Source organism: Neolamprologus brichardi, chromosome 7 (genome assembly GCF_056152115.1).
Source record: "Neolamprologus brichardi isolate AB-2024 chromosome 7, ASM5615211v1, whole genome shotgun sequence".
In the NCBI taxonomy this organism is placed as follows: Eukaryota; Metazoa; Chordata; class Actinopteri; order Cichliformes; family Cichlidae; genus Neolamprologus; species Neolamprologus brichardi.
Window position 1 is genome coordinate 29,054,628 of NC_142110.1, and position 134,066 is coordinate 29,188,693.

The 134,066-nt window shown below is 41.5% G+C and overlaps 8 protein-coding genes across 12 annotated transcripts; 4 read left to right on the forward strand and 4 right to left on the reverse strand.

The window, feature by feature from the left end:
- Positions 1-12,162: 12,162 nt before the first annotated feature.
- Positions 12,163-17,534, forward strand: LOC102791272 (molybdopterin synthase catalytic subunit). 4 transcript variants are annotated; one of them, XM_006782155.3, is made up of 5 exons: positions 14,877-15,016; positions 15,199-15,310; positions 16,258-16,414; positions 16,515-16,638; positions 16,726-17,519. In XM_006782155.3, the coding sequence occupies exons 2-5, from the start codon at positions 15,199-15,201 to the stop codon at positions 16,831-16,833; spliced, it is 501 nt and encodes a 166-aa protein (XP_006782218.2). In that variant the 5' UTR covers positions 14,877-15,016; the 3' UTR covers positions 16,834-17,519. The 4 variants fall into 4 exon arrangements, with proteins under 4 accessions (XP_087699574.1, XP_087699575.1, XP_006782218.2 ...); XM_087843448.1 differs by lacking the exons at positions 16,258-16,414; positions 16,515-16,638; positions 16,726-17,519 and adding exons at positions 12,163-12,340; positions 14,654-14,792 and having other exon boundaries at positions 15,199-15,302; XM_087843449.1 differs by lacking the exons at positions 16,258-16,414; positions 16,515-16,638; positions 16,726-17,519 and adding exons at positions 12,224-12,340; positions 14,668-14,792 and having other exon boundaries at positions 15,199-15,302.
- A 2,260-nt stretch (positions 17,535-19,794) lies between these two features.
- Positions 19,795-30,007, forward strand: ugcg (UDP-glucose ceramide glucosyltransferase). The gene is made up of 10 exons (XM_006782153.3): positions 19,795-20,203; positions 25,438-25,582; positions 25,856-25,958; positions 26,062-26,163; positions 26,250-26,362; positions 26,444-26,622; positions 26,699-26,785; positions 27,130-27,237; positions 27,392-27,470; positions 27,917-30,007. Exons 1-10 carry the CDS (start codon positions 20,106-20,108, stop codon positions 28,085-28,087), a joined length of 1,185 nt encoding a protein of 394 aa, XP_006782216.2. The 5' UTR covers positions 19,795-20,105; the 3' UTR covers positions 28,088-30,007.
- A 32-nt stretch (positions 30,008-30,039) lies between these two features.
- On the reverse strand, positions 30,040-44,005 carry LOC102790992 (polypyrimidine tract-binding protein 3-like). The gene is made up of 14 exons (XM_006782154.3): positions 43,824-44,005; positions 42,977-43,040; positions 42,721-42,887; positions 37,563-37,706; positions 37,272-37,433; positions 37,053-37,163; positions 36,744-36,900; positions 36,105-36,164; positions 35,849-35,961; positions 33,442-33,475; positions 33,261-33,353; positions 32,645-32,867; positions 32,472-32,549; positions 30,040-32,076 (listed from the first exon to the last, which is right to left on the reverse strand). The coding sequence occupies exons 2-14, from the start codon at positions 42,999-43,001 to the stop codon at positions 31,944-31,946; spliced, it is 1,500 nt and encodes a 499-aa protein (XP_006782217.1). The 5' UTR covers positions 43,002-43,040; positions 43,824-44,005; the 3' UTR covers positions 30,040-31,943.
- A 4,513-nt stretch (positions 44,006-48,518) lies between these two features.
- On the forward strand, positions 48,519-59,262 carry hsdl2 (hydroxysteroid dehydrogenase like 2). Its single transcript, XM_006782152.3, has 10 exons — positions 48,519-48,649; positions 49,823-49,986; positions 50,073-50,171; positions 50,279-50,393; positions 53,151-53,254; positions 53,335-53,433; positions 53,510-53,776; positions 57,908-58,057; positions 58,166-58,294; positions 58,370-59,262. Exons 1-10 carry the CDS (start codon positions 48,633-48,635, stop codon positions 58,483-58,485), a joined length of 1,260 nt encoding a protein of 419 aa, XP_006782215.1. The 5' UTR covers positions 48,519-48,632; the 3' UTR covers positions 58,486-59,262.
- Positions 59,263-77,755: 18,493 nt separating this feature from the next.
- On the reverse strand, positions 77,756-81,109 carry LOC148102049 (plancitoxin-1-like). The gene is made up of 7 exons (XM_087842675.1): positions 81,002-81,109; positions 80,681-80,858; positions 80,119-80,197; positions 79,752-79,916; positions 79,469-79,654; positions 78,355-78,378; positions 77,756-78,237 (listed from the first exon to the last, which is right to left on the reverse strand). Exons 1-7 carry the CDS (start codon positions 81,103-81,105, stop codon positions 77,756-77,758), a joined length of 1,218 nt encoding a protein of 405 aa, XP_087698801.1. The 5' UTR covers positions 81,106-81,109.
- Positions 81,110-83,259: 2,150 nt separating this feature from the next.
- On the reverse strand, positions 83,260-85,074 carry LOC148102050 (uncharacterized). Its single transcript, XM_087843438.1, has one exon. The coding sequence runs from the start codon at positions 84,777-84,779 to the stop codon at positions 83,265-83,267; it is 1,515 nt and encodes a 504-aa protein (XP_087699564.1). The 5' UTR covers positions 84,780-85,074; the 3' UTR covers positions 83,260-83,264.
- A 17,754-nt stretch (positions 85,075-102,828) lies between these two features.
- On the reverse strand, positions 102,829-108,278 carry LOC148102051 (plancitoxin-1-like). The gene is made up of 7 exons (XM_087843440.1): positions 108,211-108,278; positions 107,168-107,323; positions 106,442-106,652; positions 105,534-105,615; positions 103,884-104,048; positions 103,603-103,788; positions 102,829-103,433 (listed from the first exon to the last, which is right to left on the reverse strand). The coding sequence occupies exons 2-7, from the start codon at positions 107,278-107,280 to the stop codon at positions 103,000-103,002; spliced, it is 1,191 nt and encodes a 396-aa protein (XP_087699566.1). The 5' UTR covers positions 107,281-107,323; positions 108,211-108,278; the 3' UTR covers positions 102,829-102,999.
- Positions 108,279-117,457: 9,179 nt separating this feature from the next.
- LOC148102052 (uncharacterized) lies at positions 117,458-123,288 on the forward strand. Of its 2 annotated transcripts, none has more exons than XM_087843441.1 (10): positions 117,458-117,665; positions 117,850-118,051; positions 118,898-119,066; positions 120,021-120,114; positions 120,206-120,247; positions 120,424-120,492; positions 121,355-121,482; positions 122,354-122,480; positions 122,712-122,782; positions 123,058-123,288. In XM_087843441.1, the coding sequence occupies exons 1-10, from the start codon at positions 117,458-117,460 to the stop codon at positions 123,286-123,288; spliced, it is 1,341 nt and encodes a 446-aa protein (XP_087699567.1). The 2 variants fall into 2 exon arrangements, with proteins under 2 accessions (XP_087699567.1, XP_087699568.1); XM_087843442.1 differs by having other exon boundaries at positions 120,436-120,492; positions 122,345-122,480.
- The last annotated feature ends 10,778 nt before the right edge of the window (positions 123,289-134,066 follow it).

Sequence of the window (134,066 nt, forward strand, 5' to 3'; positions counted from 1 at the left end):
CAGTTTGGGTGTTCGTGTGAAAAAGGGAACATGAGTGGTTATATGAAAAAAAAAGTTTCTAAATAAACTTTAAAAACAGGAAGTAAAAAAAACACCAACATAATAGGAAATGCTTGAACACCATTAAACAGTCACTCAGTAACATCCTCTGACTGCACGCTTAACTGCTTATTTCAGAAATGTGGTTTGGGATGTGGTGTCTGATTTCATCATGGATTCTTTGATTAATGAGCTTCCGACTCTTGTTAATGGAGCCGCTCACTAGTACGATGAAGAAAATAATACATTTCAAAGGCCAATTATTAGTATTGTCACTGAATTATTGCATGGTAAATATTTCTGATGATGGACTCATATTGTTTGTCAGCAAACAAATAAGCAACTTAAAACTTTTCTTTGAGGCAACAAAATAAAGCAAACAAGAAGCTGAGAGCGCAAACCTCCAGCGGGCAGCATTCACCCTTTAGGGAAACAGTATTCATTTGTTCTCTCTTGTCTTTTTAAACAGACTCTATCAGCGCCTGAATGTAACAAACACAGTTACTGTCTGACTGTCGACACCAGGTTACATCAGGATAAACCACATAACATTAACAACATTACACACAAATATTGTGTAGGTGTAGATGATGGATGATAGGTACTGATTAATAAATAACTGTACATAAATAACTGGAGCTTACTACATAATATTACACTACAGTATATTTCTACCTAAGCAGGAAGCTCATACTGTTTCTGCTTTCTTTAAACATATCACATTTAACACATTTTCGAGAAACTTGAAAGAAAGGCGCATGTGCACTGTAAAAGTGAGGTCAGAGGTCAAATGACATGTGACATGATGTTTTAAATGTCTATATAATAACAACACACAGCACACTTGTAAGAATCATAGCCTCTAAGTTCAACAGCTTTTTGTCCACTTTTGTGGGGGAAAAAAGCAGCTTTTAATCAGAATTCATTAAAATCTCGTCGTGTTACAGACAGAATGACGGCACACCCACAAACACTACCAAAAAAAAATAAAAATACTATCAGCTATCAGCAGATTTTCCTTTTTCCTTCCTTCAGACAGGACGTTACAAAGTCCTCCCCTGTAAGCTGCCAGCTCATGGACTGAGCCGTAAACAGGAAAAAGTGACTCTTGTTATTATCAACGTCACATCCGTCCAGCCCTCCGGCTGCTCTGCTTGTTACCAGGGCTGGACTGGGACAAAAAATTGGCCCGGGCATTTTGACCAGAGACCGACCCCCCAGGTATTATAGGAAAAGCCATAAAGCCTTTGAATGAAAGCAGACGCTGTTGTGACAGTGATGTACACTGTCTTGTTGGTTTAAGTATGATTTCTATACATTTTACGTCAGATAAAAACTTTGGTTGTAATCTTCAGATAATTATTTAATAAAAGCGAGACATTTTAAATGAGAATAAGAACGTATTTCTTTGTGCCCCCTTTCCCTGTTAATGCCCTACCTGGCCCCCTGGCAAAACTTTGCTAGACCCGCCCCTGCACAGTTACCAGCTGTCAGCTACTTAGAAAAGGATCCTGGTGTTATTTGTCTCTCAGAAACAGTTCATAACTTCCCTTCAACTCATTCATGTCACCTCAAAGGTAAACCTGTTTCTCCATCACCTGTTCAGCTCTGATGATTCAGTAAGGACGTCTCCTGGTTTCATCTTCATGTTTCCCTCTCACCACATATCCAAACTGATATCATGACCAGCAGCTTTACAGCTGTGGCTCCAGCAAACATCAGCTGATACTTGAAATTAATATTAAATAAATTCTAACAACAGCTGATCAAGCTTACACATGCTGCTGTTGTTTAATGTGACATCCGCTGGTTTCCTCTTTCTGGCGCAAAGTGGGCGATAAACAAACAAGAGAAAAGCTGATCAGCTGATTATTGATCAGTTTCATGATCATGTTCATTGAAGTAGAAACAGGAGAGGGAGGGGAAAGAATGAGCGAAGAAGAGGCAGCTGACAGCGTAAAGACAGAATAACACCAGCTTTGTGTCTTTTTCCATTCTAGCTGAAGTTCGGGACAAACTGTGCTCCTTTTCAGCTCAATGCAAAACGCATAATATTTTCTCTGAATGCGGGATGACCGTCTTTTTACAGGACGGTTGGCAACTCTACTAATCTTATGAATAAAATAAAGTTCACTATCAGTAACATCATAGCACCGACCCAGCTGTAGAAACTCCGTCGTGCTAGCCAGTACGCAGTACGAGTTATTGTAACTGACTGTAAAATGTCAGCACAACAAAAATAAACTACACCTAAACTTGGTTTATATCTGACCCAGATAGACTGCAGGTCATAACTTCTTACCTGAAGTTCAGTTCACCTGACACTCGGACCGGCAGCCGCCTCGGGTCTCTCCTTCTCCTGCCTCCCCTTTCTCTCATCCATAGCTGGACTGGCCATCGGGCATTTGCCCAGTGGGCCGATGGTGATTTTTCGTTTTTATGGGCCGATTTTTTTTTTTTTTTTTTCTGGTAACGGTATAAACAATGAAAGGTGGTGGATTGGTCAGATGCTGGCCGGTGTGTAAAAATAACTCAGTTGTTTGGTGGTGGCAATGGCGGAGCTTCCTCGGATTCAGGACCGAAAATGTTGTTGCACTACTCTTGCGCATATTACGCTATGGGTGAAGCTCGGCTTAGAAACGCAGTCTTTTGTGTCCTGACACTATTTTACTTCACAATCCACTCCCAGTTTTGGTTCATCTCCACTTTTCCCCCTGTGATCCACAGCCAAAATTACTATACGGATTTCCAGAAAATTGTTAGTAAACTTTACACAATTTACTGTACTGTACTCTATATATTCTCATCTTTGAGCTCAGATTACAGGACAACTGTAAGAGGTGACGCAGATATTTCACTGGATTAATGAATTCACATTATTCATTAATTCAGATATATATCTGAATTAACAGATATATATCTGTTTCAGCAAGTTATCAAACCAAAGAAAAAATAATTATATAAAATGTTATTGTGGTTTAAAATATATATTTTTAAAATAATGTGAATTCATTAATTCATTTGGGACAGACACAAGTAAAAAAGTTATTAATATGGTTACTTAAAAAATAAATCTTAGCTAACCTTGTAATCTTCAGCAATCACAGTCTTTTTATCCAAATCCAGGGTCCCCCGTTTTTGCATAAGGATTTTCAAGTTGTTGTAGTGTTTTGTTACGTTCCTTCCACTACAAGGACTGCAAAACACTATTGCTGCACTATGGACAACATCATCCATGTCTTTTAAGTTATCACAGCATGCAAGGAGCCCAAACACATGCATTCCAAGCCTGTAGTTCTCTGGAATGCTGGGAAAATGAATGAATGAAATTACTGTTAGTAGGACCTTTACATTACAAATCTTGTATTCTTTTTTAATTATTGATATAAATGTTTTTTACAAAGGTCCTTGGCATTTTTCATGACATGGCTCAAACATCGATGAAGAATGGGAATGTTGAATTGCTGTGCTGAATGCTGGCCACTCAGTAAAACATAGTACTTCTGCAGCAGATCCTCTAGACTTGTTCTGCAGAATGTCATGGAAATGGATTGGAGGAGTACCAGGGATCCATCACACATGAACATGACAGGCCTGTTGTAGGCCCGATTACCAAATGCTCTTACCAGATCAGTCTGAAAGGCCTGCAAGAAGTATCACAGGGTGCAGAGTGGAGATGGCCTAGATTCAGAATCCAGTGAAAATATCCTCTTACAGTTTTCCTGTAATCTGAGGTCAAAGATGAGAATATATAGAGTACAGTACAGTAAATTGTGTAAAGTTTACTAACAATTTTCTCAAAAACTGTACAGTAATTTTGGCTGTGGATCACTGGGTGCAGAGTGGTAATAGCCTAGATTCAGAATCCAGTGAGATGTCTGTGTCACCTCTTATAGTTTTCCTGTAATCTGAGCTCAAAGATGAGGATATTAAAAGTACAGTAGAGTATATTGGGTAAATTTTATTGTTAATTTTCTCTGAATCATACAGTAATTTGGGCTGTGGATCACAGGGGGAAAAGTGGAGATGAACCAAAACTGGGAGTGGATTGTGAAGTAAAATAGTGTCAGGACACAAAAGACTGCGTTTCTAAGCCGAGCTTCACCCATACCGCAATATGCGCAAGAGTAGTGCAACAACATTTTCGGTGCGGCTAGCTTGACTGTGACTTCGTAAGTGAGGGCTCACTTGACCGCGGTGATTCACGAGTATTAGCAAGTGGTGGAGGCCAGCAGGTGGATGAGAGAAAGGGGAGGCAGGAGAAGGAGAGACCCGAGGCGGCTGCCGGTCCGAGTGTCAGGTGAACTGAACTTCAGGTAAGAAGTTATGACCTGCAGTCTATCTGGGTCAGATATAAACCAAGTTTAGGTGGAGTTTATTTTCGTTGTGCTGACGTTTTACAGTCAGTTACAATAACTCGTACTGCGTACTGGCTAGCACGACGGAGTTTCTACAGCTGGGTCAGTGCTATGATGTTACTGATAGTGAACTTTATTTTATTCATAAGATTAGTAGAGTTGCCAACCGTCCTGTAAAAAGACGGTCATCCCGCATTCAGAGAAAATATTATGCGTTTTGCATTGAGCTGAAAAGGAGCACAGTTTGTCCCGAACTTCAGCTAGAATGGAAAAAGACACAAAGCTGGTGTTATTCTGTCTTTACGCTGTCAGCTGCCTCTTCTTCGCTCATTCTTTCCCCTCCCTCTCCTGTTTCTACTTCAATGAACATGATCATGAAACTGATCAATGATCAGCTGATCAGCTTTTCTCTCGTTTGTTTATCGCCCACTTTGCGCCAGAAAGAGGAAACCAGCGGATGTCACATTAAACAACAGCAGCACGTTTAAGCTTGATCAGCTGTTGTTAGAATTTATTTAATATTAATTTCAAGTATCAGCTGATGTTTGCTGGAGCCACAGCTGTAAAGCTGCTGGTCATGATATCAGTTTGGATATGCAGTGAGAGGAAAACATGCAGATGAAACCAGGAGATGTCCTTACTGAATCATCAGAGCTGAACAGGTGATGGAGAAACAGGTTTACCTTTGAGGTGACATGAATGAGTTGAAGGGAAGTTATGAACTGTTTCTGAGAGACAAATAACACCAGGATCCTTTTCTAAGTAGCTGACAGCTGGTAACTGTGCAGGGGTTTTGCCAGGGGGCCAGGTAGGGCATTAACAGGGAAAGGGGGCACAAAGAAATACTTTTCTTTCTTATTCTCATTTAAAATGTCTCGCTTTTATTAAATAATTATCTGAAGATTACAACCAAAGTTTTTATCTGACGTAAAATGTATAGAAATCATACTTAAACCAACAAGACAGTGTACATCACTGTCACAACAGCGTCTGTTTTCATTCAAAGGCTTTATGGCTTTTCCTATAATACCTGGGGGGCCGGTCTCTAGTCAAAATGCCTGGGCCAATTTTTTGTCCCAGTCCAGCCCTGTTGTAGGTTCTGAAAATTGTTCTTTTATTTGGTTGTCTATGGTATGTAATTTTTTTGTAAGTACAACACCATTAATATGGTACTGTTTAATTCTATTTTGTATTGTACTGAGGTTTAAATAAAGGTTTGAATGAAAAAAAACCCCAAAACAAACAAAAAACAAAAAAAACCAACTTTGAATTGGAACAGTACTTGGTCTCGGACTGATGACGTATCACGAGTACACGAGAACGTAAGTACGCACAAGTACGCATATTGAGACAGGCCCATAATCAATAAGAGTAAATCCCTGAATGTCATGTGACCTGGGAGTACATACGTCACCTAGGGAACCGGACCCTGGAATGATTGGCCGTCAGCTTCAAATCATGATGAGGGCGTTGCTTCCAGGGTGTTCACTGCTTAAATATAAGAATATTTATTTATGACTTCTTTATTCATTTCTGTGGTAGTTGTTAAACCACCACAGACAGACCACAGTTAAACTACCACTAAATTATATTTAGTTTATTTTTTTAGATGCAGAGCGATGTGTTTGTTTTACACTGTGATGTGTTGACTTAAAAATGTAAAAAGAACAAAGTGAAGTAAAAGTAAGGAGTGAGTGTCTGTGACAGACTGGATGAAAATGATTTACAGCCACAGAACCAGAGAGAAAAGCAGCATTGACGCCTGAACAGAAAAACACGAGGTTACCACATAAATACCACCATGAATGAACCATGGATGACTGCATGAAAGATGAACTGATGAATAGTGAGTTGGGGAGATGGTGTCAGTGCTTTATTTAGTGATCTCCTGAAGAAAAGAGGCACAGCTCACCTGTAAGATAAAAATGGTTTTGTGTCACATCTGAAGGATGATGTGAGGCTGCGTGTCAGGTAAAGGACCTGGGAGATGACAATCATTATGTGCAGGATTTGGGGAATGTTTCTTGTTTTGTTTATTTTCTCCATCATGTTTGCCCAGGCTTTAATATCTCCTGTTCCAGTGTTGGGTCATGAGGTCAGTGCATGAACAAGCTCAGGCTGCAGACTGAGGAGATGGAAGCCCCACCCACCTGTTGGTCAAACCTTCTGTTTAGAAAAGACCAGCCAATCAGAAGACAGCTGTCTTGGAATAGGGTGGAATGGAGGCAAATGAGCTGCTGTGGCGATCCCTGAAAGGAGCAGAAAGAAGAAGATTAACTAAATATCAGTGAGCAGTGATTTCTGCTTCTTACTCCCCTTTGTTTCCTCCTCCCTGCCCTGCTGTGCAATTACCTGCTCCACCCTGACACGCTTTACCTGTGTCTGTCTGTCTGTCTGTGCTCCTGTGACCTGACCTTACAGAGATGATGTTCTGCTGTCTGTGAAGGTTAGCAGCATTACCGAGCTTCAACCATGGTGACAGCAAACAAAAAGACACCTGACACAGGGACCCTGCTACAGGGACACTGTCACGGGAACGCCTGCCAGAACAAAGATTTCTGTACCCACCGCAGCAGGAGGTGGACAGTAACTGTTTTATGATGAAGTTTTCCTAAATAAAGGCCTAACGCTGACTTTAATAGAGATGAGTATGTGGTGTGTGGTGTATTTAACCTGTTATTTAGCCAACACATGCACTTTGAGGATCTGACAGCTCTTTGAAGTGCGTTTTTCTGCTTTTTAGAGTTTTGTGTTGGGGTAATAAAAACCAGTAAACTCTTTCATATATGTGGGCATGTAAGATTAACATCGCCCTCCATCTTGGGTTAGGGACACTGTTTGGCTTACACAGAACTGTTGCCTGTTTGTGAAGCCGAAGGGAAAATCTCTGAACAGAAAAACTGTGTTAAAGGCCAAAGTGAGTGAAGGAAGCTTCATCTGAAAAATAACACCTTCTTGTTTCTTAACCACGCGTCAGTTTTCCTTTGACGTGTGGTTAAAATGAAGCAACACTGAAGAAAATGGAGCCTTATAAACGTCGACATAGTTGTTCTTTTTTCACATCTGCAACCTCTTAAAAACCTTTTAGCTCTGTGTTTGTTCTTGACAAGAAAGAAAACTGGACTGTGGTTTATTGTAAAAACGTCTTTCAGGCTGAAGTCAGTTCCTGTAAAGTAAAAGTAAAGTAATAAATAGTAAAGTAAAAGTTTCTTTAAGCTCTGCTCATCTGGCTCAGGTTTTGATTATTGTTTATATGTTTGTGTTTTTGTCTTGCTGTTATTTCCTGTTTTACTTCATGAAGTAATGAAGTAGTTTTATAGTCGTGCTGCTGCCTTGTTAGATCTTTATCATTTGTGGTTTATAGTTTTCTACTCTCTGTCTGTAATGGGTTTTATGATGAAGGGCCAAGCCAAGGGCGTAGATTTGGCATGGACGGAAGGGACATGTCCTCCAGCAATTATTGAATTGTCCCCACCAATAATTTGATCTCTTCGAGTAAAGAAAAACAAACCCGATAGTAAGAAAAAAAAAAAACCGATCTGTCAGCGTCCCATTCAGCGAGCGGAGCAGAAAGAGTTAAATTACGTTCTCTACTGGAGTCCTACGTCATGTGACAAATACGGCCAATGTGATTGGCTGTGCCTTTCAGGGAGCTCTGTTTAGTTTCAGCAGCTGCAAACCTGCGCTGCGAGGAGGAGAGGAGGATGGCAGAAGAACCTGGATATAAGAAAGTATTTTTCAAAGAAACCTGTAAGTCACTTAAAGTCAAGTTCACTCATATGTGTCCGTCATAATAATGTTACAGGCTATGCTAGGCCATACATGCCAACACTCACGATTTTTCCGGGGATTCCCGAATTTCAGTGCCCCTCCCGAAAATCTCCCGGGGCGACCATTCTCCCCCCAATTTCTCCCGATTTTCCACCCGGACAACAAAACTGAAAACCATATCCCAGACTGGCCCAGCCAATTCCAGTTTCCAACAATGGCTACTATTACTGCAGCTACTTAGTTTTAATATTACTCTTATTACTCTTTCTGGGTCGCAAAATAAACTTTTAACACATTTTCAGGCGAGAATGTAGCTGTGTAAACGTCAAATAACTTAAACATGTTATTGTTTGGCCTTTTTCAGTGCTTTAGTTGTGTTTTATTTGTTGGTGAGTAAATCGTTTTGGCTGAGATTAAAGTTATTAGATTAAATTAGATTAAATAAAACTTTATTAATCCCTCGGGAGGATTCCTCCAGGTTCTCACACAGCTGAATAAACTGCTGTGTGAAAACAGCAGTTTATTCGACCATCTACGCCAGCGTCCGGTTATATTTTAGACAGCAAGGAGCAGACGGCAGGTGACGTAATTCTGAAGGCTAGACCGTCCAATTTCACAGTCGCTCATTTCCGGTCTACCCGGCTTTCGGAGGACCCGGCCCACTTAGACCACAAAGGCTGGGTCCTCAAGTGGACGCAGCCTCTGAATTTGGACACCCCCGGCCTGTTTCCGGTCGGACAATAATAACGGTGACATTTAACTTATTTTATCCGATAAACAAACACTGTAAGATTCAAGTTTTTATATTTATATGAATGTCTCCCTAATTCTGAGGTCTCAAGGTTGGCAAGTAGGTGCTAGGCTTGGCCCACATCAGTCTAAAATTGTATGTAACCATGAATAATGTGATGCCATGTCCACCAGGAGAGGCTGGACAGTATAGATGTAAAACAAATATGCCAGCAGTTCATTTCAGCTAACGAGAGGAGCAGGCATGTGTTTGTTGTGTGGGACATGTAGTCCATGTCTGTTGCTGTAACAGTAGTTCATGTTTAGAATAAAACATCCCAGCTCACTGATGTGATAGAGGGCAGTAGTGCCTAAAATGTTGCATAGTGTTGCTGAGAGATCTTTTACTTTGTGGTAGTCTTAGATGAGTAGTTTTATGGACAAAACCCACCAGATCATTCAGTGTTCCCGTAGTGCTAATGTGTCAGAGATGTTGGTGTACTATAACTGAAGTAATGTTGTTAAGTCCTTAAAGTCATATTCTTTTATTGTCATGACTGTATTTGAAGCTATTTTTACTTTTGTATGATACCTGATTTATATGGAATATGGCTGAAGTAAACTAAAGCCTGAAATACTTAGTCAGTCATTTGTTTAATAGTAATTTAACATTATATAATTCACATATAAAACTATGAATTGTAATTTTAAATGGTTTAAAAGCATCTAGAATAGCATATGTGGGCAAGTATATTTCTCCTTTTTTTATCAAGAAGCAAAAACAAAAAGGGAAAAAATAAGAAACTGGGCAGGGGTCGATGGTTGAATCATCTGTCCCCACCAATGCCAAAACCAAATCTACACCCTTGGGCCAAGCTAAATAACAAATATAATGAAACAATAAAATCCTCTTTATACTCTGCGTGTTACTGAGCTTTGACTTCTTCAGACTTTTGTCTTCTTCAGTTCAGGTTCAGTCAGAAACCTCAGCTCTGCTTCTGAAGGTCAAGTCTGAGCGTCTGTGAAGGTTCTCAGTCATCCTGGTCATCGTAGTCAAAGGAGCTTGGAAAGAAAAGCCTCTGGACTTCTTTAAGTTGCTAGAAGACGTTTCACCTCTCATCCGAGAAGCTTCTTCAGTTCTAAGGTCAAATGGTGGAGAGCCCCAGATTTAAACCCAGTGGGAGTTTCTCCCCAAAGAGGGACCTGATGATCCTCTACCTAATCACATGAGCCAAGGTGGGAAACCGGGTGTAGGTCACAACCAGCCAGGGTTTCGGGTGAGCTCATTGTGAAACCTGGCCCCACCCTATCATGTGATTTCCTGAGGTCAGGTGGCCCAGGATGTGAGTGGGCGTTAAGGCGTCTGGGAAGGGATCTCAAAACTGGATTATAGATGGCAGACAGTTGGTGTCGTAAACCACCACCTCTGTCAAGTCTGAGCATATTTAGTCTATAACAACATGCATATCATACATGATTACATATTTACAGCCAGTTAATGGTCCGACAGGCACGTAGAGGTCTGTCAGTGTCCTCATCTATCTGTGCACTTTAAAATTATCCTGTGACCAGGCTGTGATTTTGCTACTTTTCTCCTGGTGTTCATTACCACAGAGTTTAGCTGCTGCATCGACCTGTCAGCGCCCTCTGCTGGACAGATACAAGCATAGAGGATAGATGTACACTTATTAATGCCACACAGGTGAAACTCACTCATGTTACAGAAGCACAGGGGTCAACAAGAAAAGGTGAGTTAGAGTTATGTCACGCAAAAAATTGAAAAAGTGTGTGTGGGAGGAACTATTTACTATATACAAGTGAAATTTCTAATCTATACAAATGGTTATCAATACCTCTGCTTCCTTTTTACTTCAGACAATCTGATTTGACTTTTCAGAGTAGATTCAAATCTGCAGGGAGGCGCTGTGAAGATTAGACACATAAAAATAAATAAATAAATAAATAAAATAAGGCAGTGAGTGTTAATTTCTCCAGTTAGCAGTAGGCAGGGCTTTTCTTGTGAATAGTGGGGGAGAGTAAACATATTTTTGCACATGTGTTTGGGTTATTTACTGGTAAATGGACCTCCACGTCTTAGAAGTTGCCTGAAGTGAGGTAGCTGAAGAGTCTCAGCATCTTCACACTGAAGGTGGATTAATGTGGTGCTCAGGTGAAAGGTGGAGCTTCCTTTGGAGGTTTTTCCAGGCACGCCAAACTGGGATGAGTGCCTGGATGCTTGATCTGGTCCGAGGACTCCTCGGGATCTCAGGAGCTCTAATACAGAGAATCATGATGAGTCTTAGGCTACGTCCACACTGCAGATCTTAATGCTCCGATTTTTTGATCAAATCCAATTTTTTTTGTCTGCTTGTCCACACTACAAATAAAATGTGACAGCAAACCCGCTGTAGTGTGACAGGGCTCTAGAGTGCGACCAATTTGGTCGCAAATGCGACCAAATTTTTCAATGGTGCGACTAAAAAAAAATCTTAGGTCGCACCGGTGCGACCAAATGCTCGAGTAAGAAAAAAAAAAAAGACTACGCAACTCTGAAAGTCTCCGTGTGGTCAACAGCAGACACACATTATGCCCCTATCGTGGTCTAAACCAATCAAAGATAGTCAGGGGCGGGACCTCTCTGATTGGCTGTGGTCCAGTTGAAAGTGCAGGCAGACAGAGAGGTGAGTAACTTGAATAAAGCCATATCGATTCATTAAATCCTGAATTGACTTTTAAATATAAATATATTTGGCCAGAAACACCAGAATCTCAGGTTAAAGCTCACAAAACAATTTCAACAAACAGTAAATGAGAGCAGGTAAATGGATTCTGCACAAAGACGTAAACACAGAGCGCGGATCCAACGCATCAGAATCACCTTTCTCTTTCTCGGCTTTCTCACTCGATGAGCATTAAGACCTGCAGTGTGAACGTTGGGAAGACAACGTTGGAGAAACGTGAACATTTTATTTATACTGTATAATCTGTGGATTCTGACAGAAATCTGCAACTATCATTTGAAGCACCAGCAGGAGAATTATTAGGTTATTTACATTATTATGTAAATAATGTAAATAATTTTTTTATTTACATTATTATGTAAATAACAAAATAACTCAAAGCAAAAATTGTGAACACGCAGACAAAAAAATCGGATTTGTTCAAAAAATCGGAATTGAGCATTAAGACCTGCAGTGTGAACGTAGCCTTAGCCTCAGCGCAGTGACCCTAACCCTAACCCTGCACCTCCATCAGGACAAGCTCCATGTTCCCACCTACACCTGCAGGTGGCAGCATTGCAGCTCTGTGCTGTTTGCAGACCGCTCATGAAGCTGAAGAGGAAGTTGCGGAAAGGAAACGCGTTCCTATCTCCTGCTGCTCACCGAGAGCTGGAAACCTTCCTCACATGCTTGACCTCTGCACGTTTCTTCATGACTGCGCAGGTGAGTCTTTTCTCACCTGTGCGAGTTTTCTGACGTTACACCACGCTGACTGTATCACATTTACCTGTCAGAGAAACAGAAGTTCAGACTAGCTGCAGGAAACAAACATTCAAACAAAACTCAGACATGTGATCGGAAACCGAAGCCGAACTCCGGCTCATGTCACGATGACGTCATCAGCGGTGTTTGGACAGAAATGCGTATGTTTGGGGTGAAAAATGTTCAGATTTGATGTTTTTCAAACGGACTTTTGGAGGCGAACCAAGGGCGCCATGGATGATCAGCAGGAAAAGGTTAATCAAACAGCGAAACGTCAAACTTGATCCTCCAAAAGGCTCCTCCCCCTTTCAGCCAGCACACCTGCGGTGGTGTCTGTCCTCCGTGTGTCTGCAGGTCTGCGCTGATGGTGGTGTTAGAAAAAATATCAGGAGGTGAAATCTGGAGATGAAGGGAGAGGATTAAAAGGATAAAGACACAAAATTAGTTTGAGTATTTTATCAGGTTATGTTGAGGGGAAAAACATATCCGGTAAAAAGTTGTAACATTTGTATTTTTTACGAGTTTTTAGATGGTTTTAAGGAAAACTGTCATTAATATTTAAACCATTTCTAATATTTAAAAACATCTAAAGCATTAAAGTTATTTATTCTCCCATTGTTGGTACAATAAGAACCATAAGTGTTGGGTATCTGCTGAGCTGAATGAAGAATTGACCTAAATACCGGTTTGATAACTTCCAGGAACATGCGTCTCCTGAATACCTCCATGCTCTGTCCTCCCTCCTGCTGCTGAACATACAAGAGTGTAGGAGTGAATACAGTAGAATGAGGCATGCTCAGATGCGAGCCGCACTGAATGAATAAACACGTCTGTAACAGTTTCGGTAAACAACAAAGGCCTAATGTGATTTTTAACTTTAATTTTCAGGTTCATTTGTGGTTAAATGTAATTTTAAAAGACATTCCTGCAGGATCAGCACCAGAGCCCCTTTAAAGGGTGGGTTGGATAAGGGGACTTTACTATTATTATTATTGTATTATTTAAAAAGGGGTCAGCAATCACAGTTTAAAGATTACATGAGAGTCAGTCCTTTATGATTACTAAACCTGAACTCTGGGTCAAATATACAAGCTTATTTAAGGATAAACAAGCTACTTTAAACCAGTATGTAACCAAAGATGTATACACAGTACACCTCAGAGAAATGTAGCCACAGGTGTAAAGCTGACATTTAGGGTAGAAAATTCCCAACACGTGTCCATTTGTTTTGCAGTGTTTGAGTTTGTCATGCTTTAAGATGAGCTGCACAGGCTGGAGAACGACCTCTTCAGTTTCAGAGAGACACGACGGGTATTTCCCAGAGTCTGTGCTGCACAGGCCCAGCTGCTCTGGCCTTCTCACTCATGCTGGTTACTACAAATTCAACTGTGCTTACACTGCATTAACTCTGTGGGCATTTAAGTTTTTTCATGACCAAACTGTATGAATTCATTTGATTTACAGTTGAAGGGTATCATTAGAAATCAGCTGAAGGCCACAGTGACTTTTTTGGATGGGCCTTGACCCCCGTTTATGTTTTTATGATGCTTCTTTAGCGAAAGTCTCAGAATTTGAAATAAATCTGGAGAATTGATGAGTTAAGAGGGTATTTAAGGGAACAAAATCAGAAAAGTCTTAAAAAATATTTGTTTAGTATTTGGGGGATAAAGTATGTAATTAATTCAGAATGACAGTTTTTGGTTAAAAAAAACAAACAAATAAATATTTACTAAAATGTTAAAAAACCACAAAAAAACTGCCAAAAGTCAGAATTGTGTGGCTCAAAGCTGATTTTGATATCAATATCTTCCATCATCATTCATTATCAGCTGTCATGATGATGATGGGGAGGAGGAAGTCTTCATCATGTCTCCAAACACAAACAGGAAGCAGTTTGAGTTTTCCTGTGTTAGCAGAAATGTACACGCTGATGATCGGAAAAATATTAGAAATGCTTTGATCCTGAAGCTTTTTGATGTTTAGTCTCCAATAAATAGATTAATGAACAGATTTCCCAAATGTTTGTTAAGTGTTCCTGTTCATGGTTTCCTGGGACGTGTAGCTTCAGTGTTACACCATTTACAGCTTCATGTGATGGAAAAACATCTTTTAATGAAGCTCCTGTTTTATCTATGAAGCACATTTTTGACACAAACTCTGTGAGCTTCAGATAAATAAATATAACACGAACTCCACACAGGAAACAGGAAGTTTGAAGTCTGAGAATGACTCAGAACTCACTGTTTAACGGTAAATAATCTGATGGATTCATAGTTTTTCTCCTTCAGGTGTGCGTGTTGTACTTCGCGAAAAGCGTTGAGCTGGCAGGTGTGAAGGAAGAGAAGACTGTTGCCGTGCCAACACCAATCAGCAGCCACAACCTTTGGAAGCTGTTGCTACAGCGGCACCCAAGGTAAAAAAAAGAAAAAGAAAAAAAAGCACACATGAACATACGTGTGAAGACGAGTCGGGGTCTAACAAGTGTTTGTGTGTCCAGACTGTGCGAACTGCAGGACGGCGTCGTGTTGGCAGTGCGTCAGGAGTACGTTCCCATCGGCGACCAGGTGCTGACTCTGGGAGACGGAGACGAAGTCGCCGTAGTGCCGCCGCTCAGCGGGGGCTAAGAGACTTGAGACTGTAAGTAATTACTGATCAGAGATCAAGAAAAAGGTCCATGTCAGATATTTTCTCCTGCTTCACTTCCTGTTTCACTGCACAATTTAAAAATAAAAGCATATTTTCCTGTTGTGACTTTAAATCCAATAAATTAATGATAAAGAGTCAACAAGTTTGATCTAAACCACCATTTCTTTTCAAAGATGTCGAAGGGGCTGAGCGATGTCTTCAAGCTGAGCCGTGATTGGCTGTCTGTGCAGGAAGTGGTCGACACTGTCAGCAGCCCTTCGTGTGGAGCCATTTCAGTATTTATAGGTTTGTTCCCATTTACTTTATTTACTTACCTGGGTGACTGAGCATGCATCAAGAAGCAATGTGGCACGTTTCTTTTATTTTTAAATATTTTAGAGGAAAATAAGTCAGAAGCATTTGATAAAGGGGAAAGTGATATATTTAATATAGGATGGTGATGTAAAGTGTCAAATGCTGGAGAGGAAAAGAAAATCTGGCATATTGATAAAATATTTAAAATTTTACTTCTTATAACTACTCAAATTTGTGTAAATTTGTGTAAAGGCATTTTAGAAAAACAAAAGCTGAATTTTTATTTAATGTTCCAATACAGCATTTCAACATTTCATGTAAAATTGTGTGAAATGTCAGTATTTAAGAAAGAAGGTAAAGTAAAAACATTTGAGGACAAAGCTGCAGTTCCATTATTTTAGGAAGCTCTTCTAGTTACTTTGTTTTAAAAACAAAGTATGTTTTCTTTTCTTTTCTTTTAAACTACAACATTTCAGGGTAATGCTTTACAATAATTAGAGTAACTGTTGCAAAAGCCAGATAAAAATACTTTACTTAATAATAACATCTTGTTGCTATGTCATCTTAAATCTGTTGTTTGATTTGGACACGCTGGTGAGTACGTCGACCCCGGAGGGTTAAAATACTCAGCTTTTATTTCTGAAGCACGACAGACAGATTTACTGCTCAGTCTTAATATTTTCTACAAGTATTTCTCAAAGATATTATTAGTGTTTTGTATTTAAAGTTAAAAAAAATAATATAGAGGTTTGTTAAAGCAGATCAATAACCAGTAACAGTAACAGCAATGAGTTGTCCTTTTGAGATCAAGCTCCTCCTCACTGTGTGTCAGACTACAAAGAGCTGTTTAGTGGTTCAGGACCAGGTGTGGATGAGTCCTCACATTGCTGGCTATACAAATTTGTGCATGCGCCTGTGCGTGCTATGTGTGTACACAGGTACCACCCGCGAGGACGAGGCAGACGGCAGGAAGGTGGTTGGACTGGAGTACGAGGCCTATGAGCCCATGGCCCAATCAGAGTTCAACAAGCTGTGTGCTGACATCAGAGCGCGCTGGCAAAGCGTGACACACATCTGCGTCCACCACAGGCTCGGGTGAGGACGCTAAATGTGGCAGGTTGGCGGGGCCACACTGGTGTTACATTTGTAGTTTTTAACTTAAATAAAAAATATGACATATAGCTTCCACCATCAGGTGGGTGAAGGTGGGCGAAACCAGTGTTGTCATAGCGATCTCATCTCCTCACCGCCATGACGGCCAACAGGCGATTCAGCACTGCATCAGCCAGCTGAAGGCTAATGTCCCCATTTGGAAGAAGGTGATACCTCGGAGCCAGTCTGATCAGCGCGATCGACACATCATGTCAATGATTATTGATTATTGATTGTGTGCTTGTGATCAACAGGAAGTTTATGACACGCAGGAGGTGAACTGGAAGGAGAACGCTGAGTGTTCGTGGTCCACTCAGAAGAAACCGCCAGAAAACACATTGTCTGAGGGAAAACCTAAATAAAAAAATGTGATAAAACACAGCTACTTGTGGTGGGCGGAGCCATAATTATATGTTTAGATAATTTGAGTTTAACTCTAATTCTCTTCATTTGAAACACAGTATTTCAAAAAACTAATGATCATGTAAAGCTTTAAAAATGTTTTAAATTTTGTATTGACTGAGTCTGACAGTCACATAGATTTTTTTTCCCCCTAAGATACTAAATGTACGAATGCTGTAAAATCTTCCAAAATGAACTAAAACCATCATCAGAACATGAAGAAAAAACTGCTGTAAAACTTAGTGTCCAAAATATCTGTGTGTTATCTTGAAGGTAAAGCATGCCTGTGCTGTCATTTGGTGTGATACCAATTTATACCACAAGGTGGAGCAGCGATTAAGGTTAAATTTGTGTAAACTTGATTGAACCAGGTGAGTTATTAGATTATATTCGTATCTACAGTAGAAGGCTGGGAAAAGTAAATCTTGGGGAGATGGAGGATCTGAAAATGTAATAAAGGTTAAAAAAAAAAAAAAAGCAGTACACACACCTGCTGATAAAATGCTGCCCTCTGGTGGTACAAGTTCAATCTGAACTTTGCAGTTAAGATTAAACTGAAAAGCATCATCATCCTCTGGATGAAGGCAAGCACCCAGGTTGAAAGATTTCTCTGTAGTCCACAGGAGGAGGGTCAGTCTGGTGTATTGGTGTTCCAGCAGGAAGCAGGGCGTCTGGTTCACGCACAAAATATGAACAATTCCTGCGAGTGCTGAACGTGAACTCGAGAGAGGACAAAGGGCTGAAAATCTGATAAGATGTGAACTGCTGTGCTTTGAGGTGAAGATTTGTTCCTGTCAGTCTGCTGATTAATCTGAAGATGTTTCCTGTCCTCGTTATCGGGCGTCAAACAGACGCGACGCAGGCTTCGTAAAAACATTTTACAAATACTCAAGTGTGACGTGAATGATTGAATTTATCATAGATTAATTGGTTTCTCAAACAAACGGCGTAAAAATGACCTGATATCAGCCGTCACCTCTGAAACCAAGAGACCATAAAGACAGTAGAAGGTCTGAATGGGGCGATCGTGGCTCAAGAGTTGGGTGTTCGTCTTGTAATCGGAAGGTTGGCGGTTCGAGCCCCGGCTCGGACAGTCTCAGTCGCTGTGTCCTTGGGCACTTCACCTACTGGTGTTGGCCAGAGGGGCCGATGGCAGCCTCGCCTCTGTCAGTCTGCCCCAGGGCAGCTGTTTCTACAACTGTAGCTGCCTTCACCAGTGTATGAATGTGAGAGTGAATGAATAGTGGAATTGTAAAGCGCTTTGAGGGGTCCCGAAAAGCGCTATATAAATGCAATCCATTATTATTATTGAATGTTTGACTCAGCAAGGGAAATATTAATTGTGGCAAGTTTAAAAGAACCATTCTTGTGCCTGCAGGCACTCCTGCAGTGAGATAAGATCATGATGGCTAAGAGGCGGAGTGTATCTGCATGTGAATCATGTTTGCGATTGTGTCAAACAATAAAATCTCCTGTAAAACCAACGACGTCATCCAAGAAGCTTAAGAAATCTAGAGCACGTGGTCACCAGAGATAAAAACAAAAGGACATGAAGTAAAGCGTGTAACAGTGAAGCAGATAATAAATCTGCACAACAGCTGTAGCTCACACTCTGGCATACAGCACACCAGCTGTGCATTTTACCACAGTGGAGCAATTTTTATGATATTTATAAATACAGGTTATGTATTTATAAATACAGGAAAAACAAATTGAAACCTCTGTGAGAATCATGGTAAGAGGTCGAGTTCCAGGGAAGAAAAAAGCTCTTAAGATGTTATTTTTGGACAGAATATTACATTTGTGTATTCAGTTATGTCTAATTCAGTTTATTTTAATACTGCCATGATAAGTGCCCAGAGGTGTTTCAAGAGGGTTAATCTGTCTTTTACTGGGGTAACTATGTCACTGTGTTACGTTCCAGATCATGTTAAACTGATGCTTGTGTTTCCTTTACGTGAGTAGAGACGTTTGCTCCACAACAAAATTCAGGAAATATAAATTAGGGATTAAAATTTCAGCAGAAAGCAGGAGATAACATTTCTGTGTCTTTAAATGTTTATGTTTCCTCAAACGAAACCTGATCGCTACCCTTCAGTGATTCACTCTTTCCTTCACTGACTGTGTGTGAAAACTAGTAGACATTCGAGTTACCTGCTCAGGTGATCAAACAGGCTCTGAACCTGTTGAGTCACCTGATGAAGGTGAAACTAGACTTCTCTCCTTTTTTTCTTTTTTTTAAAGAAAAGGTTTCCATAGGTTATCGCCTCTCATTTCACGCATTGCTAAATGGGTGAGGAAAATGAAGCAAGCATTGGGTTGCTGTGACTAACCTGATCGAGTAATACATGCCTGCTTATCACAAGAGCCCGAGGAGCCTTTACGTTGACCGTTAAATGATCGTGCACCTTTTATCTAACCTCTTTTTTCTTAACATGTTCAGAGGATCACATGTCCCATATGAATGATGTATAAAACAATTCAGCAATAAATGAGATGTTTCTGAAGCAAACAGTGGACAATGTTTGGATTTAGTTATTTCTGTTAAGTTATAGAGATAGAAATTAAACAGAACAACAATATGAAACCATTATAACAAATAATTATGATTGCTAAAACACCATAAACAAATAAACTTTAGTTACCCCTAAAATGGGAAATTCCCGAATTCCGCAACTCAAAACAGGAAACACAACCAGGAACAAAAAAAATAAACTAGATTAATTTTTCAGTAGATGTTACTACAAATGAAAGCGCTCAAGGAAGTAGAAAAGCTAGGTTAAATGTAACAGCTCAGCAACTACAAGTCTAAATAAAAAAACCAACAACAACGAGTAAAACTAATGCGTTTGATGTTTTTAAATAACAGCTTTAATTTGAAATTGTCCCGGAAGTCTGGTAACAGTTTTTATCCCCCAACCCTCCGCTATTCCGGTCAGCTGACCAAGAGTCGGTCTGCTGACTGTCAAACGCTCCAAGTCTGTACTGATACTGGGAGACTACCGTCACCGGGCCGAACCCTGCTCTGGCCATGTTATCGGAGCTCCTTTCTCGGGCAGCCACCTGACACCCTCCGCTGTGATCCGGAAGTGCAACGGTTAGCCTAAACACGCCAAAGTCGCGGAAACAGCCGGATTCTCCCTGTCATCCGTGACCGCTCATCTGGTCGTCTCCATCCCGAGCCCGTGTGACTCCAGCCGGCCCACCTCTCAGGCAGCTTCCGCTGACAGCCATGGCCCTGCTGGACCTCGCCACGCAGGGCCTCGCCGTGTTCGGCTTCATCCTGTTCTTCGTGCTGTGGCTCATGCACTTCATGTCCATCATCTATGTGTGAGTGCATCGCGGAGCGAGGCTAAACATTGCTAACGGCTAGCCTCGGCACAGCTCCTTCCTTTATTTCTGTCTGTCCCCGTGTGATTATGTGTGAACGGGGTTAAACACAGAAATAAGCCGACCCCCTGCTCCTGGGGACGGGTTTGTGGATGTATGACAGGAGGTGAACCTGCAGCCTGGACGGTTAGCTCTTGGGCGTTTTCCTGGTTACCGCTAGCCGGGTAATGTTAGCTCGGACGGGATATTCCGGTTACTGCGGTCCTTTCCGGTGGTAGTAAACTAAATCGCGTCATTAATTATAGTTTTATAAACCGTGAATCGATAGCAAGGAACCTGAAGTAACCGTATTTTATCGTACAGAACATTTTAAATGGCGGTAGATGTTTAGGTGACGTTTCTGTAGCTTATTACGCACCTAATTTCCTGCTTCCTCTTAATGCAGAATCTCACTTAATTAAAATAGGATTTTAGAATTTTCATTCAGCAGCCGCTGTTCTTATATTATGGAGTGTATGTTTAGTGTTGTATTTAAGTGTTGTGAGCCGTTGTTTAATTCGGCTGTAACCCGGTTTATCTTTTACTTTTTAATTCCATGAATTTCTATGTGTTTGGTCATGTTTATACTTCTGTACACGGAGCATGACTAAATCAGTTAACTTTTAGTAGGACAGAAGATAAGCATGGCACATAGAAGCCATACATTTGTGCAGCACCATAAGGGAAGCTGAAAATGAGCATGGGCTTTGGTGCTGTGGAATTTGTGGAACTTATCTTTGCAGCTTAAATTTTTTTTAATGATTTGGACTCAACAGAGTGAATTAATGCTGCAGGTCTTATAGCAGCACCTGACCTGGCAAAAAAAAAAAACCCAACATATCCTCTAAATGGACTTTAAAGTTTAGGCTCCTATTCATTGGTCTGAACATGGTTCGTTCATCTCCACCGCTATAGTAAAAGTTCCAGGCAGTCAACTTAAAGAAGTTTCTTTTAAACCCCCTCCAGATCTTTGAAAGAGCAAAAAGCAGCTGACTTACTGAAGGTTTTGTGAGGTTTGCTTCCCCTGAAATTCTTAAGAAGTCATGTGACAGCTTCCTTTTTTTTCAGTAGGGAAAGAAAATTGGAGCATACTTCAAACAAACTTGGGAAATGTGTTTTAGTTGGCTATTAAAGGTGAAAGATAACACGAGTTGATCTGCACAAGGATGTGAAACTGTACTTTGTTGTCTACACAGTGTGGTGGAGGTAAACATGCTTCCAAAGTTTCTTGGAAATCCGGGAATCTGTCACAGTGTGTTCATACATACACAGTGTGTTCAACACGTTCATGCATGTTCACACTTCCCTGGAAGATGTAGGGAGGATGGCAGCATTCATGCCTGCTTTCAATGGGATTAATATTTGGAATGAAAATGACACATCACACATGCGCTCTTCTAAAAATGTGTATTGCCAGAAAATAAAATTATATGTTCACTTTGACAACATGTGAATCTATACAGATAACATGAGGATGAAATAATTGGGAAGGTTAATTAAAAGCTGAGCTAGTTTGTTTATTATTTTAACATAAAATTATCTGTAAGGATGGCAAAGCCATGTGCTTTTACCTTTATCGCCTTTCCCTCACTCTTATCCTTGGATCAAACAGACAGTCACTGCCTTTGCCCATATGGAAAAGAAATAGTAAAAACTTATATGATTTACTCATGAAAGTGGCCACTTTCTCATTACTTTCATATATTGTTTTAGTAAGTATTCAAAACATACAAGTTTCATTTATATAATTTTTCAAGGGATCTTATATGTGTTTTCACTCTTGTATGCTTTTCATACAAGTTTCACTCAAGACAGATACAAACTTTATAAGATTTATATATATCTTTTCCATATGGGTGGTCTTATTCATGACCATTAACAGGACATATGCTCAATGTCAGCATGACGAGTGAGGCAGCCTATGTAAAACGGACTCTCATGAAGAGCCTTTTGTCTCACAGGCAGTGTTTTCACAGGAAAACACCAGCTAAACTCCTTCATCACATATTTTAAACCTAAAGTGATGCCTTGAGCTGACAGAAAGCATCACTGACGGAAGCTGAGAGAAAATGAATCATATTTTAATCTAAATGAACTGTATCACTTAGGAGTAAAAAGGAGCTTTTAAGCATGACAGAAAGAGTGGTTCGATAAAATGTTGATATTGACTGTCAGATAAACATATCAACAGCAAGAAAGTGCTTCTATGCACAGCTATGTGCGAGTGACACCTGTACCACAGACCTCCGGGTGTGAAGCGTTTGTAAGGGTGGTGCCCTGTAACGCCGTCCTGATGGTAGAGGATATATTCACCATGAGGAGGGTGTGAGACATTGTTGAGGATGTCACACCTTTTTCCAGCACTTGGAACTCCCAGAGTTGCATCATACCATGTTATTTCTAACCTGCAGTATTTACAGACCTATTAAGGTCTCCACAAAACACACTCTGTACTTCTGTCCACCTCCAACCATCTCCACATCAAGTACAAACCTTGTAATCCTTCTCTAAATGACTCAAAGCCATCCTGCTCGCTCTAAAAGCAAAAATCATCTCTTCTGTTTTCAAATGGAGAAAACACAGAGTAACAAAGTCTGTTTCATCTTCTCTCATCAAAGCACCAATTGTTGCACCTTCAGTAAATTAAAGACTTCAGATGAGTTAATGTACTGCATTCACAGAGTAATGAATGAAGATGTACTGCAGTACACCCTGGAGGGCCGTCGTGGTAACAGATGTTACTGCAGCTTTCACTCTAACATGCAGTGATCAGTCAGCTCAAAAGGATTGAGCACATCTGATGATTGTGCTGTGCAGCCTTTGATATGTGCTCTTACTAAATGCAGATGAAACATGGCACACACAGGTCCAGATGACTGTATTTTCTGCGGTACACGTAAAAGAGCATTTCCTGTATGGCCTGTGCTTTTGATATTTTTGGTACAGGAACTGTTAATGAGGACTTTCAGGCTCTGGGAACTCGATGGGTATGGAATCAGATTTGGAACAGGCGACTGAAGAAGACTCTCTTTCACTCCTACTGCTGCTTTTCAAATATTAATAGTTTTAAAAGTCTGAGAAACTTCCTCTGCTTTTACATTTACTTTCTGGCCAGGATTGTTCCACAATATCAACTATGGTCTGTGTTGAAATCTGTTTGTTTATTGTCTAATTTCCTCTTTCTGAGGAGAAAGAAGCGAGTCTCCTTTGTTCCCCTGCAGACAGCTTGTTTGTGCTTCCTCGTTGCTGCTTTTACTTCTTCAGCTACCCATAGTTTATCTTTTAAAAATCTCTATGTTGTGTCAAAGCTTTCCCTTATCAAAAGAGAACTGTAGAGCCTATGAAGATGACGTAGCTTTTCTGTGAGACAGTGCACTGTCATTATTCTTATCTCACTGATTGAAGCTCAGGTTTGCTGGTTTTAAGCGGCTGTGTGTAGAGAAGTGTTCTGAACCCTGTAGTGCCTTGTTTATATTTGCTAAAATATAAATCCAGGTCCCTCTCCTCTCTGGTAGGATGCTCTGAAGTTCCTCAGGAGAGATTACAGGGTATTAGAAACAACATTTGGTATCCTACTTACCTTACCGTATCTTATCTCTGCTGCAGCCCAAGTATTTGCTCTCTGATTAATATAAATAAGCTATAAAAAACTTTACAATCTCCATAGATGGGTCTAAAGGACAAGGACAGAACATCACTATGATAGTGTGTAGCTGTTGCACCGTCTGTCATTAATATAAATACAGACACCTCTACCTGCTTTTTTTCACCACTCCATTCTTACAGGATCGCTGAACGCTGTGATGTGAAGGGAGGAACTCTTTGTGTCCTTTACAAAGTGCATTTCAATTTGTTTTTCTAATTTTGTAAATGTGTTTTTGGTTCAGTTAGTTCCCAGTTTTTGTTTCTTTGGAAGTCTGGTTCTTGTTTTTATTTTCGTAACTAAAATCTCTTAACAGGCTTAGTTTGAGCTCACTAGGAAAACCTCAGTCTGGATATCGTGTTTGTGCTTCCAGTTAAAAGGCCATCATTGTCCTCCCTGGATCAGAACACTTTGCATTAATTTCAATAGTTAAAGTAAGCTGCTGGAGCAGGTCTGACACAGGAAAATATACTAGCTCCCTTCCAGTTAGGGCTGTTGGATATAACGATATATATTGGCTGACGATATAAAAACGTCTATCGTTGCATTTTACGCTATTGTTTGTTTCGTGGTGTCGCAAAATAAACCGTTTAGGGCAATATTTTTTCATTATTTTCATGGTCACTGTGGTGGCTATATAAATTTTTTCTTTCTCTCTTTCTCTTATATTTAATATAACCACACTACGGACAGACAAGCGCCTGTTTTTATGCGTTGTGGTTAGCAACAACGACGGTAAAACCACCGCGTGTCCGCTTGTTTATGTTCCACATAAACCTTTCACAATAAAGCTCAAGATCCTGTTGAGACTTTTCAAAATAAACTGAATCACGTGAAAGAGCAGATTATTTACGGGTGAGAATTAAAAAAGAGCCGCCAGGTGCTAAAAAATAAACCTTAGACTCAAACGTTAGAACAGGCTTTTCCCCGCAGCACACCGTGTAATAAATACAAAGAAAACTGCGGCCTTTACAACTTATGTCTAAAAATGTATAGTTTCATGCATCGGTTAAAACACTCGACTCCAGCTACATGATGCACAGCTGGAAACACTTCCCGCAAGTCGAGCTGCCCGAGATTCACAGAATTTACAGAAAATGTTACATTTTTGTGATTTATATCGTTATCGGGACGATAGAATTATTATATCAGGATATGAGATTTTGGTCATATTGCACAGCCCTACTTCCAGTACAGCTATAAAGTTAAATAGAACCTGGAGCTATAAATCTTTACCTTGCCTTTGGCCAAACTGATTTCCTAATAATAAAATAAAACTGAAATAAATCAAAGGTCACCCGTTAGATAAAACGCAATCTGTATGAATGAATGATTTTATTTTTTAACCCAGTGAGACACCAGTCAGATTATGCTAACAGGAACTTTTTCACCCAGGCGCTGCAGATTTTCCATTCCTGATAAACCCAGAGACTCAAAATAGATTTTAAAATATGTTGGTAATGATGTTCTCTCTAAATAATGTTTTTATTTGTTTGTTTTTTCAAATGTTTCTTTGATTTTTACCTGCTGACCTTTGACCTCTTTCTTTCAGACGTCTTCACCTCCACAAAAAAAGACCAGAGGTCAAACAGCCGTTCATGCAGCTAGCTGGAGTTTCTCTGCTGAAGCCACTAAAAGGAGTTGACCCGAACCTGATCTCCAACCTGGAGACATTCTTTACACTGGATTACCCAAAGGTGAAGCCAAATACTCCCAACCCAGATAATTACCCTTAGTACTCCCCCCAGCTAACCTATAATGACTGCCTGACTACCAAGACTCCTACTGTCCCACCCTACAGTCCCAGTTACCATCCCACTTTCCTGGGCTACCATCCCTGTCCTTCCACAGACTGACCTTCCATTGCCTCAGTCTACCCTGTAACATTTACTAACCTTTGAGCTCCAATAATAAACATCTGTCTGCTGTTGTACCGCTTCTCAGACTAATTGAAACATCTGGTTTTACAGTTTGAAATCCTGCTGTGCATTCAGGATCAAGACGATCCAGCTGTTGACGTCTGCAAAAAGTTGTTGGGAAAATACCCGAATGTAGACGCTCGATTATTCATTGGTGAGAAAAAATTACTTTAAATTAAGCTTCTTTTTTTTTTTTTTCTTACACGTTTTTCATCTGTTAGCAGCTAACATTAGCATGTGATGTCTCTGGTTCTCAGGGGGGAAGAAAGTTGGAATTAACCCCAAGATCAATAACTTGATGCCGGGCTACGAAGGAGCCAAATATGGCCTGGTGTGGATCTGCGACAGTGGCATCAGAGGTCAGTTCTTCACCACTGATGTGATGGCTATCATTGTTTTCATTGATGATTCTAAAGCTAACTCCCTTTGTGTTTGTGTGTTGCAGTGAAACCGGACACCCTGACAGATATGACTAATCAGATGACAGAGAAGGTGGGACTGGTACATGGGTTGCCGTACGTTGCCGACCGCCAAGGTTTCGCTGCCACACTGGAACAGGTAAAGTCACACTAATGTAATGGGAATTCTTTTCTTTAGTTGTCTTGATGCTAACAAATGCTAACATTAACCTGTTTCCAGGTGTACTTTGGGACATCCCACCCCCGCTCATACATCTCGGCTAATGTGACTGGGATAAAGTGTGTGACGGGTATGTCATGTCTGATGAGGAAGGATGTTCTGGATCAGGCCGGCGGATTGGTCGCCTTCGCCCAGTACATTGCTGAGGATTACTTCATGGCTAAAGCTATTGCTGACAGGTTGGCACGTTAACATTAGCACCCTGTTGATGTTGCTGTCAGAGCTTCACTTCACACTTATCCTATCTCTCTGCAGAGGCTGGAAATTCTTCATGGCGACACAGGTGGCGCTGCAGAATTCTGGATCTTACTCCATTGGCCAGTTCCAGTCCCGCATGATCAGGTGACCTCAGTACTCATTACTGAATGATTAGTGATGGTTTTTAAATGTTTTTCCCTCCATTTTGCCTGGGTTTTTTTTGTGTGTTTCTTTTTTTTGTCCATGACCTGCAGCAAGACATAATTTTATTTACATTTATTGTGTTCTTTATTTTCTTACCTGTTTTGTTTTTCACAATAATCCATTAGTATTTAGTTTTTATTATTAGTTATAAGCAGCATTATTAGGGGTGTGGGCTTTTGACTAAAGGGTGGTTGTAGCTGTTGGACCATAGCTCATAATTCTGAATCCCCTCTTTGACCTGAATCCTCAAAGCAGCTGATATTAATCAAGTTTTATGTCTGCAGGTGGACGAAGCTGAGGATCAACATGCTTCCCGGCACCGTGCTTGAGCCTGTTTCCGAATGCTTCCTCGCCAGTCTCATCATCGGCTGGGCCGCTCATTACGTGTTCAGGTACACCGTTGACCACACAGGGATGAGGTCATTAGTTGACTGGGCGTTTGTAATTCTTTGGCCTCAATCACCAAAAAATAGATTAAACATTTATCACCTGGACATCATCCAGAGAAACTATATTGATCTCTGTGTGCGTGTGTGTGTGCTTTAGATGGGACATGATGGTGTTCTTCATGTGTCACTGTCTCGCCTGGTTTATATCTGACTACATTCAGCTGACCGGGGTCCAGGTAATATCACATACTTCTAATTTACAAGGAATATTTTTTTTCAACAATAATTACTTTTTCATTTTTAAGAATTCAGAAACACAAATATGAAGCTGCCAATTACTGATGTTTTCCGATTGATTTAATAATAATATGAAAAATATGAATGTTGTATTAATTTTCTGCCTTTAAATAGAAAAGATGACAGTTTATTAAGTAAGGTTAATTAAATTTAAAAAAAACTTAAGCCAATTAAAAAATAAAAACATTAAAAACTGGAACAAAAAGATTAAAATATTTGAAGGTTCAGTTCAATAAATAATCGTAAAAATGTTTAGATTTAAAAGTTTTTTCTAATGAAAAACAATGCAAACAAATGTAAGAAAGTTAATAAATTTAAATGAAATTGAAAAATAAGGAGATTTTTTAAAAGTGTGACTGATTATTGGTTGATGACATCACCACAGGGCGGCCCTCTGTGCTTCTCGAAGCTCGACTTTGCAGTCGCCTGGTTCATCAGGGAGTCGATGGCGGTGCAGATCTTCCTGTCGGCTCTGTGGGACCCAACCATCAGCTGGAGGACTGGACGCTACCGGCTACGTTGCGGAGGCACCGCTGAGGAGATCCTCGATGTCTAGTTACCTCGGTGACGGGCCTCATCTGCCCCCCACCTCCACCCTCACCTCCTCATTACAGCGAGGAGAGGAAGAGACTGATGTTTGTTTTTGTTTTTCTCTTTTTTTATGAGGAAAAACTGAAGAGTGTGCGTGTGCACATGAGCGTGCGTGTGTGTGTCTGTGTGTGTGCGTGTTTTAACTATTTATCTTTCTTTTGGTGCTAAAAGCTGAAAGACGCCAGAACAAGCCAATGAGAGAGCAGGAAGCAAGGAAATATGTGAGCAACACATGCACTGAATCATCTGGTCTTTGATCAGAGCAAGAAAACAGGAAGACCGTGAGCCAATCAGGACAGAGGACTACACAATACTCCCACCTGATTGGCTGATATTATTTTGCATGGAAGGTATTGACGGGCATAAAATAGGCATGAACGAGAACAGACGTTTTACTCTGAAAGTCCTCTGTGCTGTCAGATATTTAAAAAACTACTTAATTTGAGACTGCAGCACAAACTTGAATGTGACATTTGTCACATTCACATATCAGAAGAACAAAAGTCAGCTTTCACTGTTTTTCTATTGCAAAGCCTTCTCTTCTTCGGTGGTTTTTGGAAAGCTGGAGCTGGAGGACTGTGCTGTTTTCAGAGTAAAATATCTGAAACCTTCTGATTATCACGACTTTTATCCGTTTCCATTGTTTTACAAAAGTAAACAAAAAAAAAAACCTTTTGGATAAAAGAGGAAAATCTGTCCTGGGTGGTTCTGACTGGACGAGCTGAAGTCGTCCAGTTCTGGTTCTGGAGTCATAAAGAGACTTCAGCTGAAACTAATCTTCAGCTCCGGAATCATCTTTATGTGAAAGGTGAATTATATTCAGCTTCTGAGCCTTGTGAGTCACTACAGGAAAGCAGCTGCTTGGTTTTTGCTTCTGTCCATAAAATCTGTGCAGCTTTAGGATAAACATAAAAAAAAATGCAAACATGAGCAGCTGAAGGACTTGAGGCCCCTGACTGTCGTTTAGAAAAAAAAATGAAGTAAACAATGAACAAGTGAAGTTTTCTCTTAATTCATCATTAAGTTATTTGAAAAAAAATCCTTGTAATTAAATGAAATCGTCAGAATGTCATTATTTTGTCATTGTGAAGGTGCAAAGGTACGGAAACGTGACAAATTATTGTCACAAAATCAACAAGTTCCATCATCAGTTCAGCTGCAAAACCCATAAACGGTAAAATACTCTTTATTCCGATGTGAGATGCACATCATTATTAAAAATAAATTAAATATTTCTTTGCCATTTCATTTTAAATTGTTAAAACAACACGAGTATAAAATTGATCTAAATTTTAAACTGAAAAGATTAGAAAACTTCTAAAGGGATTGTTGTCTTCTTGAGTAAAAACCAGAAACAAAAAAATTACAGCGGGAAAAGACTTGTCTTAATTAAAAAACTAAATTACCTAATGAGACAATAACTTTTCTGGGAGTTCAAATGTCTTTTTCTCCCCTGATTTAATCTCTGACCCTGGAAAACACTTGGGAATCTAGCACTGAATGAATTCCAGTATTTTTTGTAAGGAACAGTCGTAGCATTTCAAGAATTTCTCTAAATGTAAAAAATAAAAAATAAAAATAAAAAAATAAGGACCAAAAATCCACATTTCTGAAGTTTTCAGTCTGAACACTGTATGTGTGTGAGGATGTGAGAGGAAGTGTTTCTTTAAGCTGTTAGCGTTTAGCTGTTACCGTAGCCACTTGCGGTTTGGTTGATGACATCACTCTGTCGGATGAACCCTCGTGGCCAGTCAGATGAATCATGTTTGTTTATTGTTGTTGTTGTTGTTTATTTTTTCTAAAGACTTATCTAATGTGGAACCGACCAATCACAGTTCACAACTGTGTCACGATAGGAACAATAAAGTTTTATCTCAACCTAAAATCTGTAAGTGTTTTGCGACTGGCTCAGTTGATTGAGTGGGCGGAGTCTTTGGCAGTCAGATGATTTTATTTAATTATTCAGTGATTCATGCTACAACTTCCTGTCAAAGTTTCAGAATAAATAAAAATTAACAAACTTTGTTTTGGAGCAGAGTGCGGCTTAGTTTAGCACTGCCCCCTCCCATCATGCACTGGTCCATGTTAAAAATATTTCATATAATAACAATAAAGTCCCACCAGCTCCCACAATGCACCACAACTACTTTACATCAGCTGATACATTCAGGTATAAAAACAGTTTGTTTTAACAAAAAGTTTAAATAAAAATCAAAATAAAATCCCAACATTTTAAACAACCATTTCTAACCTTATTCTGAAAGGGCAAATATATTTTGAAGATTTCATGTTTTCACATACGCGCTTTTTAATCCCAACTGTTTATTAATTAATTAACCAAGGCTAGAATAAATATGTAGACAACTGTAAACAAAAATGCTTTCAAAACATTAGCAGGGAATGTTATTTTGAAAGGCAATAGTAGGTGGGTTTATCGCAAAATTCTTTTTTTAAAAAACGGTGTGGTTTACATTTAAATTTAAAAGAAGGAAAACAGTTTTCTAGGCCATTCAAACAGGAAGTGATTTCATAATGGGGGCAAATGGATTTGTCCAATTAAAAGGCACAGGAACTTTGGCTTGTTTTGGCCCCACCCACCCACAACGCTTGTAACAATTTCACATAAAGTGCTTAAAATCTTTAAATAAGTGGAAAAAAACTCCAATATTAAAAGAAGTAAATTAAAAATGTAAAATGGGGAAAGTTGAACAGAAAATGAACTAAATGGCAGCGGTAGGCAGGTCTGAGGTCAGAAGGCAAACTGGGAATCGGCAGCTTCCTGTATTTTGTGGCTTTTTTCCCATTTAAAAAAAAAAATCGAATCCAAACAGAAAATGAAAAAAAATATTAAAATAAGGGAGTGAAATTAATAAAATTAATTCAGTAAAAGATGGGACATTTGAAGCTCAACCACTCACAACTCAGCTTAATACACACACACACACACACACACACACACATAAATACCCACGCACAAACACACAGAAAGCCTTACATGTTGTACAGTATAAATACATTCATGATTAAAAAACCCACCCAAAATGTTGACCACCAACAAAAAATATTTTAAATGATGTAGAAAAATTCTACTTAAAAAAAAAAAAATTAGAAAAAAATCTAAAGACACACAAACACAATCCGTCACCAAAACCTCCAAACACCACGTAAAAAACCAGAACCCAGCAGAATAATTCAGAAAATAAGGCACAGAAGAAGATTTGAGATCGCAGCTTAACCCTAAAATAATAATTAAAAATAATAATCATTAACATAATTCCAGCCAATCAGACGGCAGTGTGCAGAGAGGCTGAAAATTCAAAAATAACAAGGCGGAAGTTTGTGAAGAACGAGAAAAATAAAAACCTGAAGTAAAAAGAAAAACGTTGGAATCTGAATTTTAAACACAAAAAAGGGTCAAATCATTTCATTTCATTTAAAAATAATATCTATAATAATTTACTTAATGCTCATTGGTAATTTTAAATAAAGATAAATTCAAAGTAAACCTTTGATAAAAGGCAGGTTTTTTCCTTCTTTTTTTTTTTACTTCCTGATTTCTTTTCCTGCATCACATTAACAAACACAAACTGACGTCACCTCCATGATGGACTTCATTACCCACAATGCACTGCTACTCAGTCTGCTCCGGAATGTGCTCTGTAACCTCTGTAGCCATGGCCATGACCCTCGGTTGTGACATCATTTGCCACCATGATACGAGGCTGGCTGTAGGCACAGAAAGATATTCCCATGGTCTGTCTGTCTGCGCCGCGGGCCAATCAGAAGCCCTGCGCTCTGAGCGGCCGCTCAGAGGTCAAAGGTCAGATGGTGGACTTGGAAAAGGACACACGGAGGTGCTGGTTGTGGTCCAACTGGTGGTCGTGAAGGGCGATCAGAGCCTCAATGGCTTCCTCCACCGAAGCCAGCTGCATCAGCGCCATCTTCCTGTCCTTCCTGTGACATCAGAGGAAGTGACATCATCAAGCACAACCCATCAGAAAGGAGGGAGAGGAAAGGAGTACATAAACACTTACAAAAAAAAAGTTTAAAGAATTTTTAATATTTTTTTTTTAACATTAGAAACTGAACAGAAAACTGAACTTTTTAAACAGTTTATTTCTTTTTTCTTTTTTCATTATTTCGTAAAGTAAACATTTCATACAGTAAAAAATTATAGATTTAAATAATATTTTCTAAAAATTAAAATTTAAAATTATTCAGTAACATTTGTATTTAAAAAATATGTTTTTTTGTTTTAGTATTTTTCTTTTTAAATAAATCAGATAATCTGCTTTTTTCTGATTGGTTAACAAGCACAAATCAGTGAATGGAGTTGCTTTGTTACTTACTGGAAAAACTTGAAAGCTTTTACTGCAAATCCATTCAAAGAAAATAAATCCTTCAACGCCTCCTCGCTCACTGAAGAGCTAGGAAACAAGGAAACAATGAAGGACAAAGATATTTAAATGCATATCAGTCTCCAAGAGTCAAAAACATCAAACAGGAAGCGAGGCGGTCTTACGGGATGTTGGAGAGGTGCAACGTGGCTGACGGAGGGAAGATGTTGTTGAAGTTTTTGGAGCCCGGCTTTTTGAAGCGGTGGAGGGCAGAGCCTGAGAAGTCCCGAGTCAGTGCTTGTTCTTCTTGCCCAGCCCCTCCGCGAGGCAGCTGCACCACCGGGTGTTTGGACAACGTCACCCGGATCACGTTACCATGGAGACGCTGCCCGTTCAGGTGACTCATCGCTGTCATTGAGGAACAAATAGAGATTATTCAATAAATAATAATGAAAAACTAAGACAACGATTGAATTTATCAACAGATATTTTTGAGATAAACAAAGTTTTTTCTTCTGCTCATCCATTACAGTATTAAAATCATTAAAAATACAATTCCGAACTTTTCATTCATTATAATTCAATTGACCACTGTACTCCCGTGCATTTAGTCATTATTCATGACAATATTTATTATTATGCTGAATTAATCATCATCACAGATTAATTCACTGAACTGGAATTAAAAACTAAAGCAGCTCTGACCTTCTGTATCATCGCTCACAGCTTCATTAAAAATGCAGAAAAAATGTTAAAATTAATTAATTTTGTTTTTTTTTAATGAACTGAATTGTTTCAGACCGAGTTGAGCCTGCGTGGCGTCGCTCATCTGAACAAGAGCGTTTTCCTTCTTGTTGAAGAGGATTTTCACTCTCTGAACGTCTCCGTAAACACCTGAAAAAACATGAAACAAAACTGTCAATGAATCAGCACAGAAACACGTTTCAAACACGTTAAAGAAATAAAATCGGAGTTTTCTTACCGAACAGGATGAAGAGGCAGTGAGGCGTGACGTTCTGCAGAAGGTGAATAAAATTAGTTCAGTGGAAAATATATGTTTAAGGTTTTTGACTAAGTATCTTTCCTTTCCAATTCCACCGAAAGCAAAAGAAAATCAATTTAAAAATTTAAATGCCATATATCTGTCCAATGACTAGCTTCACAAGAAATTCAGTCTACAGGGTGGGCCATTTATATGGATACACCGTAATAACATGGGAATGGTTGGTGATATTAAAGTCCTGTTTGTGGCACATTAGTATATGTGAGGGGGCAAACTCCTCAAGATGGGTGGTGACCATGGTGGCCATTTAGAAGTCGGCCATCTTGGATACAACTTTTGTTTTTTCAATAGGAAGAGGGCCATGTGACACATCAAACTTATTGGTAATGTCACAAGAAAAACAATGGTGTGCTTGGTTTCAACGTAACTTTATTCTTTCATGAGTTATTTACAAGTTTCTCTTTGTTCACAGCCATTGACATGTCGAAGAGGTTAACATGTGAGGAGCGGATCGAAATTGTGTTGATATCTGGTGAACGCAGTAACCGGGTCATTGCAGCAGATTTCAATGCAAGACACCCTACGAGACCACCCCTCTCCCATGCTACAGTCGGCAAACTGCTTGCTAAGTTTCGTGAAACTGGTTCAGTGTTGGATTTGCCAAAATGTGGACGCAAGAAAACTGTCACTAATAAAGAAACATCAGTGGCTGTCCTAGCTTCATTCAGCAAGAGCCCACAGTGTAGCGCTCGCCGCATGTCACTGGAGAGTGGCATTAGTCGAACATCCCTTTGGCGGATATTAGCTACTCACAAATGGCACCCTTACAAACTCCAGCTACTGCAGCATCTCAACGAGGATGACCCAGATCGGTGCACAGAATTTGCAGAATGGGCAAAAAAAAAAAAAATTGGAACAGGACCCTCAGTTCACGCAGAAGATTTTGTTCAGTGATGAGGCAAACTTTTATGTGAATGGTGAAGTTAACAAACAAAACCACCGCTATTGGTCTGACACTAACCCACATTGGATGGATCCCTCCAAGACTGTTGGAACAACAAAAGTGATGGTTTGGTGTGGTATATGGGGTACAACGATAGTGGGTCCATTCTTCATCAATGGAAACCTCAAGGCCACTGGATATTTGAAATTGCTACATGATGATGTGTTTCCCTCTTTATGCACTGAAGCTGGCACGTTCCTTGAGTTTTTCCAGCAAGATGGTGCACCACCACATTATGGGTGCCAGGTCCGAGCATTCCTAGATGAACAGTTTCCTGGAAAGTGGATTGGTCGTCGTGGGCCAGTTGAATGGCCCCCAAGGTCTCCCAATCTGACCCCCTTAGACTTTCATCTGAAGGCAATTGTCTATGGTGTGAAGATACGAGATGTGCAGCACCTGAAACTACGGATACTGGATGCCTGTGCTGGCATTTCTCCTGCGGTGTTGCTATCAGTGTGTGAAGAGTGGGAGGGGGGTTGCATTGACAATACAACACAATGGGCAGCACATTGAACACATTTTATAAGTGGTCAGAAACTTGTAAATAACTCATGAAAGAATAAAGTTACGTTGAAACCAAGCACACCATTGTTTTTCTTGTGACATTACCAATAAGTGTGATGTGTCACATGGCCCTCTTCCTATTGAAAAAACAAAAGTTGTATCCAAGATGGCCGACTTCTAAATGGCCACCATGGTCACCGCCCATCTTGAGGAGTTTGCCCCCTCACATATACTAATGTGCCACGAACAGGACTTTAATATCACCAACCATGTTATTACGGTGTATCCATATAAATGGTCCACCCTGTAGATACGAATGCATGCACTTTCTGCAATACTGATATTAAGACTACAGAGCATCTTTTTTATTCACGTGAAAGTTCCAGATCTTTTGGGGATGATTTTCAGTACTGGCTAACCTTCATAAATATTGACTGCCCTTCTCTAACCTTTCAAGTATTAGATTATAGTTGCAAAATTTTTCATTCACAAACGTCGCTTATTGAAAATTACTCCAATTTTTGCTGGATTTAAAAATGAAGTGTTGCTGTGGAAGGCTTCATTAGACAAGTGTAACTTAAATAAAGCTCACACCTTACTTGATTGTATGTGCGTACTTTTGTTTTTTACTTTTATATGATAGATCACCTTACTGTACTTGTATGCTGCTTTATGGTATTTCTGACCTATACTGTTCTTTTGTTCTTTATTCGATGGCTGCTTTGTTCTTAACCACTCGTACCTGTATGTAGCTTTTTGTTGTCATGTAAAATGAGTGCTGTAATTGTTATTTTGGTCAAAAACAAAAAACAAGTTAGCTCAGTGAGCTGTGCTCTGATTGGATAGTGACTGTGTGAGCGAGCATGTGTGACCTCTGACCTCTGGGTTCAGGTTCGACACCAGCAGCACCGAATGGACAGCAGGAGGCGCCATCTGCAGCGAGACGCGAGGATGAGACACTAGCGAGCCGGGGACGGCCGCCATGGACAGACCTGAGGACGGAAAACACCAAAACTTTATTTCAGTGGTTTCCATATTCACACTCAGCGCATCCAGCAGCCGGATTATTAAACATGGACTCGTCTTAAAACATGTAAATGTCAATGGTCAAAGGTGATGTTCATGTGCAACTCACCTGTGTGTTGGTGGAAAGTGGGTGGGAATGCCGCTGCTCCATACGGAGGCAAAGCTACACCTGAAACACACATACAGGTTAGCTCACAAGCCCCGCCCCCATACAATGACTCTGAGGTCTGCATAGAGTTATAGAAATGACAGCTGCTGGTCAGTCGAGGTGTGTGCGCTTAATGAGTACGGACTTGCAATTTGTACAACTGAAACACCAGCGTACTTTTTCTGCCGTCCCCTCTTAATTTAACTGTGACTAATATGTTATGAAGCTTAACTTTAATCTCAGCCAACTCGATTTACTCAGGAACAAATAAAACACTGAAAAAAGCCAAACATTAACATTTCAAAGTTATCTAAGAGACCTATATATCATGTTTAACCTGAGTAGCAAAAGACTGCGGGGGGGTTGAAAATGATGTGCTGGGAATCCGCTGTTCTCGCCGGCTCTAGTGATCCTCGACCTCCCAGTCTGCTATGGAGCTGGTGGGTAACAGACGTCTCCGAAGACGTCGGAGGGAATTTTTCGGCTTGATGCGTACTTTGAACTGGAACAGTACTTGGTCTCTGACTGATGACTTATCACGAGTACACGAGAACACAAGTACGCAAAAGTATGCATATTGAGACAGGCCCTTACTCTTACCGAAGGTGGCGGCGGGCTCTAGCTCTCCGCTTGGCAGGTCGGCTCTGGTGAAGTCCCGACTCTTGTCGTTGTTGTACTTCACGTTGAGCACGCTCAGTTTGGAGAAGTCAATCCTCAGCGTGCAGCAGCCGTTATAGATGTTCTGACCGTCTAGAGTCTGACAGACAGAAGGACACATACTGTGATCTGACTGGACCCGCACCAGTTCAGACCTAGAACTGGAGCTGGATTTCTAAATATGTGTGTGTGTGTGTGTGTGTGTGTGTGTGTGTGTGTGTGTGTGTGTGTGTGTGTAGGTGTATGACTCACAGCCTTGGCGTGCTGAGCATGCACGGTGTCGCTGAACTGCAGGAGAGCCTGAAACTGGTTGTTTCTGGTGAACGTGATGATCTTCAGCACGGAGCCAAACTTACTAAAGATCTGTGGAAAAATTTTATTAATACCACCAAGAACTGTTAGACAGGACATGATAATAAAAACTTCAATAATAATAACAATAGTAACACTGATGATATCTGCAGTCCTGACCTGCTGGAGAACCTCCAGAGTCACAGGGTAAAATAAATTCTCCACAATGATTCTCAGGACGGGACTCTGACCTGGAGCTATGCCCCGGCCCTCCCCACCTGAAGCCATGTTCCCAGAGTGCACTGCTCCTGCATTCATGGCCTGCAGCGTTGCCTGAGCCCTCTGTCAGCAAACAAACATCTTATTGATTGTTTAAAGGACCATCTCGCTGCTTTTTGTAAACAGATGACAGATCAAACTTCAAACAAATAAACAGACACCATGGGTGGGGCCTGAGCTGCTGCTCCTCACCTGATTGGTCATATTGTCAGTCTTGAGCTCGCGATGGGTGGAGTACTGAATGTAGACTGGCTGGCTCCTGATGGAGGGAGTGGCTGAGGTGTAGTAGTTCACCATGGTAACAGCGGCTTCTTCTGACGCCATTTCTAAAAACGCCTGAAAAGAAAAAAACGATTACTTAAAAATTTCACGTGTTCCTCTCTGTGTGAGTCTGTCACGGTGGGACGTCTTTTCTAAGCTAACATTAGCTAGAGCTGCTCTCTGTAGAAAATCTGTCCATTCACACAGAAGGGAAAAAAAAAGATTTGCTTGGATCATGTGACAACAGTCAGGTGTAAACAAAATAAAGCAGTGAGGGAGCAGTACAAAAGCCTTTCATTATTTTAATCCACGCTGAGATGAGACCACAAAGGATACTGAAGAGAACACAAAGCCTCAGCCATCATGTGTTTGACTTTCACTACCTCACAAATTGCACAACACAGTGAACCACAGTGCTGTGCAGAAGTCTTGAACCGCCCCTTATTTCTGACCATTTTCAGGAAAGACAGTTTTTTGTTTGTAAACCCGCTCTCTGTGAGCCATTCAAGAATGAAAATGCTCCAAACACAAAGAATAACAAGTGACTATGCACAACAGAAAGCTTAGTGAGGAACCAGCTTTAAATAATTTTAGACTCTTTGTTACTCGCCTGTTACAGCCTGTCATAAAAACACCACTCAGTGGAAGAGTGGCTTAGACTAAGGGCTGGACGATTTTGCATAAAATGAGAATCACGATTTTTTTGCTTAGAATTGAGATCACGATTCTCTCACAATTTTCTTTTCCAATATAAATATTTATTGCACTTATTAACTGCACATCAACTTCGTAACAGTTGAGACTGAACATAAAAACAATAAATAAACATAAAAACAACAAATGTCTCACATTTTGTCGTTGCCGGAAAATGTTGTACTGCTTGAAATTCCGTCTCCACCGTTGCTTGACACTGCGTGTATAGAGCAGGTAGTGCAACAATAGAAAAATAGTTGCGGGACGGCACTGTGTAGCGTCTAGGGTGTTGATCATTTTCCTAAATCCCTCGTTTTGCACAGTGTTGATGGGGGCCATATCTTTGGTCAGGCGATAAGTAATAGCCTCCGTAATTTCTTTGTGCCTGTAGGAGTTCGACGGGTATAGGGAAGCGCTGTATAAGGTTCCCGTTATTGATGTTTGGGTGGTTGACCGGGACGAGCTCTCCATTGTTTTTTCCCTGCCAATTTTAGCAGCCAGCTTCTGTATCACGTGGTATAAGGCTCCGCCCTTGTCATTTGTTGAGCAGGAAGAGTGAGCGCTTGTTTTCATGCAGATTACGTCCCGGATCAATATGCGGTACAATCATCGTCGTCTTTTTTTTTTTTTTTTTAATCGTTGTCATTTGGAAATGAGATCGCACATAAGTATGAATTGAGATCGCGATTTTCTAACGATTAATCGTGCAGCCCTAGCTTAGACCCTGCCTAACATTCACATACACTTGTTGCGCTCTGATGGATGTATCGTGGGTAATTTAGGGTTCAGTATCTGTCCCCCGATACTTCCACATACCTCAGAGCAGCTGCGGGTGGAACCATTTATCTCTGCACAGGTTTCACTGAACCGATTTCCCATCGTTCCATCAAAATACAAAGAAATGAGGGCTGACTTGAAACTTTTGCACAACACCATATTACAACAGAAGCTGAAATAAGAGTTCAGCTCTGGTGCCATGACTCACACCTGAAACATGTCATTACTTGTTTCCATGAACATGTCACTGTTAGTGTCGGAGCCATGAGACTATTATTAAAATAACTTGTAGTGTCCAATGCATCAATGAAGGATTATTTATCTCTGGATGAGAGGTCATCTGTAAGAACCTGAGAGGGCACTAAAGCAATGAGAAGCCATTAAAAATAGACAATCTGAGTCACATGCGGCGTGATGACATAGACAAGATAAAATACAAATAAACAGTGTGCTGGTTGGCTCAGCTGGAGCTCTGCATATACAGGGTACAATCATATTAACTGTTTTTACTAAGAAACAAAACTGACATGCCCATTTTCCCACTAAATTTGAATTCAACGAAGAGGTGTTGTGGGTAGGGCTGCCACAAACGATTATTTTGATAGTCGACTAGTCAGCAATTATTTTTGCGATTAGTAGACTAATCAGATCATGCATCCATTGGATGTAAAACGTACAGCTTATTGCACCAGCAGCATCTGCTCTTATATAACTATCATTAGCTTACAGCTTTAAGTGTTTAAGGTATGTGCTAACTAAAAATAAAGACAAGATGATAGTTTATTAAATTTTAATGAAATCTGCAGGTTGTTTCAGTGAAGTTTAATAAACTCAGCCGTCTGTTCCTTGCTATCTAAAATATAACAGGACACCGGAGTAAATTCTCGAGCATCTCACACTTCTGATAATCAGTTGTCTGCGTGTAAAAACTATAACTTTAATCTCAGCCAAACCAATTTACTCAGGAACAAATAAAATACTAAAAAAAGCAAAACAATAACATTTTTAAGTTATCTAAGTGACTTATATATATTTAACCTGAGGAGCGAAAGATGGCGGTGGGTTTAAAAACGATTTGCCGGGAGTCCGGTGTTTTCACGGGCCCTAGTGAGGCTTGCCCCCGGCTAGCTATCGAGCTAGTGGGTAACAGACGTCTCCGAAAACGTCGGAGCACTTTTGCAAATATGTGGTGTCTTGATAAACTGAGCAGATATTTGAGGTTTATACAGTTACATTCTCGCCTGAAAATATGCTAAACGTTTATTTTGTGACCCAGAAACAGTAATAAGAGTAATATTAAAACTAACTAGCTGCCGCCATTGTTGGAAACTGAGCTGGGCTGCGCTATGAATTCTGGGACACAGCTATTTCTTCTTCGGGGTTTAACGGCAGCTGGCATCCTTGTACATGCATTGCTGCCATCTTCTGTTTCAGTCCGTTATTACACTCTTAAATCCTACTACTTATTCCTGCGTCTTTTGGGCTCTTACAAAGCTTCAAACGACATGTCGACTATTAAATCAGTCGTCGACGATTTTGATAGTCGACGTAATCGTGACTAGTCGACTAATCGTGGCAGCCCTAGTTGTGGGCGGGAATTCATTTTGCTTCATCTCTCCGCTCCTTCACTCTGATGTCCAGAGGCCTGCGCTATGAAGCAGGATTTGGTCTTATCCATGTGACTTCAGGTTTAACTCTTTTTTTCTGTGTTACAAAGGTGGTTCACTTTTTACTGGGATATATCGCTATGGTTACTTATGCTGCAACAGACTATGTTCCAGATTACACATCAACAGGTGTGAAACTCCCACCTACTGACTAATCAATTCTCTTGAAAACAGCATCGCCACTCCTGGCAGAGCCATCAGACTGCTGCGCAGAGTCTCTCTCGCGGAGAGGGTTGGACCAAGTGACCCTGAATCCTCCCGTAGTTATGATGCAATAGGTGTAGGCTGCTGGGGGATTCCCATTATGCACTGAGTGTTTCTTCTTCACTCACTATGTGTTAATAAACCTGAAATTAATCATTAGTTATTATTAATCTCTGGCTCTCTTCCACAGCATGTCTTTGTCCTGTCAAACCGGTCGCTGCACATGGCCACCCCTGCCTGAACCTGTTTCTACTGGAGGTTTCTACCTGTTAAAAGGGAGCTTTTCCTTCCCACAGTCGCTGAGGTGCTTGTTCATAGGGGTTGCTTAATTGTTGGGGTTTTCTCCGCAGTATTGTAGAGTTTTTATTTTACAATATGTGAGGTGTGAGGTGACTGTTTGGTGCTGTACAAATAAAACTGAACTAAACTGAATGTCTCTGTGCTTCCCCAATGAGCATCAGTATAAACATAGATTGTTAGATGCAGCTTTACTTCTTTTCTTTTTTTTTACCCGTTTAATGCAAACAAGTTACAACAATGTTATTATAGTATTAAATGGACTAAATCTGAAGTTGATTCAGTTGAATGAAATAGTCTAAAATCTGTGATGATTTTATCAGTGAGAGCTGATCTACAGTTTGCAAAGCGTCTTATTTTCCTAGACATCAAAAGTGCCTGGCACGTGTTCATCTGTCTGCTCTTCTATTCCTCCTAAGAAGTTACATTTTGTCGAATTTATGAGAAACAGTGCCATTTCCAAAAGCCTTCCATATTCTAAACAGATACCTTCCAAACTCGTCCCGCCTTTGTACACAACTTATTTCTTCTGATTGGATGTCATCTTGTTTTTATTATTTGACAAAAGTCTCGATACATTTTATCATCATTTTCATGTTTCTGCACAAGCTTTTATTTAGATATTGCCTTGTTTTTGTCAGAAAAAAACATTGCAGTCGCACATTCACACAGTCACATTTTAACTGGCGTTCTTTCCAGGCTTTAAATAGGCTAAGCTGTTGTCCAGTCTAACTGACCGAAGCATTTAAAGCACTCACGCCTTCATAAAGCGCTGGTCCTCCACCACTACTTTCGTTAAGCAGGCATCTGTATACTGTGTTCAATCTTGTTAGATTTTTTCTCATATTACAGCTTTATCTCCCTTTGCAGCTTGGTGTGACTGCTTATCCTGATTGCAGATGTTAGGGTAAGTGAATCCAGACGATGGAAAGATAGGTGGGTACAACTCACGTTGGGCGTTGGGGGTGAGGGAGGGGAGACAGGATAGTGAGGGTCTATTGTAGGGTCTTTACCTTACGACATGTTGTGATTTGGTGCTGTATAAATAAAACTGAACTGAAGTGAATAACAAAGGGCCTTCTTGTGGCTAACTAAAGAGCTATATAATGACACACGGTGATTACTCACTCAGTACAACCTCACAAACCCCCACACAGCTACCAAATGTGTTAGTAATAAATTTGGATGCAAGATGGCGTCGCAAGCAGTCGCAGCGGAACGCCGCTCTGGACAATTTAGTGGCTTTCTTTTTATTTTGTGTATTTTTATTTCACTTTTCCTCCAATTAGCAAGAGCACATGTGCTGTACAGTAAAACTGAATTGCTCAGGGTTCTAAACCACATAAACCTGCACACTTTCACCAGCAATGACTTAATAATAATAAAGAACAGGTTAGGAGGAATTCAGACAGTTGTGTACTGCACACCTTGCTGGCATCGTTAGCGCTCACCTGATTCTTTGTCTTCAGCGTGATCAGCTGACTAACTCGACCAAAGGGAAGCGCCAGAGAAAGCACTTCCTGTTCAGAGACGTCAGGGGGAAGCTGACGCAGGTGAAGGACCCGAGATGGGACGCACTGAGCACGCTCTGAAACACACAGTCTATCAGTGCCATCCACTGCAGATAGACAGAAACAGACAGGTAAATTATGATGGGAAGGGTTCAGGTGGGAGGAGCTTCACTTTCATAGACTTTCATAGACTCACCTGTGGACAGGTGAGAGGAGCTCATGTTCTCAGAGCTGCTGACAGACGAGCTGAACTCTGACTCCTGGAAACAAACACAATAATCAGTTATTGAAATATCAAAGTTATATCACATTTCATCAATTTACTGAATTTCCCGGAGGAACCCACGCGAGGGATTAATAAAGTTTCATCTAATCTAATCAAATTTATTAATGAATTTATCAAATCAGCAGCACATGAACCTCCATATTTGAAATCCTGTGTCTTCTCTTGCAATTTTTTTTTGAGACGTGATTGATCTTTAAAGCCTGTTTCCTGAGAAAGACTGCAGGAATGATTGATGACTTCTTCATTTTCAGCTCTGAGCTTCTTTTTAACTTTACCGCTAACATTTTAACCATTAACCTCTTCCCGGGATCAGTTAAAGAAGCTTCGGGCTCTGCTGGCGACATTTTAGAACCCCAAAGTCGAACTAATCAACAGAAAATGAAAGTAATTCCTCTCTGTTTGTACACAGTCTGCTCTTTGCGTGAACACGCACATATCGCGAGATTTCAGGTAATAAAACACCGCGGCTGTCGCTACTGTTGCCCCGTGACACTTTCACGCCGAGCCGAACAGAACAGAACAGAGTTGCACAGCACAGCACAGCGCAGCGCACGAGCAACTAAACAGCGCGCAAGGAGCAGGAAAACGGAGCTCTGGGAGAGCGTTTCAGTAAACACCAACAACAAACAGGCAGGGAGGGGCGCGCCTGAGGCTCGCGCAGGTGCGGTTCAGTCACCAAGGAAACGAAGGGAGGAAGGAAGGTAAAAGTGCGGTGGGAACGGTTCCGAGAAGGTTCGGGACGGTTTCCCGTTCTCACCCGTCCATGGTCCGTGCTGAGGAAGAGGAGGAAGCGCAGCAGAGAAGGAGTTGTTTTGGTCCGCGAGCCTTCGCAGCCAGGCAGCCACCAAGGAGAACAACGAGCTCACTTCCCGTTTGGTGACGTCACGACAGAACATGGCGTCTGGAGGACACACCTCAGATAAAAAGATATACAATAATTATAGTAACAATTAAAAGACTTAAGAATAAGTCACATATATTCATTGTATTTAAAACAATATCAAATACATGTACACTTAAAAATACTATTACAAACAGATAAATGTAAAAAGATTTTACAAAACGACATTTAAAAGAAAATGCATGTTTTGTATGTAAAATTAACATAAATTAAAATGAGAAATAATTCCTGAAATATGGAATAAAATAAAAAGTACTTAGTTTATTATATTCTTTTTCAAAGCAACATAAATAAAATAAATTTAAAATTGCTTATCAATTACAACTCCATTAAACACATTAAATAAATGTAATTTCTGCCTTAAATTCAAAATATGGTATAAATCTAAATAAATACTAATAAAAATTGCTTCAAGTAAAATAAAAATGTAATTTATAATAAAATACATGTTGAAATGTATTAGGCCTTCATTCATGTAAAATAATATGTGTTTGAAAAAATCTGAAATTCTACATTTGAAAACAATCGCAAAAATTATTGCAATGCAGTTCTACCAGTTTTGGCAGCTTTTATGAAAATAGAACAAAAAAAGCTCTACTCCTTTTATTTAAAAAAGAAAAAGGAAGCACTTTTTTCACACTTTTTGTTGAACTCCTGAGTGTTCTTGTTTGGGTGCGTAATATTTAAAGGGGAGAGCAGTGTTGTACTATTTTAGACTGTCATATTTGGTTTCCCTGCCATGGCTGTTCCACATTGGACTACCACCTCTAGTATTAGTATATTTTGGAGAAACTAATCGGACTGTTGTCTGAAGTGTAATCCTTTTTCTTTTTTCTTAACTTTATCTGACTGAAGACAGACCAGCTGTAGCCACTATGACATCACCCATCTACTGTACAGACACAGATACCTGCTAAATGCTGAATTGTAGAATTTCACTCATCAGAACTCCACCTCAGACTCTTTTAATGTCTGTTAGTACATTTGACTCCACAGCAGATTTTATAACACTATTTTTTTTTTAAAAAAGCTCCAACAGCTCAAACACGGTCCACAGGTCCAGTTCAGGGACTCAAATTAGCTGAGGTGAAGTCTAGCAGGTAGCTAGAAACTACAGCACCTGTCTGAGGACCACCCCTAATAATGCAAACTCTAAGCCTCAATACAGTTTAATCAGGTGAGTTATAAAGGTGAAGATGTAAGGAGCAGAATCTGATGGTGAAGGTAGTGTTTAATTACCCAGAGTCAGCCATCCAAAGCAACACAAGGAAGGTGGAGTGGACAGAGATGAGTGGGTGATGTATGAAAGGGAGAGTTGATAAGCTCGTAGTGAAACCTGCTGTGATGGATGGTTCAGGGACGGTGGCACTGATTAAAAAGGCAGGAGGGTGAGCTGAAGATGTTAAAATCTCTTCTTTTGGTGTTGAGCAGGATGGGCAGGGTTAGAAAAGGGCACATGAGCTCAGGCTCAGCGGTTTGGAGACAAAGTCTGAGGTGAGGCTGAGGTGTTTTCGACATTAGACCTCAGACATTTGATGGATGTACTGAAGGAAAACATGCAGAGAATTGGTGTTTGAGGCCCCTAAAGGAGCAACTAAAGAGGAAACAGGTGAGTTATACATGTAGTTCTGAAGAGGACCCTGGACAGACACCAAACCTCCTTGTATCAGTTTGTAAACATCAGTGACAACAGTGAAAACTGTTCCCTGTGTCCTTTTTGGTCTAATTGTTTTTGTTTTGTGTGCCCAGCCTTGTCAGTCTGTTGGAAGCACATATCTGGGAGGGGATGAACAAACTTCCTTTATTTGTCTCTTGATAAAAAAAAAAAAAATTAGCTCACGGTGCCACAGGTGGACAGTTTGTTCCTGATTTTCATTACATTTCCTGCTCAGACTAGAATTTTTTTTGTTATCAAATATCATAACCCAAGATGCTTAACTCTGTCCAAGCATGATTACAAAAGTATCCTCACTGTCCAATATGTTTCTCCTGCAACATCTTAGCTTCATGGTCACAGTCTGCTCAGCACTGCCACCTTCACCTCCACTGCAACCTTCAAAATATAAGACCTTATATAAGGTCTTATATTTTATATAAGGTCTTATATTCTGAAACACAGGAACTCTGCCAGTTTTTAGCACAATTCTGTTTTTGATTTCTTGTTTGTTGATTCAACATCTGCTAACTCTTCAGTTATTGGTGCAAACCAAGATTTCAACTCACTTTTACACACACACACACAAAATATAAATGTATGTACATGTATAATTTGTGTGTGTGTGTGTGTGTATATATATATATTAATAAATGACAAATTAAAAAGGCATGAAATTTTTTTGGATTGAAAAAATAAATTTTTATTAATAGAGATTTCACTACTGAGGTTAAACATGATATATAAGTCACTTAGATCACTTCTAAATGTTAATGTTTGGTTTATTTCAGTGTTTTATTTGTTCCTGAGTAAACCGGTTTGGCTGTGATTAAAGTTAAGCTTCATAACATATTACTCACAGTTAAATTAAGAGGGGACGGCAGTAAAAACTCCGGACCTGTGACATCATCAAGTACGCTGGTGTTCTAATTGTACAAATCGCGAGGATGTACTCACATACTTGAGAATTGAGAAAGGGCCTCTGTCTTGCTAGCTTGCACTGCGCTCAGTGGATCTGCACTCGACAGTGCAGCCTAGGCGGAGTAGTCGAACGCAGATCCACTGAGCGCTCAACACAGACAGCATCGTCAGAAGAAAAGTTGATAAAATAAATACAAAATGTTGTATTGTTCATACATATGTGTACCGAACCGAAAGCACTGTATCGAACGGTTCAATATCGATACCAGTATTGTTGCACCCCTAATATATATGTATAATAAATTGGTTACAAGATAGCTTTTAACTTCTTACACAGTGTGTCTTTGTCCTGTCTTCCTCCCCTAACGGCTACCCCTCCCTGTTGTAGGTTTCTTCCTGTTGAAGGGAAGTTTTTCCTTCCCTTTGTTGCTAAAGTGCTTACTCACAGGGAGCCATGTGATTGTTGGGGTTTTCGGTTTTCTTTGCATTACACAGGTCTGAAAAAAATAAAATAAAAATTCAGCTGCAGTGGCGGTCCTGGCCTGTTTGGCACCCCAGGCGAACACTCCCTCGGGTTGTGTGAGACTTTAAATCATCAAACTGTAAATTATAAATTTTAAATTGTTATTGATCCCTTTACCCCTGGTCCTAAAGTGTACATTTATTTTCTCACTCTTCTTATATTTATTGTTTGTTTACTTGCACTGCTGTAACTGGAGCCTCGTCGTCTCGTCTCTCTATATACTGGACTGTAGCGGAGATGACAATAAAGTTTACTTTGACTTCAGCAGCAAGCAGGCGCACCGAGGGCTCTCTTATAGAATTTGGAAAATACATCGGTGCAAATTATAAGTCTGTATCATGATGTCTGGTGTTTTCGTGTATGTTGGTTTGTTTTTTATTTTTGTTTTATTTTCCGAGTTGGTTATTAGATGCTGCTCCAGCCAGCCAGAGAATCCCCCGCAGCCCCGCCCTCTCCTCCCTGTGCCGCAAGCAGCAGGCGCACCTCGCAAACGGAGGGCGCCCTTACTCCCAGCAAATGGGCGATAGAAAACCGATCGGTGCCTTACCATTACCACTATGCGCTGGCTGATGTCGGGGCAGCATGAGTAGCCTACGAGCAATTTTTTTTTTTTTTTTTTTGCCGATACCCGTGATGCTGCCCCCACCACGATGCCGCCCCGGGCAACCGCCCGTGTCGCCCGTATCAAAGACCGCTACTGTTCAGCTGCATGGAATACTTTTGGTAAATTTCATGTTTTTTAGGGTGTTGACTCAAAAAATGATCTTCAGTTGCCTCCATGACTTACAGTTTTCTTTTGTTTTCTTTTTGTTTTTTTGCAAAACATGAGGAGTTGACATTATAAAAAGCACAACAGCAATGACAAAAATCAATATTTGATTTTCAATACTATGCACAATTTTTCTGAGATTCTTTACCTTTCCCTATGAACAAAACAAACCTGTTGGGGATCATCTGAGCTCCTCATATCGCCAAACCTACGGTACCCTCCCACTCCTACTGACCCCCTCAATTTATTTCATTTTCTAGAAATATTACATTAATGTAAGAAATAATTATTGGTTATGGTTTTTTGACTCAAGTATAGGATACCAAATTTCAGTTTAAAAAGAGACATTGCACGCTTAATTAAACTAAAAACGTGAGTTCTGCTAGCAAACCTGACAAGATGGAATTAAAAATATATATATATTTTTGACTGTTTCAGTGACAGGGAAATCTATAAGAAACAGTCAAAAAAATGGTTTTTGGTTGCATACATGTGTTAGTGTCGGGTTTACCTTAGACTGCCACCGTTGGGATTTTGTACTATATATGAAAACAATTGAACTGAACAAAATGCAGTATTTTACACAAGTGAATGAATTTTGAGCAAACTCTAAGCAATAAAAAAAAATTATAGTAATATTGATGCATCTCGTCGGTATGCGGACCGGAAGTTATGTATGACTTCCGGCTGTGGCGTGGGGCGCTTGAATTGGGTGAAAGGTGAAGAAGACGACCCGCAGCCAATTTGTGCACAAACTGTGATCGCTTCCTCTACATTTCAACTCACCTGAGCCCCACCATGCTCCAGAACACAGGGTGAGTGCCTTCTCCTGCACGCAGAAGTCCATTCGAAAAGTTTGCTGTGAAAGTCCGCGGTTCGCCCGAAGTGTCGTCACGGAATGCTACGCAGCCCTGGAACAAGCGGAGGTTTTAAATGAATAAAATGTTTCGATTTGAGGGTTTTAACGCAGCCGAATTAATGATGAAGAGTTCCTTTGTGTAAATCTGCGGTACTTTGTTCTTCTTCTCTTGTCGTCTGTCTTTTTGAGCAAGGCATTATGAAGTCCAAGATTATTGTATTGAATCTGGTGGCAACTGCTTATTCACGATGAGATTCTGCCCTTGCATGCAAACAGGCTGTTTCTGTTCAGAAACGTGTATGGTCTGCATTTATTAACCACCTGATTTAGAGTTCAGAGCAGAGAAAAGCTGTAGAACTGTAGTGTATGTAAACAGTTTTAAACTGGTACCTCACGGGAGAGGAACTGAGCTGGTGGCATTGCTTTAAATTACAGGATCTTATCTGCAGCGTCTGGTCACAGGTGATCAGTCTGAATTCAGCTTAAACATTTAATTAGCTGCATCGGCATCCACTCGACACTCCAAAGGAATCAACCCACTAACAAGTGGCCATTTTAATATAAATAAACGTATTCGACCATAGTGGAGCCGAACTAACTGTTATAACTGTGTCTGTGTCTTTCATAAATAATTCGCAATTTGGCTGTACTCTGTCTGCCCTTTGACCTTTGAGTTGTAGCGTTCAAAGCGTCAGATGTAGGAGTTTGTAGCAGCAGCAGCAGCTACCATGTAACTACCTCTGTCTGTTAGCTCCCGGGCTAATTAAACACTCCCTCCTTGTTGCTGTGTAGGTTTTGTTACTATTAAAAACAAACAAAAACTTGCATATTTGGAATTTACAAACAATTCAGAGTCCTGTGTGTGTCAAATATATACATTTCATTAATTTAATTTCGAATATGGCCCCTACAAACCACCACCTGTCAACTCAATGAAATTTCTTTTGATTTTTTTAAAGAAATGAACACATTCCTTTGTTTCCTATTTTAACAATATTAAACATTTAATTAACTTAAAATAAAAAATGTAGGGTGGATTAATTAGGTTCTTTTAATTTTCTTCTGTCTTATTTTTACTGAGTGGAAAAGGGAGGTGTTGGCATGTAGGTTAACTTTCTTCATGCTGCAGGAAGCTAGCTGGCTGCACGCTCTTCATCACCGGAGCGAGTCGAGGAATCGGGAAGGCCATAGCTCTGAAAGCTGCCAGAGATGGTGCCAACATCGTGATTGCTGCCAAAACTGCTGAGCCCCACCCCAAACTGCCCGGGACCATCTACACCGCAGCACAGGAGGGTGAGGCGCTGACGGGTCAATAAGGTAACAAGCAACCTTTGTCCCTGAACTTACGTTTTGTGTGTGTGTGTGCGTGCATGTTGCAGTGGAGGCAGCGGGCGGAAAGGCATTGCCATGCGTGGTGGACATTCGTGATGAGCAGCAGATCGGAGATGCTGTTCAGAAAGCTGTTGACGCATTTGGAGGTAAAGACACTTTTTCAAAATCACCTTTAATCAGAACAGGAAGTAAATTCTATCCTGGCAACACACCACCTTATCAGTGACATCATCAGTTCTTGTCTGATTGGCAGGTATCGACATCTTGGTGAACAATGCAAGTGCCATCAGTCTGACGGGAACTCTGGAGACGCAGATGAAAAAGGTCGACCTGATGCTGGGAATCAACCTGAGAGGAACTTACCTGACGTATGAGCACATACCTGCGTTTGTTTTTTAAACAGGAAGTGAGCTAAGACGCTTAAAGCTACAGCAACTCATCCATCACACGCAGACACGATTGGTAGTTCCAGGTCTGTGACAGGTGAGAACAGGTAGAGCAGGTAACCAGCTTGTCTCCTGTAAACTGTGAGTTCACATACAGGAAGTATGTTTACAGTGAGGAGTTACAGGTGACTGTTTGAGTGCCAGAAAGGCTGATCAGGGTTAATCACTCAGCTCTGAGTTGATAAAAGAAAGCTGTCATCACTGATTCACCATGACAACGGGCAAATAAAGAGTAGAGTCTGCATTTTTAATCCAGTGGATCAAAAAAAGATGTTTCCATGTGACCTGATGATGATGTGAGCACAACAGCATAGTTACATTTCTTGTAGCTTTAAACCAAAACGGTGTGACTCCCAAACACACACACTACACCTCATGAGAACGCGTACCACCAAAGTAAACATAAAGGTCATCAAACGGTTTCACCAACAAAGTTTTGAAACTGACGGAGTGACACAACCCTCCAGGTGGTGTTTTTGTCCTGCAACCTTTTGTTTGCCAAGTATATTTGTAAACCCCTGCACCGTGAGCTGAGCTGAAGTGCACTAAATATCAAAGAAACAAGTTTCAGTGCTTTTAGCGGGAATAAAGGAGCCACATGTTTTATCAGCTCATAGCAGAGGAGGAAGACCACACTTTAGGAGACGAGCTGACACCATCTCATCAGGCTGTTCAGAAACCTGAGTGAGTGGAGCGCATCGTGGAAATGCTGCTGGTGTCCTTTAATTTTCCACCAGCAGGTTGTTAAACGTTGCACTGCTGTAATAACCAATTTGCATGATTTATAGAAATTGTTCAGATCATGAAAAATGAACTTATCAAAGTGAGTTCAGTGTTCACTTGACTTCAGTTTACATTAGTAATGTGTGTTTCACCCTTTAGGATAACTGACGGATGGAAGGACTTTTTCGTCACTTATAGAAATCGTAGACATGGAGCAGGGAAAGGTTTCACTGGATCACTGAAATAAGACATCTGTTGCTGTTTCTTTAAATTTCCATATAGTGTGGTTAAAAGTCAAATTCTCTGAGCACCAAAACGTCTCCTTATAGTTTCTGCTTTCAAACACTGCCTTCACATCATGTTTCCCTCCAAGTTGAAGGTAGAGAAGTCACAAGTAAGAGGTGCATGTCTGTTTAAGCTTCTTTAACCCTCTGTCCTAGGATGGTCCTGCAGTAAAGTTGAAATGACACTAGGTGGCACTCAATGAGCATGAATGGGTGCTACAGCAGTCTTTCTATAACATCATAATCTAGCTCTCCATAAACACTCCTGCTTGATAACTTCACGAGCCGCTGGTATGAGCGGAGCATGATGGAAGCACTCATTAAACAGGTTTGGTCTAAACACCAGTCGCGCTTGCAATCTACCACACTATCAGTACACTGCTCTCTGTGTGCGTCAAAACACGATGTGCTGTGATTTGGGTGTCATTACTTAGTATTGGAGTTGAGGAGATGGACGGTTTGCATTTTGTGAGTCAAGTTAAGGAGGAGTTAAGGAGCCACGTGTCCTCAGTTTCATGAGACTGGAAAAACCAGAACACGATACGTGCTGAAAACCTTCCAGTGCTGCCAGTACTCCTCAGCAGGCTGAGAAGGTTACACCTTTGCCCTGAGACTAATTCAGAGGCCTTGGTTGGAGTTGGGCTCAAGCTATTTGCTGTGTTTGTGTGTTTACTCCTGCGTGCTCTCTCGTCTAGCCTGTCAAAATACAGGCTGAAGAGCCCAAATAAAAAAAGAGTGACTGCGTATAGGACTCAGATAAAAACGGATACTTTGGTGACTTCTAGAGTCAAACTTAATATTTTTAGACTCTGTTGAACATTTAAAATTTTGCCCTGCAGCATTTAATGACTGCATCATATTTGAACTTGGAACAGTGTCTAAACAGCTCATAGTGCAAAAACTATTTAAACTGCATTTAGTCCAGTTTTAGATTATTAAGTCATTTCAGATCAGGGTGAGCTGATGGATGATGGTCAGAGTGATCGGTGACAACTCGATTTTTAGCCATTTATTCTGTACACATCATTATTTCAGGCGAAACTTTCTCATATCTATCAGTGAAAAGCTGGCTGTGAGGCCGCGATGGACAGTTGGTATGAGTACAGCTGTAAAAGGAAACTCAGGGCAGATGTTATGAGTTAATCTTACTGCTCAGCTGATATTCGCCCACATCTGTTCACAGTAAAGAGAACTCATGCATCGCTGTGAACATGTAAACGTGCCTTCATCCTGGGAGTTGGGAATAAACTGGTCATGTGGGCTGATGAGCGCTTTGTGTGTTTTGGGTTTCAGAGGGTGAACGTGTCGCCCTGTCAGCTGCGTGTCACTTCCTCCTGCCTCCCCTCAGCATCAGCATCACTCATGAAAGTGACTTTAACATTTAAACTTAAAGTAATTTGTGTAAGGTTGACAGTCCTGTGAGGGGAAAAAAAGATGCTCCTCCTTTTAAACTGATACTGTGTGAGATCTGTGTTGTGGGACAAAGCATGACAACACCAGCAAAGGGCAGTATGAACTGGAGCAGAGTGTAGTGTATTCATGTAATCAGATACAGCTTTGTCTTTCAATGATTAGAAAACAAGACACTTAGGAAAACACTTGTGTTACTGGAATACATGTGGACAGTAACATGTATGTGGTCACACGTGTTTGATGGGCGTCTGTGTTTCAGGTCTAAGCTGGTCATCCCTCACCTGCTGAAGAGTCGGAATCCTCACATCCTGAACCTGTCGCCGCCTCTCAACCTGAACCCCGTCTGGTTCAAGAACCACACTGGTAACTATAGCAATTATCTGGCCCTGTGTCCCATCATGCATCTGTACAACCTTCACATGTCTGATTTGTTTTTTTTTAAGCCTACACAATGGCGAAGTATGGCATGTCCATGTGCGTACTGGGAATGGCTGAAGAGTTCAGAGGTCAAATTGCCGTCAACGCCCTCTGGCCGAGGACGGGTGAGCAGCTGTTAGCATGCTAACAATGCTAAAACTTATTCTGTAATATTAACCCTGCTCTGTGTTGTTCCCATAGCGATTCAGACAGCAGCTATGGACATGCTGGGGGGAGAGGGTGTCAGTAAACAGTGTCGGAAAGCCGACATCATAGCGGACGCTGCCTACGCCATCCTGTCCCGTCCAAAAGATTACACGGGTCACTTCCTGGTGGATGAGGAGTTCCTCAGAGAGCAGGGCGTCAAAGACTTCGACCAGTACGCTGTCCAGCCGGGTCACCCTCTGCTGCCAGACTTCTTCCTGGATGAGACTCCAGAGTCACTGGTGGAGAAGATGGAGCAGCACGGTACAAACAAACACACTGCTGCCTGCCAGGCACTGCCTGTGTCCCAATTAAGAGACCGCACGCTTGAAGTACGCACACTACACGTACTACGTACGGTGCATACTATAAGTATGAGAAGTGCGGAGGCTTGTGAAATGGGATGGTCTAGCCTTCGTCGCGCTGTTCAGGTTGCCTAGCAACCATGATACTAACCGCGAGAAACGTTTCATACAGCTTTGTGTGACAGAAATGAAGGAGAAAAATGTTTTGTTGGTCATTCATTTTTGTCATGACATCACTTTGATTAGTTGAGTATCTGAGGCTGAGACCACGGGACTGTAAAACATGATTGTTGGGCTTCATTTCTGTACTGAAGTAATTTAAAGAGTAGTTAGTAAATAACAATTAGCTGATGTTGTTCATGAGACTAAAGTCATCTCACTTTGGTAATGTAAATATTAGAGATGTACCGATCCGATATTAAGTATCGGTATCGGCCCGATACTGACCTAAATTACTGGATCGGATGTAAATGTAATGTGTAAATGTAATCCGATTCATTAAATATCAAAAAAGCACCTCACAAAACTTGCGACACGGCGTAACTTGGCTCATAACCGTAGAGCGTTGGAGCAGTATGCGTCACGTGATAGAGCGGCTGTGGCGTGCGAGATCTGTTGTCTGGTTCAGCATTTGTAGTCTTGCTACCAAACCGGTATTTCATCTCCAAGAAAGTGATCCCAGAGAGAAGTAAAGCAAGTGTGTAAGTTCATCTCTGAATGTTTGTAAAGCATTCCCACGCTAAGCTTAACAACGATATATGGAGCGACTGCCTCTTCTCTCTCGCTCTCTCTCCTGCTGCTACTTCAATCGTGAAACTGATCAATGATCAGCTGATCGGCTTTTCTGTCGCGACTCTCTCTCTTCTTTGTTTTTGGCCCACTTTGCACCAGAAAGAGAAAACCAGCAGCTGAACAACAGCAGCACGTTTAAGCTTGATAATCTGTTGTTAGAATTTATTTAATATTACTTTCTACACCAGGATCGTTTTCTACGCAGCTGACGGCTGGTAACTGTGCAGGGGCGGATCTAGCAAAGTTTAGCCAGGGGGGCCGATGGGGCATGAACAGGGAAAAGGGGGCACAAAGACATACTTTTCTTTCTTATTCTCATTTAAAATGTCGAGCTTTTAATAAATAATTATCTGAATCTTACACCCAAAGTTTTAATCTGATGTAAAATGTATAGAAGTCCATTACTGTATATAGTAACTATTAAGTCTAATATATCCTAGTAAGCTGTAGTACTTTTTCCTTTGGGAAGATACCATCTGTGCAGTCTGCAAATCTGTTGAAGAAAGATGTTGAATCTATTTAATTATTCTCAAAAAATAATTTATTTCCGTGCATTTTTTTTCTCCACACTGCATCAAATTAAAGTTGATTACGTCGATTAAGCATCATGGGGTGGAGGTTGGGGGGTGGTTCCCTATTTTTTATTTTTTTTATTTTTTGCTGGGAGTTTGCAACCCTATTAGTTAGGTTGCTTAATATTTCTGCTAAGTACTCTTTAAAATACCAGAAAAGGGAGGATGGAGTAGGTTTAAGTTTATTAGATTGATCAGTGTTGCTGAACTATGAAATATTTTGGGTGCAGTATATTTTTTGCATACAGGTATAACAGAATAGCTTTAGTGTTGTTGTTTATTTAAACTTGAGTATGAACTTATACAAAATGCAGCAAGATATTAAAAAACACACTATATCGGATTCATATCAGTATCGGCAGATATTCAAATGTATGATATCGGTATCGGACATAAAAAAGTGGTATCGTGCCATATCTAGCTAGTAAATATAATATGGCCAATATTATATGTATTGTCAGATTATTATTATTATGATAGATAGATAACTATTTTACAGGATATATTACAGCAGTGAGCTTGAACTCTGTGTCAAAGATTCAAGTTGCAGTTATTTATATTTCCTATCACCTTAAATCTTCACTCAAAGACAAGTATCTTTGACAGTGTATATATAGATGTATTATATATAAGAGACAAATATTGTTCTTATTATAGTTGTTGGCATTACTAAATTTGGCTCAATGCTTACATATATGTGTAAAAATCAAAATGTACGAGTTGTGATAACTGTTTCTGATAGAATGAAGAGTAGACTGATATATTAAATATTCATTTATTGGGGGAGAAAATCAGACCATGTCATAACTGCTTTAAGTCATACAGAATAGATATCAGAGCCTTAAACAGGCTGACTTCTGCTAAATGGGTCAAACTGGGCAGAAAGTATACAAACACATAACATCCTTATAGAATATGATGTAACACTATAGATCAACTTACCTCAGAATATATAAAGCATATAAACAATTACAGCGATATGATGCAACAAACACAGCAGTGCTACTAATCCAAAATACTCAAAGCTTCATAGAACTGAAACAAACATTTATTTTTAGCTCCATTCTGCTGCTGATACATACTTTAGGTTTCTGAACATTAAACTTGTTTCTGCCTTTCATAGTGTGTAACTTGAAGGCCCTGAGTACTTTCTCCCACACTGAAAACACTGGGATGATAAAATTATTTGAACATTACCTAATAAGACTGATTCAGGACAGACAATTAGTTATGTTAAACTTTCCTAGCAGTCCTTCACAAACAGGGAACAGCCTGTCTATTCTCTCCATCTGTCAGCCGCTGCTGGCTCTTCCTCCTCCTCTTCCTCACACACTGCTGAGTTTGTCCTGGTGGATCATCAGGGGTGCAAAGCCTCACAGGTGATGTGCAGCAGTGGGTCCCTCAGTCTGTCCTCACTCTGGACACTTGCAGTCGTCACACATGGAAATCAAATGTGTGATAAGCTGCAGGATTCAAACACAAGTGTAACTTATAAATACATGTTCATACTTTTATTACACAATCAGAGAGAAAGAAACAGAGAGAGAGTGCAGGACAGACAGACAGGTGACAGTCTCAGGTGTATACACTGCTACAAAACAACACAAGAGGAGGAGGATTTAGTGTTTGTGTTATTACGAGTGCTAAACGAGAAGAGTTCCCAGATGGTACAGTGGACACATGTGTGACTCCTGTGATTAAAGCATCTTTCTTTCAGCTTAACGAGTGAACCGTCAGCTCGTTCAAACACACGTTAAAGTCCGTTTGGCTCAACATCACCGAACAGAGGCGGCAATATAACATAGCTAACATTAACAGTGCAGTGAATCCTGCTTGTGCCGTGATATTCAGGACTGCAAACCGAGCAGCATCACTGACTTTCAGCCTGTTGTGTTTGTGGATATATGACTGACTTTAATTATCTATGAAATCATCACATTCTCTGTAAGATCAAGGCCAACTATATATATATATATTTTGAAGTAGAGGCTTTAAAACCAAGTTAACGCTGAAAGTACAAACATCACTAAAGTCACATAACTTTGCAGACATGTGGTCAACAGCAATGTTTTAATGTTCTTCATTATTAAACATTCGCACATAATTAAGTGACATCATGTTCAGTACTTACTTTTGACAGTTCACTCTTCGGCAGCTCCCTTCTGCCGTATCTTGCGGCAAAATTATCCACACCCACCGCCGCGCTATGAATTGTGGGATATATGGGACCACGAAGCGTCTACCAGACCACACTTGATATTTGGGGAAATCGACGGCGCATTTGAAGTACACTTCGAATTGGGACAGCCGTCGTCGTGTGGCGGTGACGTAATCGCACTTAAAATGCGTACTTCAAGCGTACGGTCTCTTAATTGGGACACAGCCACTGTAACGAATAGAACAACTGTCCTGTCTAAGAAATAGATCAATAAAGTAAAAAAGCGAATTATGAAGGGACTCCGTTAAATAGGAAAAACAAAGGAATTCAACAAATTCAAATCTAAATAAAATGCAGTGCAATAATTTGTGTTAGGAGAAATACTTTCAGTCACTGTGAAATTATCAAGAATAAATGGGAACATTAAGTTTATTACCATGGAGCTCTTTTAGCCAGTCACCTGGTGAAAAGACTAAAACTAAAAAAAATAAAGACGTTGGCTTTGACTTTGACATCCCAGCAGCCCCGGGGTCTTTACCATTTTTAACACCTTCTTATTTTTTCCTAGGGGCAACGCCAGCCTTTAAACCACCATCCTCATCATCAGCCACGCCCACCTCTGGAGGCCCAGTGGAAACCACGTTTGATGTCATCAAAGGAGTCATTAATGAAGACGTTGTCAAGTCTATTCAGGGCATCTATCAGTTTGACCTGTCAGGTAACAAGGAATTAAAGGGGCAAGTCCAGTGGGTGTGTCTTTAACATTTATGTCCATATAAGGAGATTCAATGGGCGTGTCTTCAACACTTGTTTATGTCCATATAAGGAGAGCACACTGGCGTTTGGTTTCTGGACTTGAAGACTGGCTCGGGCAGTGTGGGGCAGGGCGAGCCCCCCGCCAAAGCTGACGTTGTCATGAAAATGGACTCCAGTGACTTCAGCAAGATGTTTTCAGGTAACCTGTCACCATGGCAATAAAAAAAATATGACTATAGGAAACATTAGTGAAGCTGCTGTTTTGTTATTTCAGGGAAACTGAAGCCCACGATGGCATTTATGTCAGGGAAGCTGAAGATCAAAGGAGACATGACGCTGGCGATCAAGTTGGAGAAACTCATGAATCGCATGAACAAGGCCAAACTGTGAAACTGAAGCCCCACCCACATGTATACAGGCCCCACCCTCTTGCTCTTTGTTCCTGTACATGTTGCCTTAATAATAAAAACACATTAACACCTCAATAAAGCAACCTTAATAACATCCAGGGTGTGTACAATACCTTCCTTCAGCTGAGTTCAGACAGCCAATCAGAAACCAATGTCCACTATAGTCTCTAGCAGTGACTCAGCCCCACGTTAAAATGCCCAGCTTTACAGCAGAAATAAACGTGTTTACAGCCTGATACAGAGACTGATTTGATCTATTCCCCTCGATAACAGCTGTTATGACAGCAGCAGGAAAGTACAGCCAGATATCAGACACCAGTACTGCTGCAGTATTACTGTTGCTGGAGTGCATGCAGGGGATTAACGCAGTACTGACTATTTTTAATAGTTCTGTGTCTTTCACGTTTTGAAGTGAAATGTGTTTTCTGTTTTCATATCAGTAGTTATAAACACTAACAGATGATCAGATTTTAATTGCAAAAAATGAAATAAATACAGATGGGTGTAAGTTGCTGATTATTAATGGGCCAACTAAAAGTTTCCTTCAGCATTAATTGATGGATGTGTGTCTTTGGTTTGACCTTGTTTAATCCTGAATAAGGTCTTATGTGAATCTGTAAAAGCATGAGTAGCTTTGATACTATTTACTATTTTATTTAGATTCATTTCCAGTTTTGATTTACTGCTAATAAATCAGTTTGGGATCTGCTTACCTGGTTGAGCAGATGGCCCATGTTGGGTTTAAGTACAACCCTAATCCTGCATGTCTGTTCTCTAATTTGTTCCCACTTTCCTTTCTACCTTATTCTGTCTTGTCTGAAATTAAATCAGGTTAATTTCTTCATGGTGCTAAAAACAGAAACTAATTTTAATTACACACTAACAAAAAACTCAAAGATCCCTGAGTACATCAGCTTTAAAATGCAAAACCGAAGTTAAAATGCACACATTTTTATTCATACAAATCGGGAACACCAGGGGGCGCTGCTGCTCTGAAGGCGCCCTGATTGTCTCTGACTTTAAACTGAGACGCTGCCAGTGTGCATGCAGGAAGGCTTCAGTGAAACTTTAATGATTTAAATTTCCTGTGAGCTCTGTACGGTGGCCCCGTAGTGTAAAACCCAAAAACTAAAATCTTGACTTTACAGAACATCTGTAAACAAATGTTTGATAGGTAAGACTGATGCAATAGCCTGTCCACAAATGTTTGATAGGTAAGACTGATGCAATAGCCTGTCCACAAATGTTTGATAGGTCATCTTAATTTTAGAGGCTTTTTTTCTGCTTCAATTATTAGTGTTTTACAGATGGCTGCTGGACCTCTCTTCTGATCTCCTCCTTACATACTGACAACAATTTAATCCACAATTTTCAAATTTGCAGTCATAAATCCATCAGACAGCTGCAGGTTCTTGTCTGACTACCTCAGCCTTTTTGCCCTTTTTCCAGCCCTTAATGTCTTCTTGACAGCCACCATTCTGACACCATTTCTGATGAGATTTTAGTGAACAGCAAACAATCAGCAGAACGTCCAGATGCAGTGTCAGGTTTTTGTTTTTCCAATTCCATAACTTTCACATACTGTTTGTCCACTGCAGTTTTTTTAGGCCTCATACTTTTTCTGTCCTCCACTTGTCCAGGCTCCTTAACATTTTTAAGGACAGCACGGCATGCAAAGATAGGCTTAGGCTGAAGGCATTTTGGGAATCACCTTGTTGATGCAAATATATGTTGTTATGGCTATCTAACTGTGTTGTCTTTAGCACTTTTATTCAAGTAAGGACAAGAAAAACATGTTGCTACAGAGTGATAGCAACATCAGGAACAAGGAGCAAGAGAAGCAAACCCAGAAATACCAAGGGCTGAGAGGAGGGTGAGGGCATCAGTGGTCCCTGTCGGAGCACTCAGCGCAGTGGCCCCCAGGCTGGACAACTGGCTCCTGCAGATCCCAGGAACAACATCAGAGATCTCTGTCCAGAAGAGCGCAGTCCTAGGAACAGCAGGACCCTCAAGCTCCCAGGCCTCTGGTGGAGGACCTGAGAGTGAAGGATAAAGACTGCCCGCAGTGGGGAATTTATTTATTTTTGTAAATATAAACGCACACACACGGTGTAAGCAGGTTTTTCCACTTCTGTTGCCGTGCCTGAGGAGTTTCTGTTTGTTTAGCACAAACACAAATGTTTATTTTGAAAGCCACAACCCTGCTGGTGTCCATAAAAATACTCAACTGGCTAACAGTCAGTTTTGTGTGGTGTGAGACGGAGTGACCAGTGCACCCTGGGCAGCCTCTGAGCTTCTGCAGCAGCAGGTGAGAACTAGCTCATTATTACTGTCTGCCTTTTTTTTTTTTTTACTTGCCAGGAAACCAAAAACTACTTCTATTTAGAAAAGGGTGCATTAAATTGTATCACTTAACAAATGTCAGTTATCAATACTGTAGTTCTTGATATCATGAATACTCTTAATATTTATGTTGGTAAGGCCTTCCTGTTATTTAATTTACATTTGTATTCTCTGCCTTCTGGTGGAAATATAACTGCGTATCATCTGCATATGTGGCACTGACCTGGGACTGTTTTATTGTGACAGGTCAGCCCTTTTGTATCTGCTTGTCACTCAGTGTTTCTCATATAAGGAAGACACCAGCTATTGCTGGAATGTCTGGTTCAGCATAGATAATGGCACACATACATTGTACAATCAGCTGTTACCCTATTATACTTTCAGATGTGGGATAGATGGCCTGTTAAAACAAGTCAGAACATAGACCTCGGTGGTGGAGGAGTGGAGCGGCTTTTTCAGGGGACAGTGCCCAGTAAGGTTGGCTGACACAGCTGACATCCATGATGCTAACCACACCTTCCTGATTTCAGTAGCTGCTCGAAGGGAAAGAGTTGGTGAACAGAGCTGTGTGTGGAGCTGAACTGGAGTACAGCTGGAAAGCTGCTAAAGCAAACTGGTTGAAACACATTATAAATAAACAAGCACTCATCTGGAAACACTGCTTGCGTGGTCCTTCCCATCACAATCTCCTGTTTACTTACATTTTGATGCAGCTCACCTTCTAGCCCCGATTCCCTCTAAATAAGTAAATATTTTGAATACAAAATGTTAAGTTTGAGATTCTGTTAACTCAAGGAATTAAAACAAGTTTACCCAGAATGCACTTGTTAAAGTTTTCTCCACTGACTTGTCAGAAAACAGATCAAACATCGAGGGTACCAATGTTCGCTTCTGTTCCTCTGTGTTATAGAAATCATATTGGTGCAGTTCTCAAAAAAAAAAAAAAAATAGACTGTGACACCTGGAGTGGGTTGCAGATTTTAACGGAGCCTAAATGTGTTTTTAGCCCTGAAACTGTCACGAGGATCTCTCCTGCATGTACAAATAAATAACAGCTTAAAAATAGGCTAAAAATGTTCTCTTTGAGCCCTTACTAAATGAATGTTACTCGACACTGTCAGGAGCTCAAGGCCTTGCATTCCTGTTAAGGTTAAGCCTCAGATCTGGGGGACAATTCAGTAAACAGTCCACAAGGTTTATTGGCCCAGAGGTCCAAAAGGGTCGGAGCTGAAGGATTTGAAGGTGAATTTGCAGGCTGGTTCTGAAGCAAAACAGAAAGCCTTAGTGAAAGGACGCAAGCACTAGTGAGCCTGAACAATACTATGATGGCACTGCCAAAGAAATCTAGCAAAGAGCAGGTGGAAGAGCTGAAAGCTCCCTGCTGCCTCCATGTCCTGGGGTGGCAATGACTGGATGGATGGGGTTTCATCAGCACCTTTTGCTATTGTCTTTACATTAAGAAGACTGTGCTATATAAGACTCCATGATTTCTGTTCATGTTTACAAAGAGCCCACAGAGTTTCAATCTGCTCACCTACCGAGGATTCAGCCCCACCACTCTATGCACTTTTTTTAAAAGTACCATTACTAATCATTTTTAAAAAATCATTTCAACAGTATATAATAAGATGATTCAAGATGCTTTTTTACGTATCTAAGCTGTTTTGTTTGTACCTTGCTTACAGACAAATGAGAGAGATCAAGTTTATGTGGTAGCGGTCTATGAATCAATCTGACTTCTGCACACATCTGTCTAATTACCTGATAACCCCATGGTAACCCTAACCATAGTTTACAATGTTTACTGTCATAAGCCAGTGATTCCTCATTCTGACCTTTCAACATTGCGTTTGAGTGCAGATCTATTCATAAAAATTATTAAGTATTGTGATATGACTTTACTTGTCCATGTGTAAACCATGGGTGTGTTATGTTTAGTTACCATCATCAACTGTGTGATGAAGCTGTGCTCATTTAGAGTTTAAGCATTAAAAAGAGATCAGGGTATGTTTGTGTGAACACTCACGGTGTTTCCACCTGCACCTGTTTGTTATCAGCTGACAGGAATCCAACACCTGGTCTATTACGAACACTTAACAACTCCTCAGGTATTTGTTTTTGCTGTGTTTCCTCGATGCTTTCAGTGAAGAGCGGAATTAGTTTCAGTCCAGACAGACCTGTTTTCAGTTCAGGCAAAATGGTTTAAAACCTCCGAGCTACTATTTTTACAGGGTGGTTTAGGATTTTCTTCCTGAAATCAGCATTCACAGTGGAGCATTAAAGATGTCCAGCACTAATGCTGCCCTGCCTTACTTACAGGAAATACTTGTTTTGAACTGTGTGCTTACAGCAAGCTGGGTGGTCTCCTCTTGCTTGAAGGACACACCATCCATGATTTCCAAACACAGAGTGTGATTCTGATTGGTCAGACCAGAGGACAGTTTTCCGCTTGGCCTCAGTCCATTTTAATTGAGCCTTGGTCCCTGCTCATTGTTGCACTGTGGTTTTATTTATAAGAGTCTGAACTTCATGATCCAGTGATGAGCCGTGTCCATGTTGATGGTGTTCATAGGTGTTCCTGAACACCACCAACATAAAAGCACTGCAGCCTGACCCCCGTGTGCAAGGATCCTCTGAAGCTTTTCATGCCATTATGAGCCACAGATGGTGGAATCCACTAATTCTTAATGTTCTCACGGTCTTTTAACTAAACTTGGATTCCCTCGCATTGCCATTTACAAAGACAGCAGAAAACGAAATTTAAAAATAAAATGAAAAAACTTTTGAAAAACACTTTAAAATACAAGCTGCAGACTTTTCACAAAGTAAAGACTTTATGGTCTTAGTTCAAAGTGGGAGTTAGTGGCAGTCTTCCACCCTGCAACAGATGGCTGGCTGGAAAGACAAGTTTTCCCCAAAAAATCTACTTTATCTTCAGGTGTTTTTTGATCTGATGCCATCACATGGTCTGGGTGCTGGATATTAAAGGCTGGAGAGAAAGAGGAAAAGGCGACTTGACCAGAACACACGGCGACCATATACAGGGCTTTAACTGGAGTTTTATGACTGAGCAAAGTAAGAACAACCTTTAACCGGAGTGTTGATTTTAAAGATTCACTGACTTTAATATGATATTGACCTGATTTTTAATGCACAAGTAGGGCTGGGTAATGAAGTTCATGATAAAAATGTTTGTATGAGGGTCCTCATTCCTTAATAACACTTGTTTGTGACCATAATTTCTGAATTTTTGACTGTTTGCAATAATGAAACAGCACAAAACAGTCCAGCTTAGCCTTCCAGCCTCATTGCTGCCATCCTGTGTATCAGAACTATCACTACCAGACCAGATGGAAATAACACTACCAGGCCCGACAGAGGTCACAATGCCAGGCCCAACGGATATAACGTTGCCAGGCCCGACAGAGATCACATTGAAAAACTCACTGGACATTACACTGCAAGGCCCTGCACTCCCTACACCCAGGACAGTTAACATCAGTCCCCACCCTGTTGCTCTCCTTGGAATGGTTGATGCCAGGCCCTCTCCTGAGACTGGTCTGCCCAGGGCCTCCCCAGAGTCCTCTCAGCCAGTGGACGCTTCTGTGCCTGCTCAGCTTGGTGCCTTCCTTACACCTGTCCTGCATGGTGACAGTCCCCTGACCTGGCTTCCCATGAGACTGTTTTGCCTGTGCCCAAGCTGGCCTCACTTGAGACTATGTACCTCGTACCAGAACTGACTAACTCTGAGCCAATGTATCCTGTGCAGTCTGAACTGGCTGACCTTGTTAATCCTGTACCCGAGTCAGGTGCCCCTGGGCCTGAATGTCCTGGGTTGTTCGAACCCGACCATACTGTGCTGTCGGACACAGATGCACCTGAGGCTGAGCATCTTGTGCTGCTGCCAGATCCTGAGCCAGAGTCTGCTGAGCTGTCTGAGTTGGTTGTTGTTGTTTTACAAACCTGGCCTCAAGACAGGGTCCTTCTCCACTACTGGGCATCTGCAAGGCTGCTAGAAAGCGTCCGTGTCTGCTGCCGACTTCCACCCTGGCTTCCTGCCCACCCTCCCAAGGAGCTCTGTGTCTGCTCCCGGCTTCCGGCATCTGAGTGGCTCCGTCTCCGTTGCTGGTTATCTGCACTGCTTCGTTGTCGCTCGGGTCCTGGTATGGTCCCCTGTGCATCTTATGTGCTTCATGGTTTTTTGTTACTAAATTTTTTTAGACTTTGTAACTCTGGAGTTTTGAACCCACCATATTAAAGCACCCCATTAAACTAACAGCTGTTCTGGAACTGAAAACCTGCCCTGGGATAAAGATAAAGATAGGATAAAGAAAGTGTAAATGAAATAAAATGGTGGGAGGAATACAATAAAGTGTTTCTCATCTTATTCAGCACTTGTTCTACAGTTTGTGAAACACTCACAAAATGTGATTAAAAAGTGTTGATTAATGATCCTGAAAATGGATCTGCTCATTTTTTTATTTCTTTGTTTTTTAATCATCCATCAGCTCTCTGTTCATTTGCACAAAGTAAAGTTTTCCTGGTTTAAAGGACTAAAAAAGGTGAGTATGCCACAAAGTACCAGTCCCGTTTCCTTTCTTATCTTTTGTTTGACACATTTTGTTTCTACTTTTGATTTGATATCACACCATTTAAAAAAGATCAGACCAATGTTATTACTTCTAATTCATGTTCTTCTACAAATCAACAGATGTATTGCTTAGTTTAAGTGAAGTGAAGATTTTCCATATGCAAAAACAGAAAAACTCCACATTTGGCATGATTACTAAAAACTAGGTTTTGAAAACGATCAGATTTGGGTTCAAATGCCGTGGCTGATACTTTTTCAAAGCTAAAACCTTTCTCTGAAGAGTCTCCAAACACACATGCTGCAGACAGGAAATCTATTATTCCAGTAGAAATACATGAGGTTCAAATCTGTGCTGACTGTAACAAAAACCGGACAGTTAATTTGATTTGATATACCTTTATTAGTCCCACAAGGGGAAATTTCATAAGGCTGCCGACCTATTGCACGCAATGGCGGCGCCATCTTACCCGTCATGTAATTTACATGACACACAGAAAGATTGCATATTTCTGTGAGGATTTCACTTTTTGCTCAGGCTGTGCATCAAAGAATCACTTTTTATAACAGAATCATTTCAACATGTCATTAGCTTCTCTTTAAATATGATTAAATATGAAGTTTATTTGCAAGGCAAACACACATAACCTGTTTTTACACGACAACAATAATCCTGCAGTTTGCTGTTACAAAGCAGACGTGACTTCAGATATGGATTAGACTGTAATTTTGAAGATTCAGGACATCCAGAATGTCCAGGAGGCTCCTGTTTTGACAGTCCTCAATTTGTTTTGCAAAATCTTTTAAAATATCTTTTATTCTTTTATCATTAATACACAGTGCACCTCCACGCCTAGCGTACTGGCTTGGGGCTCTGTTTACATCAACAACACACACCCAGTTATTCTTTGGATCTTTAGCCTCACACCACTTGGAATGGTCCTGTGTATCCTTCCATTGACCGAGGCTAGTTTCTATAATTTTGATATTTTCCACTTTGAATCTATTCTTTCTGCAGAAGGATGTATCCCGCCCCTTCTGACAGCTCCACATCTGGACGAGCAGATTGCTGCTGACTCTCTGTGAAATAGTGACATAAAGATCTCCACCTGTAATAACAACAGCAACAGCACTGCCTCAATGTCCGTATATTAGCATTCACTCTTTAGTCCACTTATATCAGACTGTGGTTCTGATTTAACCGGATTATTATTTGAACATATGTACACATGGTAATCAAAGTCAAACCCACTAAGCAGTTTATATTGATCTGCAGTCTAAATGGCACACAGACATCTACACAAAAGTCTACATGTAGGTTAATGTGCTTCAGAAATAAACTTTAGCAGACCTTACCTCAGAATTAACTGAGGTTTCATCATTCACACTTGAATATGCTGCAAAGATCATTTTGACCCGCTGGCATTTTCAACTATACATATTATTATTAATATTTCACAACTTTAAAAAAAAAAGGTTTATTTATTATACAACAAATTCTGGGATCTGTGCCATAAAAAGGAAAAGAAAATTGATATTTATACCCTAAAACCACTGAGGGGTCATTTTAATGGACCAGCTCTTAAATTCTTATGTTGTACCTCTTCACTTTTGAACTAAGTCAAGCAAAAGATGAACTCTGGGTCACGAACATGTTCACTTTGATTGGAGGATTGTCCAATCAGAGAACCACTCAGAGTAGAGTGCACTTTGCATTTTATTGTGTGCAGCATGACCCACCTCTGCTCTACCAAACATGCCTCATGCCATTTCATAGTGTAGACATCAGTCAAGACACCCCTCAATAAATGCCCACTCCACAGCAGAAAAGTACACAGTTAGAAAATAAGTGTTTCTCTACAGCCAGCTCATATGAAGCAGACACAGAAGACCCACCAGATGACAGGACTTCATCCCCATGTCACCACATTCACACATTGGCTTAAGATCGTATGGTTGGGTATATGAGGTATATGCAACAGAACTGTCACATAAGAATTCAAATCCGTTCTACTGCTCAGTGGTTTGTCCATCCAAAGTCCTTTCTTTTTCTGACATTTTTTGCCATGACTTGAACTCAGTGTTGGGCAAGTTACTTAATTATAAAAAGTAATTAATTATAGTTACTAGTTACTTCTTCAAAAAAGTAACTGAGTTAGTAACTGAGTTACAAGATTCTAAAAGTAATTAATTACTTGAAAAGTAACTATTGCGTTACTTTAAAAAAATGTTTAACCCTCTGGGGTCCACGGTATAATTGGCCATTTTTAACTAATTTTGATTTTCCCTCCACATTTTACCTTTAAAACTATTTACTTTGCCTTGTTTGGTATCATTCTTTTCAGCACAACCTTACGTGTCTGAATTTACAGTCATGTTTTCATTTTGACATACTGTATTAACACAATTGATCTAAAATCAGATAATCAGCCTCATTGTTCTGACACACAACACAAAACTATCCACAACACTACACACTAACTGCACAAGACAACACAATAACTACACACTCCAAACACGCAAAACATCACAAATCTCTCACATTTCAAATTTGATTTCGCTCTCTCTTTTTCTGCTCTCTCTCTCTCTCACCGTCACTCCTAAATCTTCCCCCTCTTCCTAAATAACCAAATGTCATGTTGCCATATCATTTTGATTGGTCGACATGGTGCATTTTTCCACCAACATGAAAGGGCTGTTTTTTGTTTTGTCTTTTTATTTTTTGCTCATAAGCAGAGAGTGCTTGTTAGTGTGGGATTAATGTAATGGGTGGACACAGATGGAAGTATTGGAATAGATACTGCCCCCCCTCCCCCCCACTGGCAATCCAGCTAGGATAAAAGGGTCCTGTGTGTTCTACTGCACAGATAGCCTGCAGAGGGCAGCTACGCTGAACTGAAGTGCTTGTGTTTTGTATTTGCAGTTGCAAATGAGCAAGTAAAGAGAACGATTCTGAACTCATGCACGCCTGGAAGTGTCATTTGTCCAAGTGTGCAACACTAGCACTGTCCTTAGACAGTAAACGTGATGAAACTTCATGACTCTGGTTTTACGTGGCCTATCAACACAATTTAAAAACTGGTATATATCAACTTGTTGCTTTGTCATCTTGAAGTGGTCATGTGATTGGCTTACCACAACTACTTTATTCTTAAGATAAACAATTAAGATATGGTAAACAGACCTTCAGTTTTAATTCGAAGGGTTTGATGAGCAATGGTAGTAATTTTCATATATAGTTCCCCATTTTCAGTTTAAAAGTAACTGGACAATTAATTAACAAGCTAATTTGTCATTTAATGACAAATTGAGCAGGTAAAACATCAAACACAAGTGTAGAATCTGTATTTCGAAGCTGCCGACTGGAATGAGGTCCAAGGAATGTCAATAAAAGCAAATGAGACTTTAAAGTGGGCAAAACTCATTCTTAAAAGAATGAATAAAAAGGCTAGTTTAGCAGCACCAAAAGATTTGAAACACCACACAGGACGAATAAAGTGCATGATCACAGAATTATTTCTGTGGTTAAGAAACCTTTTTTAATATCATCTAACTGAGTCAAGAACACTCTGAACGAGTTACAACTACACCATAGAGATTGAAAATGTGACGTCATTTCTGGGGTAAAACCGCAAAGGATTGTAGGTACGAGTAGCAAGCAGTATTAGCACACACTGAAAAAAATGCAATAGGGTTGTTGTTGAATTTGCATAGAATTACTTCATATATCCAGCATGACTAATTTAAATTTCACATCTAAACATATTTTTGTCTTTTAATTTCCACATATTCTTTAAGGATATTCATTCTTTTAGAATAAATCATGTTGAAAAGAAACAAATTAGTCGTGTTTTATCCTCAAGCTCTGCCCCCTGGAAAGGTTATGGAGGAAAAATCGGCTGCACTGTCCGCCATTTTTGTCTCTCGCTTTGGAAAATCTACTACCATCTGGAGTTTTACACTTGAAGGTAAATAAGATTTTAAAGCTAAAACACCAGTGAGAAAGAGTGTAGACCCTTTATATATGTGGACTTTTACTGGGGTGTGTTTTATTTTACAGGTATGTGGGCTATTTATCGAAAAACATGAAAGGCCAATGTTAGGCTCCAGTTAGCAAATGGTAACCGAAATTATACGATAAGCAAATTAGTAATTAACATATATAATGTGAGTTAATATTGTTTGTATATTCTTTCTAAATTAACAGACTATCACAAACTTGCATCGGTGTCTGTAGTAAGTGGTGGTACCTGCAGTGTCTTAACCATTAAACAAGCTAATGTAGGGCCGGGATATGACTAGTTTGTTGAAACATGTCTCACTTAAACAAGCAGCTGTTTTTTGCATTAAAGTTGTATAAAAACGTAACAGTGAAAATGCAAATTCCTTGCTGACAGTTTAACCAAAAGGCATTTCCAGTGGAAATTGGCCGACATATCCTCAGCATAACCATGTATAATATCCACAAAACTTAAAAAGAGGTTATACACACACAATACGGTAATATTATGTTGAAGCACAGTACGTATCACTCCGCGAGGCTCCTGCCTACGATAGCCGTAATACTCCGACATCCATCAAGCGGTGTGGGTTTGTAGCTTCGCAAAGTTGTACTAGAACATTTGACAGATTTTCGAGCGCCGTGTACGACATAAAATTGTTTCGAGGTCAGTAAACACAACCAGAATCCAAACATAAGGCACACGGGATTATAAGGGGCACTGTCGATTTTCAGAAAAATCAAAGGATTGATTTTAAGTGTGCCGTATTTTCCAGACAACACGGTAATAACGACGGTCCGCTGGCATGCGCTACCAAAAATAGTGCTTTGTTGTGTATCTGACGGACGAAAGCCAAACTAGTACCACACCACTGAAGTTGCAGCATTTTTACAAACCAATTCTGGTTCATCCGTTTCATTCAACAATCCACTTTCGCCCTTGTCATTCTCTGTCACCGCCGTGCGTATGAAAACAAAGGCACTGCGCATGCGCGTTTTACCCATATTCTATTCAGTGTTCACAATGATGTTTTGCAATCACGTAGATACTTTTTACCTTTCCCACATGGACTCATGCTGCCATCATGAACAAAATAGAAATACTCACCGTTAACTTTACTGTTGAGTCATCTCCATAAATAAGTATTGTAAAAGTATAAGTAAAACTGGGGATTATACTGTTATACTGACCTGTGTATGTATACACACACACACACACACACATATATATATTAGGGGTGCAACAATATATGTATCGGTATTGAACCGTTCGATACAGTGCTTTCGGTTTGGTACGCATATGTATTGAACTTCATATTTTTTTATTTATTTTATTATTTTATCAACTTTTCTTCTGAAGATGCTGTCTGTGTTGAGAGCTCAGTGGATCTGCGCTCGACAATGCAGCATAGGCGGAGTAGTCGAACACGAGCTAGCGTGACAAGTTAAGCTCACAGGGCAATTGCCTCATCCCTACCCGATATTGAACCTCCTCCTCCGTCATTCAGATCTGCCGTTTGGAACTATTTTGGTTTTCATGTGAAGTATGACCCTGATGGTAAGCCCGTCACGGAAAAAAGTACAACGGTATGTGGAATGCGCCAAGCAGTGCTCAATTACATTGGTGGGAACTAGTACGTTAGCGCGGGTAGCTGCTTAACGCGTTGACACCGTCCAGCCCCACATACGGGCCAATCCGTGGTAACTCGTTGACGGAGATTTGCCGTGTTATGGCGTCAACGTCATTTTAACAAGATTAATGCTGACAGCACTAGTGGGAACACAACGAATATGACTGCACATTTACGCCGATATCACGCTAGTGCAAAGACAAGTGGAAGCAGACAAAAACAACAACAAGCACACATGCTACAGATAGAGCAGGGCGATATGACCCAAAGTATTTATCATGATATACATTTGAAAATTTGCGATAATGATATAACTGACGATATAATTGACGATATAATTGACGATATAATTGACACTAGACAAAATACTTGTACAACTCCACAACTTTATTAGTGCAAAAAACCACCATCATTGTATTTTCACTTAAACAAGCAGCTGTTTTTTATGTGCATTGAAGTTTTATAAAAATTTAACTGTGCAAATGCAAATTCCTTGCTGACAGTTTAACCAAAAGGCATTTCCAGTGGAAACTGGCCGACATTTGACAGATTTTCGAGTGCTGTGTACGACATAAAATTGTTTCGAGGTCAGTAAACACAACCAGAATTCATACATATGGCACACGGGATTATAAGGGGCACTGTCAATTTTCAGAAAAATCAAAGGATTGATTTTAAGTGTGCTGTATTTAAAAAAAAACCCCGGTAAAAACAACGGCCCGCTAGCATGCTCTACCAATAATTGTGCTTTGTTGAGTATCTGACGGACGAAAGCTAAACCAGTTCCACACCACTGAGGTTGCAACATTTTTACAAACCAATTCTGGTTCATCCGTTTCATTCAACAATCCGCTTTCGCCCTTCTCATTCAGCATGCTTTTTCCGCCATGTGCGTATGAAAACAAAGGCACTGCGCATGCACATTTTACCATATTCTATCGCGATATTTCATTTTCTTATCATTGCCCAACATTATACCGGTATTACCGTGAATGGTATGATATGGCCCAGCCCTAGCTACAAACTTTACCCGAGTCATTTAGACAGCCGTTAGCACATGATTCTAAGAGGGCAAAAGAAATAGGGCAATTGCTACTTTTATTGCTGTCGACACGCAACCCATTTCTGTTGTAGAAAACCTCCCCCTTATGGGGACCCAATATGTTTAATATGCTGCTGAGAATATACTGAGAAGGGTATAGTATAACTTTTATTTTGGAAAAGAGCTATTTCTGTGTAATAAACTCTCTTTTCCAAAGATGAGTGATTTCTCGATCAGATAGATTTATTTTTTTTTAAACTATTTTGTTGTTTCAGCAACATTAAATTTAAAAACCTTACTTTTGAGATAAAAGAAATATTTATATTTTTAATAAATTACAAATTAAAAAAGGCATGAACATTTTTTGTATCGAAAAAATATCGAACCGTGACACCAAAGTATTGAACCGAACTGTGAATTTTGTGTATCATTGCACCCCTAATATATATATATATATAACTGTTTTGCCTTTCCTGGACTGCGCTGTGCACATTGAAGAGAATGGCAACCTCAACATCCAGGTTTACCGGAAGCCCACACACACGGACCAGTACCTCCTGTTTGACTCCCATCACCCTCTGGAACATAAACTTGGAGTAATTAGGACCCTACACCACCGGGCAGAACATGTTCCCTCTAAGCCTGAAGGAAAAAAGAAGGAACACACACATGTAAAGGAAGCACTCAAAACGTGCGGCTATCCTAAATGGGCGTTCTTAAAGTCAGCAAAGAGGCACAGAAAAGAAGATCAGACACCAGCGAGGGAGGATAAGAAGGACAGACGCATTGTCATCCCCTATGTAGCCGGTGTATCAGAGAAACTCAGGAGGGTTTTCTCCAAGCATGACATCCCGGTGCATTTCAGACCCAGCAACACGCTCAGACAAAAACTGGTTCACCCGAAAGACAAAACGCCAAAACACAGACTTAACAACGTGGTGTATGCTGTACAGTGCAGCGAGGAATGCCCAGATCTCTACATTGGAGAGACCAAACAGCCACTTCACAAGCGCATGGCACAACACAGAAGAGCGACCTCCACAGGACAAGACTCAGCTGTCCATCTGCATCTTAAGGATAAAGGACACTCTTTCAAGGATGCCAATGTTCACATTTTGGACAGAGAGGACAGATGGTTTGAAAGAGGAGTGAAAGAAGCCATCTATGTCCACTGTGAGCGACCATCTTTGAACAGAGGCGGTGGTTTACGACACCAACTCTCTGCCATCTATGATCCAGTTTTGAGATCCCTTCCCAGACGCCTTAACGCCCACTCACATCCTGGGCCATCTGACCTCAGGAATTCGCATGATAAGGTGGGGCCAGGTTTCACAATGAGCTCACCCGAAACTCTGGCTGATTGGGACCCACACCCAGTTTCACACCTTGGATCAGGCGATTAGAGGATCATCAGGGGGTCCTTTTGTCCCTCTGTGGGGGGAAACTCCCACTAGGTTTAAATCTGGGACTCCCCACCATTTGACCTTAGAACTGAAGAAGCCTCTCGGATGAGAGGTAAAACGTCTTCAAGCAACTTAAAGAAGTCCAGACGCTTTTCTTTGCAAGCTCCTTTGACTACGATGACCTGGATGACTGAGAACCTTCACAGACATTCTACCAGTTAAATGTGAAATTATGACTGAACTTCGACTATTAACAGTAACTGAAAAAAAACCCATCTCTGCTGTAGCTGTAAGATAGTCATCATCTTTCAGTGAAGGGTCTGATTAGAAGTTATTAGACAACATTAACAAGGTTAGATCAGAACTTTTCTTCCATCCATTCAGGACATCAAACACAAATGCTGTCTCAGCAGAGCCCATAACAACATCGAAGAATCCACCCACCCCACCCATCTCATTGCTGCCCTCTTGGAAGAGGTTTTGCAGCATCAGGACCAGGAGAGCCAGAATCTGCATTACTTTAATTCACCAAGCTATCAGGCTCTTGAACTCTTAATAACACACAGCAAGCCCACCGCAACCACTCCCCCTTCCCCTCTCTCAAAAGAGAAACTGCTCCTGCACTGTTTTAAATGTGCTATGTATCTGAAATGGTAATGAATACTAACTATACAATATATTTATTTCTAATTTTCTACAGTTTTAAAAAAATCGATCTATCTATACTGGTGCATGTTCTGAATGACAGTAAAGTAGCTGTGCTATTCTACTCTGTTGAAGCAGAGTAATTCTGATAGCAGAAATATGAAATTTTCAATTAACATTTGAAACTTCTTCCAGCAGATAACACTGCAGCTTTCAGACTCAATAATATCAGACCGTAGAAATTCAAAAGGAGATTTTAGGGTCTTATTTTGACTTTGGGGCTCTGTTGTCCATTTGTAACAATCCTGTCAACATTTTCTGTATGCTTCTACATAACCCGAATGCTACTTTAATAACATTCAGTTCTTATATTTTGTACCACTACAGTGTGTGCGCAATATGAGCTGCACATGTACCTCCCCTTGGCTAATATATCAGGAGTCATACATGTAATACTAAATAAGCTTATATTTGTGTATCATATCAAAGGAAATCAGTCAAAACTGTGAGAGTCGACGATGAGTGAAGCTGCTCTTTGTTGAGGATGTTAAAGCTTTAGCTCGAGTGCAGAAAGCAGCTCTTCTCTTCTGTCCTGCTCACAGTTTCCTGCACAGCACTGTAGGACTGAATCTAACACAGCATTGATTTTGATCAACTCTTAAACAATGAGGGTCAAAATAAATTGAATCTTCATCTTTCTTTTTAACTGTAGTACATATGACGAGCAGCTTACATTATCATCACTTTCCTACTAGATGTGATCACAGAGCCTGCTGAGCTGGAACTGCTGAGTCTGCTTGAGCTTGATGGACCCTGCACCTTTCCACCTACCCTGTTTCCTGTTTAATGTGTGATGTCACAAAGCATTAGCATCATATGACTGGAATTCACCAACGGTTTACATCCTCCCACTCTCATCTCCCACGGACATTGTTATTACAAAAATCTGTGAAATAAAATGTTTCATTGATTTTTGCTTCTTTCTTTATTTGTTATCAGCAAGCAGTGAGAATTTAATAGTCCAATGCTGGTGTGTTTGCCAGTATCAATCAAACAATTGAAACTCCCAAAATCAAGACCTCAAATAGCTTTTCACCAAGATTTGTGCTTTGTGATTTATGGGAATGTGGCTGAAACAGAATCTAGGCCATCAATGATGACACAGCGACTTCATGGACTTAATGGAGAGGCTGAAACTTGAAGCTTGTGATATGTAATGAGGAATAATGATTCACCAAGATTGAAAAATAATTTGAAATCTTCATTAATTAAAGAAAAAAATCATGAAAGCAACTTAATACAAACTCAAAAAGGCAATTTAAAGCTCCCCAAATCAGATGACACTTTGCAGTGACCCATATTCACCCGCTCCCTCCCTGCTGGTTCCAGGTGAACAGGCGGATCATAACCACAGTCAATACTGCCCCAATCATATAACCAGTCACAATAATATCACAAAATCCCTTTAAACATCACCTTTAAAAATTACAGTTGACAGCATAATAATGTAATTTCATACATTTACAGCATGGAAACACTCTTTTTAAATAGATAATTATAGATAAAAATGCTTCTTCAGCAAGTTTTGAGTAAAGAGATCTGAAGTCTTCTACTTTTCAAAGGTTGCAGGGATGCTTAGAGAGGATCACTGATGCAGAAAAATATTCAAATATGACAATGAGACCAATGTTTGACTGATCCCTGTTCTGTTGCGTATAAAAGTTCTATTTTTAAGAGCATTAAATTACATTAAACTAAACTCTGAGATTAACAGGCAATTTATTGCAAAGATCCTGACATGACGTGGACTTCCTGTAAGTCCTCCAGTAAAATATGGTGGTGGTAGTGTGATGGTCTAGGGACTTGCTGTGATAAATGAAACCATAAATTCTGCGTTACAGAGAAAACACTGAAATAATACACAACAATGGGGAAAGTACAAGAGGAAAAAAAGAGACCTCTACTCATGCTGGGCACCTATGGGAGGACAGCATGAGAACAGGAAACAAAGAGAGCACATAAATGTCCACATTACAACATTGGAGCACGTGACAAGCCACAGGGTTGGGTAGGGGGTGAGGAGTAATCTGAAGGAAACACAGCAGTCATCCTGCACAGCGCTACCATTCCAGCGCGGCACACAGACCCGCCGTCTTCCCCCACAGGAAACAAGCATCGAAGGCGTTTGGAAAGGGAGGGGGATGAGTGCGTGCTTATCAGTGTAAGTGTATGTGTGTGCGTGTCCAGAGTTCAGCTGAGACAGTGTCCTTCACCCTATCAGGCTAAGTAAACAGTCTGCTAGCCAACCCAGGTGGCCTTGCATGGGATGGGAAGAATAGTCATCACACAGTCGTTATCAGGGAGTTGTTTTGTTCGGCTTCAGCCTTGGACCCGCAGCTGGCGCCGAGGTGTCCGCATGTTAATGTTGATGATTTTTCTTTTATGCGAGCAGCTCAGGAGAATTTTCAAAGCTGTTCTTTAACACTCTGACACTGGTCTCTCAATCTCCCGTTGGAGAGCCGCGAGCCTCCCCAAGATGGTATCAAACTTCCGTTCCGTGGTGTTGTCCTCCTTTTGATTCTGAGACCCCACAACTGCAGTGAGCCGTTCTGCGATGTGATCCAACTTTCGCTCACGGATCTCATTTTGAGCAGGCCTCTCTTTGAAACATACGCTCAATGGTGTTATTTTGAGTCTTCACGGCAGCTGTAAGCGTTTCCAAGGTGTTAACCAAGCTGCGTTCGTTGTGAGAGGTCGCGCCTCGTCCCATCGCTTCAATTCCAGCGGGCAGCCTTGGGGGGGTTTGAACAGCCCTCTCTCAATTCTCCGATAAGCCAGGGCCAAGCCAGCTCCGATCAGCAAGAACCCTGTTATCATGGTTCCAAATAGGTAGATATCTTCAGCGTCCTCGATAGACAGTCCCGCCAGGCACATGACCCTCCAGTTCTGCCACCCGTCCATCGTGTATCCAGCAGGGAAAGTCCCTCCAGGGCGCTCGGGCTCTCCCGAGCCCAGACTTCTCGTTGAGAAAAGGGTGTCAATAGCATTCATTGCAGTTATTGCTGCTAAGGGTGAAGCAGCCAGTTATTAGGTTTAAGGGCCAATTACTTTTTCACAAAGGGCTATGTAGGTTTGGATTTTTTCCCCTTAATCATGAACACCTTCATTAGATGCCAAAAAAAGAGAGAAACGAAATCAGGAATGAGGGCAAACACTTTCTCGCCATTGTAGATACAGACATTCACACACCAGGGGGCGCTGCGGAAACAGTTAATAACTGCAAAATAAATTACTACAAACAAGACCATAATAAACATAACACGAAACCATGGTGACAGAGTTAATTTACTTTAGCTCCCTAAAACAGTCTGTTCTCATAACTAATCTGAGTACAGTTATTGTGGGCAGTAGCTAATGCCTTTTTGTTTCTCACTGATCTTTTCAAACAAACTCAAATCCTGTCCAGATTTTACAGTCTGTGTCATAATTTATGAAATTATGAAAATGTTTTTCCTTCACTTTTAAAAGTATTTATCTTTAATTAAAAAGCAAGACTGGGAAATTTAACAGGGAAACATGTTGTTGAACCAACTGTATTCTACTTTTGAGGGCGCATGCAGGTGCCCATATCCATGTCACCGTCAGAGCCATAGTCAGTTTCACAGTCACAGTCAGTGTCGCAGTCAGTTTCACATTCATAGTGAGTGTCCATGATGCTTGGGGTCCTAATACTTGTACAGTCTTCAAAGTCTTCAGCAAACTCCAGGAACTTTTTTCTCACTGCTTCATTCACAATGCACAGCGCCCCGCCTCGTCTTTCGTATTGGGTTTCAACCCTGTTGACATCAGCTATACAGGTCCAGGGTCTGTTTGGACTTTTGGTCACACACCACTTTGAATGGTCCCTTGTAGGGCCCCATGTACTCCCATCACCCAAAACCCTTTTTATAGTGTTAATATTGTACACTTTGTGAAGTGGGTCTGAACAGTAGGAAGGTTCTCGACCCCTGTTGTCAACCCATGTCTGCACATGCACATCATATTTGACTAACTGGGCAATGGTGTAGTACAGGTCTCCATCTGCAAGAAAATTAAGGAGCAATTACATTTTATCTTTTTAAAATCTTTAAAGCTGTAAAACCTGTTCACTCTCACTCATCTCTTCTCAAACACTGTAATCCGATCAAGAAAATGTACCTTCTGTTCTTTGTCTTTTGTGTCCTTTGTTTTACATACATGGAAAGCCGGAGAACAGCGACAGGACCCCCGCACACAGGATAGAAGGCATCGATGTAAACAAATCAGACATTAAGTCAGAAGCAGAATCAAATGCAGAAAGTAGATTTTAGATATGCAGCAACTGTCAGCAGCATAAAATATCATGGCCTAAATTTCTATTTGGATGTGAAAAAGAAGAAAGCGTGAAGTGGCACTGAGCTCAGCTGTTCCTAAAACCTGCCCTGTCTTTGCAGGATAACCTTCCTCTGCCATTCCAAGACGTTCGTTCCCATCACCATTTAACTATGCTGGTGCTGGTCAGTGAAGCTTTCCTGGTTTCAAACCAGACAAACATCATTGTAACACATTAAAAGCTTAAACATAGCTACTACTTTAACATTCACCAAATCAGTAGTGATGAAAGTTAAGAAGTTTAAACTTTGGTCCAGCTGAAGTCCAGCCATTTTATAGATATTTCCCTCTTTGGAAAACATAAACCACTTCACCACAAAAACTGACAAAAGGTAAAAGAGACTGTTGTGGAAGTTTTCCATTTAAATAAAGCCTGCAGACGAGCGGTAGCTAACATTCTTTAATCCAAAGAACAGAACACCAAACTTGTGGAGAGCCTACATGACCGCGGGGCAGGGTCAGCAGAGTCTCACTGAGCCTAGCATGGCTCTCAGTTAAATACCTTCTCCAGGAACAAAAGGCAGTACACAGCTGTTTCACACCTTCAGGTTCACACTCCCTTGCTACCTCCCAGAGTCCTCGAAGAGACAAAAGACTCTTCCTGTGGAGTGGTCTGCTCCCCCAACTTCCTTACTACACCCCCACCATTTGTCTTACAGTATGGGTGTCAGACATGTTAAAATCCAGTGGCACCAAGGCATTATACAATAAAATAATGTGATTAATACATAAGTAAAAGAAATTCCTATACAAGACCTAATTTGAAATCTGAATCTGCTAGCTTCTGAGCATTTTCACCATGTAGCATGTGCTAAAACAAACCAAGAAATAAAAAAAAATTAAAAAAAAACAAACAAAAAATAAACAACAACAAAAGAACAACAACAAGGAGAAAGCTCACCTTTTTGGTTTTCCAGCTGTTGTTTAGCAATGCTAAGAAAGAGCTGACCTTCTCTTGATGTCAGCATTTGGTAGTTACTCGGTGGGGGAGCTTGAACCCATTTTGTTGCATCTATGAGCTCTTGATGGAAATCATCTGGAATATCATGTTCAAATGGAAAAGCTGCGATGTACTGCAGATGTTTACCTGGAAACAGTTTAATTTGATATCTTTACTGTGAGATTTAGATCAAGCTCTGGGCTTCAAATTGTAAAATGTCCAGAATTTGAACTGAGCTTATTACCGATGTTTCTGAACTGGGTGTAGGGAAAAGTTACACAGATGAACGTCTGAGCATTTTTAAATCCGCTGTCCGGCCAGAACTTGTTTTGGTCTCTTCTGAAGGGGAATTGAGGTGTACTGTGTAAGAGCCAGACCCCATTATTGTTTTTTTCCACCATGATCACCCCTGTGGACAGTGAACATTTACACAGCTGGTCATAAAATGAGGAATATGATGCATATTATTCAAGCTCTTTAATCCATGCACTGCTTGCACTTGAATGATTCAGTTTAATAGTATAAGATCAATAATCTAACAAACTTTCTTTCCAATATTTATTTGATATAATGGAAGTTTGACAGTGTCTGTAAAAAGAAGCTTTCTTCACCTTTACTGTGGCCAAACGTTTTATTTGAACAACATCCTGGAGGTTGATCGCTGTAGCTGATGAATCCAAAGTTTGGTGACTATAAATGATGCAAAAAAGCTGTATTAACACTTTAAAGGCACACACTGGGCAGGCCTACATGACAACACAGTCTCACAGAAGTTTGTGAAATAGTCATGGCACTGAATCTATTAATTCCTGCTTCTGGAATCAAACTACCATCAAACTGCTTGGTTAGGTTGAGAAAGATGATAGTTTTAATAAACATACTAAATAATTTATATAAACTAAAGTGAAAAATTACAAACGCAAAAAATTATCCTTGGAGGAGATATTTTCACAGCTGACTGCAAACCTGAACTTGACCATTATATTAGATATTAACTGAAGATTAAATGAATATAATGATAAATGAGTTAAACGTTTTCATGATAATGTTGTCTGACTTGACCCCCCTGTTTTAATTAAATCTGCACATGTACATGTATTGAGAGGGTTAGGTTTCCATTTTATACACTTGTCATGTGTTTTAGTTGAAAAAAACTGGACCAAAGATTCTCACCATGCCTCTAACTGGCTCAAAGATTGGCCTCAGCGTGTTGGCCAGGATGCCTTCTGAATGGTTCAGGTTTTTATAGCCAGGTGTGTCTGGGACCATGTGTGACACTGTGGATTTTGAGTCAGTGTAAAAGTACTTGATCTTCTGGTTCTTCCCTCCAGGTGCCTTGTATAAGATGAACCTGGGTTAAATGTTAACCTGTCAGATATGCCTGCTCATACAACATCATCATCATCATACACTGAAAGGGAACCTGTGGTGAGTTGGGAATGAGACCAAATTATTTCACTGGAGACTTATGAAAGGTTTAAACAGTTTTCTCACCAGTCCACTGGACCATTGTTGTTATCTCTGCAGGTCACCGCTCCTTGTTCCTTGCCTTCAGACCCCCAACAGAACAGAGTGAGAGTCAGCACGAGCCTCAACATCCTGAAACACACCTGGAACACCCACAGCATGTTAACCTGATTTATGTTGACACCTTTCATAGACAGGTGTTAAATTCCATCTGCATTCCTTTTTGTTTACTAAAGATGCCATAAAGTGTCAGTGAAAGATGCAAAACAACTGATTAAGAACAAAAGAAGGGCCAACACAGTTTCACAGCAGTTTGTGAAATAGTCACAACTTCCTATCTATGGATTTGCATCCCTGAACATGATTTATCATAAGTGCTAACTCAAAGCCTATATAAATGTTTCAAAGCTCATGGTGGAGCCACATCATTTTGCCAAATCAAGATTTACTTTGAATCATACATGCAACAGATTTTTATACTTAATTTGTTTTGATTAACAACATGAATTTATTGCCCTTCAAAAATGAGCAGAGCTTCCTTCTTGTGTCAAATCTTAGCAAGTTCAGCTGCCCACACTGCATTACATGTACAAAGCTCCCTGTTGCTTGCAGGCTGTCTTGTATTAGTGGATTGCAAAACTGTCAGTGAATCAGTTCCAGTGCAGGATGTTTCCATCATTTCCATACCTGTCAGCAAATCAGAAACAATGAACTTACTTTAAAGAAGGAATAAAATGTTGAACTCTTCAGTTTCACTCTTGAAACAGACTTGAGTCTCCTTCAGTTGTCTCAGTCTTTCTAACACAGCATGATCTTCAACTTGGATCTATAAATCTTTGTGGGTACTTCTGTTTTGAGTCAAGTGTTTAAATGCTCAGGAACTGGACAGACAACATATTATGTAGAACATTTCATGCATTTCTACGTCAGCTTCACCTCCACTGCTTCTGTTTCCTTGTTGGTTATTGACAGATGTGGAGACAAAAGGTGTGGAGTTAAATATTTGTTTGCTTGCTGTGTGTCTGTGAATAAATCTGAGATGAATATGTGTGTGTCTGTTTGCCTGGTAACATATTTCATTTTTATTTCATTTAACTAGCAAGTATTTAGTCTCTTCAGCAGGTAAGTCCTTATTTTCCTCAATTTCCATATTGCTCTTGATCTTTTAAAATATGTTCAAAAGTTATTGTGAAGTCTTATTAGGTGACCTAAGTTGCTATTTGCCCACCAAGACAGTTTCATATGCATTACTATTAAACAAACTGTGATGTCAGGGGTTTCTTTGTGCCAGCACTCAGTGTCTCCACTGCCTGCACCTGTCTGATGATCAGCTGGCAGAAGTCCAAGAACTCAGTGCTTAAATCAAACCTGTCTGCTCCTCAGGTATTTTTTCTGTGCTTCCGTAACGCCTCCAGGAAGTTTATTTAAGAGTTGAACTGGGTTCACTCCAGATAGACCTTTTTGCCTTCCAAATTAAAATGATTTAAAAATCTCTGAGCTTTACTACTCTTACAAATATCACACAAAATACAGATTGCTGGACTATTTTAATAAACTAACATGAGTTGGAAAACTTATTTTATGTATATCTACACTGAGCTCATAAAATGGGTTTAATATTGATTTCTAGCAGTTGCTGATTATATAGGATAAAGTTTGTCAGGCTTCAGCTGCTCTTTGGGTCCTGCAGCTTCCCATTAACAAGCTGCTGGTTTTACTGAATTATTAGAACAAAAAACTGCTGAATCCAGGATTTTACCCAGACCTGCACTGATAAGAGACAATATTTATCAAGTAATCAGGTATAATGAAATAACACTCAGACACTTGTAACAGTTCAACGTGCACGGGTGAGAGCTCAAGGGAGACTCACACACCTACAGCAGTTCTCTGCCTTTATTTATACACAGCATGAAACATACAAGAAAGGAAGTAACATTCTCTAGTCAAACAGACAGGTGTGAGATCTCGGAACTTATGTGCAAAAAAGGTTATGTTCTTCTTACTCTTGGGTGGCGGTTTCCTGTGAGATAATGTGAGAGCAAAACAAGTCTTTTTAAGGCAAGGTGCAGACAGTTAGTTGTGCAGCTGGTTGAGTGCAAACAGAAATATGAACACTTTTAGCTTTAGTATATCAGCAATAATAATAAAATGTCTTAATAATAAAAATCTCCTAACATCCCCTCCTGTTGTTCAAATTTCTGTAATAACAGCATTGCTATTGGTTCAATTCATAACCTCTTGTCTAAACATTTTCGGTCAGAACGTCATTGAGCAATCCTGGGTTCAATTAGACTTCAACATTATCACATGAATCCTTTTCCAAAACATCTTCCATTTGAGGCAGTGTTACATAAGCGTTGATAGAGGTCATCACCATGTTTGATACCATTTTCTTCAGACAGGGTATTACACATGTTGTGAAAACACATAAAAGTAAAAGTAAAATTCCAACAAAAACAAGTCCTTTAATCAGTAGGGACTTCCAAGAACCACTTAGCAACCATGTGAGCCAATCTTCAGTGCTTGTGACATAGTCTTGTTGCTGAGCGTCCTTAATCTTTCTCAAAGCGTTCAGAGCGTCAGTCATGTTTTGTGAATGCACATTGTCTGGGATGTATGTACAGCATGTGGTGTTAAACAATACACATAAACCTCCTTTTTCAGCTAAAATCATGTCCAGTGCGACTCTGTGTTGCATCACTACAATGCGTATTGCGTCGATTTCTTCATTTTGTGCCTTGTTGATCTTTACTGAGGCATTTAGGAACAATCCAAATCGGTAGTCAAGTGTCTCAATCCTGAGCATGTTTTTTCCAGTTCCCACCCAAGGGAACAGGGAGTGGAGAACTTTTTGACCGGTGGTCCATATCTTGAAGTTCTTAGGCACGTCTGATCCGTAGACTGAGTCATGTGGCAACACTTCAGCGACTTCACGCTTTGCTCTTGATGTGCGTGCGTGTGTTTCTGCTGTGATCTTGAAGGTGTGGTCTGAAATTAGCACTGGTGCACACAGACCGGTGGAGTTTGGTGGGAGCATGAAGTAGGTTTTAGGCCCGCAGGCCCAAGCGGCTCCCTGGACCCAGAAAGTTCCATTTTTGAAGGTGAGTGTTCCTGTGGATTGGGTCATGTCAAAGGTTTGTGTGCAGTTAAGGTTCCGTCCGACCTTTCTGCTTCCGTCCGAGAAGGCAAAACATATTGGGTGCTGTATGTCAGGTGGCAGAACTATGGCGAATGATCTGCTTTTGGTGTTGTTGGCGTTGACATTTACCCAATGTTCTTCGTTACAGGCGTAGTTCCAGTTTGTCAGATTGTAGGCACAAGGGGTTGTCTGTTTGAATACGACCCTTTGCTGTGAGATTGGTTTCATGACACGTTTAACGTCTGTGTCATTACACCATGGAATTTGGTCTTTCTTCTTTGTGCTTTGACCTTTTAGAGCCAGTCCTGTTGCCATCAAATCTCTGCGTGAGCAGTTGCCAGTTATCGCTTTGTTGAATATGCACATCGCTTCGTCGAGTTCAGGTGCCATTCCATATATTGTTAGGTGTATGGCCGTTGTTGGCATGTGTGAACACACATAGCACTCCGTGCTGTTGTCGGTGCGTGTTCTGTCGTACACATACTTATACCACGCGTTGTTCATCCATGGGTGGTTGTGGTCTTGGTTCAGGTCGCGCAGGTGCGAGTTGTCGTGTGTCCATCTTTTTTCCAGATTTCTTTTGTAGCTGCCTTGCAGTGTGAATATTGCAAAGAGAGCCACCAGTGATAGGAGGATCGCTGATAGCAGGAACAGTGTCTTCATGGTGACCAAGCACACTAAAACCTCTGGTGCGTAGACTAGGGCGAGAAGAACAAGGGCGGGCTTTTTGCCCAATCGGCCCTCTCTCCACCACTAGAGCACCGGTGAGATTCTAGGGAGCTGGCGTCTTAGCCTGATGCGTCCTGTACCTTTTTACAGTGGCTTTGGTGGATCCACGAGGGTCTCTCTGCTATTTTGCAGGCGGTAGGTGTGGTAAGAAGGACTTGGTACGGGCCTTCCCACCTGGGAGAGCTCCAATTTTTCCTTTGGAGCACCTTGATCAGGATCCAATCACCTGATTTTAACCTGGCAGTTGGTTGTTTAGCACAATCTCTTTGTTTTCAAGCAGTTTAGTCATCCATTCAGCTAAGGTGGTTTCCCTTACTGATTTGTCTATTGGCTCGCTTGTGATTGGCAGTGGGAACGGTCTGCCATGAATGATTTCAAAAGGTGTGAGCTTCTGAGAGCCTTGCGTCAGTCTCATCCACATTTTTACTAGGCCTACACACTCGGGCCATGGCCTTCCTGTTTCTTCCATGCATTTTCTTAATCTTTGTTTTATTGTACCGTTAGTTCTTTCCACTAGTCCGGCACTTTGTGGATGGTATGCACAGTGATGTTTGATGCTAAATCCTAAGGCTTCAGAGACCTTGCTAATTATGTCATTTACAAAATGTGTTCCATTGTCAGACCTTATTAGGCTAGGAATGCCATATGTGGGGATGAAATGATTGCATAAGCATTTTGCTACTGAAATTGCATCTGCTCTTTTTACTGGATAGATTTCTGGCCATTTTGAAAATACATCTATAATTACTAGAGCGTATCTGGAATTTTGGCATTGATCCAGTTCGATAAAATCCATGTGGATTGTATGGAATGGGTGAGGTGGTGTGGGAAAATGACCTCTTTTTGGTCTGAGATTTCCCTGTGCATTGTGTTTTTGGCAAATCATGCATGTTCTGATAAATGCTTTTGCTGAATTTTCGAAATTTTGAGTGTAGAGGTGTTTAGAGAGAATATCTATCATCCCTGCTGTTGACACATGCGTCAAGCCATGTGTCACTAATGCTGCTGTCTTGTGTAGAGATTTTGGCAATATTGGTTTGCCATTACAGGTCATTAAGTCATTTTTCAGTTGTGCGCCACATTTTAACCACTTCTTTTGTTCTGCAGTGGGTGCGGCTTTCTGTTCATCTTTCAGTACATCAAGTGGTATTAACTCTGTGGTTTCAGACATTAAGATTTCTATTGGCTGATGTGCTGCCTTTTTTGCAGCTATGTCTGCAAAGTTGTTGCCTTTAGTAATTTCAGAGTCATCTTTTTGGTGTGCAGCACATTTGCATAATGCCAGCTTCTTTGGCAGAGTTATAACTTCTAGTAGTTGTTTTAAAAGATTTCCGTGTTGCACAGGGTTACCGGTAGAAGTAACCATACCTCTGTTTTGCCAGATTTTTGCAAAATGATGTACTGCTGCAAAAACATACTGACTATCGGTGTGTATGTTGATGCTTTGTCCCTCATGCAGTTGACAAGCTCTGATGACAGCGATCAGTTCGGCACTTTGAGCAGAGTGTGAGGAAGTTAGTGGTTTAGCTTCTAAAACCTTGTCAGCTGTGGTTACTGCATAGCCCACACAGTTTCTCCCCAGACTATTTTTGGATGCTGAGCCATCTACAAAAATGTTAGTGAAGGTTAGTTGCGGTGTGCTATGAATGTCAGCTCGTGGTTTCGTTTCCTCATCTAATTTTTGCATGCAACAGTGTTTTTCTCCGTCTGCTGAAGTGGGGAGAAGTGTGCTTGGGTTTAGTTGTCCACACTTCTCAATTGTAATGTGTGACTGTGATAGCAGAATGCCTACATATGAGAGCTGTCTTGCATGTGTGAGATAAGACAAGTTTGCTTGCAGTAAGATGGAGGTTACAGCATGGGGAACTTTGATAATTAATTTATGACCGAGAACAATGTCAGCGGACTTTTTTACTGCCTCTGCTGCAGCTGCACAAGCCTGTATGCACGTAGGCAAGCCTGAAGCAACTGAGTCTAATTTACACGAGTAAAAGGCGAGTGGCCGTTGTTTTTCCCCAAATGCTTGTGTTAGAACGGCCTTCATATAGCCTGCACCTCCGTCTACATGCAAATAAAATAATTTGTCATAGTCTGGCAAGGCTAAGACTGTGCGTGTTTGTAGGGCAAGTTTCAAATCATTAAATGCTTTTTCTGCTTCTGATGTCCATTCTATTTTATCTTTCAGTGCTAGATTTTATACATAAATTAAGTTTTGCAAAGGTTGAGCTAACAGAGCATATTCAGGTATCCAGCATCTGCAAAAGTTGCAGAGACCTAAATAACTCATCATCTGTTGTTTTGTGAGTGGTTTTGGAGCATTCTGTACTGCTAGTTTCCTGCTGTCTAACAGTGTTCTCCCTTCCCCTGTGAGCTTGTGGCCAAGGTATGTGACCTCTGAGCTCCACAGTTGTAATTTGTGCTGTGAGACTTTGTGGCCCTGTTCAGCTAAATGTTGTAACACTGTCATTGTGTTCGCTTTGCAGTCTGCCTGTGTGTTTCCCGTGATCAGTATGTCATCTACATACAGGAGAAACTGTCCTGGGGCAGGGAGAGTGCAAAGCGACATAGATTTCCTTAAAGCTTCTGCATACAGGGTGGGGCTGTTCTGGAAACCCTGAGGTAACCTTGTATATGTGTACTTCTGATTATCAAAGGTGAAACCGAACAGAGTCTGTGAGTCAGAATGTAGCGGTACAGAGAAGAATGCATTTGATAGGTCTATAACCGAAAACCATTGCTCTTTTGGTGTTACTTGATTTAGGATTGTGTGTGGATTTGCTACCACAGGTGGGATTTGTTCTGTTACGTCATTTATTGCTCTGAGGTCATGTACTAGGCGATACTTTCCTGTGTTTGCTTTTTTCACTGGAAAGATTGGAGTGTTACAGGTCACTTCGGTTGTTTTTACTAAAATGCCTGCTTTCTCCATATCTGCAATTACTGGCCTGATGCCTGCCTTTGCTTCTGCTGTTAAGGGATATTGTGGTTTGACTGGCCTGTAGGTTGTGGTGGTTTTTACTACAACGGGATCTGCTCCTTTAATTAATCCTACATCTGTAGGTCCTGCGGACCACAGTGTTATGGGCAGTTGTTGTAGTTCTGGGTGTAACTCTAATGAGAATGCATGTCAGTTCTCACTATCTTCCTGCACGTGTACATCAGTGCTGTCAATCATGTGGGTGGCTGGGTGGGTAGTGAGTACCCACCCTAATGTGTATCTCATGCATCCTGTTCTGCGACCTTGAAGCCATCCCTCATGTGTTTCTTCAGTTTTTTCATATCTGTCCCTTTCAACTTGAGCGAGAACGCGGCCTAAATCTTTCCACTCAGTGCTGTCATTGTGTGCTACTGATACATGTGGTTTTGGCATCCTGTTCACTCGTTGCACTATTTCTGGCTGAAGTACAGAGCAGACTGCATTACCACTTTGAGTGACATATAGGTGCTGCAATGTGAGCATTTGTGGGCCTAGTTTATGCACCTGTAAGTCATACATGGGGTCATGACCTGGGCTTTGTTTGAACCTCAGTGTGTTGTGATACTCTGTGTAGCCCTGCCGTGTTGAGTGGGTTGGCAGATATCGATTTGCTATGTGTTGCAAAGGTTCTAGTGAGGGCAGGTCTAATGTCCAGTAGTAGTGGGGCTCTCCCTGTCCTTCACACACATTAATCTGACAGTCAGTGAGATTTTGCTCTTCATTCAACATTAGCTTAGCATACATGCCTTCTGGCCCTGGCAATACACCTATTTGCAGTTTTTCTAAGGAGTCTCTCCCTAGAAGGTTAACTGGGCAGGATGGGTCATATATACATTGATTTTTGCAGCTGCGTCCACTGTCTGTATGTACTAACAGTAGGCTCTCTGTTAAAGACTTGATGCTGGTGTGCCCTGATGCTGATTTCACTATCATGGTGTTACTGGAGTATTTCAGATTCGGTGGTTTTTGATTTAACACCGTTTTACATGCTCCAGTATCACATAGCATAGTCATAGGTTTGTTGTTTACATGAATAATTACTGTGGGTTTATGTTCAGAGCCTAAAAGTAATTGTTGTATGTTATAGATTTCAGTTTCATCCTCAATGTTTTGTTCAGCTTCAGTATTTTGCTCTAGTCACATACTTTCTCTGTCACTATGATTCTCTTTTTTGTTTCTGCAGTCTCGTGCAAAATGTCCTTCTTTTCCACAATTATAACAACGGTTGTCTCTTTCATTTCTGTGCTTCCTGTTACCTTTGTAACCTCTGCTTTTCTGTCCCTTTCCTCTGTGTTGTCCTTGTCCCTGTCCTCTGTATTTACCAGAAAATGCTATGACACCTGTGTCGGGATCTACAGTGAAAACACCTCCTTTTTCCTTCTTTTTCAGCACTCTAGTTGCATGCTCTGCATATTGTAGGGCGTCTGCTAGATTTCCTGTGTTTATTGTCACCCAGTGCTTTTCGACATGGGCTCTGACTGCGGGACGGAGACCATTTAGAAATGCATTTTTTAACTGCTGTTGGTAAGGTCTTTCAGGGCGGTCTTCATAATCTAGGCCTGAATGTTGTCGGAAAACCGGGCGTAGCCGATCGAGGAAGTCTGATGGTGTTTCGGCTTCCTTTTGTTTTACTTCTCCTATTTTGGAATAATCTGCTCTGGGGGCTAAACGAACCCTAATTCGGTCATATAAGTCTGTCAAAGTGTTCATTAAATCTAGGGAATCTGGGCCAAGAGGTCTTCCTTGGTCATCTGCACCTGTAAAACCGTCTTTCACTGTCCCCATTCTCAATCCTAGCAGGTCTTGTACTACTTGAAGCATTTCATGACCATTTAGGCCCCATTGAGTTCTAATTAGTTCCACTGCGTCTCTCCACTGTTGAAAGCCTTCATTTAACGATGGAACATCTTTTTCGACATTTTGTCTGTCAGTTTGGGTCCATGGTCTAAAAGCATACACAAATGGGTTTATATCTCTTTCTGCGTTCTCACCACCTATCAACTGTCCATATCTGGGATTAGGCGCAGCTATCATTGGAAAAATTCCAGAGGGTCCTGGAGGATCTACAATACCTCCCATGTCCCTGCCTGACGGGTCTTTCCCTATGTCTTCCTGTGGGTTTGTTGTCATACAGTTTAATGCACTTCGGGCTTGGGCATAAGGATTAGGATTAGGTTGACTAATGAAGGGATTTTTTGATTGTGGCTCTGGTGCTGACGGTGCTGGTACATAAAGTGGCGGCTGTAGGCTTTGTAATGTTGTTTCCTTTTTCTTTTTTCTTTTTTGTCGATTATCACTACGTCTGTCTTCCTCCTCTTTCCATGCTTTGAAATATTTTAACTCTTGAGTACGTTTTATTTTCTTTTTAGGACTTTTTGCATTGTTTAATTCTGCTTGGAGGGTCTCTTTTAAAGTTGTCACTGCAGAGGGATTACATTTTCCCTCCCACGCAGGGCATTTAAACTTTTTTGGATTCCTCCATCTGTTTGCACTAATTTGTCCGGCGCCTGGACATTTTTTCTCTAACCACTGCTCGTCAGCAGTGAGTTTTGTTGATTTATTACCCATTTTCACTAATTTGTTTTAAATGTTTTATGTTTAGGTACCTTGAAAACTACAGCTTTTTAACTTTTACACACACAAACAGCCGTGGTGCTTTCTCTGGCACGAGGGATGAGAGAGGTTATTAACACAGCCTTCTACTTTCAAGCTACCCTTGAAAGCGGTGTTAATTTTATGTGATGAAGCACAACCTTTTTCTCGTCCCACCAGTACGTGAGCACCAGTCGGCAAACAATACGGTGGAATAGTTCAGCCTCCCTATTGTGCTGTAAAATGTAACTTATTCCACCAACAAAACAATAAAACAGAAATATTTCGCGCGTTTAAAGGTTTTTATTATGACGCTTTTCCCTCTAAAATAGCTACCAACCCTCTTTCAGGCGAGCATTTACATTTAGAGTTTCCTATAATAGCTACCAGTCCTCTCTTAGGACGAGCATTTACTTTTAGGAGTTTCCTATAATAGCTACCAGTCCTCTCTTAGAACGAGCGTTTACTTGTAGGAGCAGCGTCAACTCTTATTCGAATTTTTCGCAAGATGTGGGTGAGTGTTAAATATTCACCTGATTTATTTCGTGGTAGTTTAGGTCTGCTCCATCAACCCCCAACGTCGTGGACCACTTTATAAGAACGCTGGCCAGAAGCCGAATTATAGCGTCTCTGGGCTTTATCCTCTGCCTGGAGAGGAGCTGTCGACAGACTTCAGCGCGGGCTTCTCACGACGTCAGGACTTGATGAAGGTTTCCTATTGGAGCATGAAAAAAAAATTATCAATGTCCAATCCGGCTCGAAGGACCATTAAAAATGATAAGAGACAATATTTATCAAGTAATCAGGTATAATGAAATAACACTCAGACACTTGTAACAGTTCAACGTGCACGGGTGAGAGCTCAAGGGAGACTCACACACCTACAGCAGTTCTCTGCCTTTATTTATACACAGCATGAAACATACAAGAAAGGAAGTAACATTCTCTAGTCAAACAGACAGGTGTGAGATCTCAGAACTTATGTGCAAAAAAGGTTATGTTCTTCTTACTCTTGGGTGGCGGTTTCCTGTGAGATAATGTGAGAGCAAAACAAGTCTTTTTAAGGCAAGGTGCAGACAGTTAGTTGTGCAGCTGGTTGAGTGCAAACAGAAATATGAACACTTTTAGCTTTAGTATATCAGCAATAATAATAAAATGTCTTAATAATAAAAATCTCCTAACATGCACCATGTTTCCTTCTGAGCTGCATCAGTTCTGTTAACACTGTGTCTGAATGGAAGAGATCAGTTGCTGGAGTTTTAAACCCATTGATTCATAGTTTATCTTTCTTTTAACTTAATTTTTATTAACATCATTCATATCTACACTGCTGTTGTGACATTTACTCTCAGTCAGTGATGTACTGAGAGTACTGGCTGGGATGTCTACTAAAAACTGAAATTCAAACGCTTTTCTTCTTCTTAATGTTCTCAAATGGAAATGAATACACACCGAAGCACAAAGCTAGGAGACAGCTTTATCTACTGACACTACTACTAAGCTCCCCTCAGCTGGTGAAAGGGCTCTTCTTAATGTCTCAAATGTCTCCACATGAGTGAAGGATGTTGTTGATCAGCATCTTGGACAGTAAGTCAGCTGACCCGTCTAAGCGAAGACATTTATCACCTCAGTTAATGTACAAAACAGACATTTAGTGCGTAAGAGTTTACCTCAGAGTTTTACTGACACAGCCAAAGCATTTCAGCTCATCACATCTTCAAGGTTTTTCTTTCTTCTTCATGTTTTTTTGCTTCAGGCTCCTTGTTCAGGTGAAGGCTGTGAGAGGGCTTTCCCACCTTTATTACCTCTCTGTTATACTGTTGTATTTCTTTACACGTCAAACAGTTTTTACTTTACCAAAGTTTAACAGGCCCTGGTGATTGATTAGGGAGGAGAGTTGGCTGCACACTCAGGGTACAGTTAGACAATATACAGTATACGATATAAGATGTCAACATATAAGATACTGAAGATTTAGTGGAACAGAGCTCTGTTATTTTATGTTGCTTACAGTTTTATTGTTCTTAGCACTGCAGGAATGAACCTGTACCTCCCACTTCCCCCAAAATCGACCAATCAGCATTCACTTTGCTTGGTGTTGTATATAAACACAAACCTTCAGCTCAGCCAACACTAGCGTGGACCTTGTCCTGCACAAATAAATTATGTAAACAGAGCTGAATATGTGCTTTCTGTCCAGCAGAGTTATAGTCACTCTGGTATTACCTCACAGGCTGATCAGGGTTATTCACACAGGTTCTCTTACAGGTAGAGTAAGGTAAAATGTCAATCATATATATTTAATCTCTGTACAATTCTGGATATTTATAATTGAGCTATTTTTATATTATAGAGCTATTTCTTATATTTTGCAAACTTTGTAATTTGCTGTATTTTTTAATTTAGTTCTGTCAGGGTTCCTGGGTCGGTGACCCAGTGCTTTCCGTTTTGTTCACGTTCAGTTTATTTCGTCACTTCCTGTTTGTTCCTGTCACCTCGTCTCGTGCCATTAGCCAGATTATGTTCAGCTGTGTACTCACCGGTCTCTCATTATCATCCTCATCAGTCTGTGTATTTAGGTCTTCTGTTTCCATTCGTTCTTTGTCGTGTCATTGATGATGTTCGTGTGATGTTGTCCTCCCCGTGTTCTCTCAGTCAGTCAGCCATTCAGTGTTCCAGCCAGTCAGTGTCCGTTCACCCTCTGTTCCTCCACTCCTTATAATAAACATCCACCAGTCTTCACCTACCTGTGAGTCCTGCGTTTGGGTTCCTTCTTCCTCGCCTCCACACAACGACTGACAGAATGACACGACCCGTGCCACGAAGACACGATTGGGACCCAGCGGACTCGGACCTCAACGAGCGGCAGGTGGCAGCGCTTTACCGTTGGGCAGAGGTGGTCAGGGGAAAACAGCGGCTCTTCGCGGAGCAAGAGCACGTCTTCGAGGGGACTCGCCTGGCTCTGGGCGGGCCTCGGAGACGCCGCGTTCCCCCACCTGCTGCCACACCTGCCTCGGAGCATTTGCCGCGGAGAGCGGACGTTTCGTGCCGCGTTTCGGCCGCTCCCTCTCTCGCCGCTCCGCTCCTCGTTCGCACACCCGCCGCCTCATTCGCCGGACCTCCACCTTCGCCACGGCACCGCGGCTACGCCTCCCACCTCGACTCAATGGAGGCTACCGCGCCAGAGGCTCAGCTGTTCACCCCGGCCGCTTCCTCTTCCCGAAGAAAGCGGCGCACACGCCGCCATAATATGGACTATTTTCAACAACTCCCGGTGGTGAGTTCCACTAACTGTTTTCCACATCCATCATCTGATTATCCCCATAAAACACATAACAGATCCACCACCGATCCATGGGGAGTTTCCCTCCTGGAGGATGTCGACTGGGAAGATTTTTTCTGCGCTGCTCCCACAAAGACTGTAAATCGTGGTGGCAGAAAAAACAGACCGAACTCTGATAAACCTGCCAGTAGCACACACCCAGTCACCATTTCCACACCCGTCACTCAGCCATTCCCCACCAGCACGGCAGCCCAGATTTGGCCTTCTTCTTCAGCCATTTCACCTCCTCAGATGTCTAGGGCCCGGCCTACACCCACACCGGTGCCAGCTCCCAGGAGGAAGGCAGCTGCGACGCAGTCTACCTCCACATCCACTCTTGTTTCCCGGGTGGGGGTGACTGGTGTCCAGCCACCTCCCGTGCCTGTCCCAGCGCCCAGGCTGAGGGCAGCCTCAACCCAGCCTGACCTCCCTGGAGGCTTGGAAGAGCTCACCGGCCCACCTACTACTTCACCTCTTCATCCACCTCCTGATCCAACCTTTCACGCCCTCGCACTGTCCCTGGTTAGGCTAGCTGAGGTGTCCCCTGCTCAGGCACCAGCCTTATTAGCCCAGGCCGCAATCTTATCCCCCTCGGTAACTCTGTCATTAGCTCAGCCATTAGCATCGCCAACCTCTGTTCATCCCTTAGCTTCCCCACTCCAGTCAGTTCCCTCACCTGCTGTTCAGCTTCCACTCCAGTCAGTTCCCTCACCTGCTGTTCAGCTTCCACTCCAGTCAGTTCCCTCACCTGCTGTTCAGCCTTCACTCCAGTCAGTTCACTCACCTGCTCTTCAGCCTTCACTCCAGTCAGTTCACTCACCTGCTCTTCAGCCTTCAGTCCAGTCTCCTCCCGTCCTCCAGTCCCCTGTAGTCCAGTCTCCTCCCGTCCTCCAGTCCCCTGTAGTCCAGTCTCCTCCCGTCCTCCAGTCCCCTGTAGTCCAGTCTCCTCCCGTCCTCCAGTCCCCTGTAGTCCAGTCTCCTCCCGTCCTCCAGTCCCCTGTAGTCCAGTCTCCTCCCGTCCTCCAGTCCCCTGTAGTCCAGTCTGTAGTCCAGTCTCCTCCCGTCCTCCAGTCCCCTGTAGTCCAGTCTGTAGTCCAGTCAGTCCCGTCGCCTCCCGTCCAGTCAGTCCCGTCGCCTCCCGTCCAGTCAGTCCCGTCGCCTCCCGTCCAGTCAGTCCAGTCGCCTCCCGTCCAGTCAGTTCAGTTCCTGGACCTGCAGCCACAGCACCCAGAGCCAGCTGTGAGCCCTCCTGCTTGTCAGCCAGGGGCCTCCGCGCCCGCTGGCCCGGCCGCTCTCCCGCCAGGGGCCTCCGCGCCCGCTGGCCCGGCCGCTCTCCCGCCAGGGGCCTCCGCGCCCGCTGGCCCGGCCGCTCTCCCGCCAGGGGCCTCCGCGCCCGCTGGCCCGGCCGCTCTCCAGCCAGGGGCTCCCGCGCCCGCTGGCCCTGCCTGTCTCCAGCCAGGGGCTTCCGCGCCCGCTGGCCCTGCCTGTCTCCAGCCAGGGGCTTCCGCGCCCGCTGGCCCTGCCTGTCTCCAGCCAGGGGCTTCCGCGCCCGCTGGCCCTGCCTGTCTCCAGCCAGGGGCTTCCGCGCCCGCTGGCCCTAAAGCTGTGGCTCCGTCACCCCCGGCTCCCGTGCCGTCACCTGGTCCAGCCTCAGCGTCAGCGTCTGCGTCGCCTGGGCCGGACTCAGCTTCAGCGTCTGCTTCGCCTGGGCCAGCCTCAGACTCAGCTTCAGCGTCTGCTTCGCCTGGGCCAGCCTCAGACTCAGCTTCAGCGTCTGCTTCGCCTGGGCCAGCCTCAGACTCAGCGTCAGCGTCTGCTTCGCCTGGGCCAGCCTCAGACTCAGCTTCAGCGTCAGCGTCTGCTTCGCCTGGGCCAGCCTCAGACTCAGCTTCAGCGTCAGCGTCTGCTTCGCCTGGGCCAGCCTCAGACTCAGCTTCAGCGTCTGCTTCGCCTGGGCCAGCCTCAGACTCAGCTTCAGCGTCAGCGTCTGCTTCGCCTGGGCCAGCCTCAGACTCAGCTTCAGCGTCAGCGTCTGCTTCGCCTGGGCCAGCCTCAGACTCAGCTTCAGCGTCAGCGTCTGCTTCGCCTGGTCAGGACTCAGCCTCTGCTTCAGCGTCAGCGTCTGCTTCGCCTGGTCAGGACTCAGCCTCTGCTTCAGCTTCTGCTTCGCCTGGTCCGGACTCAGCCTCTGCTTTAGCGTCTGCTTCGCCTGGTCCGGACTCAGCCTCTGCTTCAGCGTCTGCTTCGCCTGGTCCGGACTCAGCCTCTGCTTCAGCTTCTGCTTCGCCTGGTCCGGACTCAGCCTCTGCTTCAGCTTCAGCTTCGCCTGGTCCGGACTCAGCCTCTGCTTCTGCTTCGCCTGGTCCGGACTCAGCCTCTGCTTCAGCTTCGGCTTCGCCTGGTCCGGCGGCTGCCGTGTCGCCAGCCTCCGCTTCGCCTGGTCCTGCGGCTGCCGCACCGTCGCCCCAGCCACGTTCTGGACGTCATCGCCTTCCTCGCGGCCGCCCGCCGGACCAGCTCAGCGGCCGCCGCCGCCTTCCTCGCGGCCGCCCGCCGGACCAGCTCAGCGGCCGCCGCCGCCGGCCACGCGGCCGCCCGCCTGAACTGTCTCGTCTCGGCCGCCGGCCACGCGGCCGCCCGCCTGAACTGTCTCGTCTCGGCCGCCGGCCACGCGGCCGCCCGCCTGAACTGTCTCGTCTCGGCCGCCGGCCACGCGGCCGCCCGCCTGACCTGTCTCGTCTCGGCCGCCGGCCACGCGGCCGCCCGCCTGACCTGTCTCGTCTCGGCCGCCGGCCACGCGGCCGCCCGCCTGACCTGTCTCGTCTCGGCCGCCGGCCACGCGGCCGCCCGCCTGACCTGTCTCGTCTCGGCCGCCGGCCACGCGGCCGCCCGCCTGACCTGTCTCGTCTCGGCCGCCGGCCACGCGGCCGCCCGCCTGACCTGTCTCGTCTCGGCCGCCGGCCACGCGGCCGCCCGCCTGACCTGTCTCGTCTCGGCCGCCGGCCACGCGGCCGCCCGCCTGACCTGTCTCGTCTCGGCCGCCGGCCACGCGGCCGCCCGCCTGACCTGTCTCGTCTCGGCCGCCGGCCACGCGGCCGCCCGCCTGACCTGTCTCGTCTCGGCCGCCGGCCACGCGGCCGCCCGCCTGACCTGTCTCGTCTCGGCCGCCGGCCACGCGGCCGCCCGCCTGACCTGTCTCGTCTCGGCCGCCGGCCACGCGGCCGCCCGCCTGACCTGTCTCGTCTCGGCCGCCGGCCACGCGGCCGCCCGCCTGACCTGTCTCGTCTCGGCCGCCGGCCACGCGGCCGCCCGCCTGACCTGTTTGTCTCTCTGTGGACTCCGTCCCTCCGTCCTGGGCCCCCTCCGCCCTCCCTGTTCTGGTTTTTCTTTCTTTTGGCCGTCGGGTGCCGGCCTTTGGAGGGGGGGGTACTGTCAGGGTTCCTGGGTCGGTGACCCAGTGCTTTCCGTTTTGTTCACGTTCAGTTTATTTCGTCACTTCCTGTTTGTTCCTGTCACCTCGTCTCGTGCCATTAGCCAGATTATGTTCAGCTGTGTACTCACCGGTCTCTCATTATCATCCTCATCAGTCTGTGTATTTAGGTCTTCTGTTTCCATTCGTTCTTTGTCGTGTCATTGATGATGTTCGTGTGATGTTGTCCTCCCCGTGTTCTCTCAGTCAGTCAGCCATTCAGTGTTCCAGCCAGTCAGTGTCCGTTCACCCTCTGTTCCTCCACTCCTTATAATAAACATCCACCAGTCTTCACCTACCTGTGAGTCCTGCGTTTGGGTTCCTTCTTCCTCGCCTCCACACAACGACTGACAAGTTCAGTCTGTTGCTGTTCTTATTGTCTTGCAGCAACTTTAGCCCACATAATGGGATTAATGAAGTATTCTAATCCTGCACTCTGCAATTAATTATTTATTTTCATGTTATGAGTTTATTGCAATCAGTTGAAAAGTCCATTTACTTATAATTAACAAATTGCAATTAATTACAAGTACAGTATTAAATAAAAGTACAGAATTACACACATGCTGGATTCACAGATTTTTCATTCTGTCCTAAAAGCAGAATTACACTTTATTATAGGGATGCACCGATACCACTTTTTTGGAAACGAGTACGAGTACTTGCATTTCAGTACTCGCCGATACCGATACCGAGTACTTAATAAAAACATGATTTAAATTTACAGGTAACAGCTTTAGTCCTATAATTTAACACACACAAAAAAACAAGGGAGTGGTTTGGAATTAAGAACATTTATTTAAAATGAAAAGCATGTTGTATGCAACATATTACAGAATAAATAATTATGAAAAAAAATGTAAACAGTGACAGTGCAACTCAAGTATTTTTTTCAGTTTATTGTAAACTCTGCCGCTTTGGACAACACAAGGGGCATTAATAAACATCTTTGCTATTTAGTGCACAATATTTGAATAAACTAACAACATCCACCAACATAGAACTGTGGCAGTCAGTGCAACTGAGGTAGGTATTAACATAAAGTCTAAGATGACTCACTTAATGGAGAGAAAAAGTGAGTGGCAGGTTTTTTTTAAAGAAAAGTAGCTTTTCTGCATTATCAGCAGTCAGACTGTTTCTGTTTTCATCTACAATGTGTGACACTGAGCTAAAAAGACTTTCACTTTCCACACTGCTACATGGGGCTGAGAGGTATTTACGGGCTATTTTAGCTAAAGTGGGGAACCTGATTTTGTTGGCACCCCAGTACTTCAGAGGACTGTCTTCACGAGGGCTTGGGGCCTCTCCGAGGTATATGTCGAGCTCAATGGCAGCACCTGCTGCCAGCGGCTGTGCTGCCTGGGGCTGCTCCTTAGCGATTTCGTCAAATACAGTGTTCAGACTGCTGCTAGTGCTGGCCTGGGCCTTGAGGAACAGTTTAGCAGGAGGTTCTGCAGCTTCTACCCGACTCCTCTCTGCCTCAGCTCTGGATATCATCTGCAGCTCCTGCTTCAGGTGCAGCTTGGCCTCTGGAGCAGTGTTGTTGGAGAAGAAGCGATCTTTATACCTGCACAAAATTCATAAATGTATTAATATGTGGAAAAATAGGACTGATTTTAGTTTCCCCTAAACCACTGTGACAAATGCCAGCCATTTGACTTTCTAGTAATAATAAGGGAAATGTATTTCATATTATATATATTGCATACATTTGTATTTGTGTATTTTAGTTACAAATATATAATATTTCAGATGTAAAATAATCTTACATTTAGTACTGTAGCTATACTCATTGAATACCTATAGCACACAGACTTTACCTTGGGTCAAGTATGGTGGAGATGAAGTACAGCTGCCAGTAAGGTTGCTTTCATTGTCTTGACGCCCTGGTCCTCGTCTGTTTCTTTGTTTAGACGTCTCACTAGCACAGTCACAGCTGGGATGACATCAGAGGCTAGTGCGTCGTAGCTGCTATTATTACCATTAGTTTATTGTAGATGAATGATATACCAAAAAGCTAACATTTCTATACAGCTAGGCTATGTGAGAACTGATGATATTCTGAGTTGAAAATAAATAAAAAGCTAATATAAAAAGAATATTAACAGTTTCCTCTTTTGAAATTATTATCTTCCTGTTAGTTCTCTTGACCAAGGTAGTTATGTTTTCGGTAGCGTTCACATGTGTGTGTGTGTCATTTTGTCTGACAGCTTGATAGCATGATAGCTAGAAAAGTTCTTAATTAATTCACATCAAACTCTGGTGTAGAGTGGAGTCTCTTTTCTTTGATATTTGTTTATTATTTGCTATCTTTCTGGCACTACGCCCCCCAGATGATTATGCATTAATCACCTATGACCAGGATACTCTGTTAAACCTTCATTTTTTCCCGTATGCTGGGTTGGATCAAGGGCGTAGATTTCGTTTTGGCATTGGTGGGGACGAATGATTCAGTTTTTTTTCCTTTTTGTCTTTGCTTCTTGATAACAAAAGGAGAAATGTACTTGCCCACATATGGGTCAAAGGAGCTTGCAAAGAAAAGCGTCTGGACTTCTTTAAGTTGCTTGAAGACGTTTCACCTCTCATCTGAGAAGCTGATTCAAATTCAGCAGGGCTGGACTGGGAAAAAATATTGGCATTTTGACTAGTGACCGGCCCACCATGGTATTATAGGAAAAGTCATAAATCCTTTAAAGCCTTTATAATAAGCTTAAACCTACACCACCTTCCCTATTCTGGTATTCTAAACAGTAACACCTAATTTATAATTACATATACCTATAACTAAAAGGGTTGCCAACTCCCAGCAAAAAAAGAAAAGGAAAAAAATAGGGAACCACTCCCCCACCCTCTGCCTCAAGATGCTTAACTAACAAAACCGATTTAAATTTAATGCACGTATAAAACAAATGCACAGAAATCTATTATTTTTCTCCAGTAATTAAATAGATTCAACATCTTTCTTCAACAGAATTGCAGGCTGCACAGATGGTACCTTAACAAAGTAAAGAATACTATAACTTACTAGGGTATATACTAGACTTAATATTTACTGAATACAATAATGGATTTCTATACATTTTACATCAGATGAAAACATTGGTTGAAAGATTCAGATAATTATTTGTTAAAAGCCAGACATTTTAAATGAGAATAAGAACGTATTTCTTTGTGCCCCCCTCTCCCTGTTAATGCCCCACCTGCCAAATCATCAGTCACCCATGACCTTCACCTCTGTCCGAGCTACAACATGGCAGAGCTGCCTCTGTCACCTGATGAATAACAATGAGACATTCCAAATACATGCAGTCACACATGTGCTTCAAATACAGTCATGAACCATCAAGTCATCATCAAATTTCACCTGTGATCTTGTGTCACCATTACTCTCTGAGCTTTGTGTTGGTTCTTCTGTCACCTGACAAATAGGACATACATGACAATAAGAATAAAATGTGTTGCTGCTTCAGTGTTTCTGTCAATTTGTGCAGCTCTTGACTCATCAGTAATGTTTGTAGGGTGAGTGCATTTTTAAAACAATTTGTGCAACCTGCACTACAAGGAGGAATATTTGCAAAATCATGACTACCTCGTGATATTTTGTCTCAAAAATTAACCCTATGAATATGTCAGTACCATTAGGATGAAATTATTGTGTCACCAACATTTTGACGTTAGACATAAAACTTTAACAGCCTCTGTAAACTAATATCCTGGCTTACTTGAAACTGCCGTTTTCTCTGACAGTTTCAATCAAAATTAGAAATGCTACTCTGGGAGACTGAGAGAACTAATAGTGCTGCCTGTTGTGCAGTTAGTTTCCAAAACACATTATTCATGGTTACATACAGTTTTAGACTGATGTGGCCCAAAGCCTAGCATAGCTTGTAACGCTTTTATGACGGACACATTTTATGAGTGAACTTGAGTTTAAGTGACTTAAAGGTTTCTTTGAAAAATACTTTCTTATATCCAGGTTCTTCCTTTTTGCTGCCATCCCCCTCTCCTCTTCGCAGCGCAGGTTTGCCGCTGTTAAAACTAAACAGAACTCCCTGAAAGGCACAGCCAATCACATTGGCCATATTTGTCACATGACGTAGGACTCCAGTAGAGAACGTAATTTAACTCTTTCTGCACCGCTGGGTGAATGAGACGTCGACAGATTGTTTTTTTTTTCTTTCTATCAGGTTAGTTTTTCTTTACTCGAAGAGATCAAATTATTGGTGGGGACAATTCAATAATCGCTGGATATTGGTGGGGACACGTCCCTTCCGTCCATGCCAAATCTACGCCCTTGGTGTGTACAGTGTCTATTTATGTCTGTCTCCATGTCGGGTGAGTGCTGAGTAATTGCATATGAGAGCATGAGGGTGGGAATGGATGTTTGTATCTGTGTGTGCCTGTTTGTCTATGTCTATATGTCAGGTCGAGTATCAGATGCCACCTCTCTAAAGACATTCCAGGCCCTCCAAGGTATGGAGGCCTATCTCCCCCCACCACTCCCCCTGTCAGTGGCAGACGCCCTCAGACATCGGTGCATTGGTGGTTCTTGGTGTCCGGGGATGGGCATTCAGGTACGCTCTGGCTCAGTCCCAGTGGCTGCTTGACGGGGTCTGGAGCCTTGGGCTCGCTCAGGCCCCTTCGGGGGATCGGGTGCCCTCAGCCTCTCGGCCTGGAGCTCGGTCACTCTGGCACAGCTGGCTGCCGGCGGAGCTCACGTGCACGTCACTTTGTTGGTTTTTGTTTTTTGCCCTTTATCACCATTCCTCTTCCCCGCTGTTTTTCTTTCCCTACCTCTATTTCTTTCTCTCTCTCTCTCTCTCTCTCTCTCTCTCCCCCCCCCCCCCCCCCCCCCCCAGTCATGTCTGTCCCGTATTTAGCGAGTGAAAATGAAATAAAATAAACAATAAAAAAATGTGAATCAAATTGACCATTACGGCAAGACTGGGATGGTCCATTTGGTAAAGTAAATCCGTTGGCCATCTTTCTTCAAAATTTTATTTATTTATTTTTTTTGAAAAACACATTCCTCATATCTGGGCTGGAGCCTATCCATGCTGTCATAGGGGAAGAGGGGCGGTACACCACACTCGACAGTTGTAGGGCTAACACACAGACAATCAATCACACTGAGACCATATTTGCTTCCTCATGTATGTGTAAAAAATGATAGATGCAGCTAATTGTACACCAGGGGGTGCTGGAGAATAGGGTGATAAATACAGATTAATAACAGAGATAAAGACAAACCAAATCATGGTGTCAGATTAATTTATTTTTGGGGTGGCTGTAGCTCAGTTGGCAGAGCAGGTCAGCCACTAATCAGAAGATCGGTGGTTCGGTCCCACGCTGCCGCCTGGCTGCATGCCAAATATCCTTGGGCAAGATACTAACCCCATGTTTGCCTACTGGTGGTGGTCAGAGGGCCCGGTGGCGCCTGTGTCCGGCAGCCTCACCTCTGTCAGTGCGCCCCAGGGCAGCTGTGGCTACGATGTAGCTTGCCATCGCCAGTGTGTGAATGTGTGTGTGAATGGGTGAATGTAGTGTGAAGCGCTTTGGGGTCCTTAAGGACTAGAAAAGCGCTATACAAATGCAGGCCATTTACCATTTATTTTATCCAACACAAAAAAATCTTGTTCTCACAATCAAACAGAATAAAATGGGTGAATCATGCTGTAATACTTATCTTTTCAGAAACAGGCAAACTGTGACAACTAAACCAATGCGTCTCTAACTTTCTTTCTTTAGCATTTTATTAAAAAATAGGAAACTCTACAGTGATGTTAAGCTGTATTCAGCCCATGCGAGTATCAGTGCTGAAATCAGGGCTTGGCCCACAGTCAGGGTCGATGTCCATGATGTGGAATCCATGACGTATAGTAGGTGGACAATCCTCAGTGAGCCCAGCAAAATTCAGGAACATGTCTCTTATTCGTTGATTGTTAATGCACAGTGCCCCACCTCGCCTCTCATACTGGGTTTTAGCCCTGTTTACATCAGCAATACAGGTCCAGTGTTTGTTTTGGTTTTTGGTCACACACCACTTTGAATGGTCATTTGAAGGAGTCCAACTACCCACACCTGTATTTGTATTGATATTTTGAATATTGTACACTCTGTGGTTGGGGTCTGAACAATAGGACAGGGCCCGTCCAGGCTGGCAGCCCCAGGTCTGCACAGCAACATCACTGTCAATTACTTGGGCAATGGTGAAGTAGAGGTCTCCAACTGCAAGAAACAAAAAGAATCCTTTAATCCTGTCCAGTTCTTACAAACTGATTCTGATTAGTACTATTGAACAAATAAATAAATAAAACCAAATTGAAAAAACCCCACACTGGTTTAATTTAAAAGGTTAGCCTTTAAGTTGGCACTCATATACATACAAACATCTCACCTGTTAAGTGTTCTGATTGTTGTTTAGCAATGCTGTAAAAGTTCTGATGTTCTTTTGACGTCAGCATTTGTAAGGTTCTGGGTGGGTTGACTTGAACCCATTTTGTTGCTTTAATGAGCTCTTGATGGAAATCATTTGGAATATCATAGTCAAAAGGAAAAGCTCCGATGTACTGCAGGTGATTACCTGGAAATAGATCAAGGAGATCTTTACTGTGAGCTTTAGATCAACCTCTGGAGGTTAAATTGTGAAATGTATAGAATTTAAATTGTGCTTATTACCGATGTTTTTGAACTGGTCGTAGGGAAAAGTTACACAGATGAACGTCTGAGCATTTTTAAATCCGCTTTCAGGCCAGAACTTGTTTTGGTCTCTTCTGAAGGGGAATTGAGGCGTACTGTGTAAGAGCCAGACCCCATAATTGTTTTTTTCAACCATCAGAACCCCTGTGAACCGGAACAGTTACACAGCTGGTCATTAAACAGTAGAATGTATACCCATTCATCAAATACTTTACTCCTTGCTAGCCCACTCATGGATGACTCAACCAGTCAACAGACTTTGTTTCTAGTATTGTCCCTAAATGCATGCGCAGATGGCATGGAGCGGAGTGTGATAAGGACCCAAATACAAGGCCCAAAATGTAGTCTTAACAAAAGGCAAGCTGTTTATTGGCGGAGCACAAACAAGGAAAGTGAAAATGAAGATAACGATAAACAAACAAAAAACCAAACAATGGGGAAAATAAAACCCCAAAAAACATGGAACATGGATGTCACGGCCAGGTGGCCAGTGTGTTGTAGTGTGAACCCAAAAGCAAGTGAATAAGAGGCAGGATCGAAATGAACAGAAAGCGAGCCTTTATTGTGTCTGATAACACATAAATCAAACAATAACAAAAACTGGACAAGAACTAGCCTGAACTGGGAAAAACTACAGGAGGAGAAATCTGGGACATGAAGACGCAGGGGAGGTTAACAGACAACCCGACAACAAACACAGGGAAGCTCACACAATACATACACATGAGGGTGATGAGGGAAGTTTAAACACATGGGAATGCAATTGGGATGAATAGACATAATGACACAGGGGAAGCAATACGAAACACAAAATGAGAGACTGTCAAAATAAAACAGGAAACACTAAGACGCAAACTATAACACACAACAAGACACATAGCCAGGAGGAAGGAGTGCACATGAGAACAGGATTGACTTGAACCATAGTAACACAAAAATATATAAACTCAAAAGTTGAGTTCAACACCCAGAACCCTGACAACAGAGAAAACTAACAGGAGTAGCGAGATGAACACACAAACTGATAAAGGGCTGAGGAATACGGGGACAATATAAACACTGAGGGGTGACAAGGGAAGTGGAAGCACATGAGAACACAGCAGGAATAAATTAGACATAAAGAGACAGGGGAAGCAAAACTAAACACACTGAATATAGGATGCAAAACTGTCAAAATAAAACATGAAACACACTGAGGCATAGACTAAGAAACATGAGCTTGACACAGAAACGTGTGGAAACCAACAAATACAAAAGATGAAACACAAAGAGAGGAACAGGTAAGGGTAAGAAACACAGAGACACGACCTAAGACAGGGAGAGTGAGAGAGTGAGAAATACACACAGAGAGGGTGAAGGAGCTAAACACAGAAAAACATGACACAAGAGGAACCTCACAGACAAGCAACCAGTAACCTGAAATATAAATAAACTCAGAAACAGAAGGAACTGAACTCAAGACTAAACTGTAAAACTTCAATATCTTCACAATATCACCAAAAGAATGACAATAACATGATAAACTAAAAATGCTCAACAGACCCAGAACCATGGCAAGTATTTCCCTTATATGATGGACTCTCGACAGTGTGTTCTTAGTGAAAAGATACAATCTCTAGCTTTAATTACCTTTACTGTGGCCAAAAATGTCAGTGTTGGCACTACATCCTGGAGGCTGATCGCTGTAACTGAGGAATCCAAAGTTTCGTGGCTGCAAATGATGCAAAAAAAAAAGCTACATTAACACTTTGTAAGTAAACATACAGAGCAGGCCTACATGACAACACAGTCTCACAGCAGAAACACTCATGACATTCAACCTATTAATTCCAGCTTCTAGACAGAGATTTTGTCTGTTTTTCAGGTAATCTGCCTGGTTAGGTTTAAGCAACAAGGCTGTTTGGTAGTTTTAGATTTGGGTTAAAATGCAACAGTTGCCACTTTTTAAAGCTCCATTTTCTTGGTTGCCATTGTGACACATCCTCTCTGAAAAGTCTTAGCAACACATGTTGCAGAGACAAAATTATACTTATTTTTGAAACAGATTAGTATTCAATTTGTGGTAACTGGTAACTTGGTTTTTGTCTTTTATGTTGTAAGGAGAAAAACCTCAGGAAAGCAAAGAATCACGGGCCCAGAGTTAATTCATGTACATGGACGATTCCTGTGCAGGAATGCGCGCCAGGCATCTGCTCAAACTTTATTATATACTGTCCTACTCACGTAACACTCATGGGTGGAGTACAAGTTAGGAAAAAACAACTTCTTATCTGGTGATTGCATACGAGGCTGCACAGGATGCAGCCTTGCAAGACAAAGATGGACAAGTTGATTAACGATCTTGTAGTGGGTTAAAACAATACATGTGGGTGTTGTCTAAACTTGAGCAACTTCCTCATGTGATCACTTTGTTCCAGCTAAAGAATTTGCTGACACGCTATGTACAGGCATTACTACAAAATTCAAATAAGGCTAAACATGAAGGTAATAAGGTAAAATTTTTTGACATATGTGTTTAACCAACCAAAGACTCTCACCATGTCTTTAACTGACTTCAAGATTGGCCTCAGCGTGTTGCCCAAGGCAGCAGAAGAATCGATGAGGTTCTTATAGTTAGTTGTACCGGGTACCATATCCACTCTTTGTGTTGAATCGATGTAAATGTATTTTATCTCCCTTTTATATATTTTTTTTTGAGGATTTTGAGGATCTGGGATCTTCTCTCCTGGTGCCTTATATAAGATGTACCTGATCACAAAGAGAAATAAAATGTAAAAAGAGACAAAAGGATAAATGTTAGCCTGACTGACTCCCACTAAAAACATTTGGTTAAAACCCTTTCTTTGATGCCCAGGGGACACCCTTAGCATAATTTTCCAACAGAGTTGTCACTGAGAGGCAGGTAAAGTGACAGACAGCACAGTCATATAACCTTTAACCAGAGTAAAAGAGTTGGTTCTTTGTTTTTTTTTGCACTTGTTTGCATTTTGATTTTAAATTTTCATCTCTACCTCTGCTGTTAGTGTTTAGTTTTAAAATGTTAAAAAACCCACTCACATTAAGCACTCATGTCTGTTTCACTCCTCCTATTGCTCTCTAGTGTACTGTTCTACACATTAAAAATGAGGATGAAAGAATGCCTGCTGTTGTACAGTGTTAATAAAAACAGGTTTTACTGAGACTCAGTATGTGACAAGTTAAGAGTGAGACAAGATTAGTTAATTGCTGTCTTAGAAAGGATTTTAATAAAAGTGTTTCCTCACCAGTCTACCTCACGATCATTATTATCCCTGCAGGTCACTATGGCCTCAGATCCCAAAAAGAACAGAGTGAGAGTCAGCACGAGCCTCCACATCGTAAAACAGCCACAGCACATTGACCTGCTTTATGTTGGCACCTTCCAGGAACAGTTTATTTGCCTAAATTATAAAATTTCAGGAGGTTAAAAAAGATATTTTATAGTATTGCTGACATCCTTTTTATGAATGACTCAATCAATCAATCAATCAATATATCACGTATATATATATATATATATATACACACACACACACATATATACACACAAAAAAAAAGTGGGTTTGTGAGGGAATCATGTCCTCTAATCTAAATGTCCAACAAGTACAAAGAAGCCAAAAGGTTAAAAATTCAGCTAATCTGGCACTGAATGATTCAGTATTTCAGATTTAAAGGTGTGGATTTAATTTCAATTAGCAGCACTTTGATTCTGAATGAAAAATGGGCACTGGTATACTGGTATATCCTGCAAACCTTGTTGGCCTATTCTCACACACACACACATACTCTGGATGTATCAAGGGTTCAATGGTGGTGTTTTGTATCTTGCATGAGGATATTTAAGCATGCAGACCAGAGCCCACTCCTCCTAAGCCCTGTGTCATATTTGGTAAATGGACTGATTCTTATATAGTGCAATTCTACTCTCCCTGAGTACTCAAAGCACTGTATACAACATGCCTCATTCACCCATTCACACCCACTCATACAAGCACTTCTAAACTCAAGTGCAACTAATAAACATAAACATTAACGTTGGATTTAATATTTTGACCAAGGATATTTGGCATGCAGACTGGGGGAGCCAGGAATCAAACCATCAACCTTCCAGCAGTAGCTGATCTGCTCTACCACCTGAGACACAGCCACCCCATATTTTTAATAAGCTTTGGTGTGCAGACTGCACATACTGGGATACATGCACAGTGTTTCTTTTGGGCTAAAGCCCTTTTAATTACTCAGCCTTTTCCCTCCCTGTCAGCACATCAGGAGCAGTGAAGCTTCTTGCCTTCCACCGCTTCAGTCGTCTCAGTATTTCTGACAGAGCGTGGTCTTCACCTCAGATCTATCCACCTCTTTGTGTATTTGTCTCTTCCCCCTCACTTAAATCCTCTCCAGCAGGCTGCTGATCAGAGGTTTGACGGAGTTTCCATTTATGGTCATTTAACCTTGTGAAGAAACTAAATGCTGTTTGATTTTCAGCAGTCAGCATGAATCTGTACTTTGTGCCTCACAAACAGAATAAACTGAACTAAAGTGCAGTATTTATTTGCTTTGGAGCTTGTTTTTATCTCTATACATGTACGGCATAGAGACTGTTTGAGAATTAAAGCTCGGACCAAAGGAGGTCCCAATTTAAACTCACACTCCCACCACCTCTAGCTGCACTTTTAATGCATTCATGCAGTTTATGTGCTGACTTCCATCACGGTCTGTGTCGCCTGCAGCCACTGTCTTTACATTAGCTGATCAAATTATTTGAACTATTGTATTCAGCCCAAAGGACGTACAAGGCTCGTGTGAACTAACTACCCTTTTATAACAGGATTGGTGATCTATATTTAATTACATGGTTTTCTTTTTATAATCCAGCTACCCATCAGGTTCAATTCAATTCAATTCAATTTTATTTATATAGCGCCAAATCACAACAAAAGTCGCCTCAAGGCGCTTCATAGATACAGAGAAAAACCCAACAATCATATGACCCCCTATGAGCAAGCACTTTGGCGACAGTGGGAAGGAAAAACTCCCTTTTAACAGGAAGAAACCTCCGGCAGAACCAGGCTCAGGGAGGGGCGGCCATCTGCTGCGACCGGTTGGGGTGAGAGAAGGAAGACAGGATAAAGACATGCTGTGGAAGAGAGACAGAGGTTAATAACAGATATGATTCAACACAGAGAGGTCTGTTAATACATAGAGAGCGAGAAAGGTGACTGGAAAAGAAAAACTCAATGCATCATGGGAATCCCCCGGCAGCCTACATCTATTGCAGCATAACTAAGGGAGGATTCAGGGTCACCTGGTCCAGCCCTAACTATATGCTTTAGCAAAAAGGAAAGTTTTAAGCCTAATCTTAAAAGTAGAGATAGTGTCTGTCTCCCGAATCCAAACTGGAAGCTGGTTCCACAGAAGAGGGGCCTGAAAACTGAAGGCTCTCCCTCCCATTCTACTTTTAAATACTTTAGGAACAACAAGTAGGCCTGCAGAGCGGGAGCGAAGTGCTCTAATAGGGTGATATGGTACTACAAGGTCATTAAGATAAGATGGGGCCTGATTATTTAAGACCTTGTATGTGAGGAGCAGGATTTTGAATTCAATTCTGGATTTAACAGGAAGCCAATGAAGGGAAGCCAAAACAGGAGAAATATGCTCTCTCTTTCTAGTCCCTGTCAGGACTCTTGCTGCAGCATTTTGGATTAGCTGAAGGCTTTTCAGTGAGTTTTTTGGACACCCTGATAATAATGAATTGCAGTAGTCCAGCCTGGAAGTAATAAATGCATGAACTAGTTTTTCAGCGTCACTCTGAGACAGGATATTTCTAATTTTAGAGATGTTGCACAAATGGAAGAACGCAGTCTTACATATTTGTTTAATATGTGCGTTGAAGGACATATCCTGGTCAAAAATGACTCCAAGGTTCCTCACAGTGTTACTGGAGGCCAAGGTAATGCCATCCAGAGTAAGAATCTGGTTAGATACCATATTTCTAAGATTTTCAGCACCGAGTACAATGACCTCAGTTTTATCTGAATTAAGAAGCAGAAAGTTAGTGGCCATCCAAGTCTTTATGTCTTTAAGACATTCCTGCAGTTTAACTAATTGGTGTGTGTTATCTGGCTTCATGGACAGATAGAGCTGGGTGTCATCTGCATAGCAGTGAAAATGTATGCTATGTCTTCTAATGATGCTGCCTAGGGGAAGCATGTATAATGTAAACAGAATTGGTCCTAGCACTGAACCCTGTGGAACTCCATAATTAACCTCAGTGTGTGAAGAGGACTCTCCATTTACATGCACAAATTGGAGTCTATTAGATAGATATGATACAAACCACTGCAGTGCAATACCTGTAATACCTACAGCATGTTCTAATCGCTCTAATAGGATATTATGGTCAACAGTATCTAATGCTGCACTAAGGTCAAGAAGGACAAGCACAGAGATGAGTCCACTGTCAGAGGCCATAAGAAGATCATTTGTAACCTTCACTAAAGCTGTTTCTGTGCTGTGATGAACTCTGAAACCTGACTGAAACTGAAACAGGTGAACCCTTGTTTAATGAGAGAGGGTTTATTGTTTTTAAATCAGGTTTCTGGAGTTTTCGGGAACTACATGGGTGCCTGAAAAATGTAAAACATTTTGTAAAACAAGTATTCCTTGGCATTACACACAGTGTTTCCTCCACCCACATCTGTTTGATGATCACCCGACACAAATCCAACAGTGTGCCTACCGCAGTCAGTCAGCCAATCACATGAGGAATGTTGTCTGTTAAAGACACGTAAAACCTGCCCAGCAACTCCTCAGTTTTGTTTCATCGTGCTGCCGTGATGCTTCCATGGAAGTTTCAATGAAGAGGCGAACTGGCTTCAGTCCAGACAGACTCAGTTCGCATGCTGGGAAAAATATTGTTCATATGCATTTAGACTAAGTGAGCAAAACAGACTCAGATATTGATTTAGAGAACTCACTGATTGTGTCAAGGTAATGATGTCATTGCTTGGCCTGCTAATAAACTTCTTACAGATTTTATTTTTAAAGTACTGAAATGGAAAATAACCACTGAGCTTTACCAGCTCAGATTTTAACTCCCTGTAAATATGTGTGAGGACCCTAGCTGCTAGCCACACATTTTCAGTGTGTGATGGTCTGAACCAATGTTCCCTCTAATTTTTCATGTGACTGAGCAAACACACAAACTCCCTGAGCGATCCCTTGGACCACTGTGAGATACAGCAGACGTGTGCACTGTGGTCACACCAGCATCAAATCCATGTTACATGGTTTATTAAAATAATCAAATTACAGCATTTACAGTTATGTTAGACTACTTTTAATTAAGTGCTTTAGCCCACTTACAATGAAAATTTTAAAAAGTCATGTTCATGGTCTGTGTAGTATGTTAACACTGTTGGAAGTAAAAATATTTTCAAAAACACAGCTTTCGCTTTTTTTAAATAAAGCTCTGACTTGTATTATGAGTCTGTGGTCTGGGAGAGAGTCCTGTAACTCTCTGTTTGCAAAATACAGTATATAATGACCAATGTTGGGCAATTAATTATATAGTTACTTCTTCAAAAAAGTTACTGAGTTTTGCAAACAACGAAGTTTTTGCAGCTGTTTACCTAAAAATGCAAGCCAAGGCGGTTTTTTAAATAAACATTTCAAATTATTTACAGAACAATCAGGTGTTCTGCATCAAATTTGATGCCACCGAAATTATTTGTGCCACTCCAAAAAATAATTTTTGTCCACTATTAGATAAAGGAGAACAACAAAAGCCTGACAACAGGAGATGTATCACTCCTGTAACACCTGTAACATTCAGTAGTTGCCTTATTGTTCTGACACACACAACAAAACTATTGACTACACTACACACTGTGTCTGTGAAGGTTGTCAGTCATCCAGGTCATCGTAGTCAAAGGAGCTTGCAAAGAAAAGCGTCTGGACTTCTTTAAGTTGCTTGAAGACGTTTCACCTCTCATCCGAGAAGCTTCTTCAGTTCTAAGGTCAAATGGTGAAGAGTCCCAGATTTAAACCTAGTGGGAGTTTCCCCCCCACAGAGGGACAAAAGGACCCCCTGATGATCCTCTAATCGCCTGAGCCAAGGTGTGAAACTGGGTGTGGGTCCCAATCAGCCAGGGTTTCGGGTGAGCTCATTATGAAACCTGGCCCCACCTTATCATGCGAATTCCTGAGGTCAGATGGCCCAGGATGTGAGTGGGCGTTAAGGCGTCTGGGGAGGGAACTCAAAACTGGATTATAGATGGCAGAGAGTTGGTGTCGTAAACCACCGCCTCTGTTCAAAGATGGTTGCTCACAGTGGACATAGATGGCTTCTTTCACTCCTCTTTCAAACCATCTGTCCAACTGACAGATGGTCAGATGGACAGATGGTTGACTACACTACACACTAACTACACAAGACAACACGCTAACTTTAGACTCCAAACACGCTAAACGTCGCGAATCTCTCACATCTCAAAACACCACCTTCACTCCTAAAACTTCCCCCCTTTCCTAAACAACTAAATGCCATGTTGCCATATCATTTTTTAATTGGTCGACATGGTACATTTTTCGACCAATGGGAAAGGGTGGGGGTGTTTTGGTTTTGTTTTTGCTCACAGGCGTTGAGTGCTTTCGAGCGTTTTCCTTATAAAATGCAGTTTTTACCGTTTCCTCCCGCAGTAAATATAAACAACGATAGTATTCAGGAAGAAAACCAAACATTGCATATATTTTTATCATAACTCTGGTTTTACGTAGCCTATCAACACAATTTAAAAACTGGTATAGAGATCGACAGACCACGTGACTTTCGCGCATTGCTTTGTGGGTACCCGTGGTAACAAAATCAAAACACTGCATCAAACACTAGCATTTCCAGCACCGGTAATCATTAATTCTGCTGTTTTAATCCCTACTTGCATTTTATTTGCCCCAAAAACAGTTATGTACAAAATGACGGAGAACACGGCAGGTCCGTACAAAGACAGACTTAACGAAAAGGCAAAAAAGTAGGAGGAAAAAATCAAAGGAGTGAAAGGGTCAGACCCATACGAGCATACAGAGTGGAGTAAGGACGTTAGCGTGCTGCCCAACTTTCATCACGGACATATTTATTATTATATGGTCCTAAGTGTGAGTGCATACACTCACAAATGTATCTCCTGTACAGGCCAACGCAATCTATTTGTCGTTTCAGGTTGTAGTATTACACAACATTTTCAGGTCTAATAGAAATAAAATAAGTGTTTCGTAATTCATTCCATTTATTGTCTTTATTTATAACTGGCATTATTGTTTCATTCTATTATAGAATCTTACAAGAAAAAGGCAAAATTGTATTCCATTGTGCTTTATTAGCTGCTTTGGTGAAAAACAAATCAACAATGCAAAAAAAACTCCATTGCAAAACAACATACTGGAAAACAGTTATTCATCGCTTTATTGCTTTAATACAACACTTGGGCACATATATGCGGGACGTTTCGTGGCTGTTTTGATATCGCTCTCTCTCTTAACTGATCAAATCTTGATGTGGTAGCAGCTTTAAACTCGGTATGACCCAGGTTGATAGAGGCTTCCCAATCTGGATCGCATTCCAGCCTTTTGTAGGCTGGTTTTCCTACAAAACACAACAAACATTAGCCCGCAAAGCCACAGTGAACAAAGCAGCATAGCGCAACGAATTCAATTCCAATCAATATAAGACTTATTTGTAACCTACATCAACAATTATGTTATGATAAATTACGTAATAACTACAACAAAAGACTGACCTTTGTGGAAATGCTTGGAGCAGACTAACATGTGAGCTGGAGTGTTCTGGGACGTTATATTTGGTCTTTGAATTGCTGCAATCCAGGCCATCCGTTGGCTCTTTGTTACTTCGGAAACATGGCTTGAACAATTTCTCTTCCACGACATAATCCGATAAAAAACAATCTCTTTACCCGTCGGCTTCCCATGGCTGTCTTGCGACCGGCTATTGCAGTTAATAATACAACAGTTTCTTGCCATTTTTTGTGTTTCTTTTTATCGCTGTGTAACTGATTTCATGTGAAAGCTATTAAAACCCGATTCTTTGATCCCCATGATAGAACAGAGAAAACCCGACTCAGAGTGGTCAAAACATTTATATTTCTTTATTCAATCATCTTCCGGAAGAGAGAGCCCTGCACAGCCCAACGCCAGTTGCAGGATCTCTAACATTAGAAGCTAAGAATGTCTCACATATAGGTGTTATTTTGGTACTTTACACGTCACACAATTTCGATACAAACAACTCCTTATATGGTACAAGTTCCTCTTTTCTGTCTGGCTTCCAGTATTTATTAATATGCTTGTATAGCTCTACACTAACTTCCTGTTTTTCAGTCTGGCTGAGCACTTAGTTTATGAGCCAAAAGTGGCCTTGCTTTACAAATCTTCATTATTAAAGTACATAAAACAATATAATCAGAAAATAAGCACTAAGAATATATTGCATGACAAAGCCTGCGTGCGCTAGTACCGCTTGCCACTCGTTCCCAGTATCCTTTGCGGTTTTACCCCTGAATGACGTCACATTTTCAATCTCTATAAAGTCCACACTTTTTCTGTCAATTGTTCCCTCTGTCCTGCTCACATCTCCAATGGTTGTACACGTTGTCATTAACGTGGCTTCACTCCACATCAGCCGCTTTGCTAGCTAAAACACCGGTGTCGGCACATAAGGACGCTGTCATAGCCTGTCGATGATGTTGATTAGCTGCGTATATACGAATGTGAATCGTATCATTGGCTGGAGCAGCCACTTACTGACTCACACTGCAAATAAGAATGAATTGTTAACGTATTTATTTTAATTTCAATTCAGGTTAGGTTTTTTGTGTGTGTGTGCAACGCAGATTTTCTGTGCGCACAGACCGTGCCAACAGTGCGCGATTGTGCATGCACGCAGCTTAGAGGGAACATTGGTCTGAACTGCTTGTGGAATATAGGAACATCATCTCGCTGAAACCAAGACCGTCCCTGAAAACGACACCTGAGGGTCAGTACATGTCGTTCCTAAATCTGTATTATTGTGGCATTTGCACATGTTCAGGTTACCCTGCCATGTGCACTAATGCCCCCCAAATACCTTTAGGGATGCTGACTTTGCACTGATTGGATGGTCTTGCTCCTCTTCAGCCTGTAGGATCCGGCATCCATGATTTCCAGCAGAGTCTGAGACTCTAATTGGTCAGAGGAGAGGAGAGGTTACCCCTAAGCCTACATCCATCATAGATGAGCTCAGGCTCAGAGAAGACAGACGTGTTTGCTCTATTTGTTCTTTATGTTCTTTATGTGGTGGAGTTTGAACCTCACGTGTGGATGCACGGATGAGCTGTAGTCCCTGCTGATGGTATTCAGAGTTTTATGATCTCACGCAGAGATTTCACCACAGAATCATCTCTGAGGACCTGAACATCACCAACATCCAAGCTGTGCAGCCCGGTCCCTGTGTGCAGACATTTCTCTCGATCCTTTGAACCTTTTCAAGAGATTTTGACCCATAAACAAACAAATCCAAATAATTCAAATTCTTCTCAAATTGTTGAATTATTTGTCCACGTATTTTGTAACAGAACCATAAACATGTTCTCATCTTTACTTCTGAAACAACTTTTTGTATCTTGAGTCTCTAATTAACCTCACTAGTTGGCAGATGTCCCAAACAGCTGCCCCTCCAAGTATTACACGACTTTCACAGTCTTGTTGTAACATGTTGCTAATTGAAAATGAAAACTGAGTTTCTGTATGTCATATCTTTTCTTTTAAATGCATTTTTAAAGTGATCATTCATTTGTGTAACTTACATTTTGTACATCATCCAGAGTATTTTAGAAATAAATGTTTGCAACATGCAGATGCAGAAAACAAAATCTCAAAAATGAGATGAACAGAATAACTTGCTCACATTTTGGAAATGTTTTAAAGACCTTACTGCATTACTCAAAGTGTGACTTAGTGCCAGTCAAGCAGGAACGAGGATTTTCCAGTGAAGTCTATTTTGGCGTTGGGTGTTCTTTGATCTGATACCATCAGTTGTGGTTTGGCTGCTGCATATTACGGATTGCAGAGCAAAAGGAAAACATTTCAACTCAACAAACCACTGCGACTAGTTAAAGCACTTTAACTACAGTTTTTCGAGTGACTAAGGTAAGACCCAACGGTTTAACCTTAACATTTCAGATTAATTCATTCATTCATAATTAACCCATAAAAGCAAAGATTGAACAGAGCTCAAATTTAAATAGTTACAAAAGTTTTTAAAGATTTTAATTTAATGTTGTTTGCTCAATGATATGACTTCAAATGCATATGCAGGGCTGGGTAATAAATGGGATCATAATAAAAATGTTTATATAAACTGACAATCAAACTGAAATGTGCTTAAAATACTGATGAAGCTTGTCACAAAGGCTTGTTTGTGGTTGTTACCTGATTTAACATCTGATATTTTTAAAACTAATGAAACAGCATTTCGTGTATATTTGATGCTTCTTGGTTACAGTTTATGGTTCATGTGGCTGCTTTTTTTCCCTCTTAGACTTTAAATGATCTCTAAGTGATCTTTCTCATCAGCATGTTGTCATCCTTTAAACATGCGAACAGCATTTTCTGTGCATGATTTGGAAATATTAAAGATAATATTGACCTGATTTATTGCAGAAAGGATTAAATAAATCATTTTATTTTTTTTGTTGCCCAGCCCTACAACTATGTACTTACTATATGCTAAATCAGTATAGATGCATGCATCTATAACACATAATATCTTGTTTGTTGGTAGTAACCTGCATTACTGATGCAGTGAACAGAAACAAAGGTTATGCAACTTTTGGAAAAACTGGTGAATCCATTCCTGTTCCAAAATATTTTTGGTTAAAAATGTAAATTTTAGATTAATTATAAAAAGTTATTGATATAAAAATCAAGAACAGACAGGTTACAGTTGGTATGACCAGTCTGCAGTTAATCACCTACAGAGAGTTTCTCCGCCAATGATGGAGGATCACTTAAAGTGAGCTTTTACACATCGCCGAGCAGTCAGGATGTTTGTAGAGGCAAAACATAAAAGCTAGAAGACGACGAAGTCTTCTTCAAAAAGCTCAAACATGCGATTCATGCCCTGCCGCCACAGTGAAAAGTCAACAAATAGAGGGATCAACTCCAAAATCCATCAAAGAACTCATAAAGAGGGGTAAACTCATTCCCAGAGTGTTTTTAAATGTGCACTAACTGATGCAATAATAATAATTAATATTCATTAATATTTTAATATATTAGGGGCTTGTATCAAAGTGCAGGTGAGGAGGCATGATGGGAAGACATCATGGTTTTAGTAAAAAACAAAACAAAATCCCAACATCAGCTCTACACACTGAAAAATGAAGTGGTCCAGTACAGGAGTGAGACCAGCTGGAAGTAAAGTGACACGAAAGTAGTAGAAATACTGCCAGTTGTTTTTAGCTGCTCTGTGACTTCTGTGTCCACAGATGTATCAAACTGAAACCAGCGCGGTTCTTAAGAATGTGGGAGCTGATGCAGAACTCATCTCTAATAACAACTTAAATAACAAGATGGATCTGCTGACTCTGGTCAAAGTCAGTGAGGGAAGATTCTGGCCCATACCAAAGTACAAGCCCATGGAGTTCAGCCTGTCTGAGCTGGCCGAGCTTGAGGAGGAAGAAGACCTGTGTAAAGGTGTGTAACCACACACACACACACACACACACACACACACACACACACACACACACACACACACACACACACTTGGGCATTTGGTCCCCACAAGTATAATAGCATTTCAATTTTCTGTCACCACAAAGACATCTAAACATGTCCACTCAGAACACCCAACATACTCATGTGATGCTCCTTCCAGATTATAAGGAGGAGGTCTTGGTGAAGGATTTCACGACTACTATGGAGACAAAGGGGAGTGGAGAAATTGGTGGGGGAGATGATATTGTGGGTAAAGCCAAAATTGAGGCAACTGGTGATACCGTGGATGGACTGGAACAACCTGTGAGCATTATAAAAAAGAAAGCCGACGTTAAAAAACTGAGGACCAAGTTCAGTGGCAGGTAAGTGTCCGTCTCTCTGCTCGAGTTCAGCAGCAGACTTTCTGTAAACATGGAAATAACTTCCAGGCCTGCATTCTTTCTTTTGTCCAGCAGGGGGCAACTTCAAAAGGCTGATCAGATAAGATTAGAATAAATTAGATTAGATTAGCCTTTATTGTCTTGGGTGACATTTATCTTGGACAAACACGAGATATAATAGGCAAAATGTAATATCAGGTAACACACATACAATTTCACCATCACCTAAAGAAAATTTGTACCCAAATAACTCAGGGTTTTGGGGTTTTTTTTCCTGTGGGCATTGACTCATACTCTTCATAAAGGATATGATTGATATCCTCAGAGATTTTCAGACCCTTCTTTATCACTGGCTCTTGAAATACTGGAGGGCAGGCTCGGGGAGCATGCTAATTATCTTCTCACCCCTTTTAGTCAAATTTTGAAATTGGGAACTGAACTTAGCAGAAATGTTACCAAACCGTGTAGTTACACCATAACAGATAATGGACTCTTAAGCTTTCTTAGAAAGTAATTTGTGAACACACAATCCACATATGATGAACCTGCTGTATCTGACAGTCCAGGTAAACACCTAAATGCTTAAACGTGTCACTAGTTCAACCTTCTCTCCAATAATTCATCATGGTTATCATCACGTAGTTATTTGTATGTTGCTCCCACAGCCCTCTGTGACTCCTGTACGTATAACCTCAGCGTGTATAATATTAGGATTAACTTTCACTTACGTTTATCTTGTAATTAAAAACACCACATACCATCTGTGCATCCTGTACTTTGCCAACAGTTCCTAACCTGTTTCCCTCTCTTGGTGCTTTCTGTTTCCAGGAAAATAAAGAAGGAAAACATGGAGTTACTGGGACTGAAGGTCAATGACAAACTGACTTTTGTTTACCAGAAAGTTTACAACAGCGGGCCTGTCAAGATGATTCGAAAGTCTAACAAGAGTGGGTCCATCTCAGCCTCCTGTCAAAAGATGCTGCATGTTCTTATAAAGGTGAGTGAATCTGACGTTTATCTGTGAAAGCTGAACTTTGATGGTATGAGGTGATTAAATATGTACTGTATTGGAATAGAGCCAAACTAATTTAACCTGAAACCACAACAAGCCATCAGAGAAAGTGAAAAGTTCTGTATGGGCTCTACAGAGAATCAGCTCATCTATGAACACCTCAAAGTGTATATTTACTCCCCTTTTCTTAGTCTTAAAGTGTATATTTATTTCTTACTCTTCCTGTATTTATTGTTGTTCTTTTGCACTAAATGGAACTGAAGCCTTGTTGTCTCATCTCTGCTATATACTGTACTATATGTAGCAGAGATGACAATAAAGTTTACAGCTGACACCAGAGGGCCAAAGCCCCAGCACCTGGTTGAAGTGCACCAGGACCCAGGCAGACCAGCCAGAGCGCTGCCTGGACTGACTACAGTGCCCCACATGGGACTGCAGGAGTGCATGGCACCGTAAAAGGCTAATAATGCACTGATAATATAATTATGAGCTCAATGGGACTGTCAGTGGATGCTGGTGGCAAACTCCAAGGCAAGTGCACAAGTCATCCTCAAATGTGGAATATACCAGGGCGATGCAACTCCCTGAGACCATCAGCCATCCCCAGAACATTGAACTGTAAGCTAGGAGTGAGCAATATATTGACTCACTGATTCTATGAGCTTTAATGATAGTCCCAAGGCTCTGCTAATGGCAGCGCAATAACAGCAGCAGATCGAGAGAGACTAGAGTCTATTGTTCTTGTTTTTTGTTTCTGAATGCTGTATAAAGCAACGAGTATTCACCACAGAAACAAACAGTTTCTGCACAATCCTGATTTTAATGTATTTAATGTTGTATGATTAAGACGTTGTTCTAGCACTCTTCTGATCTGTCTGAGGAACAAACCCACATTTCTGTATGACACAGTAGATCCAACATCGTGTTATTTGTATTCAGGGCAACAAGAAGGAGGTGACGAGCTTCACTGTGCCGGAAAACTCCACCTTTGGTTTTGGCCTCATGGAGCTAAAGATGGATGATGAGAAGCTGAGTAAGAGTACATGACTGTGTTTAATATTTCCGAGTAGATTTAGTGTGTTTTCCTGTTACTGAATGTAACGATGTCTCTTGTCTCATCTTAGAAATCACATGTGAACCCTTTACTCATAAAACAGGTTTATTCGGTAGGTTGATTCTGTTGTTGAAGGTTTTGCTTCTTCATTTGTAAATGTTAGATTTAGTTTTGATTCCATGTTTGTCTGGATCTTTACTTTTGGGAGGCGTGAATGATTAAATCAAGTTTGACAGAGTTTATCAGACCCTGTGCTGTTTTTCCTTTTGTGGCTTGAATCATTCTGAGGTTTGTTTCCAGGTCTGTTTGCCAACGATGCCATCAACTCCAAAGAGATGCTGCATAAAGTGAAAGAAGGTGTGTGTGTGTGTGGGGGGGGGGGGGGGGGGGGGGAGGTTTAGGTTGAGGTTGTGCAGACATATTGATGTGTCTTTAACTTTTCCGCCATTGGATGTAGGAGGATTATGGAGAAAAGTGAAAAAGAACCCAAACACACAGGCCAAGAGACCAGCTGGATACCGCTGGTCGCAAGGGAAAAATAAGTATTGGTTGTACTGGTTGCAAGTGGTTAATGGAGGTTATTGACAGGTGCTGGGAAAATGACTGCAGCCACACAGCCATATAGTCTGTGACCCCATGGCAACAGTTACTAAGGCTAAATGTGTATTCTTCAAATGGTTGGCAAAAACCGCGTGATTGCTTTGGTCCTAGCATACTGCTGTGGTCATGTGTAGTTTGTGTGGCTCTGACCTGTGTACTAACACTGACTGCAATGAAACTGAAAATCACAAACTGGAAACAGACAGTATATTCCAACTATTCCAATACTATAGTATTCCAACTATAGTATGGAAAACCACCATCTGCAACATAAACAGAGGCAGTAACAGGGACTCCCAAAGTCCCTGCCCCTCCTACTGCAGGAGGGAAAATATAAATATTTATTTTGATCGAAGGTCATTCAGGTTTGTCTGGTGAGATACACATGCATGAAATGTTTGAGTGACGAGTCGTGTTTTACTCAGAGAAGTGTTAAATAAAACTGAAATCATGAGACATAAAGCCTGGTTATGTTTTACTTGTTTTAATAAATAATTTGATGTGTGCTGGGATTTGACATTGAGACCTGATGCTTAATAAACTGGTTTCTATGGTTCCAATAAAAAGCTGCTTTCATTTACTGATGGTATGATTGGTGCTGCTTCTGTGTTTGCTGCAGAACTGGAGACGAAGGATCATCTTCTGCTGCCGCTCAGAGATCTTCCCGAGTCGACCCGTCGTGATCTACTGAAGAAGCTCAGCGAGCTTGCTGAGGACGGAGATACTCTCTCTCTGCTGGAACAGACAGTAAGAAGAATATTGCTATTAATATTGCGAGTCTGGTATGTGCTTCTCCTAAGGTTCAACCCTCATTGACATCTTCATCAGTTACTACTATTGGGGTGATTGTGGCTCAAGAGTTGGCAGTTCGTCTTGTAACCGGAAGGTTGCCGGTTCGAGCCCCAGCTCGGACAGTCTCGGTCGTTGTGTCCTTGGGCAAGACACTTCACCTACTGTCTACTGGTGATGGCCAGAGGAGCTGATGGTGCGATATGTCAGTCTGCCCCAGGGCAGCTGTGGCTACAACTGTAGCTGCCTCCACCAGTGTGTGAATGTGAGAGTGAATGAATAGTGGAATTGTACAGCGCGCTGAGGCTATATAAATGCAATCCATTATTACTGCAGCCTGGTCAGCTTACACTGAGATAAACATCGGTGTTGCAAGTTTTTAAAGACGTGTTGGATATTTCAGTTTATTTTAAAATACACTTCCTTGTCATCTTAACAGTTTTTTCTTCTTTTTATCTGAAGCCAAATCAGTCCTGCTGGCTGGTCTTAATGATGTTAAACTAAGCAGAGAGGTAGACACAACCAAGCTGCCCAAAGTTTCTGCAGGCCACTTTGTAACCCAACGCCACCCCACCTGCTGTCTTCCATGTGTGCTCGAACAGTTCTGCTGATCATTAACGCTATTAATAAAAAGGGAAACATCAGTTATCAGAGGAAAAAGTGATACTGAAACAAAATAATCTTAAAACCTGTTTGAAACTACAACTTCTATGACTACAACCCAACAACAACAACTATAATAATAATAATAATAATAATAATAATAATAATAATAATAATAATAATAATAATAATAATAATAATCCTCTGCTCCTCTCAGCTGGACCAGTGCACTAAAGGAACCTCTGAGCACGTTCCGTCTGAGGCTGTCTCCTCCTTCATGGACCTTCTTGATATCTCAAACATCTCCAGTGCTGTGAAGGATGCCGTTCACCTGTTGGTCAGCACGTTGGACAGTAAGTCAGCTGACATACTCTGAGACATTTATTCCATCCAGTAACATGTAGATCCTCCACAGGAGGTGTGGTATGTGAGCTGGAGGTGGTGGGGCTGAGATAAAGGTGCTCAGGTGTGATTTGGGAGTGTGTGAGAGCTCAGCTCACAGTTTTATTGACACATCTGAAGCAAAGTGTTTCAGCTCATCACATCGTCATCAAACTTTGTCTTTCTTCTTCATGTTTGAGCAGCTCTGCCAGATGAAGTGCCGCCACTTCTGACCCGCTGCAGTCCAGACACTCTGAGAGTCCTCAACCAGCTGGTGGGTCCATTCACTCATTCATCTACATTCATCTACATGCTCCTCCCAAAAGCCTCATCACACCTTATTCCACACAAGTGCTTGCTGTAGGAATATGTGCAGAACGTGGTTGGGCTTCCTGAATTAAGCAAGTGAACATTTACAGTGATTTTTACAGACCCTGCTACACTTAACAGCACAGCACCAGCAGCTCCGCCCACTATCAGCAGCCTGTGGGTGGAGTCTTCCTCATGTTTGAATCTGATCTGAGAACAGCTCCCTCTCTGCTTCTCCAGGTGGATGGACTGAAGGACGGTCGGGCCAAACTCCCAGAGTCCCTGCCCGTCCCCCTGCAGGAGGGAGGGGAGCTCCGCTGGGCGGCCCAGTTCATCTGTTTGAACGATCAGAAGCTGAAAGAGTTGAGTGACGGCTGGGACCGGCCCGAGCTGCCCCCAGAGGTTCTGCTGGAGGTTCTGTGCCTCGCTGTGCAGGGACTCAGCCTGATGCAGCCCACAACAAACCCTTAATGTCAGCTGCTGTGATCTTTGTTAACCTGTTTTCACAGCAGCTGATTTTATCATGTGCAGCTTCTAAACAGGTAATCTCAGTACCTACAGCTGGGTTGATTCCAGCTTTGGTGTTGCAGCGTTTCTCTGCCTTTATTGTCTTTCCCAGGAGCAAAATGACTTTAATTTGTAATAACAATAATAATAATAATAATTTACTTCATGATTCTTGTCATTTATTGGTTTTGTTGCAGTCTTTGTTTATAGTTCCTTTTCCCTCCTGTGTTCCCTATCTCTGTCTCCACGTTTTAATATTCTGAATGTGAATTTATTATTCTCCTGGTTCTGCATTAAAGCTTTATGATTCACTGAAAAGAGCGAGTGGAGCCTTTAAATCTAAGAAAAAAAAATTACAAGAACCCCTAAAAACACATAAATGACAGCAGATAAGGATCAGTGCCGAGGTAATGACACTGATATTCAGAGAAAGGTTGTGATTCAAAAATAATTAGGAAAGTAATTTAATAAGAAATAAATGTTCACACAAAAAACTTTTTTCTATTAAAGTTTGTACATTTGTATATGTAGTTTAAAAATCTCATCTTGTTAAAGGTCGTATGTTATTACTGATCTAAAATCTGAAAGTGTTTCTGAGTTATGAGTAGTGTGAGTTGTGAAACAGCATGTGTCAGAATAGAGAGGTGGTGTAATAATTATGTATATGTATGGGGAAACAATTAAATGACGAGAGTCTAAAAGATTTAAACCTGACAGCATTAAACTGTTTATCAGGAGGATGAATCCTTTAATCCTCTGTGGGTTCAACATGAGAACACTCACTAGTGGGAAAAATGCAGGCATAGTCAGAAGATGTTCTGAAGGTGGAATTTAATACAAAAGAACTATTTACAATAAATAAAAATACAATAAATAAAAAATAAGAAAATAAAATAGTTTGCTTAGAGACTGACTGACTGAAGTGAGTTCTTCATAAGTCTGCCATTTTAACAGCCAGGCCACACGTTACCCTCACTGTAACCACCAATAAACTGACTGTGTAGGCCTGGGCAACTCCCTTTACACCCTGTTGTATCCCACCAGGCATCATGTCTATCCATCTTTCCCACAAAACAGTATGTCTCCCTGCTCATTACCAACAATAGTTTCCATATTAATCATATATATTTATACAACTAATTGCAGGCGACGTAAACAGGATGGTTAAAAGAGGAAGAATCCAAACAACATAGTACAGGTCACGTGACCCCAAAGCAGGACAGCAGCCCACTATTTAACACCAGGAATGACATGCCTCACCTCCAGCTTTGTGGTCCGAAACAGTGCAATCCTTTCAATGGCAGGTAAGTGATAATACACGCTGGCTGCACGTGTACTAAAGTCACTTGTCTTCCTTTCCTCCTGTTCAACTGCTGGACCCAGCGACATGCAGCAGTAACAAAAAGGCAAGTGTGTGGAATGCGCGCACGCATCCATCCCACGACAGCCCACAGTCAGTTGTGATGATAACAGCAAATCCTTATTTGCCTAGTATCATGTTTTATGTTGTTAATACTCCTAGACTGTAGGGGGAGCTAGAGCGCTAGAGAGAGTACCTCGGGGCAGACGGTGATGGCTAAGCTTTGTTTACATGTGAACCACAGCTCGATAAAATACCGGCTGTATCCCAATTCAGGGTCTGCAGCCTTAAAGTACGCAGCCTCAACGGTCCTCAAGGGCCGCGTACTCAAAGACCGCTAAGGCCGGAAGTGTGAGGCTTGTGAAATGGGACGGTCTAGCCTCCGTCGCGCTGCCCAGGTTGCCTAGCAACCATGATAGCTGGAAACGTGTGGCTGACAGAAATGAAGGAGAACATATTTTGTTCGTTTGTTTGTTTCTATATGAGCTTTGTGTGATTTAATAAGTATCTGAGGCTGAGACCACAGGACTGTAAGTCATGATTATTGGGCTTCATATCTGTACTGAACAGTCATATAAGATTAGCTAGTAAATAACAAATAGTTAATGTTGTTCATGAGACTAGAGTCAGTGTAAATATGATATAGCCAATATTATAGTTATTATACTAATCATTATTAGTTATTACAGCAGTGAGTTTGAACTCTCAAATCAAATCACTTCTATTGTCACATCACATGTGCAGGTACACTGGTACAGCACATGTGAGTGAACTCTGTGTCAAATACTGAGCTTCAGTAAAGATTCAAGTTGCACCTATTTATATGTCCTATCACCTTAAATCTTCACTCAAAGACACTCGAGTATCTTTGACAGTGTATATATAGATGTATTATATATAAGAGACAAATGTTGTTCCTTCAGTATGTTGGCATTATTACATTTGGCTCAATGCTTACATATATGTGTAAAGAGCAAATGTACGAGCTGTGATAACTGTGTCTGATAGAATGAAGAGTAGACTGATATATTAAATATTCCTTTATTGGGTGAGAAAATCAGACCATGTCATAACTGCTTTAAGTCATACAGAATAGATATCAGAGCCTTAAAAGGGCTGACTTCTGCTAAATGGGTCAAACTGGGCAGAAAGTCTACAAACACATAACATCCTTATAGAATATGATGTAACACTATAGATCAACTTACCTCAGAATATATAAAGCATATAAACAATTACAGCGATATGATGCAACAAACACAGCAGTGCTACTGATCCAAAATACTCAAAGCTTCATAGAACTGAAACAAACATTTATTTTTAGCTCCATTCTGCTGCTGATACATACTTTAGGTTTCTGAACATTAAACTTGTTGCTGCCTTTCATAGTGTGTAACTTGAAGGCCCTGAGTACTTTCTCCCACACTGAAAACACTGGGATGATAACATTATTTGAACATTACCTAATAAGACTGATTCAGGACAGACAATTAGTTATTTAAACTTTCCTAGCAGTCCTTCACAAACAGGGAACAGTCTGTCTATTCTCTCCATCTGTCAGCTGCTGCTGGCTCTTCCTCCTCCTCTTCCTCACACACTGCTGAGTTTGTCCTGGTGGATCATCAGGGGTGCAAAGCCTCACAGATGATGTGCAGCAGTGGGTCCCTCAGTCTGTCCTCACTCTGGACACTTGCAGTTGTCACACATGGAAATCAAATGTGTGATAAGCTGCAGGATTCAAACACAAGTGTAACTTTTAAATACATGTTCATACTTTTATTCCACAATCAGAGAGAAAGAAACAGAGAGAGAGTGCAGGACAGACACACAGGTGACAGTCTCAGGTGTATACACTGCTACAAAACAACACAAGAGGAGGAGGATTTAGTGTTTGTGTTATTACGAGTGCTAAACAAGAAGAGTTCCCAGATGGTACAGTGGACACATGTGTGACTCCTGTGATTAAAGCATCTTTCTTTCAGCTTAACGAGTGAACCGTCAGCTCGTTCAAACACACGTTAAAGTCCGTTTGGCTCGACACCACCGAACAGAGGCAGCAATATTGTCACGGACCCTGCTCTGGAGGACTCAGGGGTCCGTGAGCAGTGGTTATTGTTATTATTATTACGACTATTATTTGGGGTCTGTGTCGTCTACTGTTCTGTCCACGTTTGTGTGTGGAGTGCGTGTGTCTGCTTCTCTCTCTCCCCCCGCCCTCGGGGCTGTTGACGGAAGCGCGCGTCGTGGGAGAGGCGTGTCCGGGCGACTGTCGTCATCGGGAGTCCCTCTTTGCTGTTGCAGCCGATTACATGACCAGCTGGTGGTAATCATCCCTCCCGGCTAGGAAGAGGTATTTAACCTGGACTCGCGGCGACAGTCGACGTGGGATTATTACTCTTGACCGGTATAGTCTGTGCTAGGCGTGTAGTCTTGATAGTCGGCTAGCGTTTGTAGCTAATTGTGATTTTTCCTTCTTCCTCCAGGAAAGTCGAGCGAAGAAGCGAGTTGGGGAGCACACAAACTAAGGGAGCTACAGCACGGGACGCACTGGGAGCAAGGGATGAGCACCATTGGCAAATTACACCTGAGTTAATTGTTGGACTTACCTGTCTATTCACTGTAAATAAAGTGCACTGTGACATCGCAGAGTCCTGCGTTTTGGGTCCTACTTTCCTCATCCCCACGGTCTGCCAGCCAGACCGTGACAAATATAACATAGCTAACATTAACAGTGCAGTGAATCCTGCTTGTGCCGTGAAATTCAGGACTGCAAACCGAGCAGCATCACTGACTTTCAGCCTGTTGTGTTTGTGGATATATGACTGACTTTAATTGTCCATAAAATCATCACATTCTCTGTAAGATTAAGGTCGACTATTGTATTATTATATTTTAAAGGCTTTAAAAGCAAGTAAATGCTGAACGTACAAACATCGCTAATGTCAAATAACTTTGCCGACATGTGACCAACAGTAATGTTTTAATGTTCCTCATTATTAAACATTTGCACATAAATAAGTGACATAATATTCAGTACTTACTTTTCACAGTTTACTCTTCGACCGCTCCGCTTCTGCCGTCTGCGGCAGAATTATCCACACCGACTGCCGCGCTATGAATTGTGGGATATATGGGACCACGAAGTCTACACTGCCACAGCCTTAAAATTCAGGGAAATGAAGGACGCATGTGAGGGCCGCATTTCGAGCAGCCTTTGAATTGGGACAGCCTTCGGCGTGCCGCTGTGACGTAATCGGCCTTAAAATGCAGCCTTTAAGGCTGCAGACCCTGAATTGGGATACAGCCACCTTCTCTTCAAGTAATGGTGTCATTCTTGAGAACCCACAACAACATAAAGAAACAAGACATGGTTTTCAGAAGCTAGACTTGAAGAAAGGTAACAGACTACAACATAGCAGTAGCGATGGATCAGCTTAGCAGTGAACGTAGTGTAGCTAATGCTGGGCTCACACTGTGCGATTTTTGGCCCATTTTGAGCCGATTTTTGAGTCGTGCGACCGTTTTGGCCTTCATCGTGCATCGTGTAGTATACGTGGGGTAAGCGATTAACACCTCACGACCAGCTCCCGATCATCAATCGCTTGGTCGTGAGGATTTCCTCGCGACCGTCGTCAGGGTTTCACCGCAGTTTCTCACACTGCGCACGCGCAAACACAAATGTCAGCGAAAAAGACGGCGCAGCAAGGCAGTGCAGCGTGTGATCTGGACACAAGCGATGGATGCACAACTTGTAGAACTTTGGAAAGCTCATCCGAGCCTTTTCGATGTGGCCTCACAAAATTATCACGACCACAACAACCGTGAAAATAGTTGGATTTACATTGCTGCTCAATCACAGCTGACTGATCAATGTTTTTCATTAGCAATTTAGCAAAGTTGATGGTGGTGATGTGTGTGTCTGTGTGAGTGAAAGACAGAGAGGGAGAGCGAGCGACAGAATTTCTGTTATAACCTTCATTTTATGGACGCACAGTGTGAGCACTCAGGTTGCATCAGAGCATCGGGTCGTATAGTGTGAGACCCTGCATCGTGACCTATGAACTTGTAACCCCTGCAAGTCAATCGTACAGTTTGAGCAGGAGCTGAATCGCGCGCCTGAAAAAATTGCACAGTGTCTGCCCAGCATTAAGCTGGGTTTGTAGCTTAACAAAATTGTACTGAAACATTTGACAGATTTTTGAACGCTGTGTACCACATAACATCGTTTCGAGGTCAGTAAACAGAACCAGAATTCATACATAAGGCACACAGGATGTCGATTTTCAGAAAAATCAAAGGATTGATTTTAAGTGTGCCGTATTTTACAAAATACACGGTAATAACGACGGCACGCTAGCATGCTCTACCAAAAATAGTGCTTTGTTGTGTATCTGACGGATGAAAGCCAAACCAGTTCCACACCACTGAAGTTGCAGCATTTTTATAAACCAATTCTGGTTCATCCGTTTCATTTAACGATCCGCTTTCGCCCTTCTCATTCTGCGTCGCCGCCATGTGCGTATGTAAACAAAGGCACTGCGCATGCGCGTTTTACCCATATTCTATCGCGATATTTCATTTTCCTATCGTTGCCCAACATTACACCGGTATTACCGTGAACGGTATGATATAGCCCAGCCCTACTTGTGGTCGCTGCGGAATGCAACATCCTCCTAAAAAATGTCCAGCATATGGGAAGAGATGCAATAATTGTAACAAAAATAACCATTATGCTAGGTGCTGCAAAGCTCAAACCTCGAAACAGAGTACAGTCCATACTGTGGATGAAGAAGACACAGAGGAGCTCTATGTAGCGGCAGTGACAGACAATAAGACAGGTGAAAAGGACTGGATAATGACACTCAAAGTGAATGACACACTCATGAAAGCCAAGCTGGATACTGGAGCTCAAGTGAATGTGATATCAGAAGCAGAGTTCAAGAAAATCAGACCTAGACCTAAAATACATCCAACAAAGGTTAAAGTAAGTGGATACTCAGGTGCAGAAATACCTGTGAAAGGAAAATGCATGGTTAAAGTGACACACAAAGACAAGGAGCACACACTAACACTCATTGCGGTGCCCATGAATGTGCAGCCTATACTAGGGTTACATGCCTGTGAGAGTCTGAACCTAGTGAAAAGAGTGCTCGTTGTGGAAACGGATGATGACATGGACTATAATGAGTTGATGAAGGACTGGAGAACACACAATCAGAGTCGATGAAAGTGTAAGACCAGTCATTCATCCATGCCGCAAAGTACCATTTGCTCTACAAAAGCCACTGAAAGCCGGGTTGGACAGGATGGAAAACCTGGAAGTGATTGAAAAGATCGATGAACCAACGGAGTGGGTGAGTTCTCTTGTTATTGTGGAGAAAAAGACTGGAAAGCTCAGAATTTGCATGGATCCTAGAGATCTGAATAGAGCAATAAAGAGAGAACATTTCAAACTACCTACAAGAGAAGAGATAATGTCACAGTTTGCAAAAGTGAAGTACTTTAGCAAGCTAGACACTTCATCAGGATTTTGGCAACTGAAGCTGGACGAAGCACGTTCAAAACTGTGCACGTTCAACAGCCCATTTGACAGGTACAGATTCCGGCGACTGCCGTTTGGCATTGCTTCAGCACCTGAGGTGTATCACAAGACAATACACATGATCTATGAACACCTGGAAGGAGTCGACACGTCAATGGATGACATCATTGTGTGGGGTAGCACAAAAGCTGAACATGACATGAGACTGAGAAATGTTCTTGAAGCAACCAGAAAAGCCAATCTGAAGCTGAACAAAGAGAAATGTCAGCTTGGGGCGAAGGAACTGACATTCGTTGGAGATATCCTGAGCAGTGAAGGCATCAGACCAGATCCTCAAAAGGTGTCTGCAATTGAAAACATGCCGAGGCCGCAATGCAAGAAAGATGTGCAGAGATTTAATGGCATGATAAACTACATGGGAAAATTCATACCCAATCTCTCGGAAAAAATGGCACCACTGAGACAGCTAACTGAAAAGAGAATCGCATGGGAGTGGAATCATGAACATGAGAAAGCATGGCGTGACTTGAAAGATCTGCTTACAAAGGAACCAGTTCTGAAGTTTTATGATCCAATGAGACCTATTAAGATCTCATCAGATGCATCAGAGAGTGGGCTTGGAGCTGTTCTTCTGCAGAAGAATGATGAGTGGCTGCCTGTTGCATTATTATTATTATCCATTCTTATTGGATATAGCAAACAAGCCAGGCCACTCATACAGTACGACTAACAAGAGCTGTGTGAGACTGTGTACAAATGTGTAACGATGTACTATATCTATATACATATATCATTTTACCAGCTAACACAGGACTCGTGCTTTCAGTGATGATAAACCTACACGCATTTGTCTCTCTCCAGTCCGAACAAGTACCGACACGTTCATTTAGGAATGCGGACTTTGTTGGTTTGTGTGATGTTGTGGGCTTGGTCTGTTATTTGTCCTGTTTTTGTTTAACTGGTCTGTGTCATACTTTGGTCATTTTTCTTTACATTGAATTTTTATTGTTATTTTGGCCTTTACCCAGTTTGACTTCTATCGAGAAATGTTGTAAAATGACCGGTTGGGGTGAGAGAAGGAAGACAGGATAAAAGACATGCTGTGGAAGAGAGACAGAGATTAATAACAGATATGATTCAATACAGAGAGGTCTATTAACACATAGTAAGTGAGAAAGGTGACTGGAAAGGAAAAACTCAATGCATCATGGGAATCCCCCGGCAGCCTACATCTATTGCAGCATAACTAAGGGAGGATTCAGGGTCACCTGGTCCAGCCCTAACTATATGCTTTAGCAAAAAGGAAAGTTTTAAGCCTAATCTTAAAAGTAGAGATAGTGTCTGTCTCCCGAATCCAAACTGGAAGCTGGTTCCACAGAAGAGGGGACTGAAAACTGAAGGCTCTCCCTCCCATTCTACTTTTAAATACTCTAGGAACAACAAGTAGGCCTGCAGAGTGGGAGCGAAGTGCTCTAATAGGGTAATATGGTACTACAAGGTCATTAAGATAAGATGGGGCCTGATTATTTAAGACCTTGTATGTGAGGAGCAGGATTTTGAATTCAATTCTGGATTTAACAGGAAGCCAATGAAGGGAAGCCAAAACAGGAGAAATATGCTCTCTCTTTCTAGTCCCTGTCAGTACTCTTGCTGCAGCATTTTGGATTAACTGAAGGCTTTTCAGTGAGTTTTTTGGACATCCTGATAATAATGAATTGCAGTAGTCCAGCCTGGAAGTAATAAATGCATGAACTAGTTTTTCAGCATCACTCTGAGACAGGATATTTCTAATTTTAGAGATGTTGCGCAAATGGAAGAACGCAGTCTTACATATTTGTTTAATATGTGCGTTGAAGGACATATCCTGGTCAAAAATGACTCCAAGGTTCCTCACAGTGTTACTGGAGGCCAAGGTAATGCCATCCAGAGTAAGAATCTGGTTAGATACCATATTTCTAAGCTTTTCAGCGCCGAGTACAATGACCTCAGTTTTATCTGAGTTAAGAAGCAGAAAGTTAGTGGCCATCCAAGTCTTTATGTCTTTAAGACATTCCTGCAGTTTAACTAATTGGTGTGTGTTATCTGGCTTCATGGACAGATAGAGCTGGGTGTCATCTGCATAGCAGTGAAAATGTATGCTATGTCTTCTAATGATGCTGCCTAGGGGAAGCATGTATAATGTAAACAGAATTGGTCCTAGCACTGAACCCTGTGGAACTCCATAATTAACCTCAGTGTGTGAAGAGGACTCTCCATTTATATGCACAGATTGGAGTCTATTAGATAGATATGATACAAACCATTGCAGTGCAATACCTGTAATACCTACAGCATGTTCTAATCGCTCTAACAGGATATTATGGTCAACAGTATCGAACGCTGCACTAAGGTCAAGAAGGACAAGCACAGAGATGAGTCCACTGTCAGAGGCCATAAGAAGATCATTTGTAACCTTCACTAAAGCTGTTTCTGTGCTGTGATGAACTCTGAAACCTGACTGAAACTCTTCAAATAAACCATTCCTCTGCAGATGATCTGTTAGCTGTTTGACAACTACTCTTTCAAGGATTTTTGATATGAAAGGAAGGTTGGAGATTGGCCTATAATTAGCTAAGACTGCTGGGTCTAGAGATGGCTTTTTGAGTAAAGGTTTAACTGCAGCCACCTTGAAGGCCTGTGGTACATAGCCGATTATTAGAGATAGGTTGATCATATATAAGATCGAAGAATTAATCAATGGCAGGACTTCTTTGAGCAGTTTTGTAGGAATGGGGTCTAAAAGACACGTTGATGGTTTGGAGGAAGTAATTATTGAAGTTAACTCAGAAAGATCGATTGGAGAAAAAGAGTCTAACTTAACATCAATGGAACTAAGAGTAGCTGTAGATAATATTACATCTGTGGGATGATTATTGGTAATTTTTTCTCTAATGATAAAAATTTTATTTGTGAAGAAGTTCATGAAGTCATCACTAGTTAACGTTAAAGGGATGGTTGGCTCAAAAGAGCTCTGACTTTTTGTCAGCCTGGCTACAGTGCTGAAGAGAAACCTGGGGTTGTTCTTATTTTCTTCAATCAGTGATGAGTAGTAAGCTGTTCTGGCTTTGCGGAGGGCTTTCTTATAAAGCAACAAACTATTTCTCCAGGCTAAATGATGATCCTCTAAATTTGTGACACGCCATTTCCTCTCCAGATTACGAGTCATCTGCTTTAGGGTACGTGTTTGAGAATTATACCAGGTACTTCTGATTAGAGACCTTAGTTTTCACCGGAGCTACAGTATCCAGAGTCGTACGTAGTGAGGAGGTGAAATTATTAACAAGATAATCGACCTTATACATATACAGTTACATAAAGTTATAACATGTTTTATTGTACTTTAATTTGATTAACTGTACAGTACTGTTTTGGTAACTATTATCCATGATGTAAATATGTAAAAATTTTGTGTGGTTCTGTTCTATGTCCTGTGTCCTGTTCTGTTTATATATGTGTCGTTTGCTGCTGTTACAACCAAATTTCCCCTTGTGGGACAATTAAAGTATTATTCTATTCTAGTCTTCTTCTATTATTAAGAAATATTCTACCACGATTTAAAATATAAAACAATACTTCCTTGTTTTATTTTGGATGAAGTAATATGTTTTAATAAAGTAGTTTCACAAACCACAACATATTGTAAAGGTTGCGTGAGGATACAAAACAAAAACACCTGGAAAGTAATGAGGTTAATTATTGACATTGTTGGATCTAGAAGACCGGTGACGATGTGCAGGGGCCATAATTTACCATAATTTACCATAAAGTAAAAGGGTTAAATGAACTATTCAGTCTTGTGTA

Coding starts and splice junctions, on each gene's coding strand:
- LOC148102049 (XM_087842675.1), bottom strand. CDS start 81,105: ATGTTGAGGCTCGTGCTGACTCTCACTCTGTTCTGTTGGGGGTCTGAA. Junction 80,859..81,001: donor AACAATGGTCCAGTGGACTG/GTGAGAAAACTG, acceptor CATTTAACCCAG/GTTCATCTTATACAAGGCAC. Junction 78,379..79,468: donor ACAGCTGGAAAACCAAAAAG/GTGAGCTTTCTC, acceptor TGTAAAACAAAG/GACACAAAAGACAAAGAACA.
- LOC148102051 (XM_087843440.1), bottom strand. CDS start 107,280: ATGTGCTGTGGCTGTTTTACGATGTGGAGGCTCGTGCTGACTCTCACT. Junction 106,653..107,167: donor AATGATCGTGAGGTAGACTG/GTGAGGAAACAC, acceptor CTTTGTGATCAG/GTACATCTTATATAAGGCAC. Junction 103,434..103,602: donor ACAATCAGAACACTTAACAG/GTGAGATGTTTG, acceptor TGTTTCTTGCAG/TTGGAGACCTCTACTTCACC.
- hsdl2 (XM_006782152.3), top strand. Junction 58,058..58,165: donor CTATCAGTTTGACCTGTCAG/GTAACAAGGAAT, acceptor TGTCCATATAAG/GAGAGCACACTGGCGTTTGG. Junction 58,295..58,369: donor CTTCAGCAAGATGTTTTCAG/GTAACCTGTCAC, acceptor TTGTTATTTCAG/GGAAACTGAAGCCCACGATG.
- LOC102791272 (XM_087843447.1), top strand. CDS start 16,107: ATGAGTTGTCCTTTTGAGATCAAGCTCCTCCTCACTGTGTGTCAGACT. Junction 16,415..16,514: donor TGCGTCCACCACAGGCTCGG/GTGAGGACGCTA, acceptor TTCCACCATCAG/GTGGGTGAAGGTGGGCGAAA. Junction 16,639..16,725: donor ATGTCCCCATTTGGAAGAAG/GTGATACCTCGG, acceptor TGTGATCAACAG/GAAGTTTATGACACGCAGGA.
- LOC148102050 (XM_087843438.1), bottom strand. CDS start 84,779: ATGAAGACACTGTTCCTGCTATCAGCGATCCTCCTATCACTGGTGGCT.
- LOC102790992 (XM_006782154.3), bottom strand. CDS start 43,001: ATGAGCTCCTCTCACCTGTCCACAG. Junction 37,164..37,271: donor CTCTGGAGGTTCTCCAGCAG/GTCAGGACTGCA, acceptor ATTTTTCCACAG/ATCTTTAGTAAGTTTGGCTC. Junction 36,901..37,052: donor ATGCTCAGCACGCCAAGGCT/GTGAGTCATACA, acceptor TCTGTCTGTCAG/ACTCTAGACGGTCAGAACAT.
- ugcg (XM_006782153.3), top strand. CDS start 20,106: ATGGCCCTGCTGGACCTCGCCACGCAGGGCCTCGCCGTGTTCGGCTTC. Junction 20,204..25,437: donor TTCATGTCCATCATCTATGT/GTGAGTGCATCG, acceptor TCTTTCTTTCAG/ACGTCTTCACCTCCACAAAA. Junction 26,363..26,443: donor TCGCTGCCACACTGGAACAG/GTAAAGTCACAC, acceptor ACCTGTTTCCAG/GTGTACTTTGGGACATCCCA.
- LOC148102052 (XM_087843441.1), top strand. CDS start 117,458: ATGTATCAAACTGAAACCAGCGCGGTTCTTAAGAATGTGGGAGCTGAT. Junction 117,666..117,849: donor GGAAGAAGACCTGTGTAAAG/GTGTGTAACCAC, acceptor TGCTCCTTCCAG/ATTATAAGGAGGAGGTCTTG. Junction 119,067..120,020: donor TGCTGCATGTTCTTATAAAG/GTGAGTGAATCT, acceptor ATTTGTATTCAG/GGCAACAAGAAGGAGGTGAC.